The sequence below is a fragment of the Schistocerca serialis genome, chromosome 5, assembly GCF_023864345.2.
Source record: "Schistocerca serialis cubense isolate TAMUIC-IGC-003099 chromosome 5, iqSchSeri2.2, whole genome shotgun sequence".
NCBI classification, from domain to species: Eukaryota; Metazoa; Arthropoda; class Insecta; order Orthoptera; family Acrididae; genus Schistocerca; species Schistocerca serialis.
In genome coordinates this window covers 410,368,321-410,490,216 of record NC_064642.1, presented here as the reverse complement: position 1 = coordinate 410,490,216, position 121,896 = coordinate 410,368,321, and the positions used below count along the sequence as shown (strand labels likewise).

Genomic DNA, 121,896 nt, shown 5'->3' with positions numbered 1-121,896 from the left:
TCCATTGTCGCTGTAAGAATAGTCGCATCAAGTTCTGCAAGCAGCCTACCAACAGCACGCCCATGTAGCACTTACCCTCGTTCTCGTATCTACGGGGATTTTTTTTTGTCATGGTACGATCGTTCGCAAAATGCAAAACACACTGAAAATAAAAAATATTTTATTTGCGATATTTAGCTAATCTTGCAGCTACTCCTCTTCATAGTCGCCGCCCCGGCTTAGACATTTGTCGAAGCGTGGTACCTACTTGAAGATACTCTCGTTATAGAACGCAGCCGCCTGTGATTTCTGCCACCACACTACGCTCGTCTGCAGGTCGTTGTCTCTGCCAGAATGCTGGCCTCATAGGCAGGGGTTCATGTGAGCAGAGAGATGAAAGTCAGAGGGAGCCAAGTCCAGCCTGTACGGTGGGTGATCAAGTACTTCTCATCGAAACCGCCGCAGGAGCGGCATCTTTGTTGCAGCTGCAGTGTGCAGCCGAGCATTGACAGGAAGAAGGACATTCCTCTTCGCTTGTTCTCAATCAGCCTTCGTAGATGATTTTCTCCAATCACGCGATCCACTCGCTGACCAAGATCATGGGCTGGCGCCCCCATCCTTCCCTGATTGCTTGCATCATAACTGTCTGTACATCCTGTTTCAAAGTTCCTTCAGCGTTGCTGCACTATAGCCGGCCGCTGTGCCCGAGCGGTTCTAGGCCCTTCAGTCCGGAACCGCGCTACTGCTACGGTCACAGGTTCGAATCCTGCCTCGGGCATGGTTGTGTGTGATGTCCTTAGGTTAGTTAGGTTTAAGTAGTTCTAAGTCTAGGGAACTGATGACCTCAGATGTTAGGTCCCATAGTGCTTAGAGCCATTTGAACCATTTTGCTGCACTATGTTGTCACGCTTGATAGTTCTGTTGTGTCGGCTGCACGGAATAAGGCGAAATCGCTCAGAATGAAGACCTCGAATTACAGCACGCACTTTACACTTGGCCGGAGACACCACCGTTCTAGGCATATTTACGTGCTCACTGTACACTCAGAAGTGCAAAGTGCGACGTGACGAGATCGACAGGCATAGTAAAAACACTGTGCAACTTATCTGCGCAAAGATTCATCGGATTTTCAGTGTGGTTTCAATTTCACGTCCGACTGAACACTGAAAAAAAGAAATAAAATTGCTCTCTTATTAATCTGAGGGCCCAGTCACTTCGTTCTTATTCCTTACATATTTACCCTTTCACAATACATTTTCCTAAGTGCTGCATCGAGTTCCCACCGTTATTTTCTTTGTGTTGTTTTATGAAGTCTTTTTCTCTGGAATGCTTACTTGTGGCAGCAGAATCTAGAAATGTGGGTTCATGGATTTCCTCACACTTTGAAGGCGCCTCGCCTTTTCTCATGTGTCTGAGATCACTATATGAATTTCAGTAACCTTTTTGTTATTCGTCTGTAGTGTTTCCCCTGTCCCTAACACTCAAACACGCCACTGTTGAAACTCCTGCTGTAGGTTGCGAGATCCGACGCTGAGCGGTCAGAGATACAGTTAGATCTTTCTGGTAAACCCTAATTTACTTCATAAACTGCAGGAAGAAATGATAGAGTTGTAGGTAGGCGTGTGATCATCGACAAGAATCAACAGCTCTGTTTCCACATGATTGAGAGTTATCAGACGAACAATGGTACCCTGCCTCTTTCATTCATTAATTTCATCACGAATGTGACGAAGCAAAGCCGTAAATCTCTCCAGGGCTCGCCAGACATGGAACACAGGAAGTGAGGGTTGGCCCGCCCGGTTGGCCGTGCGGTCTAACGCACGGCTTTCGGGGGGAAAGAAGCGCCTGGTCCCCGGCAAGAATCCACCCGGCGGATTTGTGTCGAGGTCCGGTGAACCGGCCAGTCTGTGGATGGTTTTTAGGCGGTTTTCCATCTGCAACAGCGAATGCGGGCTGGTTCTCCTTATTCCGCCTCAATTACACAATGTCGGCGATTGCTGCGCAAACAAGTTCTCCACGTACGCGTACACCACCATTACTCCACCACGCAAACATAGGGGTTACACTCGTCTGGTGTGAGACGTTTCCTGGGGGGTGTCGAACTGCACAGTAACCCTGGGTACGGTGTGGGGCGGCGGAGGGGTGAAGTGGACTGCGGTAGTCGTCGTGGGGTTGTGGACCACTGCGGCTGCGGCGGGGACGGAGCCTCTCCGTCGTTTCTAGGTCCCCGGTTAACATACAATGCATACAATACAAGTCAGGGTTGCAAGACACGGTGTTAATATATTAAAAATAGTTTATTGTGTATTTAAATAATATAGACAAATAATACAAAAGAAGGAGGGAGAGAGAGAGAGAGAGAGAGCGCAGATCAGATCAGAGGCGGATGCCGGGGTTGCGGGAGCGCACGAAGTTGAGCAACTCGTCGCTGTCCTCGCAGACGAACGGCTTCACGTGGTGGCAGGCGACGTCGTGCCACTTGACGCCGTCGTTGTAGAAGTTGTTCAGGATGGACAGGCACGACTCGTCGTTGCCCTGCAACACAGCACACCCTCTCAGCTCAGCGCGCTGCCGCAGTCGGCTGGTTAGCAAGTTTCATGTTCCATAGATGATTTTGCTCGATAAATCGCGATGATGCGGAACGAGACATTTTACAATTATACAACAAATTAATTTGTTGCTATGGTTACATGCTGAACCCTACTAAGCTTTTTCCCTCTTGAAACTTACTGGCAGATTAAAACTGTGTGCCCGACCGAGACTCGAACTCGGGACCTTTGCCTTTCGCGGGCAAGTGCTCTACCAACTGAGCTACCGAAGCACAACTCACGCCCGGTACTCACAGCTTTACTTCTGCCAGTACCTCGTCTCCTACTTTCCTTGCCCGCGAAAGGCAAAGGTCCCGAGTTCGAGTCTCGGTCGGGCACACAGTTTTAATCTGCCAGGAAGTCTCATATCAGCGCACACTCCGCTGCAGAGTGAAAATCTCATTCTGGAAACATCCCCCAGGCTGTGGCTAAGCCATGTCTCCGCAATATCCTTTCTTTCAGGAGTGCTATTTCTGCAAGGTTCGCAGGAGAGCTTCTGTAAAGTTTGGAAGGTAGGAGACGAGGTACTGGCAGAAGTAAAGCTGTGAGTAGCGGGCGTGAGTCGTGCTTCGGTAGCTCAGTTGGTAGAGCACTTGCCCGCGAAAGGCAAAGGTCCCGAGTTCGAGTCTCGGTCGGGCACACAGTGTTAATCTGCCAGGAAGTTTCATATCAGCGCACACTCCGCTGCAGAGTGAAAATCTCATTCTTTTTCCCTCTTCTTTTTCTTTAAATATACTGCTGTGAGTAAGTACACTACTGGCCATTACAATTGCTACACCAAGAAGAAATGCAGATGATAAACGGCTATTCAATGGACAAATATATTATACTAGAACTGACATGTGATTACATTTTCACGCAATTTGGGTGCATAGATCCTGAGAAATCAGTACCCAGAACAACCACCTCTGGCCGTAATAACCCCCTTGATACGCCTGGGCATTGAGTCTAACAGAGCTTGGATGCGTGTACAGGTACAGCTGCCCATGCAGCTTCAACACGATACCACAGTTCATCAAGAGTAGTGACTGGCGTATTGTGACGAGCCAGCTGCTCGGCCACCATTGACCAGACGTTTTCAATTGGTGAGAGATCTGGAGAATGTGCTGGCCAGTCGAACATTTTCTGTATCCAGAAAGGCCCGTACAGGACCTGCAACATGCGGTCGTGCATTATTCTGCTGAAATGTAGGGTTTCGCAGGGATCGAATGAAGGGTAGAGCCACGGGTCGTACCTCCCACAGTTTAATTTGACGCTCTCCCTGCATGTCTGCGCTGCGAAAGGCTTTTGACACATGGTCACATTAGTGTGACTGGACCTTGTAATTACTTCTAAGTATTGCGCGACATATTAAATGTAAACTTATTTGTAACACTTGCGACGATATGTGAACGTAATATTCATACGTAGCGTGTCCGGTTAGATGTAAGAGGGGCCCTGGTCTTGCCAAAATTAGTAAGTAGACACCGTGAGAGCGAGTGACGGAGTGGGTAGCTCACCTGGGCGGCCTCGCGGTTGTCGGGCTGCGCCTGTCCGAAGCCGCCGGTGTAGCTCCAGTCGCCGGTGTTGCGCTGGTTGGTGGGGCCGATCTTGGCGCCAGAGCCGGACCAGAACCAGCCGTTGATGTTGGCCGGCTGCAGGTCGGCCCTGTCGCAGCCAGCGAAGTTGCACTTGCGGCCCGACGTCCAGATGTACCGCACGTTACCTGCCGACAACGACAAAACTCAGTCCAGCAATATGGGCACGTCTCATATGCGACCTAGGGAATTGATCTGTGACATATATACATTGGAGAAACCCAGCTGTCACTTCAGTAAGTCCATCTCTGAAGAGTCACATATGGTAACGCGTTTCAGTAGAATAACTACCTAATCTGATATGAAACAATGGAAAATCCAGGGTGAAATAATGACAATATAATGAAAAGAATAGATGTTTCCTCATTATACACTGGGGATATTGAGTTGCGGACAAGCCCGACAGAAAGACTGCTAAACTAGTGAGCTTTCGGCCAAAAAGCCTTTTTCTAAAGTAACCAACACAAAAACATTCAGGCAAGCCAAGCGAAGCCAAAGCCAAAATCGCACACACACACGACATCTATCTCTGGCTTCTGCGCCGTAGTCGAAACAACTTTGGCAACACGTGGGCCCGCCCACATAGTCAGACGTAGAAGAGTGGACGTAGTTCGAATGCAGTGCGTCCCAGTTCCGTTAGGACCATGAGTGTGAAATTCCAAACTGCGTTCTATCTCGTGGCGAGTTACAGCGTTACTATCCTTGAAGGTTCACAAACCGCTGTGAAGCATGTCATTGTTGCAACAGGCATCTTGGCCGCGAATGTAACAGGTCGTGTCTCACACTCGTCGTAAAGTGGCTGTGGAGCAGTGAGGCGATACAATGATTTTTGAGTGCTCTAATGTTTCTGGTCGATAATTCGTCGAATACGACCCGAATACCAAGAGGCAGGTTCCTGTTTGCCACTACATGACGACATCCCAGCCCTCAAAGCAAAGACTGTTAAAAGTTTTTGGCCAGAAAATGGATCACAGTCCTGGACCACCCACCGTATACGCCGGGTTTGGCCCCAGCAGATTTCTGGCTGTTCCCCAAATTGTTATGACGCAAGTACGGGCATCTAAAAAAATTGAACTGCAGTGCTAAGTGGAATTCCAAAAAAGAACTACAGTAATTGATTGCTTCAAAAACTTTTAAAACGATTTCATATGAGTTTCGATTCAGGGGGAACAATTACCATGATCAATATGGGGAACAACCAGAAATCGGATGGGGCCAAATTCGACGTTCACGGTGGGTGATCCAGGACTGATTAAGTAGAGTGATTTTGTGAACATAATCTACGACTATTATTTTTCATAGGCACAGTTCTAACTGAAATGGAATCCATTGTATGCGGGATTGGTGAACAGTCGCAACCCCCAAGTGCTTTGGATTATTTGGTGGGGCCATTTAAGGAAGAATGAAAACTGACATACAGCCGGGAGAGCGGTGTGTTGACCACATGCCCCTCGATATCAGCATCCAGTGACGCCTGTGGGCTGAGGATGACACGGCGGCCGGTCGGTTCCGTTACGCCTTCATGGCCTGTTCGGGCGTTGTTTAGTTTTTATTTAATGCAGAATGCCCACATAAAAATAACAATGTGAGACTGATTAGAAAATTTCCAAGAAAGTGTAGTTTACGCAGGAAAGTGGTCCCTTACAAATCCCTCGTTCGGGCAATTCCTCAATAACTGCCGAAGGCTTGGGACCTTTAGCAAGTCGTATCAAGAGAGGAGACTCAGAGGGAGAGAAAGTAGAGGTGTTTTTCGAGAGACGTTCGTTTGTATTACGGTACAAGCGGAAAGCTTTCCTGACAAAATTCCGAAAGTCCACATTCTTAAACAAGTCTAGCAATATATTAGATTGTGTTATGGTCACGATGCTAAAATTACACAAATTCAGACTTGTTCAAAACGATTGCCGTGCCCGTCAGAAGATACTGTACATAGCCGTACACAGAAATGCCGCACAAGGGAAGGCCAGCCACCAGAGAGACGCAACATTATTGTGGTCAGACGCCGTAGAGGGAGCACACAACAAGCTTAAGTCACTGAAATAATTCCCAAGTGAGTATCCATCCGCCAAAAGTGGATATAAGCGGACGCACGGCTCCACTTAGAGGGTATAACAAAAGTTAGCTCGAAAGTATCAACAGCATACCTCAAGACAGCTTCAGGGCTTACCAGTGGTAGTCATCCAGAAAAGCCCTAGTGGACATTCTACGATTTATAGAAATCATCTCTCACTGGATTTAGGGTTAGACCAGTGTTCAAAGATTGCTCAGTGCAACAGAACATTTTTCTACGTTGCCACGCACCATCTTCCATGTCAAGTTAAGGTAATGTATAATTTATATTAAAGTTATTATAAACTAAACTAAAACTAAACTCCTCTCGAACAGGCCGTCAAGGCCCAACAGTACTGACCGGCCGCCGTGTGATCCTCAGCTCATAGGCGTCACTGGATGCGGATACGGAGGGGCATGTGGTGAGCACACCGCTCTGCCGGCCGTATGTCAGTTTCCGAGACCGAAAATTATTATAAATCGTTACTAATTTATACTGCCATAATTTTTGCCGTAGTTTGCCTTAAACAATTTGACCTATAGTGAAGCTGTGTAGCTGTTGTGTGGAAGCAAGACACTTAACAACTATTTCGATGGTGGGGGGAGGGGGTTGGGAGGCTTCTCTTCCAAGGCATATTTGGTGAATATAGTATGGCTACTGACCGTCATTTGTAATAAACTGGATCATTTCTGGTTGTAGCATACAATAGACAAATTCACATTGTTTCTACAGTGACAATTCCCTCACTTAAATTACTGAACAATAATTTTAATTGGGGAGATGGCATGATTAATAAGATTAATACTAATTTGTATTCTTCCTTTCTTAAAAACAGAAAGGAAAAGGAATTGTGTTTCCGTCTCGGACTGTATTTTTTTAGTTTTTTTTTACTTTTTAATTTTATATAGACAAAATCTACAAGTTAGTATTGTTCTTATCAAGCAAATGTTTGGGATAAGTAATATTATTCTTTAATATGAAACAGCCTGCTGAGCAGTGAATATCGACTGAGTGTAAACAGAAGAGAAATAAAAGTAATGAGGAGTAGCAGAAATGAGATTAGCGATAAACTTAACGTTAAAACAGGAACCACGAAAGAGGTTAATGAGTTCTGCCGCAAAATTGCACATAACGAACAAAACAAGGAGAACATAAAAAGCAGTCTAGTACAGATTAACGGGCCATTCAGTGCCAAAAAGAAGTTTACTAGCATCAAATGCGGCCGAAATTTGGGGAAGAAATTTCTGAGGCACTGCATTTGGCGCACAGCATACTACGGAAGTGAATCATGCACTGGGGGGCAGAATGGAAAATAAACGTTTAAGATGTGGTGTGTAGAAGGATGCTGAAAATTAGGTAGACTGATAAGGTAAAAAATGACGAGATTCCCCACAGAACAGGCTGATAGGATATATGTTAAGTATCAGTGAACATGTAGAGGGTAAAAATTGTGTTTGGAAGATAGAGATTGGAATATACGGGGTGATTCAGCTGTCCCTACCGATGTCCTTTTGTGCAAAGCGGAATGTTATACCTGGTCTTCAAACCCCACGTACGAGATTTTCATATTCTCTCGATCGTTACGTGTAAACTACATATTAGACGTGCAAAAAAATAAACAGGACCTTTTTGTAGTAAATTTAATAAATCCTATATTGGGATACGTTTTCGTTGGAGGCCACAGTTTTGGGTCTATTCACGAAAAACGTACAAAAGTGACCTTGAAACTCACCTACACCCTCACAATAGTCCATCACCAGTCAAGATTACTAGTATGTTGTTCGTAGCACTCCCTCCTAACACTATACAAAAATTTCCTGCTACTCGAACTATAACCGATATTCGATCGTTTCTGTTTCTATTGATTACGCCAGCAATATTGGCGGCTGTTTCGTTAAAATTAATTTAAAAGTGCCCATGAAGCTACGAAAGGAAAGCCAGGTTTATACACGTTACACTAAAACTACTTACGTTGACGATTCAATCCAAATTTAACTCTTACAAGCACAGTAGTCTCATAGCCTGAAGGCCTGACGAATACAACGATGTAGTTGTTTATTTTATGCTGTTATAAAATTCACAAAGCTATTGGGCAGAATTTACACAAACGTCAGTTTTGCGTTTTGTAAGTACTCAACCAAGCCTGTGGCGTAGTAAAGTCAGTCAGTGAAGATAAAAAAAGATCGAATGTGAAAAATAATTTGTACAGTCGCAAATTTTTGTGCAGTGGTAGGGAGTGCCATGTAGGACATTCTGTAAATCCTGATCTGTGGGGGCTGAGTGTGGGAGTGGGGATGTGTTTGTACGTTTCTCTTGAATAACTCGAAACTACGGCCTCTAGCGAAAACATATTCCACTACAAAAATTAACTACATTAAATTTCCTACGAAAAAAACCTGTTCTTTTTTTGTGTTGAACTAATAGTTTTCTCGTAGTGATCGAGAGAATATGAAAATTTCACGCTTGGTTTTTGAAAGCCAAATATAACATTGCGGGTTGCATAAAACGACGTCGGTAGGGGTAGCTGTATCACCCTTTAAGGGGACCACACCCTGCCTATATAACCCATGTTAATTTAGGCAAGTATTTGACCCACTTCTGAAAAAAAACTATTTGATGCAGGACCTTAATATTTTTGCCGTATGTTACATGATGCTAATAGAGCCAACTGTACTAAAACCTACTTTATCCATTTTACAGTTTTTAAGAAGTACTTTTTTAAATTTATTAACAAAAAATATTTTTTTCTGCAGAAAATATTTTTGTGAGCTTCCTAATGGGGGAACATTAATGAATGTAGTAATAGAGGTGGCTTTTTTTACTATGCAGAGTCTCTGAAAATTTCATTCATTTATCAATGATAGTTTCTGATATAATGGGGCATATGTACTGAAAATTTTAGTTTGCAGGAAACTGTCTTTAAAGAAAAAACTTTTGAAATTTGTTATTTACAGTTAATTAAAACCGTCCTGCTGCATATTATGGCCCTTTTTTGGCCTCTAGCAGCTCTTCCAGCTTCTTTTTCACCTTCCTGGATGTTTGTCTTGCTTTCTTGGCCAAATTAGATGCAGACCTGTCTGCATCAGCTATTCTCATTTTATCGCAATGTTGCAGCCCAGTGATTATATTTTCACAGGGATTAATTCCCAGCTTTTTCAGTATCCAACACTTTCCAATATTACCACAACCGAATGTAATAACAGCATCATGAACTCCTAGTTTCATTGTATGCATGCTTACAAATACAGTTTTAGGAAGGCGGTTCCAAATTATGCTGTTGAAACAATCATTTGGGTTCTGTGTCTGCCCATGCAGACATTTCCTTAGAAGGTCAGTATGAACCAAGTCTCTGAAAGTAGGTTTAATTGCTGCAGTAACATCAGCAGGAAGAGAATGCTGGTGAGAATAAGATTCTCCTTTGCCTGAGCCCTATTGTACTTGCACCACGAATTTTCTCCTGATGGACACAATCCATGACATGGTTTATCGTCAGTAGAGGACTTATGGAAGAATATGGCCCAAACATCTCTCTTCATTGCCTCCAGCTTTTCTTTATTTCTCCTAATTGCCTGTCCATAGTATACCTGCAAGTTTTCTATGACAAGTAGTCGCAATCAGACTTGAACAAAACTAACCGCGTGTTTGGAAGCGTGTTGTTTACAAGCAACAGAAACAAAATAATACCGACCGTTGCATTCCAAGGATAGCCAACACACTCGGGAGTACAAAAAAATCCCTAACGTGCAATGTAGGGGATATAAAGATCTAAAATATATGCGGAAAAGTGGGTGACAGAAAAGTGGGCGTGGCACATAAACACACGTGGTAGGAAAATATTCCTTAAATGAACGAAAAAAATTTTTTTCAGCAAAATCCTTTTCAGAGTACTTAAATAAAACGTTAATCTATCGAAATATATTGAAAACCGAAAATCAGTTTTTTCGACCTGAAACATGGTGTGGTCCCCTTAAGGGGGTAGGACGTCAAACGGGCCGACTGGGGGCAGGAGAGGCACCACAGGACATTTTAATTTTCACTGTCTCTACTTTTACGAAGAAACTCATAAAAACTTTGTCAGCATGACCAGAAAGGATTCAGAATTCACACTCACAGGAGTGGAAGTTCGAAAACATAACGAAATGATTTTTTTTTACACGTGAAATTTCACCATCGTTTTCACTTACTAATGGCAGTATTTGTTGCTGTAGGTAAACTTTTCTTCATAAGTGAGAGAGATTCTTCGATGAATTTTGCACAGCATACAAACCATAGTTAAAGGTATATGAAACTCTAGAATTTTCCAAATCTATTAAAAACTGTGGTAAAAATTGAGGTAATTAACTACAAAATTTGTGTTTTTTCTAAAGATGAAGTTTAAAATACAACAGCTCATTTGTTTTTTCATAAATTAAATAAATTCTAGAGTTTCATACACCTGTAAGTATGGTATGTATGCTGTGCAAAATTCATCGAAGAATCTCTCTAACTTATGAAGAAAAGTGTACCTATAGCAACAAATGCAGCCATTAGTAAATGAAAAAAATGATGAAATTTCGCACGTAAAAAAAATTTATTTTGTTATGTTTTCGAACTTCCACTGCAATGAGTGTGAATCCTGAATCCTTCCTGGTGATTCTGACAAAGTTTTATGAACATATTTGTAAAAGTATAGACACTGGAAATTAAAATGTCGTGTGATGCCTCTCCTGCTCCAAGTCGGCCAGTTTGACGTCCTACCCCCCTTAATACAAATAACAGAGGATGGGCAAACCAGTCTCAGAAGACTGATGAAAAAATAAGAACATTTTCGCTGTAGGAGCAGTTTGAATGTGTCTACCAGGATGTTGTTGTTGTTGTGGTCTTCAGTCCTGAGACTGGTTTGATGCAGCTCTCCATGCTACTCTATCCTGTGCAAGCTTCTGAATCTGCTTAGTGTATTCATCTCTCGGTCTCCCTCTACGATTTTTACCCTCCAAGCTGCCCTCCAGTACTAAATTGGTGATCCCTTGATGTCTGAGAATATGCTCTACCAACCGATCCCTTCTTCTAAAGTTGTGCCACAAACTCCTCTTCTCTCCAATTCTATTCAATACCTCCGCATTAGTTATGTGATCTACCCATCTAATATTCAGCATTCTTCTGTAGCACCACAATGCCATCTACCAGGATATATGCACAAAAATAAAAATCATGATGAACCTGCACAAAGGATATTTGAGAAAAATGTGAAACTTCGACTGGTAGCACCTAATAGTTAGATATTGGCCCATTAGACTTTTTTTCCTGCTTATCATCTTCGAACAGGAGGATGTAGGATCTTCTACCGTCTGCACAATTTTGAGCCTATGGATTTGGGACCTCCTGCAATTCAATACAAATAAATTCCGTGCCGGGGATTGCTGCTTCCACAGCTAGCAGCGTTACCTCTGGCGATGCGCTGCTTGATGAACTCGTTCTCCTGAGGCGTCTCCAGGGAGACGGCGTCCATGCAGTGCCTGCGGCAGATGTTCCTGGCGTCGAGCCAGTCCACCTCGAGGCTGCGCGTGGGCCCGTGCTCCCAGCTGAAGAAGTAGGCGTGGGCCACGCCACGCGCGTCGCGGTACGTCGCGTGCCGGACGCCTGTCACACAGGGAGTACAAGCGATGCTTTAGTGGCGCCGCGGCCGTCAGCGAGGGGGCGTGTAGGCTAGGCGTGGCTGGGGTACTCACGGTTGGCGCAGCTGCGCGGGTCGGGCAGGGCGAGTCTGCGCTGGGCGGCTCCCATCGCCACCATCAGCACCAGCAGCAGCAGCCGGCGGACCATCGTGGGCACCTGCAACAGGCGAATGACGTCACTGCTGAGCTACATGCTCACGTCACACATCCGCACAGCGTACTACACACTGCCCTATCCAGTCAAAAGTCTCCAGACTCTCCTCTGCAGTGCGTAATTGATCGCTAGACGTCACGAGATACAGAAGCAGGTGGGTCAGTAGAGAAGCACTAACAGCAGAATGGGTCTGTTAGGAGACTTCAGTGACTTCCAACGTGGACTAGATATTAAATTTCAACTAACAGCCAGGAACATTTCAACCATTCCAAAGACGCCCAGATCTCCTGTTGGTGACGTGATTGTGGAAATGCGAAGAAACAATCACAGCTAAACCTACACCAGGCAATCTCGTATATTGAAGGGCAGAGAGGGTCGAGAATTGCCGAGGGACGTTGTAAAACATCCCATCAAACCTAAACTACACTACTGGCCATTAAAATTGCTACACCAAGGAGAAATGCAGACGATAAACGGGTATTCATTGCACAAATATATTATACTAGAACTGACATGTGATTACAGTTTCACGCAATAGGGGTCATAGATCCTGAGAAATCAGTACCCAGAACAACCACCTCTGGCCATAATAACGGCCTTGATACGCCTGGGCATTGAGTCAAACAGAGCTTGGATGACGTGTCCAGGTACAGCCACCCATGCAGCTTCAACAAGATACCACACTTCATCAACAGTATTGACTGGCGAATTGTGACGAGAAAGTTGCTCGGCCACCATTGACTAGACTTTTTCAGTTGGTGAGAGATCTGAAGAATGTCCTGGCCAGGGCAGCAGTCCAAAGGACCGTACAGGACCTGCAACATGCAGTCGGGCGTTATCCTGCTGAAATGTAGGGTTTCGCAGGGATCGAATGAAGGGTAGAGCCACGGGTAATAACACATCTGAAATGTAACGTCCACTGTTCAAAGTGCCGTCAATGCGAACAAGAGTGACCGAGACTTGTAACCAATGTCACCCCATACCATCACGCCGGGTGATACGCCTGTGTGACGATGACGAATACACGCTTCCAATGTGCGTTCGCCGCGATGTCGCGAAATACGGATGCGACCATCATGATGCTGTAAACAGAACCTGGATTCATCCGAAAAAATGACGTTTTGTCATTCGTGCACCCAGGATCGTCGTTGAGTACACCATTGCGGGCGCTCCTGTCTGTGATGCAGCGTCAAGGGTAACCGCAGCCATGGTCTCCGAGCTGATAGTCCATGCTGCTGCAAACGTCGTCGAACTGTTCGTGCAGATGGTTGTTGTCTTTCAAACGTCCCCATCTGTCGTCTCAGGGATCGAGACGTGGCTGCACGATCCGTTACAGCCATGCGGATAAGATGTCTGTCATCTCACCTGCTAGTGATACGAGGCCGTTGGGATCCAGCACGGCACTCCGTTTTACCCTCCTGAACCCACTGATTCCATATTCTGCTAACAGTCACTGTATCTCGACCAACGCGAGCAGCAATGTCGCGATACGATAAACCGGAATCGCTATAGCCTACAATCCGACCTTTATCAAAGTCGGAAACGGGATGGTACGCATTTCTCCTCCTTACACGAGGTATCACAACAACGTTTCACCAGGCAACGCCGGTCAACTGCTGTTTGTATATGAGAAATCGGTTGGGAACTTTCCTCATGTCAGCACGTTGTAGATGTTGCCACCGGCTGTTGAATGCTCTGAAAAGCTAATCATTTGCCTATCACAGCATCTTCTTCCTGTCGGTTAAATTTCGCCTCTGTAGCACGTCATCTTCGTGGCATAGCAATTTTAATGGCCAGTTGTGTTTCCTATCGAATGAGGCAGAATAGTGGATAAGAGACTCGTCGCTCTGATGCAGGTTGGTTCAAATGGCTCTGAGCACTATGGAACTTAACTGCTGAGGTCATCAGTCCCCTAGAACTTAGAACTACTTAAACCCAACTAACCTAAGGACAACACACACATCCATGCCCGAGGCAGGATTCGAACCTGCGACCGCAGCGATCGCATGGTTCCAAACTGTAGCGCCTAGAACCACTCGGCCACTCAGGCTGGCCCTGATGCAGGGTTTTCGTTGTTTGTCTAACTTGATTACAGTCAATACTGGGATGGTACTTTCAAAAACACCACCATCGATTTCCTGCCGTAGCTTTGTCTAATGAGAATTTGCGCTGCATTTGTAAGGTCTCACCAACGTGAAGTTGAAGAATAAAAATGTTATTTCTTCCTTTATTATATTGAATTATTTTCTCCTGAAGTTCTTTAAACGTTGTGATTACTGGAGTGGAGAATTTGTACTTCGTCTCAGCATTGAAAATACAGTGATTTAACATTGAATGACATGAAGTTCTAATTGTGTGCAAAAAAAAGCAGAACAACAAAGAGAAGTTGTCGGCTCTCAGTTTCTCTCTTACACACTCATTTACGAGGCGTATTGGGAAAGTAAGGTCCAATAAGGTGCGAAATTGAAACCACTGTGAAAATCCGATGGAACTTTGCACAGATGTGTTGGTAGTGTCTTTAGTGTTCCTGTCCATTTCTTCACGTCACTCTTTTCAGTTCAGAACGCAAGGTGATCACGTAGGAATGCCTAAAAGAACAGTCTCTCCTGCCATGTATGTGGATCTGGTGAGAGATTTCGCCTGAAGCTATGCAGCCCACATAACATAAATGTCAAGTGTTTCTTTCTTCAAGACAACTGGCAGCCGTTTTCTGCAGGGGCAATGGCAGCGTTTTCGATGGAAATGTTTGATCACCCTCAATACAACCTTTAATTGGCTCCCTCCGATGTTCACCTCTACTCACATGAACCGCTGGCTACGAGGACGACATTTTGGCACAAACAAGGAAAGGCAAACCAGCGTAGAAAATTAGCGAAAAACACAGGGGGCTCCCTTCTGTGACGAGAGTACTGGAAAGTTTGTACAATGCCACGTCAAATGCCTAAGTCGGAGCGGCGATTATTTAGAGAGATAGCTGGAAGGCGTGGCTAACTGTTGCGAATAAAGTTTTTTTGATTTTTCACTGTGGTTTCGATTTCGCGACCGATCGGAACTTTCCTTCTGAACAGCCCTCGCGAGTTTCTTTCCCTACCAACGCTATCAACACTACCGGTAATCCTATCATTTACTGCGTCATTTATGTACCAAAACAACCAACCCGTAATTTTGGTAGACCGCAACACCAGGTAACAACTAGCGCGGAGGAATACATATCTCTGTGTTTGCCTGCGTGTTACACTTACGATGAGCAGACTTTAACAGCTTATTACCTCATTGCTTAACTATGCAACACGCCACACGGGAGTGCTGAGCTGGACACGGACACAAATTGTGCAGGCGAATGTTGGCGGGGAGAGTGTTGGTGAAGAGTGCTTGCTCGTTTCTGTCAGGGAGATGTTACAAAAAACGCGAATGCAGTCAGCATCCTCACACTGCGTGTGGGGTAACATATGGCGTGCAGCACATCGGATCCACGTAACTCCCAGACGAATTCAAAAGGCACTTGCGCCGCCTGTTTTCATTAGCAACGCCTGTGTCAACGGGATACTTAATTAAGTTTTACGCGAAAGCTGCCGACAAGAAGAGGAGGAAGCGGGAAGAGTGTCGGTGCCTGTAGACAATGGAGACGGCGCCGTTGCGCCAGACGCTCGCAGCCGACCCGGAACACTCTCGTGTGGGCAGGAACTGGCGTGTTAGCTCTTGGGAAAAACGACTCCTGCATTAACAGAGAATGCAGCGAGATAGCGCGCCGCTGATGTCCCTCTCTATCTCTCCCTCAGAAAGAGAGAGAGAGAGAGAGAGAGAGAGAGAAAGAAAGAAGGGCTGCACTCTGCGTGTGCTCGTTCCCTCCGCAACATTCCCACGTTCCCTGCGCACTCGCCGCCGCTTTCCCCCCAGACACTTCGCGTATTGCATCTGTGATGACGCCACAGTTTCATCCCTGTGCTGTGAGCTAATACATACGACTGTAACGAATCATCTGACGTAATACGTCCTCATTACTTTCTTTCTCGTTAAGGATGAGCGACTGTCACTCCTACGGTATTGCACCATCTTCTGTGTGGTAAATTATGAAACGACGATGATTTTCTGCAATTTAGCGACTCTACTGCTTGAATCCGTTAGCAGCGTTTAATAAGTTTTTACGCGTAATTAACGAGGTTTCTCCGGTAATGGCGAGGGCACGGAAATAAAATGCAAAGAGGGCGGGAATATAGTGCGGTTTTGAAATTTGAGAATACTGCGTGCAACGGAGTTCCATCTCCGTTGGCCTAAAATTTACCCTCTTTCCACTGGACAGCTAAGGTCAATTGAAAAAATTTCCATCTGACATATTTCACTTGAAGGAAGATTTTGTAAGATGGTGATTTGAGGAGAGGGAAGGTGAGACTCGAGGAGACGTGAGTATACTCTGGAAACAACGGATATATATTTCCGTACCGATCTAAGACATTCTGTGGTGTTTTTCCATAATGTTATCAGAAAATTATTTATTTAATTAATTATTTGTGTTCAGAGCAAGGAATAATGTATAAAGAAAGAATATATATGATGTACTAGCCTGGAGTATAATCTTTGTCCTTCTTGTTGCTGTTGTTGTTGTTGTGGTCTTCAGTCCTGAGACTGGTTTGATGCAGCTCTCCATGCTACTCTGTCCTGTGCAAGTTTCTTCATTTCCCAGTACCTACTGCAACCTACATCCTTCTAAATCTGCTTGGTGTATTCATCTCTTGGTCTCCCTCTGCGATTTTTACCCTCCACGCTGCCCTCCAGTACTAAATTGGTGATCCCTTGATGCCTCAGAATATGCGCCACCAACCGATCCCTTCTTCTAGTCAAGCTGTGCCACAAATTTCTCTTCTCTCCAGTTCTATTCAGTACTTTCTCTTTAGTTATGTGATCTAGCCGTCTAATCTTCAGCATTCTTCTGTAGCACCACATTCGAAAGCTTCTATTCTTTTCTTGTCCAAACTATTTATCGTCAACGTTTCACTTCCATACATGGCCACACTGCATACAAATACTTTTAGGAACGACTTCCAGACACTTAAATCTATACTCGATGTTAACAAATTTCTCTTCTTCAGAAATGCTTCCTTGCCATTGCCAGTCTACATTTTATATCCTCTCTACTTCGACCATCATCAGTTATTTTTCTCCCCAAGTAGCAATACTCGTTTACTACTTTAAGCGTCTCATTTCCTAATCTAATTCCCGCAGCATCACCCGATTTAATTCGACTACATTCCATTATTCTCGTTTTGCTTTTGTTGATGTTAATCTTACATCTTCCTTCCAAGACCATGTCCATTCCGTTCAGCTGCTCTTCCAGGTCCTTTGCTGTCTTTCTTAGTATAAAGATAATATAGTATACTCTCTCTCTTTCCTTGTGACCACCATTCCACGAACAGCTCTGTATTCAGGTCTGGTATTAAAGTACTAATATTTCATTTAGTCGGTTTCACAACATATATTATTATTGTTAAATGATAGTACATCTTGTCATTTGTAAGATTAGCGCTTTCTGTGTCAAATCCTTTAAGATTTCAGCTTTTAGCACTACGGAGAAGAAAAACCATCTCGAAGCGCTTCCGTGCCTAATGAACGCAATATGCGCACTTCAGTTTACAGATTTTATTTCACAGCATCACGTTGCAGAGGAACGCCGCAGCATTGATTTATTTCATTTCAACTTAAGTGCAGTCCTTGCAAAAAGCAGCGAATCTCAAGTAGGTACATAACAGTAATTTAATCTTAGCTGGACTAACTGCCCCGTCTGCTTATACAGCGTGCAAATAATTTCAATTACAACCGCGCTTGAGGCATGTTAAGGAAGTTTATTAATAATAACAACGTTTGTGTGATTTTTTCCAAGCCCTAAGATTATCTCGAAAGAGATAGCTGGATTATTTGAGGACTTACAGAATACGATTAAATACGGAGGCTCAGATAACTGTAGTTTATCTCATAAAGAACACCTAAGCACTAGCGGGCCGAAGCTAAATTCTACTAAATAGGCCTCAACCATTTAACAATCAAAGCATTAATAACCAAATTAAATAATTTAAAACCTCGTTGGAACATTAAAATTCTAAGTAGTAGTCTTTCGTCTGTGAACAATAACCGGTCGCCTCTGTGAGAGGGCCGGCCGCGGTGGCCAAGCGGTTCTAGGCGCTTAAGTCCGGAACCGCGCGACCGCTACGGTTGCAGGTTCGAATCCTGCCTCGGGCATGGATGTGTGTGATATCCTTAGGTTAGCTAGGTTTAAATAGTTCTAAGTTCTAGGGGACTGATGACCTCAGATGTTTAGTCGCATAGTGCTCAGAGCCATTTGAACCATCTGAACCTCTGTGAGAGGAAAGCGTATCGGTCTTACATTATTTGTTCATGAGACCCAGAAAATATTATACACAGACTACCAGGTATATGCTATTTTTCTTGTCTTCCGGAAGGCGTTCGATACAGTTCCGCACTGTCGCCTGATAAACAAAGTAAGAGCCTACGGAATATCAGACTAGCTGTGTGGCTGGATTGAAGAGTTTTTAGCAAACAGAACACAGCATGTTGTTATCAATGGAGAGACGTCTACAGACGTTAAAGTAACCTCTGGCGTGCCACAGGGGAGTGTTATGGGATCATTGCTTTTCACAATATATGTAAATGACCGAGTAGATAGTGTCGGAAGTCCCATGCGGCTTTTCGCGGATGATGCTGTAGTATACAGAGAAGTTGCAGCATTAGAAAATTGTAGCGAAATGCAGGAAGATCTGCAGCGGATAGGCACTTGGTGCAGGGAGTGGCAACTGACCCTTAACATAGACAAATGTGATGTATTGCGAATACATAGAAAGAAGGATCCTTTATTGTATGATTATATGATAGCGGAACAAACACTGGTAGCAGTTACTTCCGTAAAATATCTGGGAGTATGCGTGCGGAACGATTTGAAATGGAATGATCATATAAAATTAATTGTTGGTAAGGCGGGTACCAGGTTGAGATTCATTGGGAGAGTCCTTAGAAAATGTAGTCCATCAACAAAGGAGGTGGCTTACAAAACACTCGTTCGACCTATACTTGAGTATTGCTCAGCAGTGTGGGATCCGTACCAGAACGGGTTGACGGAGGAGATAGAGAAGATCCAAAGAAGAGCGGCGCGTTTAGTCACAGGGTTATTTGGTAACCGCGATAGCGTTACGGAGATGTTTAACAAACTCAAGTGGCAGACTCTGCAAGAGAGGCGCTCTGCATCGCGGTGTAGCTTGCTCGCCAGGTTTCGAGAGGGTGCGTTTCTGGATGAGGTATCGAATATATTGCTTCCCCCTACTTATACCTCCCGAGGGGATCACCAATGTAAAATTAGAGAGATCAGAGCGCGCACGGAGGCTTTCAACAGTCGTTCTTCCCGCGAACCATACGCGACTGGAACAGGAAAGGGAGGTAATGACAGTGGCACGTAAAGTGCCCTCCGCCACACACTGTTGGGTGGCTTGCGGAGTATAAATGTAGTTGTAGATGTAGATGTAGATGAAGCAGAAATCTTTACCTGATAAATGGTTGGATCCCTGTCTGGTCTTATTTATAAAACTACTGAACTGCCGCTAACTGAAATCGTTGCACACTGAATAGCATATTGAAAAACTGCTGATTTTTCGAAATTGCAAAATTTCTTATGGTGAAATACGATCCTGATAAATTAGATATGTTGAAAAAAGAATGGCATTACTTGTGATCTTGTGCTGTATGAAACCATCGAATATTCTTTCACAGCGTTGCGATTACAGAGCAAAACTGTCTCGTTTCTGTAGAGAATGAACGCTCTGACAACACAGAGATAATTAATTGTGAGACCTATATGAGATGTACGGACCTGCAGTAGTGGTAACATCGCTTCCCTTTAGATCGCCGAAGTTAACCGCTGCCGGGCTCGGCTTGCATTTCAATGCCCCTCTGTCCGGGTCCGCCGAACGCTGTTGGCAAGCGCGGCGCACTCACTCCTCTTGAGACCAGTTGACGGGCTGCTTGACGAGAAACAGCGGCTCAGATCACGAAAACTGGCAACGATCGCGAGAGCGGTGTGCTGACTACACACTCCTCCATATCCGCATCCGGTGACGCCTATCGGCTGAGAATGACATGGCGGCCGGTTGGTACCATTGAGCCTTCCGAGGCCTTTTCGGTCGGAGCGATATATAAAAAGATAAAAATGCCTGGACGTTATGATATATCGTCTTTTAATACAAATTTCAAAAACACAGAGGCAGGGATCCTCGAAGTCTTATTGTTAACTAGTCCAGATAGAAAAGATTGATGTAAACTATTGATTAGCATGTAAAAGAGAAACCACTAATCATTCCATCCCACGACAGGTTTTTGCACTTATAATGAATATACGAAGTGTAGCATATTAACTAATGACCTTGGAGATAAATGTCCACATCCAATTACAACGACACAAAAAAAGTTTCCAGAAACTATGGAGAAACGTCGTGTGGAGTGGATAATCATCTTACACGTTATAGAAGTCCATCAATATCCCAGGCGAAAGAGTTATTTAACGGGCCGGCCGGTGTGGCCGAGCGGTTCTAGGCTCTTCAGTCTGGAACCGCGCGGCCGCTACGGTCGCAGGTTCGAATCCTGCCTCGGGCATGGATGTGTGTGATGTCCTTAGGTTAGTTAGGTTTAAGTAGTTCTAAGTTCTAGGGGACTGATGACCTCAGATGTTAAGTCCCATAGTGCTCAGAGCCATTTGAGCCATTTTTATTTAACGGCATACATAGTCCTCATTGAATCATCTGACGGAGAAAGAATCGTAATTACATCAGAGTTTCTTAGTACACTGATTTTATTTTCTGAAAGCATAAATATCGAAACTTATGGTGTAGTATTTGATAATAGTCATTCTCAAACTATGGTAACGATTCGAGAGGGTGGCAGTCAACATTGCTATTGCATCATCCTGATTTAGGTTTTCCGTGGGTTTCCTAAATCGCTTAAGGCAAATGATATAGTTGTTCCTCTGGAAGGGACAATGCCGATTTTCTACCCCGTCGTTTATCGAACCGAATTTGTGCATCTTGTCTAATGACCTCATCGCCGAAGGGATGTTAAATCTTATTTTATTTTTTTTCCTCTTCAGAACACCGACAAACTGTCAGACGTTGCAACATGGACAAAAAAAAAAAAAAAAAAAGAAAAAAAAGTACCGTTACCATGGGCTCTAAAATGCGTACCTTAAAGGCTAAGGACACTTGTTCAATATAAGAAATATGTTTCACAATCCTGAAGATGAACAAGTGCTCGGCTCTTAATTTATATACTTTTTTCCTTGTTTTGGTTCATACTACCAACTCTGAGAGCTTGTCAGTGGTGATGTGGTTCACCCTGTGTTTCGCACAGGGGTAATTTTAAGCCATGTACCGAGGCATACTGCCATTTCTCCATTGTCCGTACAACTGCAGAATGGGAGACAGAGCAGGTAATGTTGATGCAACAGTGCCTCTCGCCATGCAGTATGTGATATACAGTGTGCAACAAAAACATACCGGCGAACTTTGTCACAAAGCTTAGCGGTCTTTGCAGTATTCTGGCAGCAGTGAACTCGTTAGGAGCCACCTAACGTCGTGAATATTATCAGGTCGTTCTGGTTGCCACGTACAAACGTACATCGAGGAGGTAGCCTAGTGCCAGGGTTTCTGGTTATAACCTCGACGCCCTGTAGCCTAATTGGTTGACATAGGTTCCTCTCCTCAAAACGCTCCTGAAGATGTGCTCTCGAAGCTCGCCTACATATTTTTGCTATACACTATATACGTGTTTCCACCCTTTAACCGAGGCGATGTAGATGGATACCATGCGTAGGGTACCGGTCCGATTCCCAGTACAGCGAGGGACTTTTCCTTTGTGAGAGAACTGGAATGGGATCCGCTCAGCCTCGTGATGCCCACTGAGGAGATACTTGATCGAGTAGTAGGGGCACCAGGTCTGCTAGCCCCACAACGGCCGGGAGAGCGGTGTGCTCGCCACGCCATACGGCATGCAAGAGACGCCATTGCCTGATGGACGACACGGCGGTCGATTGGGCACGGCTGGGCTGTATGTGGCCAGAACGGCGCAGCATTTTATATAGAACCGAACTGACATAAATTCGGGGGATTTTCAGAGATATTTATGAATATCTTGGTATAAGAGAACCATAGTCTCCAATAGCTCGCTACAGAGGAATAATGTCATTGTTATTTAGTCGATTTGTTATTCAAAATATCTCTGTTTCTCTGAAAATACTTTTACAACATTAATAAACCCTTAATATCCGATCACAAAAATACGCAACACAGAAAACAGAGTAGTGCAACAGCTCCCAGATATAACCGGTACACCGTTATCACAGTTTGTTAAATCCGTTTTGTCAGTACCCAGTACCCAGCAGGTATTGTTTCAAATGTCGACCACCATTGTTGCGGCAGAGCGTGCAGACGCACGTCGGCAGTCTTGTAGGCTCAAGAATCCCAGAAGTTAGGCGTAGTACTTCCACACCTGCGACAATCCTAACAACGAAGGCCTCGTCAGTACCGATCGGAGTCTTGTAAACTAGGCTCTTCCCTTGCCCACAGAAGAATAGTCTGGCGACCGAGCTGGCCTTGGAACTGGATCACCGGGATCATTCCACTGTTGTTCAAACGAAATGCAATTACTCTATAACGAGACACCAGAGACCACGGGTCTCACACACAAAATATCCCTGTATTGGAGGGTGATTTTGTCTCATTAGCGTCATCCGGCAGCGACAATAGAAAGCAGGCAGAGCTTGCATAGCGGAATAAGGTAAGGCGGTGAAAAGAAATTTAGAAAGGGTGTTGTAGTTGTTGCACGGTGTGAACAGCAGTGAGTCGTGCTTGATGCATTTTCGCAGAGGCTAACTATTCTGCAAGTGTCTATCACAGTTTGTGACACATGTTGATACGAGAATCAGTTACAGGAGGTAATAATAATTCCGTGTTACTCATACCGAAACCTCCAGATGTCAGACTCTCAGATCGGTACCGAATGTTGTACGTCAATAGCGTATCAACCAAAACTCTGATTTAGTTCGTAATATGTGCTGTAGTCCTCCAGAACGGGCGTAAACGTTAATTAAAAGTAATACAGATGTACGGAACACATCAATAGCATAACTGTCAGGAACTCACGCATTTTGCATGCTTGGTAAGTTGGTACAGCGGTAGAACCCCGTACCAAACGTCCTTGGTTCAATCCCGACTGGCAGCAAATTCTTTTTACTGTATTATGCATGAAAGTGTTATATGGGATGACGTGTTTATGACTTGTAAAAGCGCTGTTCGGAGCTTACAGCAATGTTCTCTTGGCATTCTGCTTTTGCTTCGTTTCTGTGAAAGTAGTGCATATATGGAGTACATTTGTAGTTTACAGAATATACAGTCAGAACAGCAAAACAAATAAACAATTGCCGCGTGGGGTGGCCGTGCGGTCTGAGGCGCCTTCTCACAGTCCGCGCGGCTCCTCCCGTCGGAGGTTCGAATCCTCCCTCGGGCGTGGGTGTGTGTGTTGTCGTTAGGGTAAGTTAAAGTTAGATTAAGCAGTGTGTAAGCTTACGGACCGATGACCTCAGCAGTTTGGTCCCACAGGATCTTACCACAAATTTCGAAAATAAGAAACAATTGCATCACAATGCAATACAATGCAATGGTAATATTAATAATGAATAATAAATAAAATAATGAAATCGATAATAAGTACATGACGTTCATCCGGCCGGGATGGCCGAGCGGTTCTAGGCGCTACAGTCTGGAGCCGTGCGACCGCTACGATCGCAGGTTCGAATCCTGTCTCGGGAATGGATGTGTGTGATGTCGTTAGGTTAGTTAGGTTTAAGTAGTTCTAAGTTCTAGGGGACTGATGACCTCATATGTTAAGTCCCATAGTGCTCAGAGTCATTTGAACCATTTGAACATGATGTTCAAATAACGAAGCGAGAGCAGGCTGCCAAAACAACATTGCTGAAAACTCCGAAAAGTCCTATTACATGTAGCGAAAATGTTCTTCCATGCAAAAGTTTCATGCGTAAACAGTTAAAAAATTACAGTCAGTGGGATTCGAAAGCGGGATCTTTGGTACGACGGCCGAACGCTCTACCTTTTCACCCACGCGAGATCTACAGAACAGTAACACATAGATTTGCTTTTTCTGTGTCCCTTAGCTCTGGTGCTACGTTTAATTAGCGTTTACGTATCTTCCACTCGACGACAGCCACAGCACGAACTAAATCGGTGTTTTGATTCATACTCAATCGACATAACACGTTCGATACCGTCTTGAGTGGCTGACACCTGGAGCAGCAGTACGATGCAAGTCTTTGAATTGGACGTCCCTTCGGCGACTTGCGTGTTTCTAACCTTCACCAGTAAACCTGCTAGGGAAAGGGGATTCACAGATTAAGTGGAATCCGACCCACGTGTCGTTCTTGGCGAATCTTCACTTTACTGAGAGGTGACTGAAATATCCCGTGTCCCGAACGGGATTCGATCGAACGACCTTACGGTTTGGACGTGGACACTTTACCATTTCACCGCTAGACCCAACAGTTACAGTTTAAGTACACTACTAGCAGAGAACACCCGCCTGCTCGTGTAGTTGTTTCACTGTTTGCATCAGTGTGGACTTACTTCTCGTTCGAGCTGGGCGTGCGCAGTGCGAGCAGGTGAGGCGGTGCAGTGAGAACCGGGGCAGCAGCCGGCCAATAATTCGGACCGGCGGTCGGACTCGGCCTGGAGCGGGCAGCTGCACGCTCCGCTTGGCCGTGTTTTTTCCGGCCGTGGCCATCCCGACGGCGCAGCCAGCGGCCGCGGGCCGGCCGAGCCACTTCCGCGTCGATGTGTGCCACTGGGCCGGCCGTACGGTACCGCAGCCGGCGGCGGCACGCGCCGGCCCAGCACTGCCGCCCGCACGTAGCGCCGCTCCTATTCACTACTCTACGACACCTGCCGCAGGTCAGCACCAGTCGACGATAGCCTGGACGCTCCGGTAAATCTCGCACTGACCTGCGCCTTAAACCGCAAACCAGCGGCTGCCGCCTACCTCGTCAGTGACACAGTGCTGGCACGTGTCGTAGCTGCAGAGACTTTCTCTGACATTTAGAATCGCCTTATTTTGATAAACTCAGATAACTTTACGTCCAGCAGCGAAACAAAAACAAATGTTGTTTAGCTACCTGAGGGTCATGAACCAGTAATGACAGCCTTTCTTGTAACTTTGTTCGTCACCAGTATACAGAGTACCGTATTTGCATCAAAGCGATGTGAAGAGTCGCCAAGAACGACACGTGGGTCGGATTCCACGTTAATCTGTGGATCTAATTTCGCTACCAGGTTTACTGGGGTAGGTTAGAAACACAGCTGCTGAGCCACACTGACTCTCGTACCCATATCTGTCGCAAACGACGATACACAGCTATAGAATAGTGAGCCTCTTCGAAAATGCTTCGAACATGACTCACTGCTCTTCACAACGTACAACAAAGTACAACACCATTTCTAAATTGCTTTTCAGTACCTTATCTTATTCAGCTATGCAAGCTCCGCAATACACTATGTGAGCAAAAGTATCCGGACATCCACAAAAATATACGTTTTTCGTATGAGGTGCATTGTGCTGCCACCTACTGCCAGGTACTCCATATCAGCTACCTCAGTAGTAATTAGATATCGTGCGAGAGCAGAATGCGGCTCTCCGTGGAACTCACAGACTTTGAACGTGGTCAGGTGATTGGGTGTCACTTGTGTCATACGTCTGTAGGCGAGATTTCCACACTCCTAAACATCCCTAGGTTCATTATTTCCGATTTGATAGTAAAGAGGAAACGTGAAGGTAGACGTACAGCACAAAAACGCACAGGCCGACCTCGTCTATTGACTGACAGAGACCGCCGACAGTTGAAGAGGGCTGTAATGTGTAATAGGCAGACATCTATCCACACCATGTCACAGGAATTCCAAACTGCATCAGGATCCACTGCAAGTACTCTGACAGTTAGGCGGGAGGTGACAAAAGTTGGATTTCATGGTCGAGCGGCTGCTCATAGCCACACATCACGCCGGTAAATGCCAAACGACGCCCGCCTCTCTTGGTGTAACGTGCTTAAACATTGGACGATTGAACAGTGGAAAAACGTTATGTGGAGTGATGAATCATGGTACAGAATGTGGCGATCCGATGGAAGCGTTGGGTATGCTCGGTGAATGTCATCTACTTGCGTGTATAGTGCCAACAGTAAAATTCGGAGTCGGTGATGTTATGGTGTGGTCGTCTTTTCCATGGAGGGGGCTTGCACCCCTTGTTGTTGTGCGTGGCACTATCACACCACAGGCCTACATTGCTGTTTTAAGCACCTTCTTGTTTCCCGCTATTGTTGAGAAATTCGGGGATGGCGATTGCATCTTTCAACATGATCGAGCACCTGTTCATAAGGCATGGCCGGTGGCGGAGTGGTTACACCACAATAACATCCCTGTAATGGACTGGCCTGCACAGAGCCCTGACCTGAATTGTATAGAAAACCTTTTGGATGTTTTGGAACACCGACTTCGTGCCAGGCTTCATCGACCGACTTCGATACCTGTCGTCAGTGCAGCACTCCGTGAAGAATGGGCTGCCATTCCCCAAGAAACCTTCCAGCACATGATTGAACGTATGCCTGCCAGAGTGGAAGCTGTCATCAAGGCTAAGGATGGGCCAGCACCATATTGAATTCCAGCTTTACCGATGGAGGGCGCCACGAATTTGTAAGTAGTTTTCAGCAAGGTGTCCGGATACTTTTGATCACAAAGTGTATTTGTCTGTCGTCTAGTGATAGTCCTGCTTTCTATTTTCGTGGCCAGATGACGCTAATACCCCAATATTACCTTCAAATACAGGGTATTTTTTGTGTATTTTGGTACGAACAGTAACTGGATTTCATTTGAACGACAGTGGAATGGTCACAGTGATCCAATTCCATGGCCAGCTTAGTCGCCAGACGATTCCTCTGGTGCCACGAGAAGAGCGTAGTTTATTAGACTTCGGTCGTCTCTGACATGGCCTTCGTTGTTAGGATTGTCGGAGATGTGGAAATACTTCTGGGATTATGGAGTCTGCAAGACAGCCGACGGTACGTCTGCACAGTCTGCCATGATGGTGGCGCTCGAGATTCTAAACAATACCTGCAGGGAACAGCTCTGAACTTGTTACGTATAGTACTGGGCACTGACAAAGCAGAGCTAACAAACTGTGCTAAGAGTGTACGGGTTTTTTCTAAGTGTTGTTGAGCTCTTCTGTACTGTGTGTTACACATTTTTGTGATCGCAAATTGAGGGTCTAGGGGTGATCACGTCATAACGAACAACTTTTGTCTGAAACAATATATTCGCTCATGCTTCCTGGTGACGCTAAGATTCTATTTATCGAATGCCCCTGTCCTGTGATGACGAGATTTCACTGAACTAGTGCGATCTACTGACCAGATGTGCTGCATCTATGCACTACCCTCCCCCCCCCTCCCCAGAGTAAACTAACAGCAAATTCGACAAGAAAGCCTTCCGAATAAGTGTCTCTAAGGGAAGAAAGATATTCTAGATGCGAATCAGGAACTATAATTTTGTTGGGCCTAACCTGTAGGGGGCAGTCAGATGAAAAATGAACACCGGTCACTACTGGACCATGGAATAGTTCCATTCAAAAGTAATTACCTCACTCGTTAAGGCTTTTATCCCAAGGGAAAATGGGACGATCAATTCCTGTTTTGTAGAACGCGGTCGGCCACTGACGGATCCACGACGCGGCACCCACTCCTGCACTTCCACGTCCGACTGAGATCGACTCCTACGCATGCCGTTCCTCAGGTCGCCAAAGTTGTGAAACAATATAGAGGATGTCGCAGTGTTTCCCAACCAAATCGCCGAAGCTCAGCCTTCGTCTAATTGTCAGTGTGGGGGCGGGCGTTATCGTGCAACAGCGTACTTCCTCTGCCCGTCCAGTTCCCCGAGCGTGGAACCACAAGCAATGCGCTGTGCTACGAAAACATTTCGCAGAAACTACGACGCGCCATAAAGTCAGAGCGGCCTGGAATGTTGTAGGACGGAATCCTCTGTTCACATCTTTGACGTGAGTGGACGTCGCTTTCAGTCGGACGAAGGAGTGCAAGAGTTGGTGCGGTTGTGGATCCGCCAGCAGCCAATTGACTTCTGTTAAACAGGAATTGATTGTCTCGTCTCCCAGACCGAGAGAGGTGGCGCACTGGGGCACGCTGGACTCGCATTCGGGAGGACGACGGTTCAATCCCGTCTCTGGCCATTCTGATTTAGGTTTTCAGTGATTTCCCTAAATCGTTTCAGGCAAATGCCGGAATTGTTCCTTTGAAAGGGCACGGCCGATTTCCTTCCCCATCCTTCCCTAACCCGAGCTTGCGCTCCGTCTCTAATGACCTCGTTGTCGACGGGGCGTTAAATACTAATCTCATCCTCCTCCTCTCGTCTGCCAGTGGTCTAAATGGCTTAAGGCGTGTGATAATTAACTTTGAATGGAACCAGTCGATGGTCTTGTTGTGGCAGGTGTTTATTTTCCATTTGACTGGCTCTCATGTTTCATGCCGAGCAGGTGACTGGATTATAGGCAACAAACATTGCATACATACGCCGCAGAATGCCGACGACTTGCCGCCTCACAGGGGCATAACCAATAATAAAGGACGTCTAGCGTGGCTGAGAAGTGTCGGTAAACATGTTGTCTCTAAAAAAAAATCCCCCATGATGTGATCCACCACCCCTAGACGTTTGATGCAAACATTTTGAAACATCATACACAAACAGCACTACATTTTTTTAAAAAAATAGCAGTCCATGTTTTTAATTCGGTAATTAACTTCTTCTGCTCAAGACCAGTTCAAAAACATATCACAGTGTACCATTCAAGTAAAAATTACGTCAGCAGAAACATAACACAAACTTGATTTTGATTCTCCCGTCTTAGCTGAAAGTGCAGGTAGCCGGCCTAACATAACTAGTCCATTTGCTGGATCTGACAATAAAAAAAGTGGAAACACATGGGAAATGCACACTGATCATTCAGTCAAGCGTTTTCAGTTCGGGATTTGTGTGATTACAATGCACACTAACGAAGATATGGTAGAATATAATAAGGATGGAACTGGCGACGTGTTAAAATAGAATGTACACTGAATTTAGAAATGGCAAATTGCTGCTCAAGGTGTTTTGTGCTCACGTGTGGACTCATTCCAACAAAAGCGAGAACAGTAACTTCGGCGGCTGTTCCAGAGCGAGTTCCACGACGATTTCGTTGCCTTGGGTTGAAACTCCACATCTCCTGAAGCGTCACAGCAGTACGAGAAAACATCGGTCACGAAGGTGTACTCACACAGACCTTCAACGGAATAACGGGTAACTGGATCACCTGTGTGCCTTTTCATTCTGTTTCCAATTCTTTACTACTAACTCCAGCAAGTGGACTGAGTTATGTCACTCCTGCTTCCTGCAAGAGAGTGAAAGTCAGTTTTGTGTTACGTTTTTAATAATATCATATTTACCTGAATGGTTCACTGTGATGAGATTTCGAACAGGTCCTGTGGAGAGGAAGTTGATTACTAAATTAAAAATATAGGCTGCTGTTTGGAAAAGAACTACAGCTGTTCTTCGTAATGAACAAAGTTGCGACAAAGGCAATCATGCTGGTTAATGTCCCGCTGGTATATAAACAAAATTTGCTTGACACATTTATTATTTTGCTCTTGGTAGAAAAGATATTTGGGGTGATCAACATGGATGCGACGCGCTGTGTACTGTGTCTTGGGACCTGCAACTGTGACGGAATCAATCTTAAGCTGTGCATCGGAGTGTACGTTGTAATGAATCGTTATGAAACAACTATAGTCAGGACTGCAAATGGAACTCTGACCAGTGTTTTTCGGGGAAAACACTTACCAGATGAGCGTACTTAAGAGCTGCGGTTCAAAGTTCCGACCTGTTGGTACCTCTCACCTAGTATTCCAAATGAAACAGAAACTCTTCTGCGCGTTCTGCTCGGCTAATACAGTAGGGACAAAAAACAAGGTGTACCAAAAAGAACAATCAGATTTCACAGGACGGTATTTTCTTCATGAATGAAGACAGAAAGTTGCGGTAAATCTTTTAACTCATGCATCGAAGCTACAAGATTACCTTGGCACCACTTTTTAGTTGCCGGTTCATGTGGTTGCCAGTTGGAGTGTAATTAACTCGCTCCCTCGTTTTCATTTCCCAATGTGTTTCGAGTCGAGATGGTGATAGTACAGCAGCAAAACGCTCCCTGGCTCTCCGTTTCAACAGGTGCTATCCAATTACAGGTGTATATCGTGACTTTCGACGAGGGTACGACACTGTACCTCATTGCCCTCCAAGGTCGCAAGATCGTCTGATCTCACGGCACGTTTATGGTGGTTTCTGAAAGTTTCCGTCTCTCTGCCTCCCTTTCCAAGAGCTTAGGGCGAACTACGACGCTGCATAGCAACAGCAGTGACTGCAGAAACTCCAGCCACTCTCGCAAAAATGTGGGACTATCGTCTGGAAGTTCGTCGTACTTCCAGTGACATTGAACATTTGTGAAAGGTAAATAAAACTTTGATCCTAAATGTAACTAAAAAAATACCCTATCATAAACTGCAGATGCACGTAAAAATTTGCCATTGTAAACTCGGATGATTCTTTCGAAAATGAATGCTTTAAAACATTACGCGTAAGTCAAAATGCACCCATAATCTCTCTCTGCTTTCATGTAGAAAGTATACTTCTGTGAATCAGATGAATGTTCTTGAAATAACCGTTTATAAAGCAGAAATGGTTAGGAACACATACAGAATAGTTCCATCGTTTTCAGTGCAGTGTACCCAATCGAAAAACTTCTAGACATTAATATTGTTTACCATAGCAGGAGTCGAGGACGTTCGCTTGCAACAATATTATCTACTTGTGGACAGTCTGAAGCCTTCAGTTTGGCTGTACTGCTCAACCAAACTAAACAGAAGGAATGGGTTGTCCACTTTAAAAACACGGCGGTTTCGTTCAAGATAATCGTGATTGTAATTGCTTACACACTTTTTGAGTGTGTTTCTGGAGGACGATATATAACAACCAGTATTACATTCTATGTGCAATAAAAGAAAAATAATGAAACTCACAGCGCGGATATAGCATCAATCACCAGCATTCGAAATGGCTACTTATGGTATAAATTCACTCGCTCTAGGCCTCTTTACCGAGATTGTATTACGAGGCCGTATCATTTTCTAATGTTTACTGGGCGACCATTTTGTATCCAGTGACAATAACGGTTTCCTATCTTATTGAAGCAAAATATTCACAACAACATAAGATTCATATTGTCGTTGTATGTAAAAGAATCACCAGTGTCTCGCCGAGAATATTTATTGTTGACTTTGTTACTACATTACGTACGTGGCAAAGAGTCACTTAAAATCAGTTTTTGCTTCACATTACTATATAAGCGCCGAAATGTTACCCAGCTACCACGCTTCTACAAGGAAAACGAAAAGCATGACCTATGAAAGTTCTGTAACTTACTAACTTTATCACAACTCTTTCAATGACAGGTAAAAGTCTAATTCTCTGAACGAAGATAGCTTTCATGTTTTATGAGGCATGTTTAGATGTTATTGTCTCTGATAAATATCCTGTAGCATGTGAAAAACAACCAGGTCATCAGTTAAGATGTTGCATTCAATACAACGCCTGTTCCAGGTTGAATTGTTGTGGCTCTCACCACGAGTGATTTTGAGAAACCGTTGAAAATCTTAATGAGCAGAATCAGACGAGCTTCCAGCCGCACAGCTCTCAAATACTAAGTTAATTTGTAACGTCAGTGAACCTTGACAGTGGTTGCAGTCTCCAGCCTGTGCACCACATTTTATCGAATGTGTATTGATTTATACCAGTATTCATTTCGACTATCTTCCCTCTTTTATTTCACAGTCCCTGGGAAGAGGACGCAATAAAGGTCTATGCAAATAACGCTCTCATCAGTCCGAAGTTAGTTTTGAACAACAACAGTGCCTTACTAGGCATGGTCCTGTTGGAGCTGGTATTCCGTGCCTTCCTTCGACCTCAGACCTGAATTATCCACCGGGTTACAGGAGGACCCACGGTTGTTTAACGTGGATTTCGAACTACGGTACAACTCGGCATTTTCTCACATCAGATACTACCAGAGGTGAAAGAGGAGATAAGGTTAAAATTTTTGGACTGACCGGGCATTGAACCCAAGACCTGTGGATTGGTAATAAAACACCTTATCACGAATCCATCTAGCTACACCTACAGTCACGTAGTGTGGAGAACTCAAGTAATAAACCGTCAGAGCGCACCAGACTTTTTTTATGGGCGCTTGAATAAAATTTTGCAAGGATCTTTCAGCATTTAGGTGTTTTTTTAAACGTGTAACGACAATGTCGAATACCCTACTTCAACCACGTCCTTAGCCGAGGTCGGTAACTCCCGCCTGTGCAGTAGCGCTCGACTCGGAGGTGGCCTGTTCGAATTCTACTGGTGGAAGGAAGTTTCATCATTGTTATATGGCTGGTAACGCTGCGTTTACATGAGGCTCTCAAAACCGGATTTCTTAAACTTGTTTCCCAAGACCGCTTCGGGTTGTTCACCTAACACTGCAATATAGATTCTGGAAATGCGATTCTAGCTATCCGATTTCCACATCCAAAATCGATTTTCGCCCACATGTAAACGTACAGCCTTTCCTGGGACCTGACTTCGTTGTCAGGTAATGTCTTCTTTCTAAAAAGTTACGGCTAACCTGGACGGAGTGGCATTTTGTGCAGCAGAAGAAAGGTAAAAAAAATTAGGCTGAACTTGTAATATTTAATTGGAGAGACAGCCGTTGTGTTGGCAACATCGGAAACCGGAACAGCTGATTTCCGAACGCTATTTGTTTAAAACAACTGGCGATGGGGAAACCGATATTTGATATGTCTAGCAAAACCGCTTCAGGCCTTAAGATGTAAACACGATAGCAGAAAACCGTTTCCGAAATTCGATCTTCGTCTTCTGGAAGATTTGTCGCTAGTAAACACGGCGTAAGATGGTTCAAATGGCTCTGAGCACTATGGGACTTAACATCTATGGTCATCAGTCCCCTAGAACTTAGAACTACTTAAACCTAACTAACCTAAGGACAGCACACAACACCCAGCCATCACGAGGCAGAGAAAATCCCTGACCCCGCCGGAAATCGAACCCGGGAACCCGGGCGTGGGAAGCGAGAACGCTACCGCACGACCACGAGATGCGGGCACGGCGTAAGAGGAGGAGAGGTGGCGTGCAGTAACGACTCACGAGACTTGCCTTGGTTCAAATGCCTCTGAGCACTATGGGATTTAACTTCTGAAGTCATCAGTACCCTAGAATTTAGAACTACTTAAACCTAACCAACCTAAGGACATTACACACATCCATGCCCGTGGCAGGATTCGTACCTGCGACGGTAGCCGTCGCGCGGTTCCAGACTGTAGCGCCTAGAACCGATTCACGAGACTAATCGCCAATGTCCCGTACTAAATTACAAACATGTGCACTGTGTCTCACGAAGTGATTGCACGTGATACTAAACATGGTGATTCACCCTGCAGTTGGGGATGTTCGGCTCGGCAACCACCTGGTGCTACTCCAGGAGAGTAAGTTACGACCGTCATTCAACAAAAACATGACACCGTACTATATATACACACATTACATGAGCTTCAGCCACTTGAAACTGTTATACACTGTGAAGAAACGGTTATTTTCCCCAGAGGAAGAAATCTCTTTCTGATTAGGCGGCTTCGTCTACCACTCGGGGTTCTTCCAACTATGTCATACGACTCTCCTTAGATTTCTTTCGCTCGCTTTACTATTCTGTTTTTGCAGCCTCCAATTTCAGCGAATTTTGGGAACAACCACATCCCCGTAAGGAGAGTAGGAGGAATGTACTAGCAAAATTAAAGCCGCGAAAGCTGCATTTGTGTCTTACCCTTATCACTTAGCAGGTAAGAGCGTCGTCCGCGAAAAGTCTCAGGAAATTTTATGTTTGCGGTACAGTGCACACTTTGTTTACTGAAATCCTGTTCTACTTTGTGTTTTCTTAATCTGAATTTCTAAACGACTAACCCAGTGCATGTTCCCCTCGCTGGATGCCTACCTAACGGCTGCCAGAGGCAACAAAATTTTAATTTTCAATATTTCATAGAGTTATTGATAAAAATTAAAAAAAATTAAAATCCTGTGAGAATCTACTCATTAAAAGCTATATGCTTATGACAACGATTTAACACAATAAGTCAAGTATTATATTTAGAGACTGTGTGGATGCCTTGAGGCAGCGTGATCACGCCGTGCGTATTATGCAGACAATATTCATCAAGTATTGGAGAATGACTGCACTTAATGACTTCCAACAAAGTTTGCAATTAATTTCAAAAATTTGTGAAACTTTTCGGTCGCTGAAATCCCGTCCTCGATCCCACCTCCCTTTCCCCACAAAATGATGGAATGAAAAAAAGTTTCTGCCGGCCGCTGTGGATGAGCGGTTCTAGGCGCTTCAGTCTGGAACCGCGCTGCTGCTACGATCGCAGGTTCGAGTCCTGTTTCGGGCATGGATGTGTGTGATGTCCTTAGGTTAGTTAGGGTTAAGTAGTTGTAACTCTAGGGGACTGATGATCTCAGATATTAAGTCCCATAGTGCTTAGAGCCACTTTTTGAAAAAAAGTTTCTCGCTTACTGCATTTTAGCAGTTCATGTAATAAAACTACAGCATCAGGCACGAAGTTTTTATTTATCAGTTCTTTACTACTAATTCTATTCGAAACACATTTAACAGACAGCATGCACATGTAACACTGAATTATATCAATGTAAGACGTATAGTTTGGAAGATATGACGTTTTATACATGGGAGTTCGATTCTTTATAGAGTCAGGCGTTGGAGTTCACTAGTTACAACGTTATTTGATGTCACTGATCTTCGTTCAGTCTTCAAAAATTACATTAACTAACTAAATTAAAGGAAATCCATGAGTAATGCCTTTCCCGGTAATTAACCAATTTTGGCAGAAACAGCTCTGTAAATGTCTCGTTATCGAGGGTATTAACTGCTAACGCAAGAAGCAATTCCCTGTTCAAGAGTCTTACTTGTTTTTTTCCCTTTAATAATACGAGTCAGACGGTCAGAATGGGGAAGTTGTAAAACTAAACAGCTAACATGGTCCAAATCCTATAATGGAACAAGTGTGTTGAATCTGCTTAGAAGGGAAAGCGAACAGAGTTCGGCGATAGCGGCGAATGTTGCCTCCCTGACTGGCATGAGGTCAGAGAAAGAGAATGAGGGAGAAAGCCCGCCCATAAGCGATCCGGGCGCAGCTCCGTAATTTCAGGGCTGCCAACGGTGTCAGCGGGTCAGCTGGCCGCAGGGCGCCCCGTCCCGGAATGCCTGGAGAAACCGACGCGCCGGCCGCTCACATCCTGCTCGGGCTGGCCAGCCTCTCACCCCCTTCCACCTAACAGTTTTCCCCTTTATCTGCCACGTGGGGTTGATAAAGCCTCGAAGTGGCTGTTCGTGTACTCTGGGTTTCTAACCTCAGTGGCATACCACATTAGTCACGGATCCTGGTTGACTGCGTGATCTCTCGTGCAAGCATTACGGTATTTGCCTTCTTGATACAGCCCTTGAAGCTAGAATCGGACGATGTCTGAGAAAAGAAGTGAAATCCACACAAATACATTTTCATACACAGTACATTCATTAGCTTCCTGGGCAAATTATTAACAATACCCTTAAATGAGCACACTGGTCGCTTTTGCGGCGCTGTAAATGGTGTAGAACCTAGCAATCACGTGACCATCCACCATCGATGTAAGTGAAGTCAGTAAATTTGTGCATAAGCGCCAACTGGTTGTATGGAACAACCGAATGAAAATGGGTCCTTTGGGACACTTGACAAAAAAAAAACGTTAAGGAGCGAACGTCCTTGGACGTGCTCATCACCACACCGCACATGAAATGAAATGATCGTGCTGCATTGAAGGTCGGGAGACCCATCTTTTTTTTGTTTATCTCATTTTGTTCGTTGCGGACGTCTCATGACACCCGTTCAAGTTCGTCGATGACACATTCACTCAGATTTTTTTTTTTTTTTTTTTAATTGCAGAGGATAGCTAACCCTCTGACCGAAAACGCTGAGCTACCGTGCCGGCCATAAATGACATCCACTGCACCAATCACACAGCACCAATCGGGCAAATTCGGTCGCCGGGTTGCAAGTTTTATTTCAGCTGACGCCACATTGGGCGACTTGCGCGTCGGTGATAACAAAATGATGAGGAGGACAACAGAACACCCAATCCACGAACGGAACATATCGCCAACTCGGCCGGGAATCGAACCAGGGCCCGCTGCATGGTAGGCAAACAGGTTAGCACTCAGCTAAGCGGGCGGACTCACCGTAAATGAAGTTGGGCTACCCTATTTAGCGCTGAAACAAGGCGAACTGTTCAATGTGCCTATAAGGAATGATATGCTACCCGCAGCCTACAACAACACGTAAAATACAGTGGTTCGTTTGGAACCTGGATGAGATGGACCTGTATTCGATGATAGCAGCAATTTTTGTGGTGTTAGAAACCGATTCTCATTGGCATAGCGTGACACTCATCTCTCTTACGTGTCGGTTGGGTCTTTTTACGACGACGACATTTAAACACGAATATTTGAGGTAGGGGTTGCTGAGGAGACGAACGAGCTTATATATAGAGCGGTAACTGTGCCACCGGATTGAATACAACCGACAAAGTTCTTTATGGGGAGGACAAATCTGAGCATAGAATGATGTTACGATTTGTTGATAGTTCCTATTTTGGGACCGTCTAATTACAACTGAATGTCGCCTTTATTCTTTGCAAGCCATCTTCAGTGGCAGATTTCATGGATGTTGGTTTACAGCATGTGTTTTTGTTTGTCTGTTATCGCTGCTTCACTGTTTTTAACTGCCATCTGAAATTTTGCTTTCGGTCTTCATAGCACTGGAACTGATCACTCGTATTGATGTTTTGCTTCGGTTGTCATTAGACCGTCCCAACATACGGTAATAATATATGCAACTAAGGATGACAAAGGATGATGTATTTGTTACATCTCAAATAGGAGTTTATGACGAGATGAATATGTAGGTATTTGGGTCTTCCAGCGTTTCACAACTAGGAACACGAAAAAGGTATCGATACGTCTTGAAAAAAAAAAAAAAAAAAAGAAAACGGTACATTCTACCCAATACTTTTCAACCTCGTAATTTTACTCATGTCAGTACTTCATAGGAGGTATCTTATCGAATGAACCTAGTAATGATTTATTACAATTATATTATTTACCGATATTTTTGGCCGCGGGAGTCAGTTCCAACATATTTATCAACTGAAGATGTCAACACCAGGAGACCAACAATAGAACGAGTGGTGTGTCTGTGAACGCGTGTAGGGAAACATTTGCGACACTTCGTCAATCTCGGCTACGTTAAGTTGACAGTTCGTTCACTTGGAATCCATTTGTTTCCACGATTTGACTTACTCATTTGATTTCACAGTACTGCTAAAAACAGTTTAAGCGCAAGAATGACTGAATCAGCAGACAGATTGGTCCCTGCCAAAAGTGAAACTTGGCAGTATTTTAATAAACTGCATAGTAACGAAATGAGGCGCAAAATCTGTAAAAATACCTGGCCTTCGCGCAAATACTTTAAACATGTAAAAGCATTAACCAAAGCACCCCACCACAACAGTAAGGTAAAATTGTTTACTCAACAAGAAAGTAAGAGAGCGAAAAGAGCGTTACATGTTTGTTGCTATAAATGCATGAGTGCATGGATGACGTAAATAAAAAACAAGGTTTTGAGATAATCGAGATTCAGCACCTGCCTTTATCAATGCTGGATGATCCTTTAGAGCTGTGGGTAGACACGAGAGTCTTGCGACTTCAGTGACGTCCAAGCGTTTATTTTCACAGTGAGTGAACACGTTATCACAGCGAGGTAACAGAATACCAGCGAAGCGACTGTATGAAATACTGTTTTTGGGTGACTGTACGGATGGGGGAATAGGAAGTTAAGGTACAATTTATTTACATTTGGGTACTATTCAGCTGATTTATGATAATCCGTTCCGCCGTTCTGTAATTTCATACTTCAAGTTCCAAATTTTCAAAAATAGTAATTTGTAAATAAAATAAAAACATTGCTTGATTTAACGGATGTGTTATTGCATTTGAATAACTTACGAAAATCTGCTATGTTTGTCGATTATAGATAGCTTTTAAAAACAGAGATGGTAAGATGGATGCTGATAGAGTATCTCTCTAATAATCGGTATCCCAGGGTGCCGACAATGTTCATTCGATATTTTTATGAGTGCTATTTTGCTTCGATACTACTCATGAATAAAGTAATTGGCGATACGGCGAGGACGCGCATCGTCTGCAGGGCAAATAGCGACCGTAAAAAATAAAATTCTGGCGCAGTCACAAGTCACATACTACTTCCTTTATTACCGATTTCGTTCTTCAAACCCGGGCATCTTCGGAAACTTTCAGCAGCCACCACTTATATGTTGAAACCAATTGTCGTTTGGCTAGGGCCTCCCGTTGGGTAGAACGGTCACCTGGTGCAAGTCTTTTGAGTTGACGCCACTTCGGCGACTTGCGCGTCGATGGGGATGAAATGATGAAGACAGCAAAACACCCAGTGCCTGTGCGGAGAAAATCTCCGACCCAGCCAGGAATCGAACCCGGGCCCCATAGCAAGGCATTCCGTCGCACTGATCACTCATCTGTCTTTTTCTTTTCTTCCTTTTTTTTCGTTTTGCTCGGTACTGTTCGTTGCGTTTGGTCTGGGCGGACTTCACAAGACATCCGTTCAAGTTCATCGTTGATTCCTTTACTCAGTTTTTTATTACAGAGGGCGAGCAGCCCTCTGACCGAACATGCTGAGTTACCGTGCCGGCGCTGTCGAGGCGGACGCTTACACGGTAAAAAAATGGTTCAAATGGCTCTGAGCACTATGGGACTTAACATCTGAGGTCATCAGTCCGCTAGACTTAGAACTACTTAAGCCTAATTAACCTAAGGATATTACACACATCCATGCCCGGGGCAGGATTCGAACCTGCGACCGTAGCGGTAGCGCTGTTTCAGACTGAAGTGCCTGGAACCGCTCGGTCACAGCGGCCGGCTATACGTTAAATGTGTCTGGCTTTGTATAGAGCCAAAATCAACATTTTTTATGAATGACGTTGGCATTGCACACAGCCAGATATATTTACCGTGTGGCCAATGGCTACTAAAAATTTCCAAAGATGTTTGACGAGCTAAACAGTTAGTAAAGGAAGTTATGTGCTCCACAATTTTGTTTGAAATACTGATACATTTCCGCTCTGTCTTGAGTCCCTAGCCGCAGCAGTCGAACAAGGGCAGCGAGGGGAACTTGGTGTCGTGTTTAAGTTTTCGTGCCTCCGGAGGGAGCCCTCGTGCGCGGCCGGCGCAGTGACCGGTTCGTGCCAGACAGCGGGCGGAGTTTGTAGCGGTGCGCTATGGCGGGATGTCGGTACCGAGAAGAGGAGGCAGCCGGCCGCAAGAAGCGGGGTCGCCCGTCGTCCACCACTCGCCGCTCGCCACTCGCGGTCCCGTGGTAACGGCTCGTAACGGAGACCCGCCGAGCTCGGCCGAGGGCCTAATAGGCCGGCACCACCTACTTGTCCACACTCTGCGGACCTCTGCTGCCTCACTGCCCAGCAGTTGCTACGGTGCACATCAAAGCGCTCCACACTATAAATTTATACAAATCCTCACGGGCGAAATTTCAGGATGACGACAGGAGGGGCGTCCGGCCGCCCTCTACCAATAACATCGCCAAATCCAAAAATTGACATACTGGCCACGTCAAGGTAAGGGGTAATGGCCAGGGCAAAGAGGGAAAGATTATAACGTTATACACTGAAGCGCCAAAGAAACTGGTATGGGCATGCGTATTCAAGTACAGAGATATGTAAACAGGCAATGCCTATGTAAGACAAAAAGGGTCTGGCGCAATTGTTAGATCGGTTACCATTCTTACAATGGCAGTTTATCAAGATTTAAGTGAGTTTGAACGTGGTGTTATAGTCGGCGCACGAGCGATTGGACACAGCATCTCCGAGGTAGCGATGAAGTGGGGATTTTCCCTTACGACCATTTCACGAGTGTACGGTGAATATCAGAAATTTGGTAAGACATCAAATCTCCCTCACCGCTACGGCTGGAGAAAGATCCTGCAAGAATGGCACCAACGACGACTGGAGAGAATCGTTCAACGTGACAGAAGTGCAATCCTTCCGCAAATTGCTGCAGATTTCAATGCTGGGCCATCAAGTGTCAGCGTGCAAACCATTCAACGAAACATCAGCGATATGGGCTTTCGGATTCGAAGGCCCACTTGTGTACGTTCGATGACTGCACGATACAAAGCTTTACTCCTCGCCTGGGCACGTCAACACCAACATTGGACTGTTGATGACTGGAAACATGTTGTCTGGTCGGACGAGTATCGTTTCAAATTGTATTGAGCGGATGGACGTGTACTGGTATGGAGACAACCTCCTGCATCCATGGACCCTGCATGTCAGCAGGGGAGTGCTCAAGCTGGTGGAGACATTGTAATGGTGTGGGCGTTTGCAGTTGGAGTTGGTACGTCTAGATACGAATCTGACAGGTGACACGTACATAAGCACCCTGTCTGATCACCTGCACCAATTCATGTCCATTGGGCATTCCGATGGACTTGGGCAATTCCAGGAGGACAATACGACACTCCAAACGTCTGGAATTGCTACAGAGTGACTCTAGGAACACTCTTCTCAGTTTAAACACTTCCGCTAGCCACAAAACTCCCGGGGAATGAACATTATTCAGCATATTTGGGATGCTTTGCTACGTTCTGCTCAGAAGAGATCTCCATCCCCTCTACACTTATGGATTTATGGACAGCCCTGCAGGATTCATGGTGTCTATTCCCTCCAGCACTAATTCAGACATTAGTTGAGTCCATGCCACGTCGTGTTGCGGCACTTCTGCGTGCTCTCGGGGGCCAGACATGATATTAGACAGGTGTACCAGTTTCCAGAATGAGATTTTCACTCTGCAGCGGAGTGTGAGCTGATATGAAACTTCCTGGCAGATTAAAACTGTGTGCCGGACCGAGACTCGAACTCGGGACCTCTGCCTTTCGCGGGCAAGTGCTCTACCACCTGAGCTACCCAAGCACGACTCACGCCCCGTCCTCACAGCTTTACTTCTGCCAGTACCTCGTCTCCTACCTTCCAAACTTTACAGAAGCTCTCCTGCGAACCTTGCAGAACTTGCCCGCGAAAGGCAAAGGTCCCGAGTTCGAGTCTCGGTCCGGCACACAGTTTTAATCTGCCAGGAAGTTTCAGGTGTACCAGTTTCTTTGGCTCTTCAGTGTACAATGGTTCGCTCGTGGAAGAAAACTACAATACCCTCCTCTGAAAGCGTTATAGTCGAGACGAATTTATACTAATTTTTTTGAGGCGTAAGTCTTCTCATCGGTTTGATGCGGCCTACCAAGAATTCCTTTTGTCGCACATGAAAGTTTCACAGACGTGCAAACAGATGTTTTCACGTATAGGGATCGATGACGTCAGCAGTTTGGTCGCCTAATAATTCACACACACACTCACAGACGTTTTCACGTCAATGTCGCTGAAAAACTTCAGGAATTTTGTCGGTGGGGATGGTGCTCAGCTCATATAGCCTCCAACTGCCGGCAGGTAGGTGAGTCGTGCTGCTTCTAGTCTGCAAAGGCAGCTATAAACAGCGGGAGACGAGGGGAAAGTCGGTTGCAGGGCGGACGGCCCGCGGGGACGCTCTGGGGAAGAGAAGCCCGTATATGCCATGTGGGGCGCTCTTGCTCAACTCTCGTGGGACGCTTTCCACCACAGCGTTCGCAGATAAGCTACCCGCGTCCTCACCAGCCTGAAACCTGTGGCGTCGCAACCTCTTCAGTCCGAAAACTTCGTGATTTTAGTTTGCTAGTGTTGCGACTAGGCGTAGCTATTTTGGGTTCTTTAATTGGTCTGGGAGAAGGCTCATCACACTAGAACACATATTTATGTAAGTCTGCAGGCTTTCGTGGCCGTTGTCACTGAAGTTAAAATCTTCTGGGTTATTAGGCCGCGTCATGTTTCTTCTAAAATGATCGACGTTTCGACCCCTCTGCTGGGATCTTCCTCAGGATTCTGAGGAAGATCCTAGCAGAGGGGTCGAAACGTCGATCAATTTAGAAGAAACATAACACGGCATAATGACCCAGAAGATTTTAACTTCAGTCACATGGATATTTGTTCACTTTATTACATAAATGAATGAAAGATTTATTTAACTTTGCCACACGTCTTTGCCACAGAATTGCTTGATAAGTTACTACTGTTATTGACTGTTAAAGCATCACTTGATGCTCAAATTAACAAACTGTTCTCTTGCAGTACAATGTTCCACATTTAAATGAAGAAGTCCATCAGAAACTTAAACTGTACAAGGACGCTGATTCCTTCAGATGAGGTCTGGAACTGCTCAGAGCTCGTGCTAACTCGACACTGTATTGAATTCAGTGTGAGGGAACTGCTATTATGAGAGGCGGGCGTGGTCTTCAGTAGCGGCTCGCATTCGTCATTGCGGGTTTTAGCAGGCCCTTATCTGTGGTATCGATTCGCGTTACCAATTCTGGTGTGGCAACGCGATCACTGTATGATACCACAGAAGCTATCGTGTAATGTCCGCCTGCAGGTACTCACCCATTTCGCGTGCTCTCTTCATAATATGTATACAGATCGTAGCGGAAAAAGAGCGTCGCCTCTACCAGCTTTCGTAAAGGACTATACTTCTCTTGCTCATTGTGATTCACGTTGTCTCAATCTTCCTGTCAAATTTGCGCTGTGTGTCAGACCAGGACTCGAACTTGGAATGTTGTCATGCGCGAACTGTGCTGGTACCGACTATGTATGCAGGCACAACTGACGACCCCCCCCCCCCCCCCTCCCACCTTGACTTCTTCCAGCACCTCTCTCCTACCTTCCCTATTTCTAAATTCTGGTACATACCTTGAGGGATTACTGCTGCTAGTAGAAAGAATATTGTGAAGTAATGGCTTTGTCGCAGGCTAGGGAATTGTTTCCAGAATGAATGTTTCGTTCTGCAACGAAGTGTGCGCTGTTTATAAACTTTCTGGAAAGGTTCCAGGATCGATTCCCGGTCTGGCACGTAGTTTTAATCTGCTACGACGTTTCAAAACAGTGCACGATCCGCACAAAAGTGAATGATAAAATGGTTCAAATGGCACTAAGCACTATTGGACGTAACATCTGAGGTCATCAGTCCCCTAGACTTATAACTACTTAAACCTAACTAACCTAAGGACATCACACACATCCATGCCCGAGGCAGGATTCGAACCTGCGACCGTAGCAGCAACGCGGTTCCGGACTGAAGTGCCTAGAACCGCTCGGCCACAGCGGCCGGCTAAAGTGAATAATTCATTCCCGATTTGTGTATATCTGTTCTGTGACTAGTATCCAAGGCTGCACACGGCTGATACAATTTAACGTTCAGATATGGATCTTATCAGAAATGGCGCACTTCTTCTATTGAACAATGTTTATGGAAGGTATTAGTGTCTAATTTATAGCAGAATGTCTCGGGCTCCGCCTGAAAACCGATATCATCTGTCAATGATTTGAACGCTTCCACTCGCTGAACATGTCCTCATCCTAAACAGTGCACTTCCCCTGGAGAAAAATTTCTCTCAGTCTCAAAGTACAATTGTACCCATGATGTGTTTCAACTATACAAATTATAAAAGATAGCTGTACCACACTGATGTAGGGGAAGTCGAGATGAGCAGTTTGAGACAGGACATTTGTGGTCTATAAAGCGTGGAAACAACATCAAATCAGCTTACAAAAGACACCGAAATTACAGTGCATGCGCACTACACGCGATTTTCAATGTTCTATCGCTCTCTTACGCCACCGGTTTAATCGGGCATTTCGTAAACACTATTAATCTAAACTGTCCCGTGAGGGTGATTAAAGAAAAAAAGACTTTTGCAAACGTTATGCAAAACATAATTACTTTTGCAATTCGATACAAACTTAATGCTTACAAGCCTAGCAGTTTCGTAACAAGAAGGAGAGACAAACAAAATAATTTAATTATTAATTTTATGCTGTTGAAATCCACAATATTTTGAGGTAAAATTTACACAAACGTCAGTTTTACACTTTGTAAGGGGTTTTTAACATTCAAGGAGGCTTTTCGCCAGACTCGTACGGGGCGCATGCGCTGTGGCTCAGGTGACTTTTGTAGGCCAATTTGAAGCTGTTTTCCGATTTGATAGACCGCAAGTGTCCTATGCCAAATTATTTGTCTCGAATTCACTTACACCTCTGTGGTACGTTGTAAACAGCTATCGTTACACCTCGACTTACAGACACAATTCGACGGGAGTTTAAACCTTAATTGTCTTTTCTCCCTTTTCGACTTGTAGAGTGGAAAAAGTGTCGTTGACCCCGTCAGCGGCTGTGTACGTTGAGGGACAACTTTTCTACCGAAAGCTTAGCATTTGGAAGGCGAGCATGTGGGAATCAGCTAGCCATTGATTTCACGAAGATCACTGGCGGCCCTTGGGAACTAGCGACACCGTGGGAGGTTGAAGCAGTGAACAGTGTATAGAAAAAATCTCGCACAACTCTTACCACTCTTTTTGGACAGCATAGCATACTGTCTGCTACACTCTGGTTTTTGTCTCTGTTCTGATGTATTATAACAGTGTCGTATGAGTTGGCGATTCAGTTTTCAACGCTTCCGAGCCCCCAGAACTCTAGTAACAGTGTCTGAAATTAAACTTGTAAACTACTACTTCTAGTCGGAGTGTTATCTGGAAGAAATCAGAATTTGAAAAGTTGCTCTTGGTCATGCTCTTAAATATCAAAAATTGATAGGAACGTACGAAAAGAAGGAGACGAAAAACTTATTGTGAGATCGTTGGAACGCAATATTCTAGCACGGCACAGTAACGATAAAAAGTCGTAGTATATAAAATAACAAGTTTCAAAGGTCGAAGCATGATATAGTCGTATGTTAATTCGGACCCTAGCGTTGCCCAGTAAGGACATGAACCATTATAATCTCGCATTGGTATATGAGAGTATTGGTTATCCATAAGAAAACTGTTACCTGGTTTTTTCATTTCTATGTAAACGCTGTCACTTTCGGCAGGAGAATAAAAACCAAAAACTGACCGCTTATATGATACATCTAATACTATCAGATGAACAAGAGCGTAGTGATCGAAAACAAAGTTTCGTGCTAGTAGAATAGAAATTTGTGTCAAGGGAAGGAAATGTAACCTGAAGCCTAGTTCTGAGTGAAAGTGACGTCCTTCAGGTACAATGTACCTCTTCAAGAAACAGCAGGCGGGTAGAAGCCGCTTTAACTGAGTAATTCCTGGAGAGGAAGCGTCAGATTACAACCCAGGACGGTTTGTTTTTGCTGGAGTCACGATTATTTCGCGCCAGAGAAGTGAGTGTATCTGGAAGTGAAAGCTGAAATTGCGTCTCGATTAAGCCATTGCAGGTAGGCAGGGAGTAAAAAGACAGAGCTCCCACACCGCATCATCACTCATCTGCAAGTAGGCACTGCATCCTGTTACAAACATTAAACGTGCGGTTGGCTGTCGTAACTTTCTGTTCTTTGGGTATAGGATGACAACTGGGATTTCCGATGAGCTCCTGGCCTAATGGAACATTAAATGTCAACTCTAAATCACATAGTTACTGATAAACTGCGTTTAATTTATCATTAATTACATGTAGTTGAATCAATATTTAATATTCCACTAACTACATAACAATGACGTCCTCTCCATTGTTATAAAGACCTAAAACTGAAATCCTGAGCATCCGTTGATACAATGGACCCGAGAAATTACAGGAGAATCACTAGGACAAAAATATATAAGAAAAGAATCACATTCGGCTGGTTATACTCTACTTCGGTTTTCGGAGGTCACGATCCATCTTTAACTTCCGTAGAGGACTGTCGATGTTTTTATGATTTTGTAAAACTTTATTCGTGATCTCCCTAGCCTTATTGCTCAGTGTTATCCTCATTATTCACTACATATATATTTAAACCTTTCAATTTTGTGATTTGTGTCTACTTCATTTAGGTGTTACGTACGCCACCTTGAACACTTGTTCAATAGTTTAACCTTCTAGCGTAACACTGCACCTAACAGCTTAGTTCCATTTTTGTACAGATGAGCACATTATAAGTCTTGATTTTCTTATATTTTCCGCCAAAGTACATGCGACTATTGATAGGGTACATATGTGTTTACATCTACATAATTACTCTGCCAATTACTTGCAGAAGTAAGGCTGTGAGGACGGGGCGTGAGTCGTGCTTGGGTAGCTCAGTTGGTACAGCACTTGCCCGCGAAAGGCAAAGGTCCCGAGTTCGAGTCTCGGTCCGGCATACAGTTTTAGTCTGCCAGGAAGTTTCATATCACCGCACACTCCGCTGCAGAGTGAAAATCTCATTCTGGAATCACCATTGTTATTACACAGTGAAGGTACTGATGATATCTTTCCGCTGGTGTAGGGCCTACATTACATAAGATTAGAATCTACAGAATCTATTTGGATTTTCTACCAGATTTACAGACAGAGCTTTGTTGTGGAAAGTATTAAAAGCATCTCACATTGAAGTTTCGTAAATCTTGAGGGTTTTGCGTTCGTTTAAATTTGGAATGCTTTTCTCGTTGGTTCTGCAACAGTGTTCTGATGTCTCTCAATAGCTGTCGATACTATTTATTTGATTTTAAGCTTCGTCTGGTCTACGCTTACATATTCAGACTGGTAGGGATGGAGACTGTCTTTCAGGAAGGCTTCAAACGAATATTTATCTGCTTTTTTAAATAGACTTATTTTGCATTTATTTTTTGTGAATTCGGATGTTACGGTATTCAGTCGTGCGACAACAACCTTGTGGTCACTAATGCCTGTATACGTCATGATTTTCGTTATTTGGTCACGATTATTTGTTGCTACGAGGTCAAGTATGTTCCCGCAACCATTTACAGTTCGAGTGAGATTCTGAACTAATTGTTCAAAATAATTTTCTGAGAACGCATTGGGAACGATTTTTGACGGAATTTTATGCCTATCTCCGACTTTAAAAATGTATTTTCGCCAACATACCGAGGGCTGATTGAAGTCATTACCACCTATAATTGTATGAGCAGGGTACCTGTTTGAAATGAGGCTCAAGTTTTCTTTGAACTGTTCAGCAACTGTATCATCTGAGTCGGGCTGTCGGTAAAAGAAACCAGTTATTGATAGGGTGAAACAGGGGCTGACAGTCATATGGAGAGATGGCCAACGGCTGTGGTTCTCCCATTACCAGCTCCACAGTGAGTCTTCGTCGTGAGTAACAAGTTGATGCTTCCCTCGACTCTTTATTTTGATAAAAATAAGTATTTTTTATGATTTCAGTTTTTAATACACCTTAATACCATATAGCATTTTCACACTTTTCCATTTTTAGTATGACTCATTACGGGAATTTACATTTCAGGGTTGTTATCATCATGTTGTTTCTCTTTCGTTCCCCTCCACCACGTTTGATGACGCGCTATGGCCCTCTCTCCCTGCAGATCGGACGAAGTGGCCATACCATCTTTGGGATAGTTAGCCACCACTTAAAACTTTGTTTATTACTTAATTCTGGCGGGAATTCATTTTTTTACAGATGTCAACAAAGTACGTTCCCTTAGATTGCTTCTACGGAAAACAGATGGAGGGAAGAAGACTTCAAACTGCTATTAATAGAGTAAAAAATGACAGTTATTCAGACAGAAAAGGTTATAATGAGTTCAATATTTCAAGAAAAACCCTAGAGCGAAATATGTGATTCAAAAACTGCAGTTGGTCCAGGTTCTTGTTTGGGCTTAGCGAATGTGTGATTTCCTATTATTTTCTCTGCAAAACTTACCGATGACAAGCAGTTCAATAAAAACATGTTAATATTATTGGATACTCTTGTAATACGATTTCCCGTTCGTTTCTAAGGTGTAATGCTAGCTGGCCATCTATCCCTCGCGTGTCTGTCGATCTAACCCTGATACACAAGTGAGATGGCCAAGTCTTATATAGTTAAAAAGATCGTAGTTAATTTGAAATTTGATCTATCTTCGGAATGAAGTCTTATTTTTTTTTTTTTGAATATATAAAGCAATATACGTAAATTTCCCAGTGTTTTTTGTGTATAAGGGTTTGAAATTTGCATTTGAAAATTCATGGCATTCTATTTTTTCCTTGTTTTACCCTATATCGATTCCATTCGATGAAGGTGGTTAAAACATCTGTTTTGTCTCCGTCACTCCTCGCCACCAAGTTTTTGCTGCCTGCCATTCGGCACTTGATACTATTGTGGTTACAATATTCTCAACTTAAGTTTCAGTTGTTTAGCGTTTGTTGCAGCTATGAGAGTATTCTTTCAGACTTATCAGTCGAATACCTCTTTCCTACTTCTCAGTGACAGTATGTATGGGTGGCAAATAAAAAACAACTGAGAGCGTACTGGACAGGCTTCAAAGACACGTGATACAGGTATTGATAGACGGGTCAATACGGAGCATTGGACAATGGCGGAAAGATTTAGAATATTCGTTTTAGAATTTTTTCGGCAGAAACTAATGTAAATTACGAAATAGCAGTGCCAGTCCACAGCTGTTTCATATTTATTCGCCAATACCACGCCTTCGTCTCTCAATAAATACGTCACTTGTGAACGGAAATATACGTAATGTACGGGTGCAGCTTGCGACACATGGACGACGACATATGGAAGTTTGGGTCTGATCCGTGCACGGATAGCCGAAGCGTTTAAGGCAACAGCTTGCTTAAAGTGCCAACTGTATTGTCGGGTCCTGGTCTGACACAAATTTTCCTTGCCGCCATTCCAATATACAACCCGATTTTGATTCATGCTCGCTATTGCGAATACTTCCCTGTGCCGTAAATTACTTAGAGGGAGGAAAAGAAAGAGTTATTGTTCGTCCCGAAGAGGGAAATGCTCCGAAAGGTATCTACCAGTGGTTAACATCGAGATAGAGGGAGAGAGAGAGAGAGAGAGAGAGAGAGAGAGAGCTGGCAGTGTTCGTGTTTGCCAGCCTGCGCGTGTCCCATAGTTGCGTAGCACGCGGGGAACGCGGACTCTGTGGCGTCTGCAGACCGGTTCTTTGACCTCCGCCTCCAGCGTTTCCGCGAGTCGGGATAGGGCATTGCCTCCATCCGCCACGGCCAGGTGCTAAACGCGCAGCGGGCTCCTCCGCGGCGAAGCGATTGCAGGTCTCGCTTTCCGACACGGTAGTAGATCCAGCTTCCAGCTCCTGTCCAATGATCTGCGGTACAGTCAGGCCGAGCATTTCTGTTATTCATGTACTGCAATTTGGCATTCTGACGGGCTCTAAAGCTGACTATGGATCCAGGGAAATGAGTCTGACGCAAATCGAAACCTAGCGTCGGATGAATGGCCGCCGGTCTGGCAAATTAGTCGGTCTGGCTGTGGATTTTCGGCGGTTTTCCGTATTTCTTGTGGTAAATTCCGGGCTAGTTCCCCATCTACGACACAGAAACATGTGGCACAAACATTAAAAATGTGAGTGTACACTGGAAAAATTGGTTTACTCGTAGAAAAGTGGCGTAGACGTGGCAACGCAATTCCGTGTTAGCAGGAATGACTTCTGGCAGCGGAATTAATCGTGGACGGAGAATTACTTATCATGAGCGAGTCAACGGCTGAAAGGAAAGAAGAAAATTTGAAATCCTATCATGCCATCTCTAACGAGGAGTTCATAGTGGGAGACTGGCTCAGATTTTACATTTTTCACGGAGAGAAAACTCTGCACGCGCACCCGTGCTCCCCAAGCTGCTGTACGGCGTTAGGCTGAAAGTATCAATTTCACAGTTACGATTTTTGTACGATGAGATGCATGTGTTAAAGAGATTTGCTTCTTGAGTCTCTTTGACACGTCTGCTCCGAGAAATTTAGGAATAAGCATTTCCGTCGTGCACAACGCGTTAAGCTTCAGCCGGCGGAATTCTTATTAGTATTTCCACGAAAATCTAGCGCTGTTTGAACACACTCGTTACGAACCGCTTAGCTTTCCTTCGAATCTTCTTAATCTCACCAGTTAGCCAATATTGCCAAAGGCCTCTCCAGTATAGGGCACATGCGAGGTTTGCGAGTGACTTCCTTCGTGCACGAATTACAATTTCACAGTATTCTTTCAGTCAATCTGTCTGACATTCTCCTTCCCACACCTAGACTTCTGTAGGTGCTCCTCATTTTGCAAATATGAATTAAATATGGCATTACTTTTTTACTACACAGTTGGCAATTAATATTTGGAAGCATTCACAATGATAAACTATCTATGAATAAGTTTCCAGAGTGATTAATAGTTAGAACGATGGCATACAACAAATTGTAGCAAGGCATATGCCAAGTTGAGATTCATTGTAAGAAGAAAATGTAATTCACACAGGAAAATGAACGCTTATAATCCATCGTCCAACCGATTTTCGTGTATTGCTCATCAATCAGGTATGTCTTAGGGAGAGAGAGAGAGAGAGAGAGAGTGAAAGATAGATAGAGAGAGAGAGAGAGAGAGAGAGAGAGAGAGAGAGAGAACGAGATCAGGCCCTGAAGACCACACGATGTCGACCGACTGCCCTGTGTTCCTCTGCCGTGTGTCAGAGAGAGTAGTGCTGTTAAAATTGCGTGAGTAAACAGTCCAAGAAGAGGCAAACAGTATGAAAGATTTAAGGTCATACGGAATTTGAATGATAGTTATTTCACCTACTAACGGAAAAGATGCGAGAGGAACATATAATAATAGTAGTACACGATGCATCCTCGGCTACACGCCAGCGGCCTAGTGGAGTATAAATACAAATGAAGGTGTTGAGCCCTAAACATCTACATCTATATTTATACTCCTCTAGTCATTGCGTTAAACGTCGATGACCTGAATTTCTAACTAAATATTGCAAGACAGCCGTTAGTTGTTTTGTTCGCCTTGTCAGTTACATCTGTTGTGAGCAACAACTGTCCTACCACTCTTTTCAGACAAAACTATATTAGCTTCTGATGGTGTCTCCACTATGAAGACTTCATACTGAGCTCTGTTGATAAAGGAATCTCCGGCCTCAAGTTCACACTATGTCTGACGATACTCGGACAGCTCGTTTCTGATTCCCTGGGTAGCAGTGGCATATTGTGTCTGTGCGAAGCACAACTGACGTTGGGGTTGCATATCGTTCAGGCGAGGCAAACGCAAGTCTGTGCGATCTGCGAAGTTGCAGTTTATGCCCTTGCTTAAAACTTAATGTAACGTAGACAGCCAGTGTGGCAGGGAAATGTAGACGTTTTATCTGGATAAGCTCCTTTATTAAGCAATTTTTTGTTGTACAGGTTCAAGACATAAAATCTTTTCGCCCGAATTTCACCACTCAGACGACTACTGAATTCGGCGTTATATCTTAAATTTGGCAATTTTTGAAATTTATTTGTTTTGCAATATAGTTGAAGAACGTAAAGTACATCATTTTTTCCTCTGCTCATAGGTTGTTTTGTTCGCTCTGTCAGTTACATCTGTTGTGAACAACAACTGTCCTACCCCTCTTTTCAGACAAAATTATATTAGCATTTAACAGAATAATCTATCGGGCTAAATAATCTTAGCACAAACGTCCAGTTCACTAAACCAGGGGATTAGCTCTTCTCCAACAAGGCTGGAATGTTCTCGTTCCTTAATGAGTGGAAACTAATAACCTTTCAGTTTCAGTCACTTTATTATTGGTTAAGCCCAATCTATAAAATCATTATCTTGCAATTAGCTTGTCAGCTTTTTGACGTGTAACTTCTTACTCTTTGGGCTTCATATCACACCAAGACCTATCGAACAACTTTTCCTTTCTTTCATCATGTGATATTTGAAGACCTGAAACGCGATATTTCTGTCGGCTAGATGTGTCGCAATGAATTATTTGCACTGATTTGCAGTCGGTCTTTGAACTGTTTTTCCAATAACCCACTTGTTATTCGGCAAACGGTGTATACAAACTCGTGAAAGATTGTTTTGTTACCATGTAGAACAAAAAAAGAATTTTATTCTGCGCAATCTTTCAAGTACAGCAAGTTTTCGGCAACTAAGCTGAAACGTTCCACATTTAATGATTCTGCCAAGCGCAGGAGTTCGGAACACTGTCAACGTGTTTATGTCTGCAGCGATTAAATTCATTGTCGGATGAAAGCGAGAAAGACGGAAATCGACAGAGCGCACTCGAACTAAAATACGATAGTTCTTTCATGGATCAAGAAGTCATTTTCTAACGAATCTCATACAGTAGTGAAACAATGACTGTGTACGCCCTTCTGTCTCTGTATACTTCAAAAAAAATTCTCGAGAATATGAGAACTCCATGTTAGTACACGTGTAACAGAAAAATCATTAATATTATAGCTATTTTCTTCTATACGAAACTCCTACCGAAGCTTTTTGCTAAATGATGTTTTACAGATGTATGAAAATTTATAGCACCGAAAAACCAGCCGCATGAGAACGAATGCCGAAGAAGGCACTCTGATAGAATTCTACAACAGGGTGACAGCTTCCAAGTCATTCTGATTTCATAAACAACGAAATTTTACAGTGAAGCTGTTCAGTACCACAAGTTACGAATGAAAAAAAAAGTCTTTGAAACAGACATTAAATAAAAGTACTTGAGCTACTCAACAAGGAAGAAACTCTTCTGGACTAATCATAATCCTTGCACACCATTTTGTCTGTTGTTCCAACCGATTGTAAAATTCCCAAGTAATGATGCTGCTGCTGGTGAACCGAGCCTGAATGTTTCAGACGAACGTTCATTCGTGCAGTATTTGCAACAATGTATCCTGTCCCCAGATAATCGGTCGATCAGTTAGTTCTTGCTTACAACTTGACGATCACGTCTGGCAGTAGGGTGAGAATGTGGTCGAGCCAGCAAAGCAGTGCTTGGTACATAGAAATCTTAATCTGTAGGAACACAGTTCAGATCCTCGTCCGCAATTCTGAATAATGTTTTTTGAAATTACCACAACGGGGCGCTGATACAGCTTCTTCGATAAGACACAGATGATCCTTTTCCTAATTTTTCTCCAACTGAGTTAGGCTTCTTTCACTAACAGGCCCAGTGACGACTGGATCTTAAAATATAGTTTTTCCCCTTCCTTTTTGTGAATGAGGAAAGTGCCAGGTTGCGCCGTAGTTAGGTTTCCATGGGAACTAAGCACTTCTAGCTTTCGTGAACTTGAGGCAGTGTCACTACCGTGTCAAATGGAAACTGAGGGTTCGAATCCACCTCGTACATTGTCATTTGTGTTGAATGTGCCACTTCTCTGTGTGCGTGCTGAATGAATAATCTCATGACAATGCAAAAAACTGAAAACTTCCTCGAAATAAGTTGGATTTAGACTTTATGAACAGAGGCTGGACAAATGGAGAAACATCCGGGGACCTCATTTTAAATAAAAAAAGGAAGAAACTATACGTCTCACGCCCCTTGGTAGCAAGATGTCTTCTTGTCAAACGAAGGAAGGAAGGTTAGAAGTACTGTCGATGGCGTGATCATCGCGAATGGAGCACGAGTTGGGATACAAGAAGGTTGAAGAAGAAAATATCCCTCGTTTACTCCTTCGATTCCACTGTATTGGTTCTGTCATTTTGCTGAACATTATTGATTTCGGTACACTCTGTCCTATCAAATGTGGTTGTAAAATCAAGTTAATCGAAATAAAGTATGTCTGCTGTGGATATCTGTGTACAGATCTTCTGACCACACACAGACGGCATCAGACACAGAGCGTAGCCTTCCGCAATGCCACGCCGCCCCAGCCAAACTCCACCACCTCGCATTAAGAGGCTGTTGCTAACGAATCGTCAATGCCGTGGCATTGCATAGTTTTCAGTTTGCGTCTCATGCGGACACTGAATGGTGACGAGATCTATAGACAGATTCTCACAGGGGACATATCTTAATTCGACTAATGTACTATAGTTTCCAGGCACACTTGGTGGTGGGACACAATGTCTCGAAATCGATGTGGGTAAATCAAATAATAAATTAGTACAATGAAATCGGAGGAGTCAATTACAGATCTACATCTATACTCTGCAACGTACTGGAAAGCGCATGTCCGAGGATACTAAGATTTCTTACAGTTCTATTCAAGTATAGTGCACGTGGAGAAGGAATGCTTAAATGCCTTCGTGCGTCGGGTTCCTATGCGAGCGTTACATGAGGGGCTATTCGAGATTAGCGTAAATGAATTAACTGGTTCAGTACAAAAGAGTGGTTAGATGGGAACTGTATTTAGTAGTGTAAGTGAATACTCATAGCATTATCAATCTGTTGACAATTTTGCGGATGTATATTCTAAAATGCGTACGTGATAAAGGTCGAATGTTACTTTGCTATATTTTTCAATCCTTTCAATTTGTGATGGCTAAAAAATTATGTCTTTATGCAAGAATCTAACAATGGATTTAAAAAGTGCTGGTTCTTGATACTTTGGAAGTAGGCTTTCGCCGGATAGTTTCCATGTATTTTCAAGTATGTGCCAGTTCAGTTTCCTTAGGATATCCGTGACGTTCTCCCGTGGGTCTAACAAACCAGTGACCGCTTGTGCTGTCCTTCTTTGTATATTTCAAAATCCACTATTAGTCCTATTTAGAGTGGGTATCAAATACTTTAGAAATATTCTAGAACAGAAAACGTATAATTATGGCTGCATACCCCTGAGAAACATGGGGAACGACAGAAATTGTTAAAATCGTCCGTAACTATTCAATAAAATCATCCCAGCATATTTCAAAATCTATTTAGAGGAACCACAGAAATTTGAGCCCCGCTCCTCATGAGTACGAGTTTCGTTCCGTAAGCGCTGCGACAGCTCCTTCGGCAAAGACACCAGAATGTCGAGAGCATACCTCCTGTGCTAGGACTATACGTGGTAAATCGCCGTGATGTTGGTGTAAGTAAATATTGTGTATTTATTTACTCTTTCCGGGTATAAAATCAATAGGAAGTAGGTCGCACGCGAGTATTTGTCAGTGAGCAAAAAGTCGATTTTATAGGACAGTGTACAGTGAACGAGTGCTATTCGGAAAGTAATGTCCGATCGGTCGCGGAATGGTAACCACAGTGGAAATCAAAATGTTTTATTTGCAACAGTTTGCTACATCTTCCAGCTATTTCTTTGCTTTGTCCGACTTAAACATTTGTCGTAGTGTTGTACCAACTTCCCAAGACCGTCATCATTCAAGGCAGCTGCTTGAGTCTTCCGCCACTTCTCCAAGCCTGTCTGAAATTCGTTTTCCGTGCCGAAATGTTGTCTTCGTTGCTAGCGGTTCATTTGAGCAGAGATGAACATTAGAGGGAGCCAAGTACCGGGTGTATGGTAGATGATCAAACACTTCCTATCGAAAACGCTGCAGTGTGCGACCGAGCACTGTCATGAAGAAGAAAACGCATGACAGATACGTTATGTAGGGTTGCATGAAATCAGGCAAAATTTCGCGGCGGGCACCCATACTAGGCTGGAGATGCTATTGTTCTAGGAGTCTTTACGTGGTCACCGTGTGCTCAGAGCTGAGTAGACCGACATGACGCGGTCGACAGGCACAATTGAGACATTGCCCAACACGTCCGTGCAAAACTTTATCGCATTTTCACTGTTGTTTCCATGGCACTACCTATCGGACCTTACTTTCCGACTAGCCTCGTAATACTATTGAGTGCGATTTGCAGCGGGATCCCGCGGGTAGGTCAGCAATGTGCCGCAGTAGCGACTGGCGCGTAGCGATCAGCTGACACTTCCCGCATGCGGGCCACAGCGCGGAGAGCGCCGGGACTTACCTGTGGAGTGTGCAGAGAGAGCAGTTGCTGTGGACGCGACCGCTGTCGGGAGTCGACTGAAGTGCGCGCTGGTGGCGGCGTGCGCGTATATAGCCGGCCTACATCCTCACCTAACCTACATCTGGCGCACCCCTTCCACCGGCCCCTCTCCCACGCGGCGCGAGGCTCCGCCCCCTCCGCCTGCAACCCCCGGCGTCGCCAGCCGCGGCTACTCGGAAGAAGCGAGCGCGTCGGCGCGTCGGCGCGTCCGCCGAGGAGTCGCCGTGTCAAGGGCTCCGCCGGCTGCAGGTGGCGCCGCCGCACTTTCGCGCCACTTTCATCTTCCTCGCCGGGGCGACCCCTGCCACGGCTCCTCGAAAGCGAAGATGAGCTCAGGTCTCCTGCGGCAGGGCTACTGTATCTAAAACTACATCTAGATCTACATCGATACTCCGCAGTCCACCTTACGGCGCGTGGTGGACGGTAGCCCATACTAGTCATTACTCCTCCTGTTCCATTCGCAAAGAGAACAGGGGAAAAAAGGCTGTTAGTATGCCTCGGTATGAGTCCAAATTTCTCATATCTTCGAGGTCCTTACGCGTAATGCATATTGGAGGCAACAGATCTGTTCTGTAGTCAGCTTCATATATCGGGTCCGCAGCTCGTGGTCTCGCGGTAGCGTTCTCGCTACCCGACCATGGGGTTCCCGGTTCGATTCCCGGCGGGGTTAGGGATTTTCACCTGCCCCGAGATGACTGGGTGTTGTTGTGTCGTCCTCATTATCATCACTCATCCCCATTACGGTCGGAGGAAGGCAAACCGCCTCCGCTAGGACCTTGCCTAGTCGCGGTGCGGGTCTCCCGGATCGTCCCCTACGCTCCTCGGAATATGGGACATCGTCATCATATACCGGTCTCTAAATTTTCTCAATAGAGTTCCTCGAAAATTACGTTGCTTTCTCCACAGCGATATCCATTTGATTTCCCGAAGCATCCCTAAATACTTAAGTGTTATTCGAACCTATCCGTAATAAATCTAGCAGCCCGCTTCTGAATAGCTTATGTCTTTCTTCAATCCGACCTGGTACGGATTGTAAACATTTGAGCAGTCCTCAAGAACAGACCGCATTAGCGTCCCATATGCAGTCTCCTTTACAGGTGAACCACACTTTCCTAGAATTGTCGCAGTAAACTGAAGTCGACCGTTCGCCTTTCCTACCACAATCCTAATTCCATTTCGTATGCAACGTTACGAGCAGATATTTAAACGACGTGACTGTGTCAAGCAGCACAGTATTAATGCCGTATTCGAACATAACTAGATTGTTTTTCCTACTCATCCGCATAACTTAAATTTCTATACATTTAAAGCTAGCTGCCATTCATCACGCCAACTAGACATTTTCCCTACGTCATCTTGTATTCTCCTACAGTCACTCAACTTCGACACTTTACCATACGCTACAGCATCATGAGCAAACAGCCGCAGATTACTGCCCACCCTGTCCGCTAGATCAGTTATGTATACAGCGAACAACAACGGTCCTATCACACTTCCCTGCTGCCTTCCTGACGATACCCTTGTATCGGATAAACACTCGCTTTCGTGAACAACATATTGGGTTCTATTATTTAAGATATCTTCGAGTCATTCACATGTCTGTGAACTTATTCCATATATTCCTACCTTCTTTAACAGCCTGCAATGCGGCATTGTGTCAAACGCTTTCCGGAAATCTGGAAATATGGAATTTGCCTGTTGCCGTTCGTTCATAGTTTGCAGTATATCATGTGAGAAAAGGGTGAGCTTTCTAAAACCATCTGATTCATGGACATAAGCTTCTCGGTCTCAAGGAAATTTATTACATTCAAACTAAGAAGATGTTCGCTGATTCTGCTGCAAGCCGAAGTTAGGGATAATGGTCTGTAATTTTCCGTTCTTTTGCCCTTCTTATACATAGCAATCACCTGCGCTTTTTCCAGTCGCTTGAGACTTTGCGCTGGGCTAGAGATTCACGATAAATGCAAGCTAAGTAAAGGGTCAATGTCGTACGCAGGTCTTTGAAAAACCAAACTGGGGTTCCATCCTGACCTGGTGACTCATTTGTTTTCAACTTTTTCAGTTGTTTCTCTGCGCCAGGGATGTTTGTTACTATGTCTTCCATACGGGAGTGTGTTCCTTGGTCAAACGACGGTATGTTTGCACGATGCTCCTGATTATTTCTTAATGGTGGAATTTAAAACTTTGAGTTTCGTTTTGCTATCTTCAACTGCCATGCCAGACTGATCTACAAGTGACTGGATGGAAGCCTTAGACCCACTTAGCGATTTTACGTAGTTCCATAATGTTATCGGATTCTCTGCCAGATCTTTTGCTAAGGTATTTCGGTGGTAGTAATCTTATGCTTCGCGCATAGACCTTTGCACAACCGCACGACACTGTACTAACATTTACTTCTCGTCATTCGCGCGTTCTCTTTTGAACCGAGAGTACAACAGCCTCTGCTTCCCCAGCACTTTCCGAGTCTCGTTATTAAACCTTGAGTAGGTATATAATTCCCCATACCGCGAGTTACAATCTGCCTGAACTTTGCCCACAATCCCTCTACATTCATACTACTGGAACTAAGTGATGTCATTTCACACTCTAAGTGAGATGATAACAACTGCTTATCTGCTCTTTCTAGCAGTAACATTCTCCCAGCCTTCTTAACTGAGCTATTAACTTTCGTAGCCATTGTTACTATAAGAAATCATCATCCTAATCCCAGATTCTATATTGACGTTGTCGATAAGGTCCGGCCTGTTTGTAGCTACAAGGTTTAAGATATTTCCATTGTGTGTGAATTGTCGGACAAGTTATTCAAGAATGTTTTCAGAAAACGTGTTCAAAGGAAACTTGACATGACTGTCTGTCTGTACCCCCTGCAAATAATCTATAGACATTTCTGCCTATACTCGGTCGGTTAGAGTCACCAAAAAAAATGGCTCTGAGCACTATGGGACTCAACTGCTGTGGTCATAAGTCCCCTAGAACTTAGAACTAGTTAAACCTAACTAACCTAAGGACAGCACACAACACCCAGCCATCACGAGGCAGAGAAAATCCCTGACCCCGCCGGGAATCGAACCCGGGAACCCGGGCGTGGGAAGCGAGAACGCTACCGCACGACCACGAGATGCGGGCGGTTAGAGTCACCTCCAACTAGTAATACACGATCTGGAGATTTGCACACTACTGACCGTAAACTTTCTTTGAATGACTCTAGAGATGTTACTAGAGAATCGGGTGGCCGGTAAAAACATCCAACAATTAACTCGGTTTCACCTACACTTGTTACACGTGACCAGATAGCTTCACTGTCCCACTCAACTTCGACCTCAATAGAGACAATATTTTTGTTAACTGTAATAAACACTCCCCCTCCTATGGCCTCTAATCTGTCTTTACGACATACGTTCCATGACTCGCTTAACATCTCAGAGCCTTCCACTTGGGGTTTCAGCCAGCTCTCGGTCCCAAGAATAATCTGAGCTCGAGAACTTTCCTCGAGGGCAGTAAATTCGGGAACTTTGACGAATACTTATTCAATTTACTGATAAAATGTTGACAGTCGAAGTTCAAATGGTTCAGATGGCTCTGAGCACTATGGGACTTCTGAGGTCATCAGTCCCCTAGAACTCAGAACTACTTAAACCTAACTAACCTAAGGACATCACACACATCCATGCCCATGGCAGGATTCGAACCTGCGACCGTAGCGGTCGCGCGGTTCCAGACTGTAGTGCCTAGAACCGCTCGGCCATTCCGGCTGGCCACAGTCCAAGTGTCTTTACTCTGAACGCGGTCTGACTTACTTTGTTGTGTATCAGCTGCCGAGTGTTCATCAGACTACATCTAGAGAAACGTTATCTCCAGATGTGAATGTGCAGCTCGGGGTACCTCCGCATACTATTTGAGTTTGTCAGTCATATTCCTGAGTGTAGCGAAAATAAGACTCCCTAAAAACCCAATGCACTTTTATCCGAATTTTCAAAGAGTGAAAAATGGACAAATGGGCTATCAAACTGGTCCAGTTTTCCGGAACAAAAAATTTAAGCGCTTGAAAGTTATATGATGATCCAGAAAAACTTCGTGGTTTGAGGGTCAGTTTTTTCAGAGTTTTCATTACCAAACGAAGAACGGGAAACGGACAAGTAGGGTATCAAATCGAGAAGCGCGAGGTCTCCTTCAACAAACAAATATTTCATCAAAACTTATTCCTGAAATTCAACTTAAGTGCAACGTGCATAGCTATACTGCATATTAGTGACATGACAATTTTTCCGGACAGGGGCTCGACGCCGAATTTCCCACTTATTACGAGTGATCGACTTCACACTTGGGCTGCCCGAGTACGCTCCGCAGACGGACCTACTCTTCCACATGTCACACACCTATATATTTCTTCTTATAAATTGTTAATTCATTTACCCACACTCGCACATGTCGTGATTCCCGTGCAAGTCTTTTTAGAATCAAGGCAACCAGAAGTCATAGATTATCATTGTCATTTTCGTCTCAGGCATGTCTTCGTCTTATTTGATGACAAACTACAGTTCCAAATATTGAGATTTATCCCTGACATTCAACTTAACTGTAATAAGTGTAATAATCTACGATAAGAAATAGATGGGTGTGTGATATACGGTAGTTTGGGTCAGTCGGGGGAACGTGCTCGGACAGCCTACGTGGTGAGACGACCGCTCGTGATTAGCGGGAAATCCGGGTTCGAGACAAAGCCCGCCACAGATTTTTTCATACGTCGCTTTAGGTCTATACCGATTACAGCTACGTTGAATTTCAGGAATAAATTTAAACCTTAGTTCGTTATGTAAATGTAAATAAATATTTCATTGATTGGCAGTAATCAGGGGAATTAAGAAAATAACGGAGCACCCATCGATATTTAAACATATTACACTTCATGCTTTCACAACAAAAGTTGAAAATAAAAACAAATAAAAAATGCTGAAATGTTTTGTGAAATGATTTGTCTATGCATGCTGTATTTCCATCAGACGCGGTACACAGCCCTAGACATCAGAGGGCTCCACATGTAATACTGTTCGTCGCCTACTAGATGGCGCGCATACCTGGAGCTGCTTTATTATTGCCCTATAAAACACTTTATTCTTGCCCTATAAAACATTCAAATACACCCTCAGACAAGAGAAACATCATACCACGAAGGAGTTACGCGAAAATGTACAGACAAACAGATGATTATAATTTCAGGAAAAATGTATGATTTATTCAAGAGGAAGAAATTCACAAACAGAGCAAGTCAATAACGCGTTGGTCCTCCGCGCCCATCACGCAAGCAATTATTCGGCTTGGAGTTGATTGATAGAGTTGTTGGATGTCCTCCTGTGAGATGTCGTGCCAAATTCTGTCCAAATGGCGTGTTAGAAGGAAAAAGTCACTAGGTGGTTGGAAGGCTCTGCCCATAATTCTCCAAACGTTCTGAACAGGGGAGACATCCGGCGACCGTCCTGGCCAAGGTAGGGTTTGGCAAGCACGAAGACAAGCAGCAGAAACACTCGCTGTGTGCGGCCAGACGGTATCTTGCTGAAATGTAAGCACTGGATGTTTTGCCATGAAGGGAAATAAAACGAATCATAGAGTATCGGCGTGCCGCTGTGCTGTAAGGGCGCCACAGTATCGTACCGCAGTTCGGGCCATCTATGGGCACGTCTACGGCCTGGAATCTCATTAACTGAAGTAGAATTGTCTTCAGTGATGAGTCCCTCTTCGAAATAAGCCCTCATGACCATCGAAGACGTGTATGGAGACACCCCACATAGCGGTGCTAGTACGGACCAAAATAAGAAAAATATGTCGAGTGAACATGGGCTCTAAAGCGCATACCTTATGTGCCAGAGCACATGTTCCTCTTTCCTACTGTGAAACCCGTCTGTGCCACTGAACAAGTGCTTGTAGCTCTTAAGGTATGCATTTCAGTATCCATGTTTACTAGAAATTTTTTGCTTCAAATGATCGTTCCTTTCACATCCCTGAATACTGACCACTCCTCATGCGACACCCTGTTTTTGACGTGTATTTTTTTAAATTACGTAATTTTTTTTGCTTGCATGTCTTGCCGCAGTTATTCTGATTCAGATCTATTGCCCTGTGGCAGGACCGTGTTACAAGAGTGCTAGTAGGCCACTTTCCTATAGCCACGGAACTCTCTAGCTGGATCTTTGTTGATCCATTATGGACTGTGGGACAACAGCTGGCATGTATTTTTTGATGCAATAATTTACCAACAGCTGCATGAATTGTAGACATTTATTTGATGAGCTTCTTATGTGCGACCAGTTTCGGCATCACATTGATGCCATCTTCAGGCCCCACACGTCATAGTTGTAAAATCGCTATACACGGAAGGAGCCATATAACTGGATCCGTGAATCAAATCGCTGTGCCACCAAGAGTTGCTACATAGCGATTAACCTTCAAATTATGTCTGCACCACATTTGCTGCAAATTGTGCCTCTTCCGTCCAAAGAATATTCTCTGGCCACATGCTATCCATTTCCCTGTGTGCCAAAAACGAAGGGAAAAGTCACGGCGTTGTAGCCTATCTTGCGACATTACTCGGTTGACATTCGGAGTCTTGTAGGGGATACGAGTGTAAAATGCACCGTAAAATCTTTTGAACTGTTGACCAGGGGAGAGACAATTCCCGTGTCACAGCTCGAGTAGTGGCTGCAGCATTTGAGGCATGTGCCTCACGGTCAACTACAGCTGCAACAATTATCGTGGGAATGGGCCGCCTGCTTCTCCCTGACACACCATCTAATTCGCCTGTTTCTTCAGATTTATTGATCATATTCTTTAGTCCATTTACTGACATGGAGTCTCTTCGCTGATGTTTTGTCTGCGGTATTTAGCCGGCCGAAGAGGCCGAGCGGTTCTAGGCGCTACATTCTGGAACCGCGCGACCGCTACGGTCGCAGGTTCGATTCCTGCCTCGGGCATGGATGTGTGTGATGTCCTTAGGTTAGTTAGGTTTAAGTAGTTCTAAGTTCTTGGGGACTGATGACCTCAGCAGTTAAGTTCCATAGTGCTCGGAGCCATTTTTTTGCGGTATTTCCGCAATGCACGCTGCTATTGTTACCTACTGATAAACGCGGGGACTGGGTGTTTAAGTTGAGCTCATCATTTCATCATCATCATCATTCGTGACAGTAGATAGATTGGACAGTGTAAAAATTGGACTGCGTGAAAATTGGGACTTTGTACGGACGCTGATGACCGCGCAGTTGAGCACCCGGGAAACCTAACATCATCATCATCATCATCATCGTATTAATAAGGAACTTTACCAACACTGCGCGCTCTTTCTTCTCAATAGCCATTGCATTTTGTACCGAAAACGTTATCTTTCTTAACCCTTTAAAACAACAGTCACTTCACAAAAGAAGTCAACAGGCGTTGCCAAGCGCAAAAATAGAATACTGACGTTAAAATAGGATAGGTTTCACATTCTGACTGCTTACAGTGCCACATTGTTTCCTTTGGCAGAAAGTGGAACTACTATATTTCAGCGTACTCCGCGAGCGCAGCGAGTAATGAACATACCTATGATGTACCGGCGTCCTGCGAGGTATACAACCCGCACAAGAGTACCAAATTGGTTCAAATGGCTCTGAGCACTATGGGCCATCAGTCCCCTAGAACTTAAACCTAACTAACCTAAGGACATCACGCACATCCATGCCCGAGGCAGGATTCGAACCTGCGACCGTAGCAGTCCCGTGGTTCCGGACTGCAGCGTCTAGAACCGCACGGCCACCGCGGCCGGCGCACAAGAGCACCCAGTAGACCTTCAGTTTTATTATAACCATCTGGTACATGACTTGAAAAAGTAACTAGACGTAGGATCGGCTTATCCCAGCGGTTTCTTAACAATTTTTTTCCTGACTCCCTATCACATTTTTTATGCGCTGCCCTAGTCCAGATATTGGTCCGTCTAACGCAACTGAAGCGCGCTGTTGATATGGTTAGATCAGTCTAAAAATAAGCCTTGGAACGCTATAAATGACATAGAATTGGTATCAGGCGGTCATGACACCCTCCACCGCCACCACGAGTCGTGACAGACAAGTTATGTGTTCGAGCCAGTCAGTTGTATGGCATCAGTGCAGTAAGATAGGTCGACACGGAAACACGATAGAATGGAAGAAAGGAGCTATTTTGTTTCATCGTGTCCATGATCACACCGTAAATGAAGTCGCCCCTTACGAAGGTCTAGAGCGCACACCGCTCAACCTGTGAACAACGAATGCTGAATCCCACGCAGTCACATAAGAAGCGTAGGAATATTGATCTTAACCGACAGGGACCGGAGGTGAATGTCACGTCTTTTCAAAGACAGCCGATTTCAAACCCGAGAGGCACTTGCTGCTGTCAGTGAGTGCAGGGCCAACTCGAACAATTTTCGGGCGAACATCACGAAGAGCACTCCGTCTAATGGACACTTGGGATCGGCTACCTCGAAAAAGGCCACTTTTCCCAGTGACACCTAAGGCTGCCCGTCATCAAAGGGCAAAACAGCACAGAAACTGGGTAGTAGCTAACTGGAGGCTTGTACTGTGGTCCGACGAGTTGCGATTTTTCACGATTTCAAACCATGTGTAAAAGAGGTGCTGGGTAGTGAGAAGTAGTATTGTGGGATTTCTAGGACAGGTTACATTCAATAGGTGGTGTTGCTGAATCAAAAAGGGATATGGCATATTACGTGAAAGATAGAATACCTACCTAAGATGTCAGTAATAGCTTTATCTCGCTGTAACTCTTTTAACAACGCACTATCGTTCACTGCATTAAGTGGATTTCGGCTTAGTGCCGGCTAACGAGACACATTAATTTTCCGCTGTCGCATGTGCAATGGGCGTGCCGGATCGGAGAAAACATTAAACCCTATCATCAATCTAAATCATCAAACAGTACGCAATGGTGACGAACGATCCGAACGACCGTACGACGCCATGATTCACTTTTTGTTATTTTCTTTATAGGCAATATGGAATTCTTAAACTCTGCTCTGCAGATTGTCATACGTTAAATATATCTTGAGAGTGCGGGTGGCATAATCATTAAAAAGGAAATTCCATAGGCAAACATCAAGTTTATTACACAAAGCATTTTACTTTTGAATATAAAAGACAAGAATGACAACTTACTGGGATTCACTCTATGGTCTCATAGCTTAATCTGATTTAATTGGCTCGACACACATCTCAGCAGTGGCATCTATCTCGATAAGGAATAAATTAAAATGATGAGACACGAAAAGGAGAGTGTATGTGGGAGCTTGACAGATGCAGAAAATTACGACAGTGCTTGCAAAGATCTGGCAACAATAAGCGTACAAACTACATCGATAGCAGAACTCGTTACAAGACGGTTAAAAGAACAAAGTGGCCTCCCGTCTGCATCTTTACGTAACTTGAGCGCAATTCTCGAATTATCTGAAAGCATAGTTACTAATATTAACGTTAATACGAACATTTATCAGTCAACTGCGCCATACCGACGCATTATCCATTCGCCACGAGGTCTCAAGTTCGTGCACAAAGCAACAAGATTGACCACTGATTTACTTCAAACTTTGTACACCTGTAGTAGGCCATTAAAACAACATAATGCGCAAGTTGTAAGGAGCATTACTCTCGCAATTCCGAGAAAATCGCAAGTGAAGTTTTACGCGTCTGCTATGCAACTCTGATGTGTCTATTTGTAGGTGGCAAACGTTAGAGTTCGTAGTGGTCAAGTGGTTAGCGTCCAAGCTTCGTAGGACGAACGCGTATGAGATGACGGTTTGACTCCCGCTCAAACCTTCTTTTTTGTAATAGAAGTGTAAATTCTGTGATATTCAAAAAATTTGCACCTACCCTAATCGTTCTTACTATTTTAGGAACGTCTCAGAGCTGATCAGGTCAACTGCCAGATGGGGACTGCCTCTGGGCCCGAATCACGAAGCGTCGATGTGCAAAGTACTCCTGGATACCTTAACAGATTGCATGTATAAGGGACTTCGCAAATCACGACAGGCATATATTTTCAGGAAAAAGTTATGCATTTATTCATTTACTTGTCGATGGTTATAAATACGTGTGTTCTAACAATTAAATTTAATTAAAAAGGGTAAGTAGTCAAATAATACGAAATTCACTAAAACTTCATGCAAATACACGTGTTCTTTTAATCACATTACTTCTCAAATGTCATATAAATTAAATAATATGAATAGCGGTGAAAAATATATATTAAACATGATGTTTGAGAAGGAGTCGAAGCGTTGCCTCCTACACGTTCGTCTTACGTAGCTCGAACACTAACCGCTTGTCCACCAAGAACTTCCAGCTACATCACCTACGCAGACACATGAGAGGAATAATAGACGCGTGAAACTTCTCTTGAGATTTTCTCGGAATTGCCAAATTTACAGAGTAGTGCACCTTACTACTTGCACAGTACGTTGTTTTAATGGCCTACTAAAGGTGTACAAAGTTTGAAGTATATCTGTGATCCCAGCCGTCGTGGCATCTCCTTGTAAGTGGATTTCGCATGCAATAAGTAGGAAAATACGAATAGAATTTGCAGGTGAACAAGAAAGCTCTGATGCTTTCGGGTTTACAGATTTGCTAACTCAAACACCTTGCGACTTAATTTGATTTCTTATTCAACAGGAAGAAACATCTTACCGACCGAGGGCTGGAAGACGACTCTACCAACACGAAGTCAACCTCCGTCCCTTGTGCAGAGCGACGACCGAATTTCTTATGAGAGGGAGGTGCCACCGGCTCCGCTAGCCAATGAGGATTGGCACAGAAGCCGCTAAAGCTACTTTCTGCTTTCGTAAAGGACTCTAACGAGGCAAGATGGCGTGCGATTCGCTCAAGTTGGTTCAGGAAGACCTCTTTGCGACACCAGAAGTACGTGAAAAGCGAAGTTCTGAAGGCTGGTATTGCTACTTGGGAGAATAAGTAAAGGGACTTCCTCGGCCTCTAAAGAACATTTAAATCACTAAGCCATGCTCTAAAAATAAACAGTCAAGGCGGGGAAGATAAACCATTATCGCTACATGAGAGAGTCTGCTGCACTTAATCAAAAATAAAACAAAATACCTTGCTCCCATCCTCCTTCAAGTATTAGCGTGATTTTTATGTAGAAAATTAACAGCTAGAATATCATACAATCGCAAGATCAAAAATGTAGTAAAATTTGAAATGACTGCGAAACAAGAGCACGTGTTTCATTTGCACCGTCGGCCTGGCCCAGTGAGCCGTTTTAACCGCACTATATGGTAGGTACAGTTCAGGATGTCGGTCGTTCCGTGTTGTTTCTGGCCGCGCGGTTTGAGGCGCAATGTCACGGATTGCTGGAGGTTAGAGTCCTTCCTCGGGCATGGTTGTGTGTGTTGTTCTTAGCATAAGTTACTTTAAGTTAATTTAAGTCTAGGGACAGATGACCTCAGCCGTTTGGTCCCTTAGGAACTTACACACATTTGAACATTTCTTTATGTTTTGGGGGAGATTTTAGTACTTTGAACTAGGATATTTTTTCAACATTATCGGCGACCAGGTGCTGTCCTTTCTTCTACGTCTTCATAGCGACTATACTGTGGACACATGCACGTTTAATTTGATAACTGCCACCTTCTCATACCTGTTCCTGATTTGACGAGCGCTCAGACACGATATGGCACTTAATAGGTCGCTAAATCCTTCGAAGTTAATCCTGTAGAAAATATCTGGGACTGTTAGAAACACCGAGTGAAACTTAGTAGTCAGCGTCCACCTAATCGAATCATCAATGAGCGACTTCAGGTGGTAATGGCTTTCCTGAATAAATTCTCTCTTTTTCACCTAATTGAGGCCATTACCGAGGCTAGAGGTGGTGTTATACGGCATTAGCGGGATGCCTACTGGGGGGAGGGAGGATTGCCGTTTTTTTCCGGTGTGCTTATAGGGCTTATAGCAATAAGTGGAACACGTATTGTAAATTTATAGACAATACCCGGAACAGATTTGTCATTAATGTCGTAATGATCATCACACAAATTTTCAATTCTGGGAATGAAAATGGAAATACAGGATAAGTACCACCTACTGTTCCACGTTAATTTCCTCAAGATGAGAACTGCATGGCAGGTGTCTTACAACGAACTGCGAACGGTAGTCAACGGATTTTTATTCGTCGGTCCTGGCGGGCACAATTAAACAGCTCAGGTATAGAGAACAAATAAAAGTTTATTGAACACGATTTCCACAAAAATTTGCTCCACAATGAACCAAAGGACAGGATAGTTCTCCAACAAGTAAAACAAAATGGATGGTAGCATTTCAGTAGCTGAAACAAAATAAATGATGATTTGTAAATAACAGAGCCACTTAGATTTCTGGAATCACAATGTAAATCAATATATTCTTGAGAGATTTACACACGCTTCAGTGAACACAATCTTAAGGTCTTAATAACTTTTGGTTGGAACGGAAAAATAAGTTTCTCACTTCAGGTTTAAAACCAGAGTTCAAATCCAAGCTTCGTTCAAGAAGAATAAACACGTAACAAATCTTGCGATACACTGAACAAGTATTGAGATTCAACAGTAATGAAATATCTAAGTTCTAAAAGGATGGAAATTTCCAGTCTGACAGTATCTCATCGTCTTGAAGGACAGCAGGGCAATTATACCGAGTCCCAACAGGCACATCACTGTTCACGTAGAGTCCCAGCTGAGGAGGCAGCGTGCTGCCCAGAAATCGATGGCCCAGTCCATGACGTGGTGTAGTGGAGGTCTTCGGACTGCTTGCTGCGACACACCTGTTGTCCGGAGCTCATGCAGCGCCTAAATACGTACGTGCCGATTTTTGGCGCGTGACTTGGTGGATGCATGAAAAGGCGCGGTTTGTCAGCGACCTCTAATGTTTCGGTCCATTTTGCCTGGTGGCCCGGCCGGAGTGTTTTTGACACCCTCTGCTGGTCTGGACGCGAATTTCCAGGGTTGCGAAGTTCCATATCGTCTGCGCTGTAGGGGCTGAGCTCGCTGCAATCTGCATGACGAATAAGTTGTGCGTGGTGCCGTCGACGCCTGAAGTCTAAAGCGCCGCGTCAGATTTTTTTTATTTAGTCTCTTTGTATCTTTGACTGTTGCAGAAGCTGTCTAATAGTGGAACATCTTTATGGTGTTCGTATAGATGCTGTGCTTGGAAGCGACTGAGTTACCCTTATAGTAGCCCTTGCAAAGTCTCTTATAAGTTTTAATAATATTAACACATTCCTACAAAAGTTTCTTCTTGATCTCGAAAATTCCAAAAGATGCTCCCGTGGAATTTTTCCTGTGAAATGTCGAACGACGTTTAAATGTCTGAAACATTGTCACTGCCCTTAAAGTTTAGCCTGTGAGTTCATAAGGTTCTATAACCCCAGCTTTCATGCCATGAAACAGTATGTTTTTAAATGAAATCTGACTTACAAGCGAACAACACAATCTAACATTTATCTTATATACTGTAATGACCAGGAACTTTCTCATAGCACAATGGAATAATATAAGGGGGATTTAACATAAGATAAACCAATATAATTTGAAACCATACCATTTCCAATAAATATCATATGGCTACTCCCTATCCGTGTTGTCGAATCATCCCTCCAGGAGTAATTCGTGCAATACAAATGAACTTGCACAAGATCTCCTACAACACCAAATAAATTGAAATGAGCTCCTATGATAGCTACATATCGACGATTTCGTCAGTGTAGACATGTGACTCGCAGTTCCCTCGGCATCCGCTTACCATGTTAGCTGAAAATTGAATTTAAAAATAAATTAATCTCTTTTCTGAAGACAGATCAGTCTATTTCGTCGTGAGACACAATGAAATTGAATGTACTTCGTAAACTAGGTCACTAAATGACCATATGTAAAGATGTATTCAGAGATCAGAGGAATAGAAAATTACTTTGTAAGAGTCACAGATAATGCGAATACTAAATAAGCTTTTATATGAACAGAATGTCCCAAGTCTTACATACAAGTATCCTTCATCGGCCATGTGGCTTCACAGCAGCACACATTTACAGAAGCCAGAAAAACAATTCTACATCCATATTAGCAGCCTAAAGGTTATTTAAGAAGTGGAAAAGCAATGGTATAAACTACTTGCCGGCTCGGATGAACGAAAAAAAAAAAAAAAAACTGATATCGATTCCCACGTGTTCCAACCAAGTTATGAAACAGAACAAAGGAGCTAACCTTGCGCACATGAAATACGATTGCAATGTATCTAGCGTGAATAAATCTGAAAACCACATTCTGTACATTTACGCAACCAAGATCTTACCATAATCCTGGACGTAGTAGCATTAATGTGTCCATTTAAATAGCACAAGGAAAGCGTCTGTACTAAACAGTTCAGCACGTCCCGTCAGGAAAACAAAAGAATGTACACAGTTGCAGGCAGAAGCGAAGAGTGTCCCCCACTTTTTTCACAAGCCGTGCAGGGTCTTGCAAACCAATTCACCGCCCCAAGCAATTTTGTTGGCTGGCTAAATTCAGAGTTTATGTAGCGTATTCAAGACGTGTCTTTGCTGTTCTTAACAAAAGATGAAGTTACTTCACCAGGTGGAACACTGACTGTATGTACTCTGAGAGATGCAAGTGCTTATCCATGCTCATATTGATATATAGTATGAAAGATATCTATAGCGTATGGCTTTCGCGTTTCTGGAGCATGTGGAGGTTATTGCGGAAGACATTATTTGTAGTCTTTCCGGAACGAAAAATTCGTTTGGGTTACATCCAGAGAACGAAAAGGGTACAATAATTTAGGAAATGTTGCTGCTTCTGAAAATAACATGATGTTACTTGATAATTGGCCAGGATGTATGCGACGTATGCACTGATTATCCAGAACATTATGACCACCTACGTAATAGCTGGCACGAATAATAGCGGCGACGCGTCGTGATGTGGAAGCAATGAGGCAATGATAGGTCGCTGGAGGGAGGTGGCACCACAGCTACACAAACAACTCACCTAATTCCCTTAAATTCCATGGAGGAGGGGGGAGGGGACGGCGATGTGGTCTGACGCCACGTTCAGTCACATCCGATGTGTTCGATCGGGTTCAGATCTGGAGCGTTGGAGACCAGCACATCAACTGGAACTCGCCATTGTGGTCCTCGAACCACTCCATCAAAATCCTAGCCTTGTGACATAGAGCATTATCTTCCTGAAAAATACCACTGCCGTCGGGAATCATGATCGTCATGAAGTGGAATACGTTGTCTGCATCCAGTGTATGATACTCACTGGCCGTCATGGTGCCTTGCACGAGCTGCGCTGGACCAACGGATGCCCACGTGAATGTTCCCCAGAGCCGCCACCAGCTTGTCTTCGTCCCACAGTACAGGTGTCAAGAGCTGTTCCCCTGGAAGACGACGGATTCGTCGCCTTCCATCGGCATGATGAAGGAATCGGGATTCATCAGACCATGCGTCTCTCTATCACTGCACCAACGTTCAGAGCCGATGGTCACTTTCCCATTTCTGTCTTAATTGCCGATGTTGTGGTGTTGACATTGGCACACTCATGGGTCGTCGGCTGCGAAGGCCCATCTTTAGGAGTGTTCGCTGCACTGCTTTTTCAGACATACTAGTGCTCTGTGCAGCATTAAAGTCTGATGTTAGTTCTGCCTCAGTTCACCCTACGATGTCTGGGCGTGGTTTCACCTCGATTTCGCCAAGTGTTCAAGACACTCACCACAGCACTCCTCGAACACCCGAGAAGTCGTGCAGTTTCTGAAATACTCGTACCGAGGCTCCGGGCCATCACAATCTGCCCTCGGTCAAACTCAGATAGATCGCGCGCCTTCCCCATTCTACCCACGAACAGCACGCTCATTGATACCACACGCACCGTGCGAGTGTCTGACTAGCAGTCATTCCTCGCCAGGTGACGCTGCTATCGCCTGGACGGGTCTATGTCGATAGTAGGTCGGTGATCATAATCTTCTGGTTGATCAGTGTTTTTCTCTTCAACTCTCTCTGTGTACTCACCACTCTGACGAAAGACGTGTTCGACAACATTCGCCCTTCCAACATTAACACAGTTACTAGCACATTCAAATACAGCCAATGATACCTGTCATCTTACTACTGTTGTGTTATAAATGTACTATCAGCTTCGGTTACCCCTGGTTTCACGCCTATATTTCTGTTCCGCTTCCCTCACTTCTTCTTTCATTCTCTTCTCTACTATCTTTGTGTTACTATTTTTCTTTTTCTCGCCGCCCCCCTTCCTCCACCCCCCCCCCCCCCCCCCCCCCCAGTCTTTTCCAGTTCTATCGGTACTACTGTCACGTCTTTGTATTATACGATGGTGAGTAAAACTTATGGACGAAAGTAACTTCCGCATGATGTGCCACTGTCAAGTAACATACCCCGACGAAACCTGGATCATACATAGAAAGAACTGATACAAACAGTACAGGAGGTAGCTGAAAGTAATATGCAGAGAGACGAACAGAAATGAGACTTTTATTCAGAGACAGTTATTACACTGAAGTCATCGCGATTCATGATGACTCCATGGACATTGGAAACGGCAAGGCATGATTCTTATTAGGATGTGAGAACAACACAGACAGCCCTGCACGCTCTGCAACGTGCTCTCATGCTGGACACAATGTTAGTAAGAAGTTGTGGTAGGGCGTTCCATTGCTCCACAAGCGCGGTTTACAAATTCCGGATGGTTGCTGGTGCATATGGAAGTGCTGAAGTAGACTCCCCACCGCATCCTACACTTGCTCGACGGGATTTAAGTTGGTACAACGGACAAGCCAGTCTATTCGCCTGTTATCATTTCGTTCCAAGAGCTGCTCTACCTGCGCTGTTCGAAGCGGTCTCACGTAGTCATCCATAAAAATGAAATCAGGGCCAAACGAACGCTTGAATAGACGCACATGGGAAAGGGATACAGTGTCACGGTATAGTTGACCGATGAGAGTACAGTGTTTCTAAGATTTGGAAGGCAGTATGCCCACGCAACGTTAAGCCTCCCCACACCGTAACACCTGGACTAGCAAAATGATCACGTTCGACAATGCTGCTCGATACGCACTCGGGTAGTTGCCGCTCTTCCGGTTGACGTTACACTCTTGAACGACTATCACTGACGCAATGGCAAATTCTGCTGTCACAATTTAATATGACGTTTGCGTCATTCATTCCTGCAGCTACATCTTTCAGTCCGCAGTCGAGGACTGGCTGAACGACGATAAAGTGTGAAGGAAAACGTTGCTTCCTTCTTAACTTCCTAATTTGTGCCGCGATCGACTTCTTATTTGTAACTGTTATTCATCGTATGCGGTTGTACAAACGTCACACAGTGCAGCGTTGCCATCTGGAATCGGTATGAACAGTTTGGCTACCTCTCCTTGACACCAACACTGACATACAACCGACCGGTCTTGTCCAGTGCGTTGGACAATATACTGGGGGTAGGCTGCCATGCAGAGAATCTGCAAGAGAATGACTGGCTGGCGTCGTAATACCAGACAACGTGAGAGTGCTGTGGGAATGCCGCTGAGTTCCTGTAGAACTTTCAGGAGATTTTTCTAAGCAGTGTCGGAAACGTTTGCACCCTGTATCCAAGACTGGCAGTGTGGAGTTACCCAGCGTGTATCTCCATTGTGAGTCAGAATTTCGAGAATATAGGAAATTGAGCCCACGGGTGACAAGACGATACAACAGGAAATTCAGCGCCCTAAAGGGTAAATCGGGAGAGGGGGGGAGGGGGGGGGAGGTTGGGAGGAGGAGATCAAACCTCCCGAATAAGAAAATTCTGGAAATCATTCGATCACTCTGAAATGATTGTGAGTCAGAATTTCGAGCTGATTATAATGTTCCTGTTGCCTTAGGTTTACTATACTCCATGTCATTCCCGATTCTGCAGCCTGTGCGCATATTCTCATCTCATTTTGCATTCTGATGCCATGACAGTCTGTTTTTTACTCAGTTTTCAGACTTTGAGGCTCCTTGTTGCATTCATTCCGAAAGTCTATTATCATTTTGCGACATCTTCAGTTTCCATTCCGTTTCTTGTGGTTTTCTGTTCTACCTAGTGCTTGTGTTCACGAACATTCGATTACGTTTCCGCTACCTGACCTTAACCTCAAGATAATTACTGCAGAGGAAAGATGCTTAGATGATGGTTTTATACCTGGAGAGCGATGAGCAGGAACTAGTGAACAGAACGCATGTAAAACAGCTCTCAGCGACACCAGAAAGACTGTGATGCAGAGGCAAAAGCTACGGGCTGTCAGTCAGTGGTCATATGACCGTTGTCAGCTAGCCTGTGGTTCTACACATAATGCTATCACCACGTCAACCATTTACGTCCTCACGTACCATCTATTCGATCATACAGCGATGCAAAATGACTAAGTCCGCCCTCCCCTCCTCCACCCCTCGGTACATGCTCAATTACCGAGTCGAATCTATATCCAGTAAAATCAGCTTTGAGAGATTTACACGACTGGCCATTAAAATCGCTACACCAAGAAGAAATGCAGATCATGAACGGGTATTCATTGGACAAATATATTATACTAGAACTGACATGTGATTACATTTTCACTCAATTTGGGTGCATAGATCCTGAGAAATCAGTACCCAGAACAACAACCTCTGGCCGTAATAACGGCCTTGATACGCCTGAGCATTGAGTCAAACAGAGCTTGGATGGCGTGTACAGGTACAGCTGCCCATGCAGCTTCAACATAATACCACAGTTCATCAAGAGTAGTGACTGGCTTATTGTGACGAGCCATTTGTTCGGCAACCATTGACCAGACGTTTTCAATTGGTGAGAGATCTGAAGAATGTGCTGGCCAGGGCAGCAGTCGAACATTTTCTGTATCCAGAAAGGCCCGTACAGAACCTGCAACATGCGGTCGTGCACTATCCTGCTGAAATGTAGGGTTTCGCAGGGATCGAATGAAGGGTCGAGCCACGGATCGCAACACATCTGAGATGAAACGTCCACTGTTCACAGTGCCGTCAATGCGAACAAGAGGTGACCGAGACGTGTAACCAATGGCACCCCATACCATCACGCCGGGTGATACGCCAATATGGCGATTACGAATACACGCTTCCAATGTACGTTCACCGCGATGTCGCCAAACATGGATGCGACCATCATGATGCTGTAAACAGAACCTGTATTCATCCGACAAAATGACGTTTTGCCATTCGTGCACCCAGGTTCGTCGTTGAGTACACCATCGCAGGCGCTCCTGTCTGTGATGCAGCGTCAAGGGTAACCGCAGCCATGGTCTCCGAGCTGATAGTCCATGCTGTTGCAAACATCGTCGAACTGTTCGTGCAGATGGTTCTTGTCTTGCAAACGTCCCCATCTGTTGACTCAGGGATCGAGATGACGCTGCACGATCCGTTACAGCCATGCGGATAAGATGCCTGTCATCTCGACTGCCAGGGATCCAGCACGGCGTTTCGTATTACCCTCCTGAACACACCGATTCCAGTATTCTGCTAACAGTCATTTGATCTCGACCAACGCGTGCAGCAATGTCGCGATACGATAAATCGCAATCGCGATAGGCTACACTCCGACCTTTATCAAAGTCGGAAACGTGATGGTACGCATTTCTCCTCCTTACACGAGACATCACAACAACGTTTCACCAGGCAACGCCGATCAGCTGCTGTTTGTGTATGAGAAATCAGTTGGAAACTTTCCTCATGTCAGCACGTTGTAGGTGTCGCCACCGGCGCCAACCTTGTGTGAATGCTGAGAAAAGCTAATCATTTGCATATCACAGCATCTTATTCCGGTCGGTTAAATTTCGAGTCTGTAGCACGTCATCTTCGTGGTGTAGAAATTTTAATGGCCAGTAGTGTATATTAATAATTGATATGCAGATGAACAAACGTTATTATCGTTATGGCCTATGCATGTTTTAATTGCTATAATTCTGGCGCTCGGGGTGGGGCATTTTTATGTCATTGGGATTATTTCATTACCATGATATTTATCCAATATGTGACCATGTACGCCCCCCAGTGATCGGCATTAAGTCATGCATCGATTAGCGAAAAATACACTAAATTCATAAAGATTTTTGCTCAAGATGTTAATCAGATGCAGAGCCTAATCATTATTTGGAGATTACCGAGGACGAAAAAGTATATAAATTAAAACAGTCATGAGCTTTCACCATGGTCAAATTCAATGATATTTTCTTTCTCAGTTATATCACCTGTCAAGGAAACTCAGATTAACATGGAGCTATTACAAACTTCGTGCTCGAGAATCAGTTTTCTTTAGAGTATATTTCCACTCATTTAAGAAGGTTAATATGTTATAAATACGTTAAATTTGGAAAAATAGTCTTCTTCTACAACATACAGCCTTAACTGGAATTTATTAACATCAGTGATATGCCTATATCTATCATGTAAAAGCAGTAGATGTGCTCTCATGAACTACACTCCTGGAAATTGAAATAAGAACACCGTGAATTCATTGTCCCAGGAAGGGGAAACTTTATTGGCACATTCCTGGGGTCAGATACATCACATGATCACACTGACAGAACCACAGGCACATAGACACAGGCAACAGAGCATGCACAATGTCGGCACTAGTACAGTGTATATCCACCTTTCGCAGCAATGCAGGCTGCTATTCTCCCATGGAGACGATCGTAGAGATGCTGGATGTAGTCCTGTGGAACGGCTTGCCATGCCATTTCCACCTGGCGCCTCAGTTGGACCAGCGTTCGTGCTGGACGTGCAGACCGCGTGAGACGACGCGTCATCCAGTCCCAAACATGCTCAATGGGGGACAGATCCGGAGATCTTGCTGGCCAGGGTAGTTGACTTACACCTTCTAGAGCACGTTGGGTGGCACGGGATACATGCGGACGTGCATTGTCCTGTTGGAACAGCAAGTTCCCTTGCCGGTCTAGGAATGGTAGAACGATGGGTTCGATGACGGTTTGGATGTACCGTGCACTATTCAGTGTCCCCTCGACGATCACCATTGGTGTACGGCCAGTGTAGGAGATCGCTCCCCACACCATGATGCCGGGTGTTGGCCCTGTGTGCCTCGGTCGTATGCAGTCCTGATTGTGGCGCTCACCTGCACGGCGCCAAACACGCATACGACCATCATTGGCACCAAGGCAGAAGCGACTCTCATCGCTGAAGACGACACGTCTCCATTCGTCCCTCCATTCACGCCTGTCGCGACACCACTGGAGGCGGGCTGCACGATGTTGGGGCGTGAGCGGAAGACGGCCTAACGGTGTGCGGGACCGTAGCCCAGCTTCATGGAGACGGTTGCGAATGGTCCTCGCCGATACCCCAGGGGCAACAGTGTCCCTAATTTGCTGGGAAGTGGCGGTGCGGTCCCCTACGGCACTGCGTAGGATCCTACGGTCTTGGCGTGCATCCGTGCGTCGCTGCGGTCCGGTCCCAGGTCGACGGGCACGTGCACCTTCCGCCGACCACTGGCGACAACATCGATGTACTGTGGAGACCTCACGCCCCACGTGTTGAGCAATTCGGCGGTACGTCCACCCGGCCTCCCGCATGCCCACTATACGCCCTCGCTCAAAGTCCGTCAACTGCACATACGGTTCACGTCCACGCTGTCGCGGCATGCTACCAGTGTTAAAGACTGCGATGGAGCTCCGTATGCCACGGCAAACTGGCTGACACTGACGGCGGCGGTGCACAAATGCTGCGCAGCTAGCGCCATTCGACGGCCAACACCGCGGTTCCTGGTGTGTCCGCTGTGCCGTGCGTGTGATCATTGCTTGTACAGCCCTCTCGCAGTGTCCGGAGCAAGTATGGTGGGTCTGACACACTGGTGTCAATGTGTTCTTTTTTCCATTTCCAGGAGTGTAGTAACCGAGAACTAACTCCTTTAAAAACGGCTTACAGTACTTTACAGCGTTTCACATTTCGTTATTTCTTTTCATTACAATTACAAATAACATAGAGTCAATTTTGATACTTTAACGCATTTAACACGGAAGTTTGTGACACTGAACGGGTTCCCTTCTTGTGATCACTTGCTGTTGCTTACATCACGGCGGTGGATGGATCAAGGTATACGGGTGCTATTGTGAGGATACCGACGTCGAAATATTGCATCGCTACTTCACTCCGCAAGAAACACAAGTAAATACGAATTTATTGTGTATGGATTGTAAAGAAATAAGATAGCACATAAAATCAATTTAATTATTAGCATAGAACAGCGCTTTATTGTACATTTCGTGTTTTTATGTTTTCTCAGTGTGATTGCTTTGTGAGGGTGGGGGGGGGGGGGAGGGGGAGGGGCAGTAGTATGGAAAACTGAGTCGTTGTCACACGTCGCAGTACGAATTTGCTGAAATTCTGTTATATGCATGTGTTGTCCTCACAGCACCATCTTGCCACGTCTTCCATTCTAAATAATGCAATAAGGTGCACGAAGGTAGTCAGAGTTAAAGTTGAATTTAATTACTTGGGACCTAATCGAAAAGTTCAGATTTTAAACACATTTCTACAAACTGGGAGACTATATCATACTGAAGTCAATGACGGCTCGTAAGCATACATTCTCACTTATCTCGCAAATGGTTCATGTGCGGACCCATGTTTAATGAAACGTTTTTGGCTCTATTATTGTATTATTTATTTTCATTTGTGTTTGTTTCTGTTATTAATTATAATTCCACCTCCCTGTACTCCAGTAGCGACCAGTTGCCATGTCCTCCTCTGCCAATGTTGTGACTTGGCTGTGGTCTGGAGGGCCATCGTCTCAACACGCCAGTTTCGTGGCCCTTATAAGTTTCGCAGACCCTACTAAAGTGACTTCCCAGTTGGCATCACGACACTGAGTGCACGCCATTCCGTTCTTCCCATCAACGAAAAATCCCTAATAGTAGGGGAGAGTGTTGTACCTTAGAAGACTTTTCAGATATTCGTCTCTAGTGAGACTTGTAGTAGTGCTTCAGTATCTCTTCTTATCCATTTTGAAAAGATACCATTCACTTTGTGCATGATGTAGTCTTTTTCTGAAATTGCAAAAGTTAATCCGGGAAAGTAAAGTTTTCCAAATCTGAAAAACTGTTCCAAGGTACAACATCGTCATGTAGACAGGAACAAATATCCTATTCAAATTTAAAAGTGCTGAAATCGAGAAAATGTAGTAAGTACTGTATTTAATAGCTTATGTCTTACATTATTATTCTACTGGACACCAATATGCCGTAAGTGGAGTTACATTAAGAAGAAGTATTATCAAAAACTATTTACGAGTAAAAAAAAAAAAACTTTGAAACACAAGCTTTTTGCAACTAACACAAATTATCTTTTTCAACACAGAGAAGATTATCAAGAGTTATCTAGACATTAACGAAACTCAGTTCATTTGCAAATATCACATGTTGCATGGTAGAAGACCGCCTTCCTTTTCAAAGTGCAAACGGTGCACGACCGACGAAGTATGGCTTAACCGTCACCACGTTGTGCAATTAGTTTTAAAAATATACAGAATTTTACTCGACATAAAACTCAGTAACTGAAGTGTTAACAATATCGTCCAAGTAGCTTTAATATATTGTACAGCACTTAAATATTGAGAGCTCGCAATATTTAGAAATGCTGCACAAAGAAGTCACCGTGTCTCATTTCACAACAACAATAAGCAGAAACACTGTGATTCTAAAATCCATCACTAGATTGAAACATCGACCAGGAAACATCTGCTGGTCCTAGGTACACGATCCTCCAGCTGCTACGCTTACCCCTTCTGGAAACTGAACCCCGTTCATCTGCATAAGCTAGACACACTAACAACCCAGCTATGGAGGCGGATTACTAATTGTAGCAGATTCTGTATACTCGTATTATCCAAGGAAATTTTAACCATGGCCAGCATTGTCATAAGAATTAGAAAATCGTCGATTATATTCTATATTTAAGACGGACGATTTACTTCGGTCATTGTTCGTCGTGAAGAACTACTAATAGTCGTCGGATAACACTGTAGAAGTGGAAGGGAGGAGGCGATGGTATTATGTTCCTTGCCGCCGTTACATTCTTCACACTGCTCATGCTCAATGGAAGGTGCCAACTGGCGTGCGTTTCATGGCACTCAGCCAGTACGGGCTGAGTTCGGGTTTGACGACCACAGAATTTCAGCTTGGTGCGGTCAGTGCCTGCAATACATTATCACCTTAGGCTCTGTGCCTCCTCCACTTACCACACGTGCCTATGGCGGTCGCAACGAGTGTCTTGATTTACCCTTCTTAATCGAGATGAATGAGTCTAATATTCAGCGGACGGGTCGATTTATATTTTAATATCTAATGCAATGCTACTTAAGACGGCTTCAAACACAACGAAACATACTAACAGAGTTTACTGGAACAAATCTGATCTCAGACGAGCTAGGTGGGCGAGATTTGTTCTGTAGGAGAAGGGATGAATGAGAACAAACTGGAAGAAGTCCACGGAAGATCTCCATTGATTTCTTTTTTCAGATGTCGACGAGAAGGATTGCACAGGATATCATAAGAAATTAAGACAAGAGCCTGAGTATTTTTATGAGAATGCAGCAGCCGTATACCCATGATGGAGTCTGGATCAGCATCGAATCATATGTGGAGTGGAAAACAGAAGAGCTGCAGATCCAGATGCCATACGAGGGAAAATGGTGCAGATACTATTTCCTTACGTTGTCCCTCATGTTGTCAGTTTACTCAATGCATTCACGATCCAGACGCTTTTCAAATTGGTGTAAAACGTCAGACACACATTGAATGGAAAAAGCAAAGATCTGAAATTTCAAAAATCACATCGTCCTATTTCCAGGTAACACTACTGAGAAAGATAGTGGAAAGAGCATTAATCAAAAAATTAAAATTTTACGGAATGCTGATAGGATTAAACAAATTCAAGTTCGGGTTCAGGCAGGGAAATCTGTAGATGGCGTTACTGATGAAACGAAGAAGGTAGTATGCGCCATAGACATAAAATATGTAATAGGATTCTTTATGCGATCATGAATTCTGCCATATTAACCTGGAACCAATACGGAAAACTCTAAAAAACATGCAATAACTGGTATGAGTTTTAGCTTTGCATGAATGACATTTTACTTTTAGTAATCAGGCACATTGACATACAATAGAAAATACCGGATGGTAACACTTAAACTGATGCTGTTTCGAATGCTGCAGTGCAGGCTGTCAACATCGCAGGGCGCTGTAATATCGTAGGAATGTTCATTAATCGGCGCGCCCGCAGAATATGTTGAAATAAATGATAGTTACACTTTGTGCCATCAGGTGAAAGTAAGGCGCTGTAGGCAGTAAGAATGTGAACTGTTTCCTGTTTCCGCGTCAGTATGCTGTTTGTCGCTTGAAGACGTGTGCTGATTTCTTTTGTGAAGTGACTGTTGATGTAAGATTTCGGAAGGCTGAAGTTTTGTGTACGAAACGCAATGGCTATTGAGAAGAAAGACAGTGAACTGCTGGAAAAGTTGTTTCATCAGAAAGGTAGCGATAGCAGCGCTGCATTGTGGGAATATCGCCGAGTGAAACAGCTGCGAAGACGCCTCATGTCAATAAGTAGGCTAAAGAACATGATCAAGAAATTTGAAGAATCAGGTATAGCAGGGAGAAGGAGGTGACCCACTCCCATGGCAGTTGCTGATGAAGTTGCTATAGCTGTAGCCAACCGTGCTACACATGCCTCATTCTGCAGCTACACTACTGGCCATTAAAATTGCCACACCACGAAGATGACGTGCCGCAGACGCGTAATTTAACCGACAGGAAGAAGATGCTGTGATACGCAAATGATTAGCTTTTCAGAGCATTCACACAAGGTTGGCGCCGGTGGCGACACCTACAACGTGCTGACATGAGGAAAGTTTCCAGCCGATTTCTCATACACAAACAGCAGTTGACCGGCGTTGCCTGGTGAAACGTTGTTGTGATGCCTCGTGTAAGGAGGAGAAATGCGTACCATCACGTTTCCGACTTTGATAAAGGTCGGATTGTAGCCTATCGCGATTGCGATTTATCGTATGGCGACATTGCTGCACGCGTTGGTCGAGATCCAATGACTGTTAGCAGAATATGGACTCGGTGGGTTGAGGAGGGTAATACGGAACGCTGTGCTGGATCCCCAGCAGTCAAGATGACAGGCATCTTATCCACATGGCTGTAACGGATCGTGCAACCACGTCTCGATCCCTGAGTCAACAGATGGGGACGTTTGCAAGACAACAACCATCTGCATGAACCGTTCGACGACGTTTGCAGCAGCATGGACTATCAACTCCGAGACCATGGCTGCCGTTACCCTTGACGCTGCATCACAGACAGGAGCGCCTGCGATGGTGTACTCAACGACGAACCTGGGTGCACGAATGGCAAAACGTCATTTTTTCGGATGAATACAGGTTCTGTTTACAGCATCATGATGGTCGCATCCGTGTTTGGCGGTATCGCAATGAACGCAAATTGGAAACGTATATTCGTAATCGCCATACTGGCGTATCTCCTGGCGTGATGGTATGGGGTGCCACTGGTTACACGTCTCGGTCACCTCTTGTTCGCATTGACGGCACTTTGAACAGTGGACGTTACATTTCAGATGTGTTACGACCCGTGGCTCTACCGTTCATTCGATCCTTGCGAAACCCTACATTTCAGCAGGATAATGCACGAGCGAATGTTGCAGGTCGTGTACGGGCCTTTCTGGACACAGAAAATGTTTGACTGCTGCCCTGGCCAGCACATTCTCCAGATCTCTCACCAATTGAAAACGCCTGGTCAATGGTGGCCGAGCAACTGGCTCATCACAATACGCCAGTCACTGCTCTTGATGAACTGTGGTATCGTGTTGAGGCTGCATGGGCAGCTGTACCTTACACGCCTTCCAAGCTCTGTTTGACTCAATGCCCAGGCGTATCAAGGCCGTTATTACGGCCAGAGGTTGTTGTTCTGGGTACTGATTTCTCAGGATCTATGCACCCAAATTGAGTGAAAATGTAATCACATGTCAGTTCTAGTATAATATATTTGTCCAATGAATACCCGTTTATGATCTGCATTACTTCTTGGTGTAGCAATTTTAATGGCCAGTAATGTATTACTCGAGCAGTGTCAAGAGAATTTTTTCTCTCATGGCCGACAGTTCAAAAAATTTTACGGTGTCTTTTACATTGCACCAAATAGAGCCCCAAAATTGGCTTCAACACCGTGAGTTTGGCATTCGTTTTTTAGCACGCATGGGTATGGGTGACATGTGGGCGGGGAATATTCTTTGGGCTGACGAGGCACATTTTACTCTACATGGTGCTGTGAATACACAGAACTGTCGCAAACTACATCACAGTATTGTGCGCTGTAACAATAGACAGCCATTATGAGTATAGCGTTGATTCGTAGGTGGTGTTCTGCGTAGTGGTTGTTAATATGCATGGTGATTGTTGATATTGTTTGCCAAAATTCACAAAGAGGCTGTACCTAGTACGTGACACTTCCAGCTACTGACCATCAACTGTCGTGTCACTTCTGCGACGAGTTAACCTATTACACGTTCGTTTCTGTTATATGGTTTAAGCTCGCTGCTCTGGGATGAGAGGCGAGGCCTGTTTCAGCAGCCAGTGCGCTCCGAGACCATCGTAAGCTTCCGCTCCCAGCTCCTCCACTCGGGTGCCAAGCAAAAGTGAGCGATCAGTACTCCATCACGTGTTGTGCAGGAACACCACTGCACTCATATTATGTAACTGTGTGTAGTGATTTCATAAACTTCTTCATTCCTGGTCCGTTTTTCTTCGAGGAGATGACACCTCGTGGGCCAGTGAGGTGTACAGTGACATCTGCACGTTGTTAGGACTTTTTTGTGCAACACGTGATTCCAGCTTTGCGAGAACGCAACTGTGCCCACACCACTATCTTATTGCAATATGGGGCGACAGAACATGTCACTTGCCAGATGAAAGATTTGATCCCGGAAACTTTTGCTAACGACCCCATCTTCACTAGGCAATGTCAAGATGTGTGGCCTTCCAGATCCCCCCATCTAAATCAATATGACTTCAGGTGTGTCAATATTTGAAAGATCGTGTCCATCAGGGATGTATCCGGACTCTTCTTGATGTGAAGATCAGCATAAGAAAACGTGTTGCTCCGATTACACCAGATATGCTGCGAGCAACTGTCGACCACGCTGTGTTATGGATGCAGCATGTTGTTGATTCAGGAGACCGTATGGAACACATGTTGTGACTTGTTACCATATCCTAATAAATGTGCCAGAACCACTGTTATCATGTGTTTCATCGTTACTCCCATTTCCCTCCACATACTCAACACTGTCACTGCTTACAGCGCCATATTTTCACCTGGTGGCAGAAAGTCGAACTATTATTTTTTCAGCGTAAACTGCGAGCCCACCAATTAATGAACACGTATACGATGTCTCAGCGTCTTGCGATGTACACACCCCGCACTGCAACACTCCGAACGCCGTCAGTTTAATTACAAGCACCAGGTATCTGTGGCAAACTCCTTGAAATACTTGACACGTACTGCGATTCAGTTTAACTCTACAGAAATTGACTTACAGTTTCTTAACGGAAGACTGATAACAGACCCACCTATTTTTAAAAAAATCTGACAATAATTGAAAGGCATATGGTGAGTACATATTTAGATGTGTAACTGCACGAATTCTGGACATTCCAAGCATATGTTGAACATGCAAAAAAGAGTGGCTGATGTATCACTTATAAAATTATTAATATAGGAGAACTGAGACTTTGTCTCTTAATGTAATTAGGCTCTGTAACGATTGCACGTCAAGAGCAGTTGTGGGCTTGGGGGCCGATATATGGTTGTTGAGACCCACTGCTGCCATGAAGCGGAAAATAACTTCGTTGTTGTGGGGTCTTCAGTAGCTACCGACGCTCCAATTACGTTAATGTGGATAAGTACCTTTGACTTAGGAATGAGGAAGTTATTTTCATTAAGTAATTTAAAAATAGACGGTGCAGAAAGGTGCAAGAAATCCACGAAAAGCCAGCAACGAATCCAATATTTTGTCAATGGCAGCAGAGGTGAAATTTCAGTCACATTAAGGAGAAGTTTTCAGTTTCTTCACTGTTTTAAAGATAGGCTTAAATTAAAACACTAGCTGCGTGCCTGGCATTCTCTGGGAATATGTTTATTCCAGTCTTCTATTACTCCATCTCCGCCTACTCTTCTCTCTGTCCATATCCTCCTCTTTCCTTCCCCTGTCCATCTCCTCTCCCACCCCCCCCCCCCTCTCTGTGTCTGATTCCGCCTCTTCCTTTTCTCTGTCGATTTCCCCCTTCCCCTTCCTCTGTCCAACTCCTCTTCCTCCAGATCTGTGTCCATGTCTTGCTGTCTCTCACTCTCTTCCTCACCTGCTCTCTCTCTCTCCACTTTATCATGGAGAATCCAATACCAATGCTTGTTCTTAACCCCACAGTATTTCTTTGCAGCTAATTAGTAATATGTGTACCAAGTTTGTTTCAAATCGATCCTGAGGTTTAAGAGGAGGTATTTTACACCTGGCTTTGCCGACATATGCATGTGTTACATATATGTCACACATATTTGTACACAATTTCACATGTATCTGTAGCGAATTTGGCCCTACAGTTTGGTTTTCACGCAGCTCAATGTTTATGACGTCATATCTCCTGAACTATGTTTCGTACAATGAAATAATTTGGCAGGTACATTCAGTGCGATATGTGAAGACTGTGTGCAATATGTGTTTCGAATAAATAAGTTGTAACGAAGTAATAAATTTAAACGTTATGCCTGCTGTGGCTGTTATACTGCAGGAACAGCGAAAATGTGCTAAGCGATAAATTTTTTTCATTTCATCATTTTGTGGGGGCTGTCAGCGAAAAAATGTTTCGTAAAGGTTTGAAGTTATATGTTAACTTTGTTACAACTCATTAAGTGCTCTCACTCTCAAATATTGGATTGAAATATCTTAGTATTCGTGCATCGTAGTCTACAGTTATTTTTCATCTCTACCTCCACCACTTTGGAAGGTGGGTGATTCTTACCCCCACAGCGAGTATTTTCACACAGTAAGGGATATGTGCACCAAGTATGGTTGAAATCGGTCCTGTGGTTTAGGAGATGTGGGCCATACATATATACATCTTCAAATATGTATAGTTTTTGAACCAAGTAGGGGACTGGTTCAGTACCTCTCCGGACACGGGCTGCATTCGACGTATTTGAACATAAGTGGCAGGATGACAACGAGAAACTGTGCATATAGCGAACTGAATACACCAGACCATGTCTTATAGAAATGTCTGCTAGATAGAAACGTACCAAGAACGCCACGACAAACATGTTTTCGAAATAATTAGAGTAAGAGAGGACTTTATTAGTCTGAAATCTTTTAAGAGATGAAGTTTGAGTGAAGTCAAGGTGTAATTATAAGCTACAGTTATCACAGGGGAGACAAGGAAGGCTACTAACTGAGATCAGAGGACGAGAAAGAAGCCCATTAGACCTATGATCTCTTGGTCTTGTAACGTGCTAGTGAAGGGAGGCAATAAGGAGGGGAGGAATGAGCGATACAAGGCGGAAAGTGAAATGGTGCTTTTTGCCCCCTCGTCATGCGATTAGGAGGCACAAAAACGTTGCTGGGACCGACAGTAGAAAGGTTACAAACCTAGATGTACATTAACGTCCCTCTTTATATAACCACCTTTTGCGAAAATATGTTTGACCGTGTTTGCGTGTGCCTAACAGAATGGTAAAATTTGGTGTGGCTATCGTTTCCGAATAAGACGTAACACCGATTACTGAGGGAAAGGCTTACAGCAAGTTATATCTAATTATTCAGCCCACTGTATTTTCAGTTAAATTTAGTTCAGTTATCAAAAGCTGTGCAGTCATTCACGTTATGTTCCAACGGGAAGGGTGCCACGGGACTCGGGATACAAAACAGTTAACTTTAATAATACTTTCGGAGTACATGAAAATACGGTCGCCAGCCAAACTGGGCACTGTCTGTTCACTGAGTAATTAAAATTGCGAATAGCAACGAGTAAGGAATAATTTTAATACGTGCGGCAGCAGAAGGCTACACACACGTCTGCAATAATGTATGTCACGAAATAATAATGAGAAAGTACACTCCTGGAAATTGAAATAAGAACACCGTGAATTCATTGTCCCAGGAAGGGGAAACTTTATTGACACATTCCTGGGGTCAGATACATCACATGATCACACTGACAGAACCACAGGCACATAGACACAGGCAACAGAGCATGCACAATGTCGGCACTAGTACAGTGTATATCCACCTTTCGCAGCAATGCAGGCTGCTATTCTCCCATGGAGACGATCGTAGAGATGCTGGATGTAGTCCTGTGGAACGGCTTGCCATGCCATTTCCACCTGGCGCCTCAGTTGGACCAGCGTTCGTGCTGGACGTGCAGACCGCGTGAGACGACGCTTCATCCAGTCCCAAACATGCTCAATGGGGGACAGATCCGGAGATCTTGCTGGCCAGGGTAGTTGATTTACACCTTCTAGAGCACGTTGGGTGGCACGGGATACATGCGGACGTGCATTGTCCTGTTGGAACAGCAAGTTCCCTTGCCGGTCTAGGAATGGTAGAACGATGGGTTCGATGACGGTTTGGATGTACCGTGCACTATTCAGTGTCCCCTCGACGATCACCAGTGGTGTACGGCCAGTGTAGGAGATCGCTCCCCACACCATGATGCCGGGTGTTGGCCCTGTGTGCCTTGGTCGTATGCAGTCCTGATTGTGGCGCTCACCTGCACGGCGCCAAACACGCATACGACCATCATTGGCACCAAGGCAGAAGCGACTCTCATCGCTGAAGACGACACGTCTCCATTCGTCCCTCCATTCACGCCTGTCGCGACACCACTGGAGGCGGGCTGCACGATGTTGGGGCGTGAGCGGAAGACGGCCTAACGGTGTGCGGGACCGTAGCCCAGCTTCATGGAGACAGTTGCGAATGGTCCTCGCCGATACCCCAGGAGCAACAGTGTCCCTAATTTGCTGGGAAGTGGCGGTGCGGTCCCCTACGGCACTGCGTAGGATCCTACGGTCTTGGCGTGCATCCGTGCGTCGCTGCGGTCCGGTCCCAGGTCGACGGGCACGTGCACCTTCCGCCGACCACTGGCGACAACATCGATATACTGTGGAGACCTCACGCCCCACGTGTTGAGCAATTCGGCGGTACGTCCAGCCGGCCTCCCGCATGCCCACTATACGCCCTCGCTCAAAGTCCGTCAACTGCACATACGGTTCACGTCCACGCTGTCGCGGCATGCTACCAGTGTTAAAGACTGCGATGGAGCTCCGTATGCCACGGCAAACTGGCTGACACTGACGGCGGCGGTGCACAAATGCTGCGCAGCTAGCGCCATTCGACGGCCAACACCGCGGTTCCTGGTGTGTCCGCTGTGCTGTGCGTGTGATCATTGCTTGTACAGCCCTCTCGCAGTGTCCGGAGCAAGTATGGTGGGTCTGACACACCGGTGTCAATGTGTTCTTTTTTCCATTTCCAGGAGTGTATTTGAGTTATTACTACGCTTGTTATTAAACACAATGAAATGAATTTGGAATAAATAAGCCTCTCACTGACTAACTGGAGTCCGCCTACTATTATGCTAAATAGTTGCGTAAGCTCACAGTAACGTTTACTCACTTTTGCTGACTTGGGAACTGGCAATGAAACATGAAAGGGAAATTCAGTTGACTTTAGAATTGTTTAAATAAAAGAACTACCACTGAATATCAACATAAATGCAACTCCAAAATACCAATCAGGCCAACACACGAAACAGCATTACAGGTTTACGTGAAATTAGCCAATATGAATGATTGTTTTCTCTTAAATAAATTATTTGTTTGAAGTGCCAGGAATTAACATTCTTTCAGATAACTGAATTTGCCAACGGCCTTGCCGCTGTGGTAACACCGGTTCCCGTCAGCTCACCGAAGTTAAGCGCTGTCGGGTTGGGCTGGCACTTGGATGGGTGACCATCCGGTTTGCCGGGTGCTGTTGGCAAGCGGGGTGCACTCAGCCCTTGTGGGGCAAACTGAGGACCTACTTGATTGAAAAGTAGAGGCTTCGGCCTGGAAGACTGACATATGCCCGGGAGAGCGGTGTGCTAACCACATACCCCTCCATATCCGCATCCAGTAACGCCTATGGGCTGAGGATGACACGGTGGCCGGTCGGTACCGTTGGGTCTTCATGGCCTGTTCGAGAGGAGTTTAGTTTCGTTTTAGATAACTGAATTTACTTTTGATCTGCAAGAATAACTTTGCCTCTTAACAATATTTATCTCGACAATGGAGTTACATGGGATCTGCTTGTAATGATGACTTGGGATAGTTGTTAGGTTAAAATTTGTAAGTTTTGCAGTAATTATTATTCATACTAACAGTTCATCGGTATCACTGGGTAATGCCGTTAAAGTTCTAAAAAACGTGTATTATGTGGTACAGTCTTACAGTCGTTCGGTTTTGAAGAGATGAAGCCGTAACCGTCGTCGACAAAATCTGCGAGCACAGATTTACTTAGTAATGACCGCTGGCGGAGCAGGATCTTGATGTGAATGGAGCTGCCTTTTCACCTGCCCACGCTCGTTGATTGCTATCGTGCCGCTAATTAACACTTCTCCTCACACTGACTTAGCAGACGACTCGAGCGTTCGATCACGTCAGAAGTCCGCGACCAAGTGTTTGTGCAGCTTGCGCCTTCTGACGTCACTCCCCTCGCGTCTTCAGACGCCGATACACAACGCGTTTTTACTCTTTGATGCACGTCCGTAACATTTCCCTAACCAGCACTCACTCAGTATAAATTACAGTTGTTTATATTGTTATTTAGACGGGTCAGTAGACATTCTTTACACAAAAAAGTATCTCTCAAGGTTTACAAGAAAATCGAAATACAGGATGTATCAAAAAGAATCATCCGATTCGGCACGTCTACATTTCTGAAACTAATAATCATAAACAATGAATTTTGTTTTTAATGAACGGGAAACTCATAAGGTGTTTTTCATGTCTTTTTATAGGTGTCCAATATGCCCTCTTGAGATGCACGGCATATGTCAATATGGTATTCAAATGGTTGCCATACTGCAGTGAGCATGTCCTGAGTTACAACTTGACTGTTGTTGGTAACGGAGACACATGGAATCTTTTATAAACCCCCACAAGAAATAATCGCATGCAGTTAGCTCGGGTGTCCTTGGAGGCCAAAAATATAAGACTGAATCATTTTGCCCAGTGCGACCGATCCATCGCTCAGTAATCCTTTGTTTAAAAATTCCTGCACTTCCAGAGGCCAGCGTAGCGGTGACCCATCCCGTTGGTAAATGAAGACGTTCGAATCAGTCTCCAACTGTGGGAAAAGAAAGTTCTCAAGCATATCGAGATATGTGCGTGCTGTAATACTGTTCTCGGCAAAGAAAAATGGACCACATTTTCTCGTTGTGGGTGCACGAGGGTGCAAATAATCAATTGCCCGACTCTTTCCGGAAAGTACTCTCCCGAAATTTAAACAGCAGACCTCTTTGTGATGCACAACGCATCTCTTGTGGCGTCTGACACTAAAGTTTGTTGAAAATCTTTATAACGCTCTTATGCGGACTAAACGATCCCGTGACGAAACTCGACGCTGGTTGTTGGATCTTTTCTTCTGTCAGTCCTATCTGATAAGGGTCCCATACTGATGAACAATACTCGAGAATCAGTCGGAGAAAGCGCCTTGCAAGCTACTCCTTTAGTGTATTAATTACATATCCTTAAAATACTTCCTATGAATCTCAGTCTGGCATTTGCTTTCTTGCTCTTTGTTTTAAGGGGTCATTCCACTTACGGTCGCTCCAGATAGTTACTCCTAGATATTTTACGGTAGATACTGTTTCCAGCAATTTATCATCAATAATGAAGCTGTAGAGCAGTGGATCCTTTTTCCTGTGTATGCAAAATATGTTAAATTTATTTACGTTCAGGGTCAACTGCCAGAGCCTGCACCGTTCATCAGTTCTCTGGAGGTCATTCTGCAAATCGCTACTGTCTTCTGGCGTTGCTACATTGTTACAGACAACCGCAATATTTGCGAACAACCTTAAAGAGCTTCCGACGCATTCTACTAGATCATTTAGGTAAATTGTAAACAGTAGCGGTCCTATCACACTTCGTCGACGTACTCCAGAAATGACCTTCACATCTGTCGATTTTGTTCCGTTAAGAGGGACATGCTGAGTTCCAGATGCGGGGAAGTCTTGAATCTAGTCGCTAATCTGGTCCGATAATCTCGTTTTTTTTTCAAAATTTTTTCTTTAAACGGCAGTGTGGGACAGTGTTAAATGGCGCCCTGAAGTCACGGAACGCGGCAGCAATATGATCGCCGATATCTGCTCTGCTGTGGATCTCATGGAGGAACAGAGCGAGCTGAGTTTCGCAAGATCTGTATTTGCGGAATACATGTCGATTTTTATACAGGAGAATTACGTTCTTCAAAAAGTCATAATTCATTATTATAAGACATGTTCCGTAACCCTGCAACAGATTATCATCAATGATGTAGGTCTGTAATTATGTTCATCTGTCCTCCTACCGAGCGAGGTGGCGCAGTGGTTAGCACACTGGACTCGCATTCGGGAGGACGACGGTTCAATCCCGTCTCCAGCCATTCTGATTTAGGTTTTCCGTGATTTCCCTAAATCGTTTCAGGCAAATGTCAGGATGGTTCCTTTGAAAGGGCACGGCCGATTTCCTTCCCAATCCTTCCCTAACCCGAGCTTGCGCTCCGTCTCTAATGACCTTGTTGTCGACGGGACGTTAAACACTAACCACCACCACCACCTGTCCTCCTAACCTTCTAGAAAACGGAAATGACCTGTGCTTTTCTCTAGACTTTAGGTATCCTTCACTGCTACAGCGACCTATGAGAAACTGCTGACAGAAAGTGAGTGTATTCTTTCGCATAATCTCCTATTTACTAGCACAGAAATTATATATAATTGCTACATGTCTCAAACAAAAAATATTATACATTTTTATAAAGTGCCCAGTGCTGAATAATTAAACTGTCTGTGATTGTATTATCTCTCTCAAGTTTTTATCACTCACAGCTAGAGGGTACTCTTTTCTTGGATCACCTTTTTATCAACGGCACTCAGCAGCCGTTTCTTCAGTGCTATGAAAAGAAAAACGAAAACAGTGATTAATTTCCGCATCTTTACTTGCTACTTGTCTTAGAAAATAAAACATTTAAATTTAAATAATTTTTTAATTTTCATGCCGAGAAGATATCTTCATCTCTTATGTCAAAATACACCCAAGTTACAATGAAATTTACAAATCCCCATCACAAAAAGCTTACACTTAAACATGTTATCTTACTGTCCGTGATATCTACCGGCCAACTCCTCGACATCGCGAGCTCCAAGCAGTTCCACGAAAGTATTTTGACATCCACGTTTGACAGCCAATGAATCTCTGGAGCAAAATGCAGACTATTTCACTGTCCGTTTCCTATTTCTACTAATAAGGCTCCTTTGCAAGGTAATGCTTGCTCTCATAATGCCTTGCAGAATTATTTCCAAAAAATGATGGAAAACACCTGCCTGTCATTGGAGAATCACTAACCCTTAAGGCAGCACAGTAACTTCTATCACAAAGGGAAAGGCCAACTCATCATCTCTGTCTGGGAATTAAATACTGCAGAAACCAATAGCATCTCAAATGCGTAACACTCAGTATTGGCCTTCTAATCTATCTAACATCACCGAGCATAATGATGCCGCTATCCACGTCCTGGACTCGTCTAGGGAAGGAGGGTGATTCAAATCCCCTTTTGATCACGTAGGTTTAGATTTCTCGTGGTTTTCCTAAATCGCTTAATGCAATTTGCTTGTGAATCAACTTCAAAAAAGCGAATTTTTGGATTGCATTTTAAATCAGTGTTTACAATGTTTAGTTCTTTGAACAAAATATTATTTAAATGAGATGAACTGAATTTTGGGAAGTTGTTTGAAAACTAACTTAAAGATCTTTCCATGTGCGGCCACACCGATGTTTCTGCTGCTTTCACACGTCAAATGTTGTCATTATATCTTTGTTCGAGAAAGATACACTATTCAACTGTTTTTCGAGTTGGTAGCCCTGTTAGAAGATACGCTTTGTGATGGTCGTATGTTTTACACTCTATGTGTTGGGTTTCCGAGCGTTGTTTTGCTTATAAACGTTTATGTAGTTTTAGTTGTTGCTATTTTGTTATTCTCGAAAGTTATTATGCTCCAAAAAAGTGTGTTGGTGCTGGAAACCGTAAATTTTATGACAACTGGTCTATTTCGCTAGGAAACAGAGACTGTAAGTATATCTACAAACCGGTCTATACCATCTACAAATCGTCTGAACGTTAGGTCGATACCATTCCTCAAGGCAAACACTCCAATATTTGGTAATCCAGAGTGACACTTCTATGAAAATTGAGCAAGACAGTATTATTAAATGTGGTCCCGGAATTGCTGAACTGAGGGCTCTGTGTAGGCTTTTAATGGATGGTGCTCTGTGTGCACTCTGTGGAAAAGGTGTGGCCAGAAACCTTAATATGTTTTGGGATTTCTGTAGAGTAACGAAAACTGGGTATTCTTCTAGATGAGCAAATGAAGAGTTTTTAATTCAAATGTTAGACTAGAATATTGGATGAGATGTACTGTGAAGGATAGAAGAGCAGCTCAAACGTTTTCTACTATCGTGCATTTGACACCACTTCCAAAAAATGGTTCAAATGGCTCTGAGCACTATGGGATTTAACTTCTGAGGTCATCAGCCCCCTAGAACTACTTAAACCTAACTAACCTAAGGATATCACACACATCCATGCCAGAGACAGGATTCGAACCTGCGACCGTTGCGGTTGTGCGGTTCCAGACTGTAGCACCTAGAACCGCTCGGCCAACCCGGCCGGCACCACCTCCAACATTTTAGAAATATGTACAGTTACTTTTTGACAGTCTTGGTTAAGTGAGCGCTGAGTCTACGAAGAAAGCAGTGGACGAGACTGTGGTGTGCAATGAAGGTGCCATTGACACAGCTGTAGCCTACGATGGGACATGGCAGAAGTGAGGTCACTTATCATTCAATGACGTTGTTACAGAAACAGCTCTAGAAAGTGGAAAGTTGATGGACATCGAAAGTTTGACAAAATACTTACAAGGCTGTAAAGGAAGGACTCAGGATCATGTTTCTCTCCAGAATTTTTCAGGGTTCATCGGTGGAATGGAAACGTAGGGAGTTCTCAGAATACTTCGAAGGTTGAAAGACAATTATTGTGTATGTTATGAGAACTACACTGAAGAGCCAAAGAAACTGGTACACCTGCCTAATATCCTGTAGGGCTCCCGCCAGCAAGCAGACGTGGCATGGACTCGACTAATGTCTGAAGTAGTGCTGGAGGGAATTGACATCACGAATCCTGCAGGGCTCTCTGTAAATTCTTAAGAGTACGATGGGGTGGAGATCTCTTCTGAACAACACTTTACAAGAAATCCCAGGAAAGTGTTCCTGGAGCCACTCTGTAGCAAGTTTGGACGTATGGTGTGTCTCAAATCCATCGGAATGCACAGTGGACTTGAATGATGATCAGACAGGATGCTTACATACCTGTCACTTGTTAGAGTCATATCTAGACGTATCAGGCGTCCCATGTCACACGATCCACACCCTTACAGAGCCTCCATCAGCTTGAACAGCCCCTACTGACATGCAGCCTCCATGGGTTCATGAGTTTGTCTCCATATCCGTACACGTCCATCCGCTCCTCCGACCACGCAACATGTTTCCAGTCATCAACAGTCCAATGTCGGCGTTGACGGGCCCAGGCGAGGTTTAAAGCTTTGTGTCGTGCAGTCATCAAGAGTGCACGAGTGGGTCTTCGCCACCGAAAGCCCATTCGATGATGTTTCATTGAATGGTTCGCACGCTGACACTTGTTGATGGCCCTACGTTGAAATCTGCAGCAATTTCTTGAAGAGTTACACTTCTGTCCGTTGAACGAATCCCTTCAGGCGTCGTTGGCCCCATTCTTGCAGGATCTTTTTCCGGCCGCAGAAATGTCGGAGATTTGATGTTTTACCAGATTCCTGATATTCACAGTACACTTGTGAAATGGTCGTACGCGAAAATCCCCACTTCATCCTGTCTCGGAGATGCTATGTCCCATCGCTCGTGCGCCGACTATAACATCACGTTTAAACTCACTTAATATGACGTTTGCATCATTCATTCCCACAGCCGCATATTTCAGTATGCACTGAGCGGCTGGATGAACGGCGATGCAGTGTTAAAAAAAAAAAAAAAAAAAAAAAAAAGTTTCAAATGGCTCTGAGCACTATGGGACTTGACATCTGAGGTCATCAGTTCCCTAGAACTTAGAACTACTTAAACCTAACTAACCTAAGGACATCACACATATCCATGCCCGAGGCAGGATTCGAACCTGCGACCATAATAGTCGCGTGGTTCCGGACTGAAGCGCCTAGAACCTTTCGGGCACAGCGGCCGGCTCCATGCTTCCAAACCGACACCCTGGATGCTACGTTGTTTCTAATTCGTGCTGCGATTGACGTGATGTTTGTAGGTGTTGCTTATCTGTAGCGCTGCTCTATGCGTCCAACTCTACCGTTGCCGTCTGGAACCAAGACGAAACGTTGCAATCGACCAATCTTGTCGAATATGTTGGACTATATGTTGGGGTTGACTACCAAGCAGCCTCCACAGCGTATGTTGTTATGCCTTTTTAATTTATTACCTACTGAAACACTGGACAATATCTTGAGGGTAGGTTACCATACAGTCTACCGCAGCTTATATTGTAATGCTTGTTAAATTTGTTACATACTGAAATATTTCGCAGCTCGATACTCTGTACGAAACGATTCCAATAACCTTGATAATGTGAGACTCTCCTCAAGTCACAGAAGATGGACAGGTGCGGTTTATAAGTGCTGTGCTTCGCTCTGAAGTGTGTGAACGATTTGAAGACTTGACGCCGCCAAGTTCCAGAGTCCCAGAGACCCGTTATTGGTGCTCGGGAGGGTGTAGAAGGGGGGGGGGGGGGTAGGAGGAGAGGGGAGGTTGCGGGTTAAAGGCCTACTAATTATAAAACTGCTGTTTCAAGCTGCTATCTCCTTGGCGATTCAGGATGCAGAAAAAAGAACTTTTGGAGTCATTCACCTTTGTTTCTAAACAAAATCTGGCGTGTTAGCCGCTAGGGAACCTGCGAAGGAATAAGAGGCCGAGGCCACCACCGTAATAGCAGACTTTGTGGGACTGCCGTGGGAACGTCGGTGAGTTCCTATGCAGTCCGTCGACCACTGCGAAGACATTCTAGAGCTTTTTCGAAGTAGTATCACAAATATTTGCCCCCTGTAACCTAGGCTGGCAGTGTGCGATTACCCATCATCTGTTTTCATTGGTGGTGAGCCCACGAGCGACAAGACGATACAACGGGAAATTCAGTGCTGTGAAGGAAAAGACTGGGTGGGGGGAGGGGTGAAAATATCAAAACGACCGAGCAAGAACCTTCTGGAAATCAGGCTTGAATTTTAACCGTAGTCAAATTCAATGATTTCTTCCTCCGCTGTTGTATCTGATATCATGGATACTCAGAGATGCTGTGGGGCTATTATTAACTTCGTAAATCAGAATGCGTTTTCTTTTGAGTGTAATTCCAGTCAGTTAAGAAAGCTTAATATTTTGTAAATCCATTACAATAAAATGACTTCTTCTGAAAAGTGCAGTCATAAGTGAAAAAAAAAAGTTCAAATGTGTGTGAAATCTTATGGGACTTAACTGCTAAGATCATCAGTCCCTATGCTTACACACTACTTAACGTAAATTATCCCAAGGACAAACACACACACCCATGCCCGAGGGAGGACTCGAACCTCCGCCGGGACCAGCCGCACAGTCCATGACTGCAGCGCCCTAGACCGCTCCGCAAATCCCGCGAGGCTTTATATTTGTATTACTTACATTAATTCGTGTTTGTTTCCTTGATTAGTTATCATTCCAGGTCCATGTACTCCAGTAGCAACCGGTTGCCATGCCCTCCTCTGCCAATGTTGTGACTTGGCTGTGGTCTGGAGGGGCAGTCCCAACACATCAGTCTCCCGGCCCTTGTAAGTTTTCCAGACCCTACTGAAGTGACCTCTCAGATGGCATCACGACACTGAGTACATCCCGTTCCATTCCTCCCATCAACGAAAAATCCCCAATAGTAGGAGAGAGTGTTGTACCTTAGAACACTTTTCAGATATTCGCCGCTAACCAGCCTTGTAGTAGAATTTAAGTATACTTTCTTATTTAATTTTTAAAAGATAGCATTCACTTTATTTATGATGCAGTCTTTTCCTGAAATTACAGAAATTACTCCGGAAATGCAAGGTTTTTCCAAATGTGAAGAACCGTCACAAGGTACAACATCGTCATGTAGCCGGGAACAAATATTCTATTCAAATTTAAAAGTGCTGCAACCGAGAAAATGTAGTAAATACCGTAGTTAATAGCTTATGTCTTACATTATTATTCTACGAGACAACATTATTCAGTAAGTGAAATCAAATTAAGAAGAAGTATTATCAACAACTATTTACGAGTAAAAATAGTTTTGAAACAGAAATTATTCGAAAAAACACAAAAGTCCATTTTCAAGGCAGAAAATTACCAAGACATTAAAGAAACTCAGTTCATTTGCAGATATCACGTGTCCCGTGTAGAAGACCGTCTTTTTTTCCCAAGGTACTAATGGTGTACGACCAACGAAGTATGGTTTAATCGTCCACACGTTGTGTAATTAGCTTTAAAAATATACAGAATTTTACTCAACATAACTGAAGAGTTAACAATATCGTCGAAGTAGTTTTGATATATTGTACAGTACTTACATATTGAGGGCTCGTAGTATTTAGGAACGTTGTACAAATCACAGCCTCGTATTTCACAATAACAACAAGTAGAAAATGCCAGAAACTGCTTATGGCGGTTTCTGATGAAGATTCCTTTCCGTGATTCTAAAATAAGTCTCTAGATTGAAACACCTACGAAGAAACAGCATGTAGCCCCAGGTACACTATCGTCCAGGTTCACACCTACTAGGGAGTAAACGCGGTTCATCTGCATAAGTCGGACACGCTGACCACCTTTCCATGGAAGCGTATTCTTCGTTCGTTATGAAGGACCATTAACAGTCGTCGGATTACGCTGTAGGAAGTAGAAGGAAGAAGGTGGTGATATTATGTTCCTTGTGTCCGTTGCATTCTTTGCACTTCTCATGCTCCGTGGATGGTGCCAATTGACATGCGTTTCATGGCACTCAGCCAGTAAAGACTGAGTTCGGATTTGACGACCACAGAATTTCAGCTGGTTGCGGTCAGTGCCTCCAGTCCTCAACGTAAGCTCAATGTATTCTCCACTTTCCACTCGCACCTGTGGCTGTAACAACTTGATTTACATACCTGAATCGCGAAGAATACGATCGTTAGTTTGTAATACACTGAAGAGCGAAAGAAACTGGTACACGCAGAAGTGCCGGAACACGACATGGAATGGACTCGTTTAATGTCTGAAGTAGTGCTGAGGGAACTGACACCATGAATCCTGCAGGGGCCGGTCACGGTGGCCGAGCGGTTCTAGGCGCTACAGTCTGGAACCGCGCGACCGCTGCGGTCGCAGGTTCGAATCCCGCCTCGGTCATGGATGTGTGTGATGTCCTTAGGTTAGTTAGGTTTAAGTAGTTCTAAGTTCTAGGGGACTGATGACCTTAGAAGTTAAGTCCCATAGTGCTCAGAGCCATTTGAACCATTTGAATCCTGCAGGGCTGTCCATAAATCCGTAAGAATACGGGGGGGGGGGGGGGGAGGGGGGGTGGAGATTTCTTCTCAACCGCACGTTGACGTTGTAAGGTATCCCATATGCTCAATAATGTTCATGTTTGGGATGTTTGAATCGAGCGGAAATGTTTAAACGGAAGTGTTTAAACTCAGAGGAAACTCTAGAGGAATTCTGGAAGTGTTGCATTGCCCTGCTGGGGAAACGAGCGGAAATGTTTAAACGGAAGTGTTTAAACTCAGAGGAAACTCTAGAGGAATTCTGGAAGTGTTGCATTGCCCTGCTGGAATTGCTCAAGTCCGTCGGAAGGCACAATGGATATGAACGGATGCAGATGATCAGACAGGATGCTTACGTACGTGTCACCTGTCAGAGTCATATCTATACGTATCAAGTGTTCCATATCACTCCAACTGCACGGCCCCACATCATTACAGAGCCTCCACTACTTTCAGCAGTCCCCTGCAGACATACAGGGCCCATGGTTTAAATGGTTCAAATGGCTCTGAGCACTATGGAACTTAACATCTATGGTCATCAGTTCTACAGGGCCCATGGATTTGTGAGGTTGTCTCCATACCTGTACACGTCGATCCGCTCGATACAATTTGAAACGAGACTCGTCCGGCCAGACAACATGTTTACAGTCGGTGTTGATGGGCCCAGGCGAGGCGTAAAGCTTTGTGTCGTGCAGTCATCAAGGGTACATAAGTGGGCCTTCGACTCCGAAAGCCCATATCAATGATGTTTCGTTGAATGGTTTGCACGCTGACACTTGTTGATGGCCCAGCATTGAAATCTGCAGCAATTTGCGGAAGGATTGCAATTCTGTCACGTTGAACGATTGTCTTCAGTCGTCGTTGGTCCCGCTCTTGCAGGATCTTTTTCCGGCCGCAACGATGTCGGAGATTTGATGTTTTATCGGATTCCTGATATTCACGGTACACTCGTGAAATAGTCGCCCGGGAAAATCCCCACTTCATCGCTACCTCTGAGACGCTTTGTCCCATCGCTCGTCCGCCGACCACAACACGATGTTCAAACTCACTTAAATCTTGATAACCTACCATTGTAGCAGCAGCAACCGATCTAATAACTGCACCAGACACTTTTTGTGTTACATAGTCGTTGCCGACCCCAGTGCCATATTGTGCCTGTTTACCTATCTCTCTATTGGAATACGCGATGCTATACCACCTATACCTTTTTCTTTGACGCTTCAGTGTATATGGCGGATAGGTCGATTTATGTTTCAGTACATAATGCAATGCTATATCAAACACCTTCGGCAACGACGACGCTTACTGACAGATTTCACCAGAACAAATTTGATGTAAGATCTATCAGACGAGCTAATGGAACAGGTTTGTTCGTGAGTATCTTACAGTATAACCATGGGGACCATCATATGAAACTGTTCATGATAAGATTAGATCCTCTCAATGTTCTCCTCACACTTCAGGAGAAGAGACGAATGACAAGAAGCTGAAAAGTCCATGGAAGACCACCCCTGGTTTCTTACTTCAAATGTCGACGAGAAGGAGACTGGATATCATAAGAAACTAAGACAATGCATGAGAATGCAGCAGCTGTACACCCATTTGGCGGTACCAACCAAAGAAATAATCTACAGTAATTGTTTTCAGAGAGAAAGAAAGGGATGTAAAGTATTTGTTAAACGAAGGAGGGAGAAGCCGCTTAAACTTAAGCAGTGTGAAAAACCAGTTTTGTTTCGTAAAATCTGAACATGAACGAATAGATGGAAGAAAGATATACAGGAAGTTAAACTCTAGCAAGTTTGAAAGAAAAACTATTCGAATAATTTAGAACTGCTCGTGAGACTCCTTTGCTGTTGCTGGGCGCTCTGAAATGCAAGTCAGATGAACATTTCTAATTTCCAGGCTTCTTCGATTTATTAAAACAGATTCAGGAAACTCTATATAAAAGGAAGTCGCAAAGATACGAAGTTTACCTCAAGTAAACGTGTAGAGGTGATTTAGTTAATAGGTAATAGGTAATAGGTAATAGGTATAGAGAAATTATTAAGTGACGTGAAGACAAAGCCTCTTGTTATCCCATAGAAACTGCGCATAAAGCCAATTATTCGAGTTTCCTGCAAACCGAACTTTATTATTTCGAGTGAAAAAAAAGACTGTCACTAGTGCAGTTGATGAATGCTATTTATTACACATTCCTCATATTGAACAATCAGTGTACTACTGTTTCTACTGCTTTATCTGTCATCAGGAACCTCAAGGCAGATTAGGACCAAACATTAAAAAAAATGACTGTTTACTTGCAAAATTCTTGTAATTAACATACCGAAATCCGGAAATATTTTTTTGGATCTCAAAGTCTTCATACCATTCGCAGAAAATAATTCATTGTTTTTTTTTTTTTCGGACTCTGGACCTGGACACAACGGCGCCTTTGTCTTTAGAAGGACGATGAAAGACTGTTCGGATTCCACTCGAATCTAATTCAACCACTCGATTAAAAAATTTTCAAAAGCGTAAAGCATTTTTCAGAAAGTTGTCGAACAATATAATTTCCGATAGCTCCATGTCATTTTAGTTTATGAGTGCGACAGTATTGGTAAACTTCAGTCATTTCTACATCACGAGTTTGCATCACCCTAGTTTAGGAATTTGATAAAGTATGTCTGGTACACAGCACAATATGCAGAACTACGGCCACTTCCATATCTAACGCCATTTCAGTTTTGCCTAAATACAGCTATGGATTACTGTGAAGTTCATGAATGCATGTGTGCCCGATGTAAGGAAAATGTTTGTTTTCATCATCCAGACACACTTCAGATTTTTATGAAGGTACAGGGAATAAACGAGGAACTGCTTGATTGATGATGGAATATACATTGCTAAGAACTGTCGTAAGAACTCAGATAAAGATATTGTTATAAAACATTTAATTTCAGCAAATTGATGTCCTGACTGGAGAAAGTCATCCGTAATGTAACATCATATATTGCCTTGATTTTCTTTTGACTGCTGATCACTTGCATAACAATTGTATCTGCAACGGTTTAGCTGTTGATATGACGAACAGTTTATTCGAAAAACAATTTTAGTGTGGTTTCAGTGCTTAATATTCTCCTGTGTGCATTAAGGACTACGCGCTACGCTGCGTTACGTCCGTTTGCCACTGCTGCGTCTGTTTATTTGGCGATTCACGTGCCACGCAGAGAAAGCGCTGTACAAACCGCTGTTTTAAGCGGTCCTTCGTGTTGCAAAAATGAATAACTTTAACATTAAAAAAAAATACTTGCGATGCACCTTAGCAGCTAAAATTTTGACAGTGCAATTCTTTCGGTGTCTTCGTCCTGTTTGAAAACTTTCACGCTAGGTTTCAACATGTCGGATTGGACCATTCCCTTGTAGGGTCAAGCGTTAAACGAAGCACATAAAACTACAACATAATATTAAAATGTAACCCAGTTTTAAGCTTGGATTATAACGTCCTAGTGTTGTTTTAGGGAAACTAGTCTATACTGAATGAGTAATTAAATTTCTCAGGAAGGCTTTAGAAATATCGACATCCAAACGGTTTATATAGAAAGTGGATGACAGGAACCCTGGGGTATGTTTCTAGCACCGTATCATATTGCAGTCCGATACCTTGGACTATATGCAGGCAGAATGCTTACATTGTGTGTACTAAATCAGCCCACACGTAATACAACTGGACGTGTATCATACAACTTTATAGTGACAATATCCCCTCTTTTGTTAGCCACGTTATGTTTAGGATGCAACCACAAAGATTAGCATGGATAGAGTCACCGCTGTATTGTTGTGGAATGAAGGAGGACATCAGCCACATACTGTCCTGGATTTTACCGGCTGTTGCCTGCGATCCCAAGAAGCCACTAATCCACTACAGCGTCTAGTAAAGCGTCATCAGCCAATTAACACGAAGACGTTGACAGGAAGCATAATGTAGCAAATATGAGCGTGTATTCCAGTTTCCAGCCTCTAGATTCAGGCCTAGGAAGTGCTTTACCTCACAGGTACTGGAACTTCCACAATACATTGAAACAATGCTTGAAAGACAACAAATCGAAGGGTCAGTGTTTATAGATTGTTAGCAGTCTATTACACCATCATTCACAAGGTAATTACTCAAAACTCCATATCATCATTAGGAATTACAATCAGACCTCCATGATAAGGAGCCTCGTGCAAAACAGAAGATCATATCTGAAACACACTTCCACTTCCACGTTTCAGTATTGACCCAACAATTAGTCTCTATCGAAAGGAACCGAGAATTTCACATATGTAACTATCGGAGAGATCACTGTTCAGTAGAGCTTGTATGAAGTTGGTGAGCACACACAATCAGACGTCCTAAATGAAGTTCCTACATTCTACAGGGAGAGCCATTTGAAGGTGGAACGCAGTAAGACGTGAAACTGTTCTTTTCGTTTTAAAAACGGAGGAGCAGATAGACCGTTCCATATCAGTTGGGAGAAAGTTCCATTGGAACCACATACAAGCCCGAAATATTTGGTAGTGAGTCTGGTCCGAACTCTCACTCCAAAGAAACACTGCTCGAACATCAAATAAAAAATATTATCCTCAAAAATGTTGCGTGGAATTTGATGATATCAGGAGGAGAACGTAGCTATTAACAATTTGTTCAACTCCACTGGCATTAGGCTGTTATGCTGCTGAATATGTATGCCCCTACAGATTAAACCATGCCAAACCAACTGGATGTTGTATTTAAAGAGAAAAGCCTACGGACAACACCAACAGAGAAACTTTACTGCCATGGTGACATTGTACCTCCTGGCTTTCGCCGAGTAATAGTTTCTCAGTGAACGGGAAGAAGCAAGGACTCAGCTTTCCAAGGCCACCGTATGTGTGAATACCAGCCAGCACGTCCACAAATAAAGGAAAAGTTTTCTCAGGAGGAAAGGGACGCTTGCAGTCTTAGAGAACCCTGTTCCGTTAATGGCACTAATGCTTTTTCTCCTAGGGAATGACTTTTGCCAAGCGGAAAATTTCATCTTGATTGTACAGAACACTGGGGAACCACAAACTCTCTTAACGGTCTGAAAGGTGCGGAAGAAATCTACCAGAGCGTGGATTTCAGATGAAATAAATGAAGCTTGAATATGGATCACCAGAAGCAATCTGTTATCGACTCCATTGTAGTATGTTCCCCGTTACGTGCACTGAGATCGACCACATCCAGGAAATGGAGGAATCATTGCAGGTCGCTAATTTCGAGAAGCATTTATCATCTTGCCTGATATATGGGAAAAAAGGTAAGCACTCCATTTTTACTTCCTCTGTCTCCTTCTGCGAGCGCTCACGATACTTGCGTGTGTGTGTGTGTGTGTGTGTGTGTGTGTATGTGTGTGTGTGTGTGTGTGTGTGTGTGTGCGTGCGTGTGCACCCACGTCTCTTGTACGACTGCATGAATAGATGTGTGAATTATATTTAGATGTATTGATGTATACTAATGTTTGTGACAATTATCACCAAGGAGGTTACGTGCGTCAACGAATATCACGCTGCAGATTAGATGCACGGCAATAGAGAAATTATTATAGGATTATAGAGATATATGTGATATATATCTGTGAGAGTTCAGTATGGTGTTAAGCATGCACAGTCTTAGAGTGGAGCCTCTGAACGAAGCAGCATGTAATCAAAGCGGATATATCTCTGGGGGATTTCACTCCAAGGAGCTTCTGTGTAAGTCGACAGAGTTGTTGGGTACTAACCATTTCCTGGTTATTATCCACGAGCGATATGTCGGGCAGAACTGAACAGTGACGCATGCCGTTCTTCGGAGTAAGGGTGGAATTTTCCCATTGCATGAAGTTGGACATTATGCTATTAAAGTACTGTAGGCGGTCTACCTTAAGGGCAGGCAGTTCCTCAGTCTGCAAAAGCTTCCTAATATAGTGTCTCTTGTTGTTTTTGTCATCTATGTCTCACGTCTCTTCTTCGGAGAGGTCGTGGTACCACCCTAGGTCTTACTCCAGGTCGTGGTCAGAATATGCACTATCTGATTGAAACTACTGGGACATCCTTTTGTAATACGGAGACATTGCGAGAGGCGGGGAGTATTGTGGTGTCAGCAGAGAAGCAGTAGGAGCAGAATGGGTCAGCCAGGAGAGCTCAGTGATTTCGTACGTGGACTAGTCACTGGATTCCACCAGAGTAACAAATGAATCACGGACATTGCCAACCATTTAATTCTGTGCAGGTCGACATTTGGTGATGCGACTGTGAAATGGAAACGTGAAAGAACAACTACAGATAAACCAAGAAGACCAGGCAGACCTCATGTACAGGGACCGTCGAGCGTTGCCGAGGGTGGCTGTAAAAAACCACAAGAAGTCTGTGGAAGAAACGACTCGCGAGATCCAAAGTGCTAGTAGTAGTCCAGCTAGCACAAAGACAGTGCACAGGGACAAAAGAATGGGATACAATGGTCGATCAGCTTCTTATAGGCCACACAGTTCTACAGTCAATGCTAACCGATGGTTGAGGTGATGTGGGAAGAGCGACGTCACGGCACAGTGGGTGACTGGAAGCGGGTGATTTGGAGTGATAAATCACGCTATACCCTGTGGCAATCCGATGGAACTGATTGCCCGGAGAATATTACCTGCCAACATGTGCAGTGGCAGCTGTGAAGTACAGAGGAGGTGGTGTTACGATACGAGCGTGCTTTTCGTGGTTTTAGGATGTGGTCCCATTACTGCGCTTAAAAAAGTCCCGAATTCGGAAGGATATGAACACATCTTATAGCTCTGTGCACTGCGTGCGGCAGAGTAACAATTTGGAGACGATCAGCATGACAGGGCACAGTCATTACGCAGCATCTGTGAAGCAATGATTCGTGGAAATTAAATTTCCTGAGAATTACCTTCCTGCCCAGAGTCTCGATCTGAACACAACGGAAAACCTTTGGGATGAGTCAGATCGCCGACTTCGCTCAAGACACCAGTGTCCAACATCACTGCCTTTCTGGTTTCGGGTCTTGAGGAAGAATGGGGCTGCCATTCCTCCACAGACATTCAGACATCGCATTGGAAGTGTCCCCAGCAGAGTTGAGGCCATCATAGGCGGAGCGGTAACACTAGCGGTATTAATGTCTTATAAAATTTGTCCGGCTAATTTTGATCAGAAAGTGTATTTGTTCCACCCTTGTGAACTCTTATAAGATTTAAATATTGTAAAAATAACTTTTTTAAGCACTAAGAATCATTAACTACCGGCTTCAGAACTGTTACAGAGGCCTTGCCTCACTGATCCTGTATTGGTACTACGCCAGTAGTAATGGTACACTGAGATAACAAAAGTCGTGGGATAGCTATATGCACGCATGCAGGTGGCGGCAGTATCGCGTACAAAACGTATAAAACGGTAGTGCATTGGTGGAAGTGTCATTTGTACTCAGGTGACACACGTGAGAAAGTGTCCGACGTGGTAAGGCCGCACAACAGGAAGTAACAGACTTTGAACGCGCAGTGGTAGTTGGAGCTAATCGCACGGGACATTTTATTTTGTAAATCGATAGGGGATACAATATTCCGTGAGCCAAAGTGTACAGACGGTGCCTAGGATACTAAATTTCAGGCGTTACCTCTCACCATGGAGAACACAGTGGTCGAAGGTCTTCTCTTAACGACCGAGATCAGCGGCGTTTGCTTAGAGTTGTCAATGCCAACAGGCTAGCAACACTGTGTGAAATAACCGCAGAAATTAATGTGGGAGGTACGACGAACGTATCCGTTAGGACAGTGCGGCGAAATTTGGCAGACGATCGACGTCAGTGCCTTTGCTAACAGCACTACATCGCCTGCACTGCCTCTCCTGTGCTCGTAACCATATAGGTTGGACCCTAGACAACTGGAAATCCGTGGCCTAATCAGATGAGGCCTGATTTTAGGTGGTAAGAGCTGATGGTAGAGTTCGAGTGCGTTACACACACACCACGAAGCCATGGACGTAGGTTGTCAACAAGGCACTGTGCAAGCTGGTGGTGGCCCCATAATGGTGTGGGCTGTGTTTACATGGAATGGGCTGGGTCCTCTGATCAAAGTGAACTGCTCATTGTCTGGAAATGTTCCCAAACAACGATGGAATTTTTATGGTTGACAATGTGTCATGTCACAGGGACAAAGTTGTTCGTGATTGGTTTGAAGAACATTCTGGATAATTCAAGAAATTGATTTGGCTACACAGATCGTCCGACATGAATCCCACCGAAGATTTATGGGACATAAAACAGACATCACTTCGTGCATAAAATCATGCACCAGCAACACTTTCGCAATTATGGATGGCTATAGAGGTAGCATTGCTCAATATTTCTGCATGGAACTTCCAACGACCATGTCAAGTTGCTGCATGACACTGGGCGAGATCCTACACTATATTAGGATATATCTCTTGACTTTTGTTCCCTCAGTGTGTAGTGAATACTGTCTGAATCGGACTTCTCCTGTGAAGTGAAATGAAGTACAGTTGTCTATAAACTGTATCGGGATCAGCAATTCGGTCTCCGGGGTATGAACAGTTACTAGGTCTGCATCCGATATAAAATCAGTTTTCTGGTGGAAAGCAGAAATTACAACCAGGAATGATCGGTGTTTGCTCCCCGCAAACAGTAAAAAAATGAATACAAGTTTAAAATTAAGCCACCTCCAGCATAACACACTGACAGCTGCTTCCACAAATATCCGGATTACAGGAAAGCTTGTGGGTGTCTGTTTAACAGCAAGTGTTCTGGCACACTCCTTACTATAACTACTTAGAATATTTCACCGTCACTGCGACAACATAGCCTACAACCATCTATAATGAAACACGTTTTCTCTTTACTGCGCAAAAGCATGACAAGCCACACTGTTATTTGGAAAAGAAATTCGTTTTGAGCTCCACGTAAGTGCATTGTAGTGATCCGACTCGAAGCTATTTACATCCACTTACACAGCAAACCTAAAATTCTATACTTATTTCTCTGCAAATAAAAGTTTTCAAAATAGCAGGCAGCAATATGCATGACAATAACACTTTTTTCAATGCAGTCTAGAATGAATCACAAGTCACATCTTTACAATTGAAACGTCCCCTTAGAAAAATTAGTGAATGACTGTGCTGATAAAACCTCTTCCGTTATTTGCTTTTCAAACAGCTGAGCGAAACTGAACGTACTCAGACATTACTCTCTTTACTTATTCTGATCATCACTAAACTGACACACAATATTTTAGCGCAACGCAATCTGACTTTTAATAATCCCCGCAAAAGAATGGCCCTGACTAACATTAACCTATACCTTTCACAAATCACTTACCTCACAAAAATCTTCGTTACTCGAACTACTGCAATACAGCGAGCGCCGCTACTGCCAGCTAAATAAAAGATTCAAACTACTGGAGGCACTAACTACTGATAGGCATCGTTAGCAAATGAAAGATTTTGATAGAGAACAAACAATGTAGTTATCGTAATAGTGTTCAAAAGTCATAATATATATAGCAGTTCATGACATCCAGTGTTACAAATTTACTGTCTCTGATGGACACACGTCCAGATCATCCGCTCTCAAAACTCCGCCATTTCTCTCCCTACATCCACCACTGCTGGCGGCTCACCTCCAACTGCGCAACGCTACGCGCTGTTAACAGCCAACTGCCCAACACTACAATGGCGACTATTCCAACAATCCAAACCAACCACAGCCTTCACACAGCACAGTCAGTGATTTTCATATAGAACGCTACGTGGCGTTATCAATGTAAAAACCTAAACAGCCTACTTACACGATCTCGAACAACATTTTTCAATGTACATCTACATCAAAACTCCGTAGGTTACCTGATGGTGTGCGGCATAGTGTCCTTCTGTTACCGCTAGCTGATCCCTCCTCCGCGTCCCTTTCGCGGATGGCACGTGGGAAGAATGATCGTTGTTAAGCCTATCTATTATCCCTAAATTTTCGAATTTTCTCGTTGTGGGCGTTTCGTGAGGCCTATGTGGGGGGAAATAATTTGTTGTCCGACTCCGCAGAAAATACTATCTCTAAACGTATCCGTGATGCACAACGCCTCTCTTGTAGCGTCTGCCACTGGCTTTTGTCAAAAATCTCTGTTACGCTGTCGTGCGGAATAAACGATCCTGCCGCGAAACTCATCGCTCTCCGCTGGATTTTCCCTCACTCTTCTATGAGTCATTCGTGGTAAAGGTGCCAGATTGATGAGCAATACCCGAGAATCGGTCGAACAAGCTCCTTGTAAGCCGCTTATTTGGTGGATGAGTTACGTTTGCAAAGATTCTTCCTATGAATCTCAGTCTGGCATACGCTTTTCTTACTCTTTGTTTTATATGGTCATTCCACATAATGTCACTCCGGATGGATACTTATAGATAGTTTACAGTAGTAACTGTTCCACAATTTTGTTATCAGTATTGTAGTTGCACTGTAATCGATTTCTTTCCCTATGCAGACACAACATTTTTGGGGGAGGGGACCAAACAGCGAGGTCATCGGTCCCATCGGATTAGGGAAGAATGGGGAAGAAAATCGGCCGTGCCCTTTCAAAGGAATCATCCCGTTATTTGCCTGAAGCGATTTAGGGAAATCACGGAAAATCTAAATCAGGATGACTGGACACGGTTTGAACCATCATCCTCACGAAAGCGAGTCCAGTGTGCTAACCACTGCGCCACCTCGTTCGGTCCTTAATATTTTACTCAATCAATAAGAACGATAGACGTTATCAACTTGAGCGATTCGTACTGAAGCTACACCGGCAATGTTGCGACTTTTTGCACTGTCGATGAAAGAAATTCTCAATGAAACTTGTTCAAACATAATAGGATACAGATTATAGCTTGGGTGACATAGTAGTTAGCAGTCAATGAAACGCGTTAAACTTGTTACATGATGTATTATCAGATTCAAAAATGACAATAATCATCACTTTGTTACAAAACTAAACTGCAATAAGAAAGGCTGTCTAGGGTGGTGTGATTTACACTCAGTTCGTTGGTACTCAGACATGTTGCATGATACTATACAGCTCACGTACCATTAGTACGTTCTTCTTTCTTTGATACCTCACTACTTGAAATTAATATTTAAACAACTGGACTTATTATAGGACATCGATCTGAGGCTAATAATCAGTTTTTTGAGCAGAATGTAGACTCATTTCGTTTGCTACAAGATTTCCTCCTGTCCCACACACAGCACAGAATAGCTACAAGGGGTGGATTAAAATATGGAAACTCCAAAAATACAACACATTAACATGTCTAATACGGCGTAGGAAAATATTTGGGAATCAAAAAGTTTCCTTTCATCTTGGAGTGGATAAATACAGTTTCTGTATGATTTTGAAGGGATCTTATACCATTCTTCCTGGGAAATAGTGGCTAATTCCGATAACGATGATGTAGGTGGATAGTGGTCGCACACTTCTCTGCAAAGTAAACCACAAAGGTTCAATAATACTGACACGTGGTGACTGTGGCTGTCAGGGGAGATTCGAAAATTCATTCTCGTGCTCATAAAACCAGTCCTGGACGTTGTGAGCTCCGTGAACCCATCGTCTTGAAACACAGCATCACCATTGCGGAACAAACATGGCACCATGTGATGGATCTGATCAGCCAAAATGGTCACATAATCCCTGACAGTAATGCGACCTTCCAGCAACCATGCGACCCATGGAATACCACGATATGACTGCCAGAATCATCACTGTACCCCAGCCATGTTTCACTCCAGGGACCTAAACTCGTCCAGAAGTTGGAAACTTTATGAAACAATCTAACATTCTGCGTGGTGTCTGTTTGTTTTAAGTCGTGTCTCCCTACCACTTTCACGCAACGACGCTCTGAGCGTGTTTTTTAGGGAATTGACTAGTTTGAACCTGGGACCTGTTGCTGGTAAGGAGACGCCAGACCACACATGACATGTAGAGTTCAGAAGAGTTCAGTGAGACTAGCGATGATATAATCAAATACTTAATGATTTCAGCATCAGCTCCACTGCACTCCCTGTAAAAGAATCTTAATACTAGCTAAATCTAGTGGAAGGGGTTCAAGGCTTTCCTATTTTTAATTAGCTGGTAAAATAACGTCGAAAAAGCAGTTAAGTTTACCACTGGAATTTTTATTCTACTCACAAAACATTGTTTATAAATTGTACTATTGACAAAAGGAAATATTTTAATACAGGATGATAAAAACCAACCGCGTTCAACAAAAATGTGAACGAGTATTCCCTGAATGGGTTTCCAAGTTGTATAATGGATTGAAAGATGACCTATGCCATATCACATCTATAATCTAGGTTTAAATTAAGTTTCTTGAAAGAGAAAACTATCAAAAATGGTCTACAGTGACCCTCAATTATCTTTAATTACTTATTTAACTTGTTGTAAATTACAGTGGCTGATGTGGCTTCTCAATAATTATATAACAGAAAAATCATCACGTTTCAGATTTTAACTTCAAGTAGCAATTGTGAATACCACGAAGTTTAATTGACGATCGACACTAGTATTACGTAAAAAGGGAATGTAACAGATGAGACTTCTGCAGTTCTGAGTGAAGCCTTATGCGCTCTTATGTGGCATCACGTGCATTCATTACCTTGTTGGTGGTTAGGCAGCATCAGGGGCGGCTGGCGGCGCAGCTCCACGCACATCGCCGTCTCGGTAGCAACTCTCTCGAACTTACCCTGACTACAGTTTACCGAAGGTGGTTTAAGAAAAAGGTATCTGGCTCTGTTTTCAATCGACCAATCAGCGTCTCAATGTTAACCTTAAGCTCTGCCCTCAAAAATTCTGTCAATCCAATGAGAAACGTTATACTTTTTGTGGTGGGGCAATGTTTTTAACGTTTGCTATGTAACAGAGACGCGTATAGTCTCACGCTAAAACTTGCAGCTGGTGTGGCCCTTTTATTGTTGGAGGGCTCTATCTTTTAACATGGGCTGGGGGATGGACCTCTTGGCGATCAACTAGTGATGCAGGTGTCCCATTGTCGCGCTCCCATTGTAGGTCCTTCTAGCCTACATGGCTCTGCTCTCGGCTCCTGTTCTTGTTTCTCCCCTTGGAACTGCGTATGTTTCACGGTGGGAAAGTATGACATGCATTTAGACGTTCTTGTGCTAGTCTGTGGTATTCCATTTGCTCACTCGTTGATCGTATTATTTTGGTTAATTTAATGTCAGGATTTATTTGGAGCTATGTGACATATTGCCAGATTTGCTATCATGTCAGGGTTTTCATGGAAGGTGTTGGATTTGCCTGACACCTTACAACAAGACTCATTCAACTAAATGACATTCTTTCCTCGCTCCATAGTCCAGATTCTATGGCTTCGGGCCCATGTTGTCCTGTTAGATTGTCAGAATGTGAGTTAACAGGCGAGTTGCGGCGCCCTGAGAATATTCTAAGTGCGGAGTTGGCGTGGCCGCACGGGCCGCTCAGCAAGCCGGGGCCCGGCAGCCACCATGTGGTCCCGAACGTTCGCTGGGGTCCAGGGATTGCGTGGCTGGGAATTCCTTGGTGACGCTGTGTCGATGAAGGAGACACGCTGGGAGTGCCAAAGAAGGCGGACTTTGTGAAACATTAATGGCAGGCATTTCACAGTTCATATAGAAATTAATAGTAGCCAGATGAATCATGATACCACAAAAAAAGATGTACATTACCATTATTTGCACGACAATTTTGATGGTGTAATCAGATTTTCAATATCTTTATTAGCTTAAACTTTAGTATCTGACTGTAAATTATACAAGTAACACCTAGCAACGAATTTCGAAAATCTAAACGTTTCATCCGATTTCGTCGATCAACGTGTCTTTAGAAAGCTATTAGTGTAAACCTAAATTAGTATGAATTACAGGCATGTAACTTGAATAGTACATGAGTTATTGGAGGTCAAAGTGGCTGGGGAGACTGGATGGAAGCGGGAGAAGAGTGCTGAGCAGGACAGCACAGGACACGGAGTACGGGACAGGACACGGGGAGTGCTGGACTTGACGGCACGACGGACGTACGGTCGCGAGAGAGACTTGGAGAGTGTGGAGCGGTTTGCACGTGGTCGCGAGAGATAGAAATACTTTGGAATGCCGACTTGTGAACTTGTGAGATTTCCTAGGTATCTACAGTGAAGACGTAGTATCCAGTTAGAAGTTAAAATCTCACAAATTATGTTGTCGTTCATAACTAATTACGTGCAGTAGGAATATATTGTTTCCCTGTTATTCAACTTATGTTTTATTCAGTTGCTGGACCATCGACACCAGTAAGTGTTTTGCAGAAATATACCACATTCTCAAAAGTACTTCTACTATTGTACTCATCGTTTAAATTCGACAAGATAGTAGCTGCAGATTTTATTTAATTGCAATCTTTAATTTATAAATTTCTACCTTATATTCGCAATTGCCGATTGATAGGAACCTTCGACCATTCGATTCATGCGTATATTCATATTGTATACTGTAGACTCGGCAGTATTTGGCTTGTAATGCTGCAACTACGTATCACAGCCCCTGGACATCGAAACCAGCCAAAACTTTTAATATTTCAACCCTGAGTCAGAGTAGTTGAGGGCCACCACTCATCACATCATTTTTATTTGAAAGCCCGCAAGCATCACTGATGAATGAATGGTTCTGACAGATTTCGCGAGTGCGACATTCTGTTCTGCTGTGACTTTTGCAGCTGTCGTCCTATTATTTGTTTTTGTCACTATCGTCTTCAAAGATCGTCCGTCAAGATCACTCGAGATACAGTTTATTACGCGTCGTTATTTAGTGGGTAATGTTTTCCAGCTTTCCCCATATGCAGTGTGAATCTTCTTTATGGTGCCACTGGGAACACCAAACTTTTCGGCTGCCTTGGTTATGGAAGCACCCACCACACAAGCAGCAACAATTTCCCCACATTAGAATTCACTTGGCTCAGAGATAACGCACTCACAACTACACAGAACACTTTTCCTACCACAAATGCGACTTGCAATGTGTTCAGAGCATTACACAGGTGCAGTTCGTGGCTAAATACGACACCGCAACCTGCAGGCTTTGCTAGCATCCGCATTTATGTTCAAGGAATCATATCTCCCGATATTTCCATATTTTTGTCCACCCCCTGTACACTTTTCCGGGAGGACACATAACTGCAAACTGTTAAATACTGAACATTTTGCAGGCGCTCCAATATGAGGAGGGGGCGGAGGAGATTAGTGTTTAATGTCCCGTCGACAACGAGGTCATTAGAGAAGGTCATTAGAGACAGAGCACAAATTCGGCTTAGGGAAGGATGGGAAGGAAATCGGCCGTGCCGTTTCAAAGGAACCATCCTGGCATTTGCGCCAATATGCATTGCCCCTCTACCTCATAGTAGGTTCCCGAACATGTTGCGGCCGAAAACATTCAAAGATTTGCAAGTTTGAAAGTTACAATTTATTTGAAGTAATTACTACAGATTTCTATTGAAACAATTTACGCAGCAAAACAATAAAGCAATAAGCTACAATAATAATATGGACCCAGTAAGTGCAATAAATGGTAGTAGACAAATAAAAAGACATTCGACAAAACAAATACAGAGCTGTCCTAGATATGTGTAAACTAGCAGCATGATTACGTTACATGATGGTTTAGCTGGCTTTAGAATGGATATCACGCGCTTTTCCTTCAGGTTTTTGGTATACAGTGTGCTGTGAGACTATTATTATACAGGGTGAGTCGCTAACTATTGCCTCCAAGAATAACTCCGACAGTACGATAGGAGATAAAAAGTTTGTAAGACAAAAGTTACTTGGGACAACGGGGACCATAATGTGACGTTGGTTTTTCATCGCTCGTTGGGGTCGCTTCAGAGCTATGGAGGTCAACTTTGTGTTTTTAAATGGGATGCTATAGTCTGGTACTTATTTTCTGATAGAGGCTATCGAGACGAATCCAACGCTGTGTAACAGTAAGGTCTCTGAAGGTCAATGAAGATCACAAAAATTGCATGAACGTCCTTTTAAAGAAGGTGTTCGAAGTGATGACCATTGGTATCAATGCGGAGCTGCAATCTTCTTATCATGGATTGAGTGGTATTCCTTATCAATGTGACACTTATTGAAGCACAAGCTCTGATAATTCTCTCTCGTATATCTTCAGGTGTAGTTGGAACGTCTTTATAAACAACGTCTTTTACGAATCTCTACAAGAAAAAAAACCAGAGGCGTCAAGTCTGGTGAACGATCCTGCCACGACACATCTCCTCTGCGTCCAATCCAACGATTTGGGAATAGTCTGTGCAACTCATTTATAGCCATCAGCGACAAATGTGCGGGCAGCCATCGTGTTGATACCACATTCCCCCTAGCGCCGGAGGTTCGAGTCCTCTTTCGGGCATAGGTGTGTGTGTGTGTGTGTGTGTCGTTGTTAGCGTAAGTTAGTTCAAGTAGTGTGTAGGTCTAGGGACCGATGACCTAAGCAGTTTATTGCCTTAGGAATTCACACACATTTGAACATTTGGTACCACATTCTGTTCCTTTTTCCTAAAGATATTTCTTCCAATAACAGACCTAATGTGTCTTGCAGAAATGTGGTGTACTTCCTACCATTAAGATTTTTCTTCAATGAAATAGTGCCCTATAATTCTGTCCTCCAGAATCCCACACCATATATACTCACCGACCACGGTTTTTGGTGTGCAACTTGCCGCAGTCAACATGGATTTTCAGTTGCCTAATAATGCGTGTTATGCAAATTAAATTTCTATGTTTGATGAACGTAGCCTCGTAAGTAAATCAACTTAATAAATGTGTCATCCCTCTGAATCTTAAGTTGAGCCCATCGGCAGTATTCAATGCGACGCATACAATCCGTACCAGTTAATTCTTGGTGGAGAGTGATATGGTAAGGATGATATTTATGGCGATGTAGAACACGAACAACACTACTCTGGCTCATGCCAGATTCCCTTGCTATTTGACGCAAAGCAACAAAAGGATCTCGGACCACAGTGCCAAGAGTACCAATTTACGTTTTACTCGTTAGTAATTTTCCTTTGCTGGATATGTTTCCGATGCGTTAAAGATCCACTTGTTCTCAATTTATCATTCACATATTTAAATGTACGACGTATAGGGTGAGTACGTTGAGGATATCTTTCAGCATATGAGTATCTAGCTGTAAATTAGAAGCATATCGACCTGTTCTTCGAAGGAATACATCATTTACATTCGCTTGATTCGACGATACTAATCTTACCGTTCCTATTAGTGTTGTAATGTGGAACCCATCGAATGGTGTTTACATGTGATTGCCACGTTAGATGGATACGCCGTATTCGGAGAATATTTACTATTTGCTCGATATACGAGAGAGAATTGTCAGAGTATGTGCTTCGATAAGTGCCGAAGTGATACGGAATACCACTCAATCCACGTTAAGAAGATTACAGACCTGCATTGATACCACCTTCTGTAAACGGACGTTCATGCCACCTTCGTGACCTTCAAAGACCTTACTATTACAAATCATTAGATTCATCTCGATAGCCGCTATCATAAAATAAGTACCAAACTATAGCATCCCATTTGACAAAACAAAGTTGACCTTCACAACTTTGACGCGACCCCACGAAGAAACAAAAAACCAGCGTCATATTATGGCCCCCGTTGTCCCATGCAACATTTTCTAGGTGGCTACGTAGTAACTCACCCTGTACAGCTCATATATCTATTTTTCCATTGCTTTGTGTAATATTACATCCATCCCATTTACCCCGACTGCGTTACCATTCTCGCAATTAATAACAGTGTTCATTCATGCTATGTTAAGGGGCTCCATTAGTTTATTAATTTCATATTCTTTTATCCGGTTTACTTTACAATATGAAGCTCCAACACGATTTCCAAACATGAGATACTATGGTCTAACTGATTGCCAGTACGTTTGCAAACTCTATAATAGTTGTTGAATACCTTGTGAGTCTCTTAAGAAGTCCCTAGGCTATTTTACAATATGAGGTAATATTGTGTAATTTATTGACATAGTTTATAGCACTACATGGTGTTCACGGCACATAACTTGCTTTTTTTACATCATGATGAGCCTGTTGGTGGATTAATCACACCTGAAGACACCAATGCCAATGCCAACATTGTGGTTGTTAGGCGATCTTGACGTCATTACATAAACATTTTGTAAGATCGCGTGCTTCCGTTTAACAATATGTCAGTTCTTTAAAAAATGCCTAGTGTCAGTAAAGGTATTTAGACTGCCGGTGTATTACACAGCGATACCGAAATAATTTATAATCATTGTAATGAAAGGAAAGAAATGAGATTAACACTTATCTTAGCGAACCAGTCACCGATTTAGTGCAACGACAAACGAGTGTACGCTGAAATAAATAGAAGTACATTTTGGAGACTGAAATATTTAGAACCAAATTTCCATCGTACCTGAAATGGAGAATCTGTGAGCCATGAATACTGTCGCGAGACATGGTTCTTCAATCCATCGAGCAGAATTCGAAAAATAATCTTGCTGGGAATAAGGAGAGCGATAATAAACTAATAAGAACGGACATAAATGTTGATGCTGCCACTATGATTTACACAGTTGAGACAGGGAAGAACTTGGGTCTCATAGAGGAATTGACGGAAGGTGGAAGGAAGAACATCAGGAAACAAGCAGGGTATCCGTAAATATATTAAGACTGTAATATGTAAGTAGGTGATTGGATTTATTTTATTAAACTCACTCCTAAACCCACTCTTGAAGTAAAATTGCTGTCTTTAATGACTCCCGCTAAGTCTATATTCTTAACTCAGTTATTGTATTCACACTATCTACATAAAAGATTAGGTAGATTAATTTCGATGGTTTTGTTGGCTTTGGTTTAGAGCATTACTTTCTTGAGGAAATTGAAGTTAACGCTCGCAGTCACAGAAGAAGCGCTCCTACATTTCATTTTTCACCGATGAAATTCGATAGCCGGAATTTCAGCCTAACCACACGACTACGCCTCAGGCGTCGGTGGTAATTGGTGTTAAAACAAACGTGACGACCTGTACGTTTTACCACAGGACCATTGTCAGGCTCCTCCAGATCTACTGATGAAGAAGTATGTTGAACTCGAATCCCGACACATTTAAGAGCAGGTGGCGTATCGTGTTCGTCCGTATTAGTCTCGTCGTCACCAGCAGCACAAGAGCGGCCCGACAACGGTCCAGTGGTAACACATTCTAGATGTCACATTTTCCTAACTGTTACTGACACTTGTGGGAGAAGCGTGGCTAGGCTGACACTCCTTGCTTTATATAAAGACTCTCTGAACTAAATTTCATCGCTGACGAATGAAATGTGGTAGTCAGGAGCGTTTTGTTTGAACACGACTCGAACTGTCCGGACACTTACGTCACAGTTCGGGAAATATCGGGTTCGTTCGATCTTTTGATCTTCCGACAACCTAGTGACTTTTCTCGGTACGGCCCTGTCTTAGCGTGGATTTTAATAATAAAAATAACTGTGAAACATGGTCTGAAATATTTTTCCAGTGTGCAGGTCATGCATAAAAACGGCAACTAATAAATAAATAAAAGATTGCAATCATGATTCTTTCCAATCATCAAGTTTTCGGTCGTCCTACTTTATTACGATACATTTCGATTGTTCGGAATTTAATTCTTGAATAACTGTCCTGATTGTTTCATTTGAATGTTGGCCTCTTGTTTTCAACTGGCTAAAATCTGGTAAAGTTTTTATCTGTTAATCTAACACGTGAACAGCGATTGAATTGCTCATTTCCAACCTGCTTGGTAAATAATTACTGGATCTCGAAAACAAATAAAATGTTATGGTGGATTCAGACAAGTAATATTTTTTGAAGGAAAACACAACATGTCCGCCGAAAAAAAAAGTACACTTCCAGACATATCGGTAACGTAGGAGAATTGGTAGTGTAAATTTGTTCAAACACAATAGGAGCTTGTGCAGTGTTAGGATATAACGCTGTTTCCTCCAGTGTTTCACGATATTGTCAGATTTTAAGCTGAGTCATAGCTTACTGTTGTGGCCAGTTCGTAATTTCTTGCGTATCGCTTGCACTCGTGCCGCGCTGGTCAAATGTCACGTGATAGTTCGAACAAGTCCGATACTGTTCGAACACTGCGACGTATCGGTAAATCTCAAGCCTGTTCAAACCCGAGTATCGCTTGCCTAATCCTAGTAGTCAGTATTTTTCCGTCTTTGGTTGGCAACGTTAATTGTAATTTCCACAACAAAATAATGTTGTAAACTCAACAACCTGACTGAGGACATCCAGCTGACCTGTGGTTGCCTTATAGTTTAATACCTGTTAATGAAATTGGAAATGGAGGCAGCTGAAGGATGATGTTTCGTTTAGCTGAGGGAAAGCTCTCTCAATCCGTCTCGCGACATAACCACTCTGAACGTCATTGAGCCAAACATTTTATGAGGTGAACGTTAAAACAGCTGTATGGGTAAGCGCCCAGTAAACGAACAATAAAACTGCAAACAGTTAATTACTACCCTTTGTACTCTTACATATACTTAAGAAACTCTTCCTGTGAAAACCACGGAAAAGGCGTCATTTCATACTTTAAAACAGTTGCACGGAAGTATTTTGCAGTTACAACGAAAACAGTGAAAAACCGTTAGAACTACACATCCTTTCTGCTCGGTTAATTAGCTTTCAGACTTCTATTGTCTGTTAATATTCTCAGAAACAAAGCGGAAAAAGAGTGACTACGCCGGGCTGCAAATGGAAAAAAATTCTTTCGAGTTGCCTAGTATATTTTTTTTATTTTCGTCTTGCCTTCATCTTACTCAAACATTACAGGTATCTAATATTTGCCTATTTAAAAAAAAAATATAGGTCGAATTTAAATGCAGTAGGCAACTAAGGATTCTCAGAGAGAATCTCACCTTATCAGTAATAATGTTAATTAAGACGACAATAAACTACCATATATATATTACAATATTTTCTGAAAAATGGGTGGAAACAGGTGATTTCACCCTAACTCTTTTATTGGAGCAATTTTTTTTTCTTTTTATATCAACTGTTCTCCCACTAGTTGTGGTAGAGCTTCTGATACTTTCCGATCAGACCGCACTAGCACACTGTTCATCTTAAAGGTGATTTAAGAATGAAGAAACTGATTTATCTTTTATATTTCCATTCTCCAATGAGTTACAGTTTCATTCATTTGCGGTAACTCAGATTACAAGGATAGTATTCTCAATGTATGGAAGCGTGTTATAAGAATTATACCGGATGTTATTTCTAGAATCATGCTGAGACCTCATCAAGAAGATAATTTTTTTTACAACTGTTTCACAATATTTATTTGACAGTCCTTTTTCATCAGCAATATTTCTCTTTCATCAAAAAGTTGTGCAATTCATGAATATACTACTAGGATCAAAACAAACTCCATAAAGCTTTCATACGACTAAAATCAGAAGAGAAATTATAGAAATAAACCAGAGATACGGGCACACGTTAGGTATTCAACAACTTGTTAGGGTATCTGAAATGTGTTATGAGTAAACTGAAGAGTTGAGGATGCGTGAAAGAGTTTTATATTGACCAAAGGCTTTTACTCTACTTAAAAAGTACCTTTGCAGAAACTCTTAATATTCTTAATGTTCTAAATTATTTCATATTTAATATTTGCATGAAATTAAAAAATATTTCATATGGTAAAAACATTTCATTGCAATGAAGTTCTGTAACGTAAAACAGTTATTTATTTTCACGTCTCAGAGGTCACTCTTCAAATGGTTCAAATGGCCCTGAGCACTATTGGACTTAACGTCTGAGGTCATCAGTCCCCTAAAACTTAGAACTACTTAAACCTAACTAACCTATGGACATCACACACATCCATGCCCGAGGCAGGATTCGAACTTGCGACCGTAGCGGTCGCGCGGTTCCAGACTGAATCTCCTAGAACCGCTCGGCCACATCGGCCGGCAGGTCACTCTTCGTAGACTTTTAATGTAATAGCACCCATTACATTGTCCTGGACGGTGAATGTGCATAAGAGATAGGGGTGTCGCCAGGAGTTGCCCACGGCGGTGTGATAAGGCCGCTCTTGTTCCCTATGTACGTAAACGGTCAGACGCATAGCGTGAGCTGCCGTCGGCAACTGCTGATAACGCTCTAATGTACGGCAAAGTGCCGTCGTGGGGTGGCTATCAGATCATACAGGATGGCTTGGATAGAATTCTTATTTAGTGTGCTGTATGGTAGCTTGCTCTAAATGTAAATAAACGCAAGTTAATGCAGAAAGGTAGGAAAAATAATCCTGTGATGTTCGAAAAGATAATTAGGTGTGTGATGTTTGGCATAGTCAGGTCGATTAAATTTCTAGGCGTAACATTGCGAAAGGATATTAAGTGGAATGAACATGTAAGGTCGATTGTAGGGAACGCGAGTGTACTACTTCAGTTTATTGGGAAAAGTCTAGGAAAGTATAGTTAATCTATAATGGAGATCGGGTACGTAACACTTATGCGACCCGTTCTTGACTGCTGCTCGAGTGTTTGGGATCCACGACAGATTGGCTTAAAGAAAGACATCGAAGCGATAAGAGGCGTCCTGCTAGATTTGTTAGCGGGAGGCTCGATTCG

At 43.8% G+C, this 121,896-nt stretch overlaps 1 protein-coding gene, 1 non-coding gene and 1 pseudogene across 2 annotated transcripts; 1 reads left to right on the top strand and 2 right to left on the bottom strand.

The window, feature by feature from the left end:
• Positions 1-2,257: 2,257 nt before the first annotated feature.
• LOC126481062 (uncharacterized) lies at positions 2,258-56,251 on the bottom strand. The gene is made up of 5 exons (XM_050104544.1): positions 56,165-56,251; positions 11,903-12,005; positions 11,619-11,813; positions 4,067-4,272; positions 2,258-2,514 (listed from the first exon to the last, which is right to left on the bottom strand). The coding sequence occupies exons 2-5, from the start codon at positions 11,994-11,996 to the stop codon at positions 2,356-2,358; spliced, it is 654 nt and encodes a 217-aa protein (XP_049960501.1). The 5' UTR covers positions 11,997-12,005; positions 56,165-56,251; the 3' UTR covers positions 2,258-2,355.
• Positions 13,969-14,052, bottom strand: Trnas-gga (transfer RNA serine (anticodon GGA)). Its single transcript is given in 2 exon segments — positions 13,969-14,003; positions 14,013-14,052. It is a non-coding gene; the product is annotated as a tRNA-Ser (tRNA).
• A 32,987-nt stretch (positions 56,252-89,238) lies between the features above and the next one.
• On the top strand, positions 89,239-89,356 carry LOC126482911 (5S ribosomal RNA; annotated as a pseudogene).
• The last annotated feature ends 32,540 nt before the right edge of the window (positions 89,357-121,896 follow it).

What these genes read in the sequence shown, in the direction of transcription:
- LOC126481062 (XM_050104544.1), bottom strand. Translation starts at nt 11,996, where the DNA reads ATGGTCCGCCGGCTGCTGCTGCTGGTGCTGATGGTGGCGATGGGAGCC. An exon ending in CAAGCAGCGCATCGCCAGAG is followed by an intron (nt 4,273 to 11,618) that starts GTAACGCTGCTA and finishes CGTTGTCGGCAG; the next exon opens with GTAACGTGCGGTACATCTGG. An exon ending in ACAACCGCGAGGCCGCCCAG is followed by an intron (nt 2,515 to 4,066) that starts GTGAGCTACCCA and finishes GCTGTGTTGCAG; the next exon opens with GGCAACGACGAGTCGTGCCT.